At 54.5% G+C, this 131,992-nt stretch overlaps 1 protein-coding gene across 4 annotated transcripts; it reads right to left on the bottom strand.

The window, feature by feature from the left end:
• Positions 1–33,098: 33,098 nt before the first annotated feature.
• Positions 33,099–131,367, bottom strand: DNMT3A (DNA methyltransferase 3 alpha). Of its 4 annotated transcripts, none has more exons than XM_059132469.1 (23): positions 131,234–131,367; positions 104,674–104,900; positions 92,221–92,325; positions 77,168–77,438; positions 71,074–71,117; positions 70,471–70,617; positions 47,002–47,217; positions 46,580–46,738; positions 46,024–46,131; positions 45,623–45,779; positions 45,140–45,289; positions 44,989–45,033; positions 44,183–44,262; positions 43,530–43,642; positions 43,243–43,426; positions 42,926–43,010; positions 40,774–40,919; positions 39,983–40,073; positions 39,645–39,793; positions 38,481–38,566; positions 36,521–36,590; positions 35,600–35,718; positions 33,099–34,589 (listed from the first exon to the last, which is right to left on the bottom strand). In XM_059132469.1, the coding sequence occupies exons 2-23, from the start codon at positions 104,734–104,736 to the stop codon at positions 34,448–34,450; spliced, it is 2,730 nt and encodes a 909-aa protein (XP_058988452.1). In that variant the 5' UTR covers positions 104,737–104,900; positions 131,234–131,367; the 3' UTR covers positions 33,099–34,447. The 4 variants fall into 4 exon arrangements, with proteins under 4 accessions (XP_058988452.1, XP_058988450.1, XP_058988451.1 ...); XM_059132467.1 differs by lacking the exon at positions 131,234–131,367 and adding an exon at positions 130,634–130,753; XM_059132468.1 differs by lacking the exon at positions 131,234–131,367 and adding an exon at positions 105,046–105,293.
• Between the last annotated feature and the right edge of the window lie 625 nt (positions 131,368–131,992).

The following is a 131,992-nucleotide window of genomic DNA, read 5'->3' as shown; positions in this document are numbered from 1 at the left end:
ATCTCCTCCATATTAATAATTTGGTACAATTTGTATACAATGGTGTTTATCTCTTCCCTAAATGTTTGGGATGATTTATCAGTGATAGCATGTTTGTTTGTTTGTTGATTGGCTTTGAATTACAGATTCAATCTCTTGACTAGCACAATTCTAATAATCTATTTCTTCTTGTGTCAGTTTTAGTCAGATGCCTATTTCTAACAATATATCCATTTCATCTAAATTTTTTAATTTATTGGCTTAAAATTATTTATTACATCTTCTTATAATCTTCTTAGCATCTATGGAATCTGTAATTATGGTCCCCTTTCATGTCTAATGTTGATATGTCATCTCTCTTTTCCTCTTGATTCTTTTCTTACGAATTCATCGATTTTTTTAGTGTTTTTAAAGAATCAATTTTGGTTTCATTGATTTCTCTATTGCATGTACACTTTTATGTAATATAGAAACTTATTTCTAGACATAAAAAACGGCCACTATGTGTTAAGGGGAAGAGGTATAAGATGGAGATATATGTAGAGATAGAGATAGGAACTGAGATAAAGCTTAAAAGACACTGAAGTGCCTGTAGTGGTTGTTCTGGTTCTCTAATTTATACTACAAACCATTCCCAAAACTTAGTGGTTTAAAATGATACTTATGTTGCTCACAGATCTGCAGAATGATGGGGTTGGGTCAGGCCAGCACGTCCATGCCCCACTTGGCATTGGCTGGGGCGGCTTAAAGCTTGGCATCTGTAATTATCAAAACCTCTCATTCACAAGACTGGTTCCTGGGCTGGAAAGATCTCAGACAGCTGGGGGCAAGAGGAGTTGGGGCTCCTCTGATGTCCCTTTCTGTCTCTCTCTAGCTTTGCCACATGATCTCTTGCATGTGGCAGCTTTAGGGGAGCTGGACTTTCTAGAAGTCTCAGGCCTTGAAAGCATGCATCTGGGGGCAGTTTGCTCTGCCAAGTAGAGGCCGTGGGTGGTCAGTAAGGGCTTCCCAGAGAAGCAAATGCTGAGTTGGGCTGAGTCTTGATGTAATAGGCCACCAGGATGGAGAAAGGAAAGGCCATCCAGGCAGAGGGAACAGCATATGCAAAGAGCTCAGGGCAAGAGAAAGCCGATTATGTTTTCTGGAAGGCTGGGTGCATGTGTTGGAAGGAGAGAAGAATACTAGAGGGGAGGAAGTAGAGAACCATTTAGGGATTGAGTCAGAGAGCAATAGAACCAGATTTCTGTAGCAGTGAGGGGTGGGTGATCAGAGGGCAAGGAGTCTGGAAATGACAAGTGTTGATCAGATAGTTAAGGGCACAGCTCTGAAGCCAGACTCCCTGGTCTGAGCTCCACTCAGCTACTGCTGAGCTGTCTGACTCTGAGCAAATTCCCAGCTTCTCTGTATTTGGTTGTCACATCCGCGAAATGAGGGAAATGGTTGCACCAACCCATGTTGCTGTCATGTGTCATGTGGATGAAAGAAGATAATACCCGTAAAGATCTTAGAGCAGAGCCTGCACACGGCTAGCCATTACCCTTATTATTCTAGAAGCGCTGGCCCAGGAGAGCCCAGCCTGGAGTGGAAGAAAGAGTGGGAGGGAGGTAGGGAAAAAAGCAAGAAGGAAGGAGCAGACCCAGGGTCTTTGGACAGGGAAGGGAAGGTTCCTTTAGAGACTCTGAGTGTGAGGTCCCTGGGGGCGAGATGAGGCACCCCCACGGGGCTGGGCTACAGGCACAAGGCCAGGCTGCCTTCGTCATCCCAGCTTTTCACCTTCGATGGCTTAATTGGAAAAGCAATGTCACCAGGGTGTGAGTGCGTTACAAAGACAGGTGCAGAGGTGGCTTCCAGGGGAGAGGAAAGAGCAGGGAGGACAGTGATGAGGGTGGGTGACGGGGAGCCCAAGGTGGGAAAGACGCACAAGGACTCCAGGCACTGGGGCTGGGCCAGGGGGACTTTTCTCTGGGAGAAGAGACCAAGGAGCAGGACACTGCTGGACCCCGGACAGACCCAGCCCTGTGCTGCAGAGAGGAGCAGAAAGGAGGCTCCTTGAGAAGGACACAGCAGGGTGGATGGGGTGATGGGGGCTTTGGACACAGGGCGTGGAGGAGGGAAGGGAGGGCAAGGTAGGGAGAGAGGAGGGGGAAGGGTCATTAAAGGGCCAGGTTCAGGCCCTAGGCTTTGCCTGGATGCAAGGTTTGTGGGGAGAGAATTTGGGCAGGATTTAGTGGGGTCTGGGGGAGCAGACTGGGAGAACAAGAAAGGGAGGGGGTTGGGGGTGGGGAAGAGCTGAGTTATGCTGACTCTGAAGCAGCTACTGTCCAATCTGCTCTCTACCCCAAACCAGGCACCCAGTGGGTGCTCATGTGGTGCAGAGTAGGCTGCCAGGTGTGATGGGGAAAGTGCTGGCTTGGAGGGCCCAGATTTGCTTCTACAACTCACGCACTCAACACACGGCTCTGGATCCGTACATGTGCCGGGACAGAGCCACCCCCGTGGGGAATTCAGCTCTAGGGAAATTGAAAATGAGCTAGTCAAGGTTAACCTTAGAAACAGAACACTGCCAGTGGTGTTGCCAGCAAAAGATGGGTTTATTCGGGAATAAAAAAAAGAACTGCAGTCCAGGACACAAAAGCTGCAGCAGAACCCAGGCAAGTCTGGGGAACGAAGGAGAGGTGCGCTTTTAAAGGAGAAAAGGGGTGAGTTGGGAAGGCTCTTAAGAACTGAAGGTACACTGAAGTCAGCTGGAAGTTTGAAATGTGCTGAATTTTCACTGGTGGAGCTTGGCCCTGGGCGGTGAGGAAAGCTTCTCTTCTTCCAGCTGAAGTAGTACAGGAGTGTCCATGTGCAAGGTCAAGTCTAGGTAACTTACCACAAGGGGCAGGGTGTGACAGCTTTCCCTGGCGACTCCATTTTGGTGAGGCATCCTGTTACTAATTTTCACATTAATAAAGAATTACAAACTGTGGTAAATACAATGAAGGAAACTGAGTGGGAGAGTGGAGGGGAAAACTTCTTAGCAGAGGCAACAGACAGTGCAAAGGTCCTGGGGTAGAGAAAATAAGAGAGTTCCAGGAGCTGCTGGAATGGGAGAAAGCGGAGGGGAGCAACCCTGGGAATGGAGGAGTGTGAGGGGATGGGTCTTGAGGGCTGTGACAGTCATCAGATGGTGACTCAGATTTTCCGCCAAAAACAGGGGGAAGCCAAGGCTGAGTTCTGAGTAAGGGAGTAATGGAATCCACTAGAATTCCTTTAAGAAATGGCTCTGGCTGTTGTCTGCAGAATCAATCTGAGGGCAAACAACCAACAGCTTCTTTTTAGAGTCAGAATCAATGGAACTTGGAGCAGATGTGGGAGTGAAGCAAAGGAAGGGTAGGTATATATGTATTTATTTATTAAAGGGAGGGCTTAAAGAAGGTTCCACATTCTGGTTTAAGCAGCTGAGCTGGATAGTTAGTCCATGGGACCATGTTCAGAGATGGGGGGGGGGGGTGCTGAAAGGCTCATACATTTGGAGGAGGAAACCAGGAGCTCTGCGACCTTGGGCGAGTTACTTCTCTGAGCTTCCCTGAGGGCATTTAAAGTCCCGTCTCACAGTGTGTAAGAGGATTCTTGCAAGACTCCTGAGCCAGTGTGAGAAACAGTAGAGAACCAGTAGATTCTTGCCAATGGGAACACTAATTAAGCATGCTTCCAAGGGGAGCTTGATGGGGCTTGGGGGTAGACGTAGAGCCAGCCTCCAAAAGGGACCCTGAAGCCTAGAGTAGAGTAAAGAAGAAGGTCCCCGGTGCCCTAATGGCCCAGGGAGAGGGGAAGGTCCCCTGGCCCCCTTACGCTCTGCCCCCACACACGCCCAGCCATAGCCCCTTGCAGCTGGCCCTCTTCCTCGGCCTTCAGTTTGACCCCAAGGGCAAAGAGGAATCAATTTGTGCAGAGAATTGGAATGAAAGCGATTTCAATTGACCCTTGAATGGGGTTTTAATTTGCTTTATTACAGCCGAAGGGGCCTCCTGAAGAGCCCCTTGAGACTGCTTTTATCCTCTAATGCGTGCATTAGTACAGCAGCCTGGGCCTCCGTCTGGATGGGGGTTGGGGGGAGGGAGGAGGTGGGGCAGAGTGGGGAATGGCCAGCGGGGGCCCAGGAGCCGGAATCCATCCAGCCCCTTCCCAGGAATCAGTTTGCAGCCACCTCAGGGTCCAAAGGCAGAGTCAAGAGTGGAGGAAGAAGCTGGGGCAGGGTTCTGGCCCAGCTGTGCTGCTGGAGGGTCTTGAAACCTGGGCCCGAATCACCGCTCAGGGTCTGTTTCCTCTGAACAGTGGCAAAACGGGCTTGTGGGGTAGAGGCAGGGAGGGCTTGTGGGGTAGATGGACCCTTCATCCCAACTAGCCTGAGGTTCTGTGGTTTTAAGCTCATATCTAACGTCAAACTTGGTGGTAAAAATAGCTTTTTTAAAAAAATATTTCATTTATTTATTTGACAGAGAGAGAGAGCAAGAGAGGGAACACAAGCAGGTGGAGAGGTAGAGGGAGAAGCAGGCTTCCTGCCGAGCAGGGAGCCTAATGGGGGACTCCATTCCAGGACCCTGGGACCATGACCTGAGCCACCCAGGTGCCCCCCAAATAGCTAGTTTTCTAGAATGGGGACAGCAGAGTCTGCTGGGCCAAGGAAAAAAGCTCTGTCCCTCCTCCTTATAGGCCTCTCTCCTGCTTTTCCTGTTTTTCTGGAAATTTCTGCTCCAGGCCCCTCCATGGACTAGTCAGATCTCTGTTTTCTCCCCAAATCCCAGAGGAAGCCAGGGGGTGGCTTGACGAATTTCCTTCTCTTCTACCTGGCAGAACCCTGCCGGCCACTGCCTGAGGAGTCCAGGGGTCCTCTAGGGGTCAGCCCCAAGTAAAGAGCCCCCCGTGTCTCTACACAGGGCCGATTTCCATGTGATGGGAAGTGGGGACACAGGCCTGTGAATTCATATTGACAGTCCCACATTAAAAATGTCACCCACTCTGGGGCACCTGGTCATTCAGTCGGTTAAGCATCAGACTCTTGATCTCAGCTCAGGTCTTGATCTCAGGGTCATGAAGTCAAGCTCCGTGTTGAGTTCAAGCTCCACCCAGTGAGGAAACTACTTTTAAAAAATAAATAAAATTAAGGGGTGCCTGGGTGGCTCAGGGGGTTAAGCCTCTGCCTTTGGCTCTGGTTATGATCTCAGGGTCCTGGAATCGAGTCCCACATCAGGCTCTTTGCTCAGCAGAGGGCCTGCTTCCCTCTCTCTCTCTGCCTGCCTCTCTGACTATTTGTGATCTCTCTTTGTCAAATAAATAAATAAACTCTTAAATAAATAAATAAATAAATAAATAAAATTAAATAAAGGTCACCCCCTCCGTACATAGGTATATGGACACATGTGTATGTTTTTTTCCTTCACTCCCTTGTCTTAATCCCTTTCTTCAAAGTGGGGGCTTGTTCCTGTGCAATCAGAGTGAACTTCCTGGAGGCAGGGGTCTTGTTGGAGATGCCACAGACATTAAGGACACACTAAGCTCTCCTACCTGATGTTCCTGCTGCCCGCAAGTTCCAGACAGAGCCCAGATGCCAGCAGCGGCCATTCTAATGCAGAGATGGTCATAATAGCCCTTTTGTGGGGAAAATGCTTTTGTGAGGCCTCAGGCAAGACAGATGCTTTTCCAAAAGAAAGCAGAGTTCTCTAGCCAGGAGTTGAAGTCAGGAGAGTGACTTGGTGGCCAGGAAGGACACGATAATGTACATCCATTAGTGCATCACAGGAGAGGCATTCAGAAGCTCTGGATTGTCCTTCCTCCAGATGCAACAGTGGCTGTTGTGGAGGGGGCCTGAAGTGGCCTTTTTACGGGCACTCAGCTCCGTCCCTATCTCGGAGCCCCACCCGATGGGGCTCATCTTGTATTTCATGCCCTGCTCAAAGGAATGGAGGCCCGGAGAGCCCACGCCATCCCCTCAAGTCCCGTTGCCCCTGGAGAGTGACGCCAGACTTGGGCAGAGCCGGTGCACCGTGACCTGATCCGCCAAGGCTCTGAGGCCCGGTTGGCCATGCACAGTGCGGGGGTGGCAGGGGTGGTGGTAATGAGAGTGGCGCAAGGATTTCTGGGAGTTTGATTTGGTTTTTGCCCGCTGGAAGTGATGACCTTCAGAGCATCCCCTGTGCAATTGTTCGAGAAGCCGACAGTGGGGCTCTTGGAGTGGAGCTCTTGGCAGAGCCCTCTGGGGGAGCTGCCTCCAGGGCCAGTTTCTTTCTTTCTTTTTTTAATATTTTATTTATGTATTTGACAGAGAGAGAGAGAGATCACAAGTAGGCAGAGAGGCGGGGGGCAGGGGCAGGGGGGAATGGGCAGGCTCCCGGCTGAGCAGGGAGCCCCATTCAGGGCTCGATCCCAGGTCCCCGGGATCATAACCTGAGCTGAAGGCAGGGCCTAACCCATTGAGCCACCCAGGCACCCAGGGCCAGTTTCTGAGTCACCCAAGAAGGCCCGTCTTCTGACTCCAAAGTCACATTTTTTAAAATGCATCCGTGGGGCGCCTGGGTGGCTCAGTCCTTTGAGCGTTTGCCTTCGGCTCAGGTCATGATCGCAGGGTCCTGGAATCCAGCCCTACGTGCGGCTCCTGGTTCAGTGGGGAGTCTCCCTCTCCCTCTTCCTCTCCCCCTGCTCGTGCTCTCTTTTCTCTCAAATAAATAAATAAATAAATAAAATCTTTGGAAAAAAGTAAAATAAAATAAATAAAACTGTGGTGATGGTGGCATAGTTCTGTGAAGATAATAAGAGCCATTTTACTGAGCACTTTAAATGAATGACTTGTATAGCATGTGAATTATATCTCGATAATACTTTAGTTAAAAGGGGGTAATTTTTTGAGAGACAGAGACATTGGGCACAGAGAAAGGCTGGTGCTGAATCTGTAGACATAAGAAAAGAGGAGGGGATCCTAGATTTATTATCAATTAATCAATTAATTATCGATTAATAACAGTTAATGTCAATTAATATTTAACCAAAGTGACATTCTCATGGAAAAATATGAGCCAAGGATCTAGTCCTTTTTTTTTTTTTTTTTTTAAGATTTTATTTATTTATTTGACAGAGAGAGACACAGTGAGAGCGCACAAGCAGGGGGAGTGAGAGAGGGAGAAACAGACTTCCCGCTGAGCAGGGAGCTCGATGCCGGCTCGATCCCAGGACCCTGGGACCATGACCCAAGCCGAAGGCAGACACCTAACAACTCAGCTACCCAGGTGCCGCTACCAAGGATCTAGTCTTGCCCTAAACTCTTCTTCAGGTGTAAAGACCCCAGATCATGAATGAAGAGCTGCAAGGATCCAACACGAGAGGGTTCTGAAGCTTCAGCACAAGTCGGGAAGGGTTAATATTAAATGTAAATGTAAATAACCCAAGCACAAAACCCAAAAGATTGGCAAAGGGAGGCAAAGTTTTAAGAACAGGTCCTATGTTGGGGCGACTGGGTGGCTCAGTGGGTTAAGCGGCTGCCTTTGGCTCAGGTCATGATCTCAGGGTCCTGGGATCGAGTCCCGCATTGTGCTCTCTGCTCAGCAGGGAACCTGCTTCCTCCTCTCTCTCTCTCTCTGCCTGCCTCTCTGCCTACTTGTGATCTCTCTCTGTCAAATAAATTTAAAAAACAAAATCTTTAAAAAAAAATAAAAAAAGAACAGGTCCTATGCTCTGACCACGTAGAAATAACTCAACAAACTCCAAATGGGAGATGCAGGAAGGCAAGAAACATAAAATAGAATAAGGTCTCAGACTGTTAGGTGCAAATAAAACAATATCTTGAAACTGAAAAATCAAGTAACAGCTGTTTATTTCCATTTACAGAGATAAAATCCCAGGCAGCAGACCAGTGGGCAAGAGAGGGAGAGAAGTAGTTCATGACTAACGTCAATACGGCTTCTACTGGGAAACCAAGACACAATATCTAAATCTCTAAGTCAGGAGATAACTAAAGGTTTTATGTAATAAACGTATTCATTAGTGGTCACCCCTGGAGCAGTATAATATACCTTCCAAACACCACAGAATGAGAAAGAAAACAGTCTTCCCGGGGGAAACCCCACTTGGTATGTGTAAGCTGTGGTGGGTACAGATGTGACATGTGGAGTATAACACAGGACGACAAGCCAGGACCCGAAAAACATATTCATACATGTACATGGATTTGCATCATCTATAAAGAAAAAATACGTTTAGATCGGTTCAGTGCTGTACAAATAACCTAGGTGGGGCCAACTGGGGGGCTCAGGGGGCTAAGCATGTGACTTGATCTCAGCTCAGGTCTTGATCTCAGGGTCATGAGTTCAAGCTCTGCATTGGGCTCCAAGCTGGGCGCAGAGCCTACTAAAAAAAGGAAGGAAGGGAGGGGGTGAGGGAGGAAGGAAGGAAGAAAAAAACACGAAACAAGAAAAAATGCAGAGGGGATGATTGTGGAGGAAAAAACTTATTAAAAATTGTGGTGTTTCCCTAGAGGGCATACTACTTGGAAAAGGAACAGACTACTGGTGCATACAACAACATAGATCAACAACAACATGTCATGCGGTGGAAGAATCCAGAAGGTTCTGTTTGTATCAAGTTTTCCAACAGGCAGAACTCTACCCCTGAGTGTGGCCCCTGGCGATGGCCAGGAGGGTCTGCTGGGAAGAGAGGGGAGGGAACTTTCTGGAGTCAGGAAAATATTCTATGTCCTGATGGGGTGTGCATCTGTCAGATGCCCACAAAAGGTGTACTTAGCACGTGGACCATTCACTGTAGGTAAATCACACCCCAACTTGTCAGAGAAGGGAAGGGCGGCCATGTGTGCCCTGGAAGGTCTCTGGATTCTGTAAGAGCCCCCACTGCGTAAGGCAGCTTCGCCCACACACCCGGCCCCCACCCCGAGCGGCGCAGACGGTCCACCCCCACCTCTGATCTGCGGTGACGTCCCCAGGGCTGCTGGTGGCCTGGCCTTGAGATCACAAGCCCCGAGACCGTCATTGACAGGAAACAAATGTTGTTAAGGGCCCCCACCCTTTCAGCCGAAGCCAGCGGGGAGAAAGATGGTCCGCCAGGCTCTGACTTTCCCTAACAAAGCCGTGACCTCCTCGTGGACACTCGCTGCCTCCCTTCCGTAGGCCCAAATGCAGGCGGGCAGGGGAGGGAGGCCGGAATAAAAGGGGGGAGTCACATCTCCGCCTCTTCCCTCCGCTTTTGAAAAGCCTGAGATGCTGGGAGGGGGGAGCGGTTGGCGGGCTACGGGGCTGAAGAGGCAGCCTTCCCAGACGGGGCTGCTGGGAGAGGACCGTGGGGAGGGCGGAGGCTTCCAGAACATCGGGCGGCCAGAGCGGGCAGGGGAGCCGTTGGCCTTTGTGCCCACGGCCTTCAGCCCGCAGCACTCAGGGCACTCACCGGTGAAGTGGCTGGAAGACAAAGGGCCCGGGACCCCATGACTCTGCTGGCATATGTTTTAGACGCTAATGATGACCAGCCCCTGCTGATGGCATGTGAAGGGCATGGGAGAATGGAGAAAGGGGGGAGGGAGGCGGCGGGGAGGGGGTGCCTCTCAGAGGCTCTCGGGGGGCCTGGGGTCTCTGCTCCACAACCAGCCTCCCCGCTGCCCACTCAGGGGCTTGCTTGGCCATCGGGAATGACAGACTCACACCCTAGGGCCCGGGATGTGGTGGTCAGCGTGTAGGACAGCAGAGGGACAAGGAGGCACACCGTCCAGTAATCCTGAGATGGGCCAGCCCATGGGGCCCAGAGGAGTCGGGGTTCTCTTCTCGACCAACCCCAGAGGCAAGCAGGGCTGCTGCCAACATGAGCTTCCAGAAGTCTCTCCCTCAGACTGATGGAATTACGCACCTCTCTGTTGCAGTAAAATGTGCGATGACGTGAGAAGATGGTCACGCTCTCATTACGTGACAAATAGCAGGTTGTAGGTCAATATCTACGTGTGATCCTATTTTTGCTCTCTTCAGAGAGTGTATATAAGAAATCATCAAACTCGGGAGGAAGTCTACCATATGGTAATGATGCTTATCTGGGGAATAGTGGGATGTTTTTTCTCCTTTTGCTGGTCTCTATTACTCAAACTTCCTAAAATAAATACATAGTCCTTTTGTAAGACAAAAGACAGACAGACATGGCCTCTGACTCTTGATCTCAGGGTCATGAGTTTGAGCCCCACGTTGGGTGTAGACATGACTTCTAAAAAACTTAGCAATTTAGGCGGCCTGTGTGGCTTAGTGGGTTAAACCTCTGTCTTCAAGCTCAGATCATGGTCCCAGGGTCCTGGGATCGAGCCCCGCATCAGGCTCTCTGCTCAGCAGGGAGCCTGCTTCCTCCTCTCTCTCTGCCTGCCTCTCTGCCTATTTGTGACTCTCTATCAAATAAATAAATAAAATCTTTAAAAAAGAATATTTAAAATATATATATATATAAATTAAAAAGTGTTTGATTAAAAAAATCGAACACTTTTTTATTTATATATATATATATATTTTTTTTTAAATATTCTTTACAATGACTGACAAATCAGTACAAGGCTCCCTCTCCCATATCCTGCTACCGTATGGAAAACCCCCGGATCTGAAACTAAGGAGGATGAGGCTTTGAAGGAGATGTGGGCACGCACCTGAGTGTCCCATGTCATTGTACTTTCAGACTTCGACATGTAGCTTCTCCACCAAAAGCCCCTCAATGAACATGTGTCACATGAGAGGGAAAGTCGTCACGAACGGGAGCCTGGCAAGATGGAAGCCTCGGTATCTCAGGGCTCTGTGCAACTGGTCTTTTGAAAGACATTCATACATGACCTTGAAGAGAAGATGCCAAATGATACCAAGGTTACAGGAGAGTGAAATGCTGAGCTGCTGGGGACAGTCGCAGAGCAGGGAGGGCGGAGGGGCGGAGGGAGAATCCGAAAGGTAAAGGGGGAGGTTTGTCAGGGGTCAGCTCTCTGTTGAGACCAGGAAAGGGTTTGGAAACAGAGTCTGTTCCCTGAAAGGCCAGGTGGCGGGTGTGCCCAGAGAGACTGAAGCGCTGGGGGGCACCCACGAGAGGGGTATCAGAAACGAAAACTGGCCCTTGCTCACGGCTCTGGGGATGAAAACTGAAACAACTTTGCCGGACAGCAGATCTGGATGTCTCCATCTTGTCAACTGTCCTTTACCGTGTCCGTCCTATTTCTAGGATTTTTATCCTGAGAAAGTGGAGGAAGAGATGCCCGAAGCTGTATTGGGAGGGGTGTTTGTATCTGTAAGAGGAGAAGAGGGAAACAGCGCGCGAATATCCATCAGCTGACGACTGGTTTCATACACCACGGTGCTTTCATATGCTCAAGTGACAGCCAGCCCCACGGGGACAGAGCGGTGTGTGCAACACCAAAGCCACATAAGACAGCATGTGGCGCACAGTATGTCTCCACTCAAGGAGGATGACACTGAGGAGCAAGCAGACAGAAACTATGTGATAAAACACTTCAAAGAGTGACGTTGAGGTCTGATACTGCCTTTATTAATTATAATTAATTAATTAATTAATTTTTAGAGTAGGCTCTATGCCCAGTGGGTCTTGAACTCATGACCCTGAGATCAGGGCTCTGAGATCTGGGCTCTGAGATCTGGACCCTGACATTTAACCAGCTGAGCGACCCCGGCACCCCTGAGGTCTGGTACTTCTGGCAGGGAGGGACAGCCACAGGGCGCTGTTAAGAGAACGTGGTCGTTGAGTTGTTGCAAGCCAGCAGCAGGGATTTGCGGTAAAGGCTGTTGAAGCTTGGAAGAATTTCCATGAAAACAAAAAGGCAAATAGCTTGGAAAGGACATGCTGGAGACGTTAAAAGTGCTTATTGCCAGATGAGTTAGATGATGGGGTTTATTTCTTCTTTTTTTATATTTTCTGACGTCATAACCATGTTTCAGTCTCATAGGAAAAAAACACAATGTTAAGTTGTTGTGGTTTTTTAACATTTATTTAAGTAATCTCTACACCCAACATGGGGCTCCTGGCCCAGATCAAGAGTCTCACGCTTTTCCAACGGAGCCAGCCAGGTGCCCCACAATGTTAAGCTGTAAAAACAGTAATGAGGAAGTGAGTTCCTGACCCACAGAGTCAGGGGCACCTGGCTGGCTCAGTCAGAAAAACATGCGACTCTGGATCTCAGGGTCATGAGTTCAAGCCCCCAGAGGGGTGTAGAGATTATTGAAAAAAATAAATGCACTTAAAAAAAAAAGAATCAAAACAATGATGATAAGGAAGAGTGTTCAGCCTCTCAAGCTTATTGTTTCTAAATGAACACTATTTCAGAACAGGGACAACTCCACAATTTGTCAAACCAACCAGCTACTAATGGCCACATTCGTGGACAGTTTCAACCATTCATTTAGTCACTAAAATGTATTGAGTATCTATTATGTGCCAGGAATGGAGTGAGATGCCACGTGTTGGGAATGCCCTGGTAGACAGAGAAGCTTCTAGAAGCTTATGCTCCAGTGACAGACATTTAAGAGAGAAGACATTCGAAGAGATGTATAATTGCAAATTGTGACACAGACCACAGAGGAAGAAAAAGTCCTAAGAATCTCTAATATGGTGCCACATGTGTGAATTATCAGGCTTGTGATAATTGCAATAAACATTGCAGGAAACAATACAACCCATGAGCACTAGGAGGAGCAAAAAACCAGGTAAGGAAGGAAATAGAGTGCAAATTTGTCTTTGCAGAGAACACTGTTTACGTAGTTCTGATGATTTAACACAATGTAGAATGTAAGCTTGGGGACGATGGAAAAGAGGTGGGGGCAGTGTCCAAGGAGGTCAAGAGATGGTTTCAGTGGGTAAATCAGAACCAGCAGCAGTGGCCCGTTAGGCAGAGAACCAGAGTGAGCAGCCAGAACAAAGAGCGAAAAGTGGTCACTTCTGAGGCAGAAGACTGGGGGTTGGGAAAGAGGCGAGTGGTGGGACGGGCTGTGCTTCATTCATTCCTTTACTCACTGAACACACACTTGCTGAGCTACTCTGGGGCAAGGCTCTGTTGTAGGCACAAGGGATACAGAAGTCAACAAAGCAGCCAAAAAATGTAGTTTATATTCCAGAAGGGGAGACAAGAAATACAATCTGTACTATGTTACAGAATGGTAAGGGCTATGGGGGGAAAAGCGAAGAGAAGGATGAGCTGGGGAGGAGTTACAACGTCAGATCGCTGGGCAAGAGACGGCGTCACTGAGTGATGTGTGAACGAGTGCAAAGGAGAGAGCCACATGGACATCTGGGAGAAGAGCGTACCAGCAGGGGCTAGAGCAAGGGCAAAGGCCCTGTGGTTGGAGTGGTCCTGGTGGGTTTTAGGAACAGTAAGGAAACCTGTGAGCCTAGATTGGAGTGAGCCAAGGCAGAAAGGTAGGAGATAAGGTCTGTGAGGTAACAGGCAGTCAGATCAGGGATGGCTTGTAGGCCATAGTCCCTTCTGGTTAATAGCTGATTTTTCTAGAAAAAAAAAAAATATATATATATATATACATATGTGTGTGTGTGTGTGTCTGTGTGTGTATAATTTTGATTTAATTTTTAAAATTCCTTTTAACTAACTCTGCTAGAGAGTAGATTGGTGGGAGCAAGCCTGGAGGTAGGGATCCCAACCGGAGACCACGGAGACCATTCAAGTGAGTGGATAGGATGTTGGCAGTGGAGATGGGCAGATGGAAAGCTTGGGGATCTATTTGGGGGGCAGCCCTGAGAAGACTTGTTGATGAGTTGATTGAAGAGGTTAAGAATGTAGCCAGTTTGAAGAGTGGTCCCCAAGTGGCTGGCTTGAACAGTCAGCTATGGGTCAGGGATCAAGACAAAGGAGAGAGGGTTCACATATGGACTCATTGCCTGTGGGAGCCCCATGAGGCCCCTCCAGGGGGAATCCGTAGAGGCCGGAGGCGGGAACGCCTACACCACTGGTGGGAATGCTGGTGAAGCCTCTTTGGGAAACAGTTTGGCAGTTCCTCCAAAAGTGAAACGTAATTTCCATTCCTGGGTGTACATCCAGGGGAACTGAACACATGTTCACATGAAAACTTGTACACAAATATCCATAGCAACCTGATTCATAATAGCCCCCAAATGGAAAGAACCCAAATGTCTGTCCACTGTCGAACGGATAAACATAATGTCGTGGCATAACATGACATTGTGCTGGGACACAGAAAGGAATGAAGTCCCGAGACAGGCGACAACATGCGTAAACCTCAGAAGCAGAGTGTTAAGTGAAAGAAGTCAGACACAGAAGGGTTTGTACTGTCTGATTCCGTTGACAGAATAGACAAACCCACAGAGACAGAAAGGAAACACGTGCTGCCTAGGGGTCGGGGAGATTTGGGAATGAGTGTGACTGGTTTCTTTTGGGGGTGATAAAAATGTTCTGGAATTGGGACACCAGGTTGGCTCAGTCAGTTAAGCACCTTCCTTTGGCTTAGGTCATGATCTCAGGGTCCTGGGATCAAGTCCTGCTTCAGGGGTGGGGGGTCCCTGTTCAGCAGGGTGTCTGCGTCTCCCTCTCCCGCTGCCCCTCCCCCTGCCTCGCTGCATGCTCGCAAATAAATACATGAATAAAAATCTTTAAAAAAAATGTTCCAGGGGCACCTGGGTGGCTCAGTGGGTTAAAGCCTCTGCCTTCAGCTCAGGTCATGAGCTCAAGATCCTGGGATGGAGCCCCCACATGGGGCTCTCTGCTCAGCAGGGAGCCTGCTTCCCCTCTCTCTCTGCCTACTTGTGATCTCTCTCTCTCTGTTAAAATATATCAACAAAATCTTTAAAAAAAAAAAACAAAAAAAACACTGAAACATGCACTTTAAAATGGTGAATTTTATGGTGTGTGAATTATATTTAAAAAACCAAACAAACAAACAAATGGCAGCTGGCTGAACGGGACTGGGGCAGTCAAGAGTTCAGGATTGAAGGAAGAAGGAAGACCTAACAGGGGGAGAGTCCGCATAGAGATGACACTGAAAACCAAAGGAACTGAGAGTCATACCAAAATAGCACGCAGAGCGGGGAAGTGGTGGGAGACTTGCCTGGAGAAAGAGTCCCATTTAGAGCTTGGGTAGCAGAAGAGGGGCCCACAGGAAAGACCCAGAAGGGGAGGCCAGAGCTGGGGCAGATCAGGAGAGCATGGAGTCACAGGCTGCATTTCGCACAAGGTGATTTCAGGATTCGGTATGCTGAACAGTGATCCCGAGATATGAGTCTCCAGCTGTTTCCCTGGAATACATCCTAAAGGCAGAACTTGCAGGTCAAAGACATGGGCACTTGTAATTCTGAGAGATGCTGCAAACTCCCCCTCTTCTCCACATTGCGTGAAAACGTCGGTAAAGGACAGAATCTGTTCCTGCTGTGGATGGGGAGTGAGAGAACCAGATTGCCTGCTAAGTGGCGAGAGGACCAGAGCCAGCTCGGGGTCCTGGGAGAAGGAGGCAAGGTTGGGCTTTTGGCCATGACCTGGCCGAGTGGCAAGCACCAGAGTCACTGGCTGGCAGACCTTAGGAACCTTGTGGGGGGGGGGCGGTGATTTGTGTCCTGGGAACAGAGACGGGCCCATCTGAGAGCCTGAGAAAAGGAACAAAGCAGAAAGAGAGACACCAAGACACTGTGTGACCATGGATCAGTCATGTCACCTGGAGCTTCAGAGAATTCCTCTGTCAAATTTGAGACGTGGCCAGGGATTTCTGACCAGGATCCTTTCCCCTTTAGAACTCCGAGGTTCCTGTTGGAGAACAGAAATAGATCTTCCTTTAACCCCAACCACCAAAACCACGGTAGTTTTTCCTTCGGAGGCTTTGTTCCTATGGTGATTTTTCTATTCTCTTTAGGGGATCAGGAAGTCACGATGTCAAGCCAGCTCCGTGGGGAACAGCTCAGCTCCATTCGGCAAGTATTTACTGAGTGGCCCAGGTGCAAAGCCACCACCATCGTTTCGCCTGGACGGCTGGTCTCCGTGCTGCCACCTTGTGCCTTGACAGACTATTTTCATCACAGCAACACAGCCGGAGCGAAAGGCAGAATCTATGAGCGCCCCCCGGATCTGTGGGACCTCACACGCCTCCCGGACCCGCAGCTCACACACACACTCCCAACTGAGCAAACACATTGCCACCTGAACACACTCCTGCCTCCGGGCCCTTGCTCTGCCTTCTCCCAGATGGCACTAGCCTAGTTCCCTCCTTTTATGAAGGTCTCTGCTCAAAATGAACCTCATCGGAGATTTCCCGGCTCCCCTAGCCTGTCGCTGTCAATCCCCTTATCTTGCTCGTTTTCCTTCCGAGCACTTTTCACCACCTTCACCTTGGGTACCACCCACCACCGAACTTGCAAGTCTCCTGAGCACAGGGTCTGCGGCTTCCCCTGTACCTGGAGCAGTCCCTGAGCAGAAGACACTGGGTGTGTGTGTGAATGGACACACACACAAATACACACACACACAAAATAACACAGGTTCTTAAAGTAAGGTCTTTTTTATTTTTTTAAGATTTTATTTATTTGACAGAAAGAGACACAGCAAGAGAGGGAACACAAGCAGGGGGAGGGCAGAGGGGGAACCAGGCTTCCCGCTGAGCAGAGAGCCCCATGGGCTCCATCCCAGCCCACTGGGATCATGACCTGAGCCGAAGGCAGAGGCTTAACAACTGAGCCACCCAGGCACCCCCTGAAGCAAGGTCTTGACTTTTTTTGCAAGGTTTAGAATCTCTCCAGCCCTGAGTTTTTCTGTGTGAATCTGAAGCCTGGGACAAGCTCCATGAAGGTAGGGACAAGTCCCATTCTCAGAAAAGACTCTCAGCTCTCAATCAATGGTCGGTTCAGAGATGGAGTGGGGGCCCCGGGGACAAGTTGTGCTCTTCACACAAGAAGGGGAAAAAAAGAAGACTTTTGTCTCCAATCTGGAGAGCTGAGATCTAGCTAAGGGGGACATGGGATTGATTTCGGTCACCAGGAAGGCCCCTAGGCCAGTAAATGAAACCTCCACATTCAAGTCTTTAGAAAAATCTCGGTGGGCAGGTTGCGGTCCCCAACAGTAGGGCAGCCCTGCCCTCTGGTGGCCACTGAGTGCAGTGCCATCGCGGAAAAGCTTTGACCACAATTTTAGGGAATTTTTTTTTTTCATCATACAAGTTGCCTGAGTCCATTGTAGACAACTGAGAAGACAGAAGGTAAGGGAATAAAAAGTAATCACATCACTTTGACACCCTTGATGCTACTGGAGCTTCCAACCGTGCCTGCTTTATACCCAATTCATTCATTCGACCAAGTATTTACAGAGCGTTTCCGTCCCGGCCGAAATCACTCCGTATGCTTTTATCCTGAGATCCTTGCCTCTGTCATCCCCTACAATGCCACGCCGCCTTCATACAGATCACTGCTGAGGGCTGGATGACAGCCCGTGGAGTGACAGTCCCCGGCCATTGTCTTCTACTTCAAAGCCATGGGAGGCAGATGAGAAGCTTACAGTGTCTTCCTTCTTGTGGGGGTCCTCAGTCCTGAATGTCCGGGTGCTCCAGACCTGAAGTGGGGGACACACAACTGCTGTCTAGATATGCGCCTTTACTCAACAGTTGGCGCCTGCCGGCACGATGCTAGGGCAGGGGAATCAGCAGCAGAAAAGGCAGGCAGGTGCCTGCCTCCCAGAGAAGAGTTTTCCTGATCCCACTGTCATACAGGAAAGCATAAAAGAGTGTCCCAGCTTAATCTGACTTCATCTGAGGGGTCCCCTTCCCCCTGAGGGGGTCTCCATTAAGCTCAGAACTCAAGGTTATTTGGGGAGGAGGTAATGGGGTAGGGACCAGGCAGAGGGAGGGCAGGTGCAGCAGCTGAACCCCAGAAAGCAAGAGAGAAGGAGGGGGATGGGGATGCCCCGCCAGACCCCCCCCCCAGGATTTTGTAAGCCAGGGAGCAAGTGTGGAGTCTATCCCGGGGCAACAGGAAGTCACCGAAGGGTTTTGAGCGAGACTGGCCTTTTAGAAAGATCCCCTGTAACTGACATGACCAGTTAGAAAGTACATTGGAAGGAAGGAACGCATTCATAAGAGTGACACAAAGACCAAACTACATAGAAGGTCATTTATCAAGAAATACATAATACGTATCCGAAGAAAAGCTGGGAACTTTCCTGAGAGATAGAAAAGAGACTCGAATGAATGGAAAAACACATTTTGTCTTGACTAAAAGACAGTATTGTGAGAAATGGGATGTGTCCTCAGATCTCTCTGCATACCTGCCACACGCATAGCATGTAACCTTCCAGATCCTCGGGGCCCTGTTTTAACACCTTCTCAGATTCCAGGACTTTCCCTCCATAACAGGGACGATGGTGCGATTATTTCTACTGCTTACCCACTACGTGGGTAAAAGAACACAAAAATCCATCTGGAAAATGCACAAGGGAAACATAGCCAGGACATTCCTTAAAAAATTATAATAATAATATCAGGTAATAGAAATATAAAACTGGAATAAATAAACCAATTTGGCACCATCCAAAAATAGGCAGAAGGATCAAAAAAACACAATAGAGAGACCAGAAAGAGACCCCAAGTCCACGTGGAAATTTAGAATGTGCTAGATGTGGTACTAGGTCAGCGGGGGAATGGATTATTCCATAAAGAGCCCGGGGGAGACAGCCGGCCATTTAGAAAACAATTACATGTGGGGGCGCCTGGGTGGCTCAGTGGGTTAAGCCTCTGTCTTTGGCTCAGGTCATGATCTCAGGGTCCTGGGATTAAACCCCACATCGGGCTCTCTGCTCAGCAGGGAGCCTGCTTCTCCTTCTTTCTCTGCCTGCCTCTCTGCCTACTTGTGATCTCTGTCAAATAAATAAATAAAATATTTTTTTAAAAAATAGAAAACAATCACATGAGGACCCATGCCTTCGTCCACATCCAAATGAACTTCAGGTAGATCAAAGTTTTAAATGTAAAAACCAAACCATGAAGGCACGAGAAGAAAGCACGAGTGTATTTCTATCGAACCCAGTAAAAGAACTAGCAAGACAAGTCAGAGCGGATCCAGAGAGTTGTGTGGATAACAGACATATTAGCAGCTCAGCCTGACTCATAATTTTAAAAATATAAATTAAAATCAATGACTATTTTTCACCTTATCAGGGTGTCAAAAAAAAAAAATGTTGGGAAGGGAGAGGAGAAACGTCAGACCGCTAGAAAGCAGCGGAAGGGTTTGAGCCCGTTGTGTCCACCCACCCCATGGACCCCCACCCCCCCCACACACACACACGCCTTCATGAGTACAGGAGGTGAGCCTGCTCTGGCCTACCCCGCCGCCCTTCCTGTTGGGCCTCCCCGCAGCACCTTCAGACCCCACATCCACTGAGCAGAGGGCCCCAGGTTTGTCCTAGAAGCACCGGGAGAGTTAGGGTGGCTTCTCAGAGGAGGCAACATCTGACTTGGGCCTTGTGGCATGAAGAGGGATGAGCTCCTGAGAGTTAAAGAGGAGAAAAAGGAGGTAGGTGTACAGAGGCCTGGGGAGCTGCTGCAGGGGGGCTGAGGGCTGGAGGGGGCTGCCAAAAGGGTTGCCAGATTTAAATAAAAATACAGGACAGACTACTTGAGACATATTTATACTAAATAGGATATACAGATGCTAAAAAATTATCTATTATTTATCTAAAATTTAAATTAAGCTGGGTTTTCTGGGTGCCACCCACCTGTGACTCCCCTGGCTCGTCCCATTGTGACTCCTGGGCAGCAATCACCCCTGAGAAATAGGCTCCTGTCCCCCAGGATCCTTCCCCACAGGCAGCTGAGGTCCCCAGACAACCTGCTGGATGGTGGAGGAACTCGGGCCAGCACAGGCCTTCCCCTGCCTATTAAATAAGCAAACAAATGTATATTATATTTTTGTATATTTTTTTCTTCTCTTTTTAAAGATTTTATTTATTTTTTTGAGAGAGAGAGAGCATGAAAGGAGAGAGGTCAGTGGGAGAAGCAGACTCCCCACCAAGCAGGGAGCCCGATGTGGGACTCCATCCTGGCGCTCCAGGATCATGACCTGAGCCGATGGCAGCAGCTTAACCCACTGAGCCACCCAGGCGCCCCTATTTTTTTTTTTTAACTCCACAGACAAGTGTGACTTGCATAATTGGAAAAACCTGGACCAAGGGGTGGGGCTCCCACATGCCTGACCTGGCATCTAGTGGAGGCTGGCCTCTGAGAGCAGCTTGACCAGGGATTTCAATGACTGTCACCTCATGTGGCTTCCCACAGTCACGCCCCGTTGACCTGGTGAAAGCAGAAATTTAGCGCATTTTGTAGGTGAATGGACTACAGCTTATGTCAAGCACCCTGCCCGGAAAGCAGTAAGAACCAAGACGAAGGAGTCTTGGACCCCGGGTCAGGTGCGTTTTCCATATGCCACAGTCAGCAGGTACCACAGCCCCAGGTGTGGAGAGCCTGACAAAAGACCTGCGGACACCCCACCCAAACTCCGAAGGCGTGAGCAACCAATCCCAGCGGGATCCGTTTCTTGCCCTTGTCCCCCGACTCCCCTCTGTGGCCAGCTAGGACAAGGAGAGCAGCACCCCTGATCCCACCCTTCTTCTCCACCTCCAAGAAGGACTCCCACCACCCCGGAGTCCTCTGGGGCTGCAAACCCAGATGTGCTCACGGCCCCTCCTCTGACTCTGTTCACCCAGAAGCCCAGATGGGGAGGACTAGGACGGAGAACAGTGCCCAGCGAACTGCGGGGCTTCCCAGCCTCAGTCCAGCAAGAGAGAAGGCTGCGGGCCAGGGTGACCCTGCAGACCTGTACACATCCCTAACCTATGCCCATTCCTGGACCTACCACACACACACACACACGCATACATGCGCACACATGCACACACACAGCAATTACTGTGCTTCCATCTAGGGCAGCCCAGCCCTTGGTGCTGACCATTTATATAACAGTATCACTGTAATTCCCATAATAAGCCCATTATTGTCTTCTTTTCCCTAAGCGAGGAAACTGAGGCTCAGAGCAGCAAAATAACCTTCTCATCCCCACCACTACACTCCTGCCACAGCCCACCCCCACACGTGGCCGCTGAGAACCGCATGGAGACACCCCCAGGGGGCCCCAGGTAAAGGTGAGCCCCTAACGCTCCTGTTCTTTCTCCGTCTGCTGTTCCACCTGCTAACAAATGGGGCGGGGGCTCAGGGACCCTCGCTGGCCACCGACAGGAGCCCACAGTCTGTCCAGGACCAGTTAACTGATATGGGTCCTGAGCCCTTCCCCCTGAAATTACATCTCAAACATTTATGCTAGAAAATGATCACATACGGACACCAGATTGAACAAGGACCCCACCAGACTGTGCTCCTTACAGGCATGGTGCATCTCGGTCACGGGGGCTTCAGGGTCATCATAGCAGATGATGGTGCCAGGTGCCTGTGCAGGGACCCCGCACATCCTCTGGAGGAAAAGCTGGAGCAAATAAATTATGGTACATCCATGAGACAGAATAACATGTGGCCATTGAAAATCATGATTTCATGGGGTGCTTGGGTGGCTCGGTGGGTTATGCCTCTGCCTTTAGATCAGGTCATGATCTCAGGGTCCTGGGATCAAACCCCGCATTGGGCTCTCTGCTCAGCAGGGAGCTTATTTCCCGCCCTCCTCTCTGCCTGCCTCTCTGCCTACTTGTGATTTCTCTCCGTGTCAAATAAATAAATAAAATCCTTAAAAAAAAAAAATATTTCAAACAAACAAGAAAAAAGAAAATGGTATTTTCAAAGAACAGTGATGTGGGAAAATGCTCATGGGAAAATGTTAACAGAAAAATAATATCTGGCACACCGAATTCTCCAAAAAAATGTTAGTAATTGGGACTCCTGGTGGTTCAGTGGGTTAAGCCACTGCCTTCGGCTCAGGTCATGATCCCAGAGTCCTGGGATCAAGTTGCACATCGGGCTCCTTGCTCAGCAGGGAGCCTGCTTCTGCCTCTGCCTGCCTCTCTGCCTGCTTGTGTGCTCTCTTTCTCTTTCTCTCTGATAAATAAAATCTTAAAAAAAAAAAAAAGTTAGTAATTATTATTTCAAAACAGGATATTGACAAAGAAATGTGGTCTGAAATTAGTAAAGTTGTAGATGTGTCTCACGCAAAAGGAAGAAACAGATTCCAATAGCAGTTATCTCTGGGAGGTGGGGTAATGAATGATTTTCACACCCCTTTTTCATTATTTTAAAGGTGTGATTCACATAATTTTAAGCTGGGGAGTCATACTGATTTCTTTAAAAACCCATGGTTCACTCTCTCTGATGTGGAGGCTGCCTGGAGAGCACAGACACCCCTTGCATTGGGCAGGAAACAGCCTCCTGGGCTGGGATGTCAGACACACCTCCATCCAGCTGCTACCTGGCAAGTTGTGTCCTCTTGATGAGCCTCAATTTTCCCACCTATAAAATTGGCACAATTACAAGGTCTTTGCACAGGAATTAAATGAGTGAATGCATGTAGAGAACTTGGCACATGTCTGGACCCATGCGAAGCTCAGTCACTGTCGGCTGCAGCGGTAGGGGCAGGATTCCTGTGTCTGGTGGTGACTCAGTAATGAACTTGGCTTCCCTTCTCCCGGCCCTTAGTGCACTGCGGGCATAACCAACATTCATGAAGCCAAGTTGAGGCCCAGACATTTTAAAAAACGCCTGAAACCCTGCTCAGCCCAGCAGGAGGCTTCTTGGGAGCCGAGGTCCTGGAGATCCCCACAGGTGTGGGGCTGGGTGTGGTTCCCCATTCATTCCACAAACACGTAATGTGCTTCTGGGGCTACAGTAAAGGACCAGACAGATTCCATTCCCGCTCTCCTGGATTCCCATTTTAGTGAGGGCGATACAATCAGTGAGTAAACAAAATGATTACTAATTACGGCAAGAACTGCAAAGGAAGTAAAAGGCTGAAACAGAAAATTAGGGGAGGGGAGATCGTACTCTGAGCCCAGGGAAAGTAGGGCCAGTAGAAATGTCTGTGCTCAGAAGAGCTATAAAATAAATCTACCGAGGCTCCCCTATGCCCCGGCTTCCAGCTCTCTGCACAGGCAGCCCACTGGGCCGGTGGTTGGAGAAGGAACCGAGACTAAGCAGGGAAGGGCAAGGGGCTGCACACCCGGACCCTTGAGAAGGGAGCAGGGAACTGCCACAGGGACTCTTGAGAAGGGAGCAGGGAACTGCCACAGGGACTCTGAGGGACCAGCCCAAGATGTGTGAGAGGTAGATAGAGTAGGGCCAGGACTCTGAGACCGTGGCTTGTGGAGAGGGTTTGAAATTTGGGCATTGCCTGGGACTGTGAGTGGAGTCTATACCCCATCTGTGAAATGGGAGGATAGCAGTTAGCACAGAGGGCTGGGAAGATTAAGTGATTAATAAAGAATGATTTCTGGCACGTACTGAGCACTCCACACACGTGAGTCAGAAGAGTGATCAAAACTGTTATGTACAGACCTGGTCCGGGCCCCGGGGAGTAGCACAGAAACCAAGAAAAGTCCCCGCTCCTGCCCAGATTTCATTTAAGTGAGGACAAGAGACAAGACACAGGTAAGCCACATCCTGAGCATGAAGTCCAGAGGATGAGAAAGGGGCGGGCACAGAAGCATGTGACAGGCAGTGGTCAGGCAGGAAGCTGAGACCTGAGGGAGGGCAAACAGGCTGAGGAGGGAGGCAAGCAAGATTTCCGTCCCGGTAGACGGTACAACACGTGCAAAGGCTCTGTGACAGGAAAGAGCTCAGCGCGTTCCAGGGAGGGGAGGCCGGTGGCTGGAGCGTCTGGGGAGGTGGGGTTTTGCACTCCAAGGCAAGAACCGTTTACCCTGGCTGGAGGTGGATGCAACTGATGGGTTTTGTTCTTTTTAAGACTTTATTTGACGGTGGGGGTTGGGGGAGAGAGAACAAGCAGCAGGAGCAGCAGGCCAAGGGAGAAGCAGGCTCCTCACTGAGCAGGGAGCCCCATGCGGAACTCGACCCCAGGACCCTGGGATCACGACCTGAGCGGAAGGCAGATGCTTACCCACCTGAGCCACCCAGGCCGATGGGTTTTTTAAGGGTTTCATTTTTAATGATTATTCTGTGTGTTGGATGGGCTGGAAGGGACAGAAACAGAGCCGAGAGATCTGCTGTGGTGTGATGGGGACAGACACCAGTCAGGGACAGATGATGAGGACTTGGGGATAAGCTGCAAAATTTAGTGGAAAATGGCCCCAATGAGGGTATTTTTAGAGAGGAGTGTGTCAGAGCAAGCTGGCAGGCGGCAAGCGGGAGGTGGCGGGAAGGGGACCCGAGGACAAGCCTCCGGGTGCTGACCCAACTAAGTGCCAGTTACCAAGATGGAGAAGTATGGGAACAAGCCAGGGAGAGACCAAGTGTTCTGATGCTTTTGGGGGGGGGGGGGGTTGGTTGGGTTTTGGAGAGGGAAAGAGAGAGAGCGCGTGCAGGGGAGGGACAGAGGGGGAGAGAATCTGAAGTAGGCTCCATGCCCAGCCCAGAGCCCGACACGGGGCTCAATCTCATGCCCCTCAGATGGGGACCTGAGCCAAAACCGAGAATCAGAGGCCTCCCCCAGGCACCCCAAGAGTTCTGTTTTTGACAGGTCATGTTCGAAGTGCCCGTTTCACACCCAAGTGGAAAGGCCAAGCAGGCAGCTGGACAGGAGAACCCGGGCCTCGGGGGACGCCAGCATGAAAACAGACATAGGAGCCCCAAGCCCTCCAACAGGTACAGAACAGGAAAAAGCCAAAGAAGCCAGGGGGGTTAGGAAGATACGGGGCACGAAGTCAGGAGCCATGGGAAGAAGACATTGCGGGGAGGAAGGTGCTCCCCCCACCTCGAGCCCCAGCTCCCGAGAGGTGACGTGGGGCAGACGGAGGAGAACAGGTGTACAAAAGCCAAGTCCTCAAATCCCAGGAGTGCTTTCAAGTTTGGCTGTAAAGTGGAACAGAGAAATAGGGCATCTGGAGGAAGGTCAGGGGACAGTGTGCCTGTGTGTTTAAGATCGATGGTGCCATTAAGGAAATGCTTAGGGACAAACAGAGAGATTAATGGTGCCAGACAGAGGAGAGCCATGGCCAAGCAGGAGGACAGAGCGGGATTTGGAGACAGACGAGGGCAGGCCTCGTGGAGGGAGATCCCCGAGCAGGCAGCGGGGACGGGTTGGGGCAAGGAACGACAGGGAGATCCCAGGAGTCCTTGCACTGGGCCGGGCAGAACCCGGGCGATCTACACCACTCATGGCACTGTTCCATGAGCCCAGTCAGGGCCAGGCAAGGGCTGGTCAAAGGCGGGGGCCTCCAGGTTTCCAGGCAGAAGTCTGAGCTCAAGACGTGTAGCTAACCCACCCAAGGTCACACAGGACTCAGATCCCAGCATCTAAATGCTGTTGTCTTTCCCTTCTGATACAGTTCAGGGCACCTGGGCCTTCACAACCCCCAAACCTCCAGGCCCTTTCATCCCAGCGCAGCTGCACTCCCCCAGGATTCCAGCAGAGAGAAACAGAATATGCCACCGAGGTTAACGGGCCTAGTTCTTTTAAAGTGAATTGGAACCAAAGAGAAAGGGAGCTTTGAGGGTGATGTCGGGAGCCCGTCGCAGGGGCCCAGTCCCCCTCGGATGTGACCTCCTTATGCCCCCATCTTCAAAATATACTCTCCTTCAGGGAAGCCCCCACCTGCCACCCACATCCCCCAGGAAGGACTCCCACTGCCCGTGCCTGCCACCTCTGGCCTCGCTCTATGCCTTTGCCTCCCCAACCAGCCAGCCCCCAGACAGCCTCTTGTCTCCCTCCCTCCTCTGTACACCCCACATTCGCCACGTCAGTTTTGCTGAGCCCAGGGAAGTTTCTCCTGAACCAGCAAGCCTGGGCCTGGCGGTGGGCGCTGTCTCCACCCCGCCCCGGGCAGACCCACCTGGGCAGACCCACTGGGCTAGGGGCCCTGTCACTTCACTCCTGCCCAGCTCTGCCCCTTCCCTCTCTCTCCCTACTCCTCCACCATCGTATGGTGCCTTGTTTACATGCAGGAACTTCACGAGATGGGTTTTACTGATGAAATGGCCCCACAGTGCCTGCCTGCCATCTCCAGCTCCGATGACTCTGGGGCACTCCATAGTGAAGACACCCCCCTTTTCTCCTCAGCCTTGGAACCAGAGTCTCCAAGATTCAGTGTGAATTCCATGCTCCACAGGCTTCCTGCAGGTGGGCACGCCTGATGAGCTCATTTTCAAAATTGAGTGGTCGATGATGTTTCCACCTCCCGCTTCTCGCTACAGATTTCTAGTTTCTGGGGGGTTGGGGGCGGGATGCTTTGAGCCTTCAATCCCCCACTGGGATTAACACTTTTCTGAGTTAGTCCAACTAAGGACCATGGTTTTTTGGTTTGTTTGTTTTTTTGTGTGTTTGTTTGTTTTTTCCTGAACTGAGAGCCTCAGAGCTAATCTGTTCTACAGGTCTGCTGCCCACTTGGAGGAAACCAGGCAACTGTGTCAGGAGCTAATCCAAACCTTCATCTCTTTGTCCCAGTACATCTCACTTCTGGGAATCTGGCTTAAGGAGAAGAAAATACAAAATATAAAGGAGGAAAAAACCCAACACATAAAGATATTTATTGCAGCTCTATTTATAGCTAAAATAAAATGCATATATATAGAAACAGATATCCAGTAAGAAAATACCATGCAGCCATTTGAGGAAAGAAAAAAAAAAAAAAGCATTCTACATCAACACTGAAAAACAGAGGAAAAAAGTAGGATAAAAGTTCAATGTACATTTACAATTTTGTGAAGAAAAGTGCCCATGAGAAAAGCTTATTCTTTTTCCTTTTTCCCAAATTTCCCCTTTAGAATTTCTTTCAAAGCAGCCAACAAAGTTGTGCAGTCCTAAAACTCTCCCACAGTCTAAGGTAGGAAAGAAACCTTGAACGAACCTCCCTTAAGACAAGGAGCCATCGGCCGGGACTGGCTTGGTACTTAAGAGATGGGAACGCTGGGGTATTAGAGCGGACACGTGGCAGGAAGACCCCATTCCAATGTGTGTTCAGATTCTGGTTTTAAGATGGTGAAGACTGGGAACTAGTGACTTTCAGACAGACAATCGTGAGGATGAAGGGCACATTGCGTACGAATGGGCTCTTCACGCCACAAGGCACCGTCCACTTGCAAGATAGTTGTGAGGAGGGGCTGGGCAGCGAGAGGAGCCCAGACTCGGGGTTTCAAGGAAGCCCAGGGGTAACCCCAAATGGCTGCCCAGTACCTCTTCACTGCCCCTCCCAGGAGCCCCGTGCACTGCTGGCCAGGGGCACAGAAGGATCTACCTTCAGCTGAGCTGAAATGGCCTGACTTCCTGCAGACTGGCTGCACTTCTGCCTGACTTACGGAACTACCCAGAACAATCTCAGCCCCTCGGCCTTGCCCTGTCAGTGTTTGCCAAACTCTCCTTTTTTTAGGCCAAATGCCTCCATCTGTTTTGGGGTCCCCTGCACCGTCCAGATTGTCTACCTCCAAGAAACCTCCTAGGGAGGAGAACGGTGCCCATGACCAAAACCCCTCCATCCGCCTGAGCCAGGCCCTGGCACGAGAGGCTCCCCCTTCTCACAGCTCCAGCCTGAAAACACCTACCCCTTAGCCCAGGACAGAACTTGCTTTTCCAGTGACCTCGTCTCACTACGTAACTTCCGTCTGAGCTTCGGGTTGACCAAACTGTCCTTTTCTTTTCACCCACGGTCTGCAGCCCCTATTTAGCGCTCACGCAGGTGACATTTTCAAGCGAGAAACTACACTGTCGGGCTCCAACGCCAGTTCCTCCCAGCTCGGGCACTTGACCCCTCCAGGAAGGCTGTGAACAGTCATGTCAGGGGGAAGGAGACGCAAGACAAAAGGACATTATGACGGTGCTTTTTCCGTTTTTCTTTTTGCACAAAAACAGTCCATTTATTCAAGTGTTCTCCAGCACAAGTACATTAGAAAGGAGCTTTATTATATTCTTCTGGGCACAAAAAAAAAATGTGATGAAGGCGGAACGGACAGACTTTCTACATCTGCTGTACGCATTGACCTCTTTAATTATTTCATAAACAGCTATGTCACGAGCATCACTTACACAGAGATACAACAGAACACCGGGGGACGGAGCTGGGGACCCACTGGGGGGGCCCCCTCTCCCACGCCCCTCCTTGGATGTCCCAGAACCAGACTGTGAAATGTACATTATTATTGTCAATAAATAGAGAAGCAACCCTAAAAAACAAAAACAAAAACAAAAACAAAATAAACATTACAGTGGTGAAAGAATGCTGGAACCAGGAAAACAAATAAATGGAAAAAAAAAAAAAAGAAAGAAAGAAAAAAAGAAAGAAACCCAAAGGGAATAAAAAAAAAAAAAAAGAGGAACTGAGGAGAAAGGCTGGGGTGGGGGAGGGGGACGGTGGGTGGGGAGGGGGTAAGTCCTGCATTTAGCTGCGTGGAATGTGGAGTAAAAGTGCTCTGCCGCGGGGGTCAAAGCGAAATCGTCTGTAACAGTAAAAGGTATTACCAAATCAGCTACAGAATTTATTCTTCAGTATGAATACATGATTTCCCACAAATAAGTAAGCACCCGCTACTTCAATGCCTCAGCTAAAACACATGAAATCGCTCATTTAGTTTTCAAGTACAAAGTTAAAATGCCTTTTTAATAATAATATATCAGAGTAAAATAATAGTCTCTTTTAAACTCCACTACAAGAAAACAAAACAAACAGTCATTGTCCAGACAGCAGACTTAATTTAACAATATATATTTTTAATAAAATGTTTTAGCACCTTGTTGAGTCATCTCCTCCCTCTGCGTATTCTAAGAAATTTCGGCATTTTGGTTGGTTGGTGAATTCTAGAGCTGTGCGACCGAATCAGTTCTGGGAAGTGAAATAGGACTGGGTGTGAGGCTTTAGATCCCTGCTCATCTCCTCAGGCACAGGAAGGGGCTGGAGGCAGCGGGGCTGGGGGCTGGGGTCAGAGAGGGGAGCCACCCGCCCTCCCTCGTCCCGGCCCTCGGCCCTCGGGTGGAGGAGCCGTCGGGGAGGTTTTCCAGTTACCAGAGTTCCAGGAGTCCGCGGGCCTCCGGGCAATTCAGCCAGTCACAACCAGCAAAGGGACCTCCGGTCCTTGTCTGCACTGCTTTAGACCTGCCTATTTCTCCTGCCCCAGAAGCTCCACTGCCCAGGGTCTGTGATGGGCGAGAGGTCACCAAGCAAAGGCTCATCTCAGCCAGGTCTCTGAGACACACACGGAGACAGGTGGGGCTGCCCTCGCTTCCCAAACATACCCAGGCTTTCCTTTACCAAAATGTAAAGATTCGAGAGCTTCTGCTAGAACCATGGAGTCTATCCTTGCCACTCATCACCCTCTCTTTCCTCCCAGATTTTGCAAACAGTTAGTCCCTGCCTCAGCACGGTCTGGCCAGGAGGCCATGCTAGCTCCGGGCCAGGCCTCCACAACGCGCCCCCAACCTGTGCTGGAGGAAAGCCTTCAACTCTCCGGCGGAGGACAACTCCGATGTCACCTCTGATCACAAGCACTGGGAGCAAACAACTAGACAATGCCCGAAGACAAATTCAGATCCCTCACCTCCCTGGATCAGAATGGGGCCCGGAGAGAAACTGTTCTCACCAGAATCTTGGGTCTGCTGTTCCCTCGACCAAAGGCAACAGCCAGCCCTCTCCAGATCACCGTGCCAGGGGAGGCCCCAAGGCCCAAATCCACAGCTTGAGGGGGCTCCTGCAAGTCTTCTAAAAATGACTGGTCCGAAAGCCACAGCAAGCCTCTGGCCAAGCAGAATGGCTACAGGAGTTCAAAACCTCCTCCAAGATCAACTTTATGTACACCTAGCTCATCAAACCCAGGAAGACTCTGGGTTGCGGTTTTCCTAGAGAACACGTTCCCCAGACGTGTTCCGAGATGCTCCTTCCCTCGCTCCTGCCACAGACCTTCCTGTGGGTATCCCCATCTGGGCTTTCCCAGAAGCACCAGCGAAAGCAGGAAGGATGGGGAGCTGACCCTCACGAGCCCAGTTCAAGGTCCAGCAGCCTTCCCTGCTGCCCGGTCTGCCGGGTCCAATCCACACCCTAGCGACTCACCAAGACTCCCATGGGCATCTCCACCAGCCAACCACTCCCAGGCCTGTCGCAAAAGCTAAGAGGTCCTGGATGCTCTTGGGGGAAGTTTGCTTTCTAGAAGAATGTTCAAAAGCGGGAAGGTTCTGGGGTCTAGAGAGAAAAACAGATAGTAATACACTCATGGCATCATCTGCCAACTCCAAGAACCCTCTCCCTGCGATGCCCCGAGCCTACTGTTCTCCGGCCAATCCCAAGGGGAAGGGGCTTAGCAGCAGGCGGCATGAGACCCAGACCACAGGGCTCAGCAGCCGCCTACAGGAGACACTTCCTCCTCAGGTGGGCGACCAACGGCTCTGGGACCCTGGCACAAGCCCCCGGCAACCCTCCCCACCCTCCTAGACAAAAACCACCGATCTCTTTGGCACCACCTTCTACTTGGCATTGGCAACAAACGGGGAGGCATCACCCTCGGTCCCTAGAAACCCTGGTTTCCAGGGGCAAATTTCATCAGAAAGAAAAATCCCACTGGGAATTTTCCCTGGGCCTTCTTGGTTTCTCCTGCTCCACGCCTCGACCATCAGCTTCACCCACAGCAAGTGCAACAATCCCCTCCTTAACGCCTCACACGACCCTGCCTCAGCCAAAGCACAGCTTTCCTTTAGGAGGCGACCAGATCCGCGTCCCCAGAAGCAACCCCGCCCAGGGCTGGCAGCGGACTGTTGCGAGCATCGGGCATGGCCAAGCTGGCACATTCTCAAGGTCCCCTGCACCCTCCCAAGTTCTACTGGGGGAACCAAGCCCATGGGGTGGGCTGGAAGAAAAGCTGGTGATTGTGAACTCTCATCTGGTCCATCCTGGGGCCTAGTCAGGTTGCTGCACCAGGAGAAACAAGTATTCTTTTAAGTATCAGCCACAACAACCAGGCCTCCCCCCAGCAAGCTGGGCAACCCTCAGGCCTGCCACCTCCACGGCCACCACACCAACCCCCTGGGTGAAACTTGGGGCCATCGGGAAAGGCAAACCCCTTCGCGTAAGCAGTGGACAGAAGGTCTAGGAGGGCCAGGAGAGCTGGAAAGTCTGTTCGCAGAGGCAGGCCTGTGAAGAGCTGTTCCTGACACTGGGGGCTGCAAAGACCATAGCGTTGGCCAGTGGGGGAGGGAGCACCTTGGACTGCCGGGGGCAGCCCCTCCTCCCCGCAGCCCTCCTGGAGTGGTGCTGGTGGACCCAGGCCGGGAGGATGGAGCCCGGCTGGAGAAGGAGGGGACAAGGGCAAGCACCACAGGTTAGGTACAGGGATTCCAATGAGGGAGAGGCAGAGGTGTCCCCCCCCCACCCTCAGCTGCTCCAGCCCCACGCCACCTGCCCCCACATCACAGAGTTGGCAGCAAGCAAACTGGGCATGATCTTAAAAAAAAAAAAAAAAGATCTGACCAGGAAACACGTAGCTTGAAGCCCAGAACCAGGCACCTCTAAGAGGCCCAGGAGACTGTGGCCACCAGCTGTGGGCTTCCTCCTGAGCAATGAGCAAGGGATTCAAAGCCTTGGTTTCGTTTGGTCACCAATTACTAATTTACTTTATTCAAAAGATGAGTTTCACTGTCCCTTTTTTTTTTTTTTTTCCCCCAATGGAAGCCCCCTGGCCGAGACAGACCTAGATGTGGATTTTATTTTGGTTGGGGGAGAATAGGTAGGGGGAGTTGAGGGCTGACTTGACTGGTGCCTAGAGTTGCAGGTCAGTATCACAGGTTGCTAACAGAAGAATCTGACATCACCAGGGGCAAAAGAGAGAGAACGCTACCTGCGAGAGGAGGGCACCTGCGGGAATGAAACCTCCTCCTTCTCCTGCCTTCAGCACCTAGCACCTTCTGGGACTGAGAGTCTACCTGCAATCAGGGCGACAGAGGTAAAGAGCTGCAGGGCCGGCGCCACCAAGTCCTGAATCCCGGGGAGGAGGGCGCTGGGAGCCCCCGGCGGTGTGCGTGTGTGATTGCGCCCAGTCCCCGCATCGGCGGAGATCGGTTGCCGTGTATGTGTGTGGGATTGATTGATTAGTGTGGGGCTTCCGTCTGCGGTGGGACCCGAGGCTCAGCACTGAGCCCCCTCGGCCCGCTCCCCACTACATAACATTTCTTATACGTGACCCTATCTATGTATTTATATAGCGCCTATCACAGTAGGCCCTATCTTTTCTAGGGATGCGAACTTGGGACCATGTGCTTGACAGCACACCTCCCAGCCCTGCCAGTCCCAGGAGGTGCTATCCCCCCTCCCATTATAAAATATATATCTCTATATGCCACATATCTACACCCCATCTATCCAGGCAAGCATCTGCCCCTTGGGCCCTCACCCTGGAGCCCCCAGTGCTGGCCCAGCCTACCGCCAACGCCGGGCAGCCTGCCGCGGCAGGACGTGGGACCAAGTGTCCGAGCACTGGGGAGCTCCAGGGGCTGCCGGCTCCGGGTAAGAGCACAGCGATCATCAGACCAAGTACTAGAAAAGAAATACACACCACTCCAATCATACACACGAGGAGAGAGACGGCCTGGTCCTCCCTCCAGCCCTGACACGCGTGACTCAGAGGGGAAGTAGAAGAGAAGAGGGTCGCGCCGGAGGGCTGGCCCTGGGGGACTCCCCTGGCCGCCCAGCTGTCGCTGCGCCCGGTGGCCCACCTGGCCCGAGGGGTGGGGAGCCAGGGCACCAGGGCCACCGCTAACCTAGAAGCACCCTGCTCCCCGCACCTTGGTTTGAAACCGCAAAGGAGGGGGTTGGGTTTTTGTTTTCTTAAAGAAAAATCTGGAAAAAACGAACATAATTATAACCAGAACCATAAGAAGAATTAGAACCAAAGGTGTCATCAGCCTCCCAGTAGAAAACTGCAGCCTTTGGAGATGACCAAAAACATCACATTCCAGGGGCCGGAGGCCGCCTTGTGCACAGAGGGTGGACGGTGAGGGCCTCATAAAAGAACACACAAAAGGCGACTTAGACAGGAAAGCACCAGTACGTTTTGTATGTTTTTTTATTTGCTCCAGGTGGGGTTTTAACGGTCGCTTGCCCACACTCTGGATTATTTCTGATCCCACCACAAGGAGCCCTCAAATCGGCTAATGTGAGAGATTGGGAATGAAGACCCCTTATCCTGCCATCTCACCGAGGGGGTCTCCTTTTTGAAAAAAACAAAAACAAAAAACAAAAAACAAAACCGTCTCAAGGTTATTGCATGAGCCTGGATGAATCCCACTGTCAGCTCTCCACGGGCCGAGCCGGCTCCTCTCGCCCCCACCGTGGGCAGGGAGGAGCGGGAGAACGCGGCCCCGGCTTCTCCCCCTCCGCCCTGCTCAGTACCGGGGGAAAGCCCACGGCGGCAACCGCTCACCTTCAAGCTGCCTCCCCTCTCCAGCCTCGGTTAAAACCCTTTGCGCATAAGGCAACGTGGAAGCTGATGTTTTTACTCGTCTCGCTGTTTTAAAGCACCATTATGAATTCGAGTTGCACAGTAGTTAACAGTACCTTTTATATATATATCTCCTATCTATCATATATATATAAACTGTAAACAAGAGGTAACAGCGGCTTCTAGAAACTGATTTTCTTCAAGGTTTCCTGTATGGTAGGCACCTGAAATACTGTGTAAAAGGGTCTTGTGTGTTCTGTCTCCCTGCTGCTAGTTGGGCTCTGTTCTGCAGGACCAGGAATGGTGCTGGCAAGACAGCTCAGTGGCTGGGAGGGAATTCTGCCGCTGAGTGTCACTGTTTTCTGTCCCCTGCTTGTGCTCCTATCTGATCAGGCTAGAGACAACAACGAAAAAAAAAAAAAGATATATAGTTTAAAAAAAAAAATCCAATATATAGATTTTTCTATAGAATTTCCTTTTTCCTTTTCTCCGATCCTTCCTCTCCCGGTATTGTTACTATTTCTTGTTACTGATTTTTTTTTTTTTTTTTTTTTTTTTTTTTTTTTTTGCTGCAAAACCCCTCTTGTTCCAGTCACAGCAAGAAACAAAAACCCAAACAAACAGAAAACCCCTCTGAAAAGAGTAGAAAACAAAAGGTTTGACCCAAAAAAAAGGGGTGGGGGCGGGAGGGAGGGAGCTTGGTTTTGTTTTTTTAAATAGGACTGAAGGTTAACATTGAAAAATTAGGAGATGATGTCCAACCCTTTGTGCAAGGCAAAGCCCTCCAGTACTTTCGCCTCTGTGGTTTTTGTTTTAAATTCCTTTTTCTCTTCTGGGTGCTGATACTCCTCTCGATCCTCATGTTGTTGGTGTTTTGTTGTGTTTTGTGGTTTTTTGTTTTGTTTTGTTTTGTTTGTTTAACTTTGTATCACTACCTCAGTTTGCCCTCATGTCCCTTACACACAAGCAAAATATTCCTTCAGCGGAGCGAAGAGGTGGCGAATGACCGGCACACTCCACGACCGGCCCAGCAGTCTCTGCCTCGCCAAGCGGCTCATGTTGGAGACGTCGGTATAGTGGACAGGGAAGCCAAACACCCTGGGGAGAGAAGGCAGAAAGGGCGGGGGTGAGCACGGGTGGGCGCCCTCCGGCTGTGTCTCCTGTCCTGGTCACCAGCCATGACTCGGGCACCCTGCCACGTGCCGTGGATCTGAAGGGAGAGAAGCCAACCGCTGCCCGGGAGTGGCCATGTGACAGAAACGAAGTCAGGGGGCGCCTGGGGGGGCTCAGTGGGTTAAGCCTCTGCCTTCGACTCAGGTCATGATCTCAGGGTCCTGGGATCGAGCCCTGCATTGGGCTCTCTGCTCAGCGGGGACCCTGCTTCACCCTCTCTCTCTCTCTATGCCTGCCTCTCTGCCGACTTGTGGTCTCTCTCTCAAATAAGTAAAATCTTAAAAAAAAAAAAAAAGATATTTAAAAATAAGAAGAAAAGAAACAACGTTGGCCTTGGTGAGAGATGCCTCCGGGATATGCCCTGCTGGAGAGGGGGTGCAGCAGGTCCCCGAAGTCTGTCCATAATAAACACGAATCCCTAGGACCTCTCCCATGGGAGCAAGAGCTCAACGAAGGAGCCAAACTCCTGTCTGACTAGAGGAGCTCCAGGCCTCTGGCGGCTCTGATCGCCTGTGTCAAGGGTCACTGTGGCTAACCTGCCGTTCCATGGGGCGACTGGCAGGCCAGGCCGTCTAGCCCGTGGGTCTGGTTTGCACCCAGTCAGGGCGTGAGGCTGTGCAGTCCCGGTTTGTGAAGTCCCCAAAATGGGCAGCACAAGTGGGGGAAGCTCCTGGAGCTGCACTGTTTCCTGGGAGCTTGGCGGGATCCCCCGGGGAGCCATGGCCCCCCAAATCCACTCCTAGACCCCTCTGACCCTGGGCCCGGCCTTACAATGCACAGGAACCTGCCGGGAAATGCTCGGGGAGACCCACTGCTCACGTGGTATCCGCGGAAGCTACGAGGCCGGATGGAAGGGGCAGCGAGCCCTCCCTCGGAGGCCGCAACCGCCATGCGCCACGCGCCCCAGGACGCCAGCACACAGCCTCGGGTACTACCTTTCCATTTCAGTGCACCATAAGATGTCTTCTTTCTCATTCATGAAGACGGGGAAATGCTGGTCTTTGCCCTGCTTTATGGAGTTCGACCTCGTAGTAATGGTCCTCACTTTGCTGAACTGGAAGACGAGCAGAGGAAAAGAGGAATAAGCCCCCACTTGCTGGCCACGCGTCCACCACATGCGCCAGGCACAAGCCGGGACCGGCGACTCAAACCCGGACCAGGCCTGGTCCACACAGGTGTCTAGGGTTCAGGGTCCGGCGTGAGCCTCTGCAGACCCCACTGCCCTGCTCTTCTTCCCACTCGGAGGTCACCCGGCCACCCTTAGTCCGGTCTCACAGGCCAAAGACTTGAGAAGAAGCAGCTCGAGCCGCTGAACTTCCTAAGTCTTCTAAGAACAGGTTCTCGCACATCGTGTAGCGACTTGCAGGCAAAAGGCTGCCGAATTACTGAGGGGCTCCCGACAGACCCCTTGGGGGCGCCTGCAGCCCCGGATCCCGACGCCTGGTACACACGCTCCGGGAGATTTCTCCGGAAAGAAATGTAGCTTCCACATCGCAGAATGCGCCGCCCCGAAGGTTGGTGCAAGAGGGCGTGGCCAAAACACTGACAAGGCCTAGCAGATCCAGGGACTTCGGCAAAGACTTCTTAAGCCTCTGCTCCTCATGGGACCAGCAGGAGAAGCTCAACCAGGACAGACTGAAGACCGGGAAGGATTTCTGATTTGGCTCTCCTTGCCCTCCAGGTTCTCCCCTGGGCCCTCCCCTCTGGCCCAGTGGGTGCACGACCCCGGGGCCACCTCAACTGTGTTCTCCGCACCCGCTGCGGACACAGGCCTGGAGAGTGCTTGGGCTCGGCCTGCCCTCTCGGGCCTTCTCCCTACCCCCCAGCCGAGAGAGGGCTCTGGCGCCGGGGCTGACCTTGGCTATTCTGCCGTGCTCCAGACACTCCTGCAGCTCCAGCTTATCGTTCACAGTGGATGCCAATGGCCTAGGAGGCAGAAAGAGAAGGTGACGACAGAGATCGGGGGCGGGGGGGGGGGGGGGGGCTGTGGCCGGCAGTGTGGGCCCGGCCGGCAGGACTCACACGGAGAGGTAAGGGAGTACCGCTGTCAGCCGCACCCATCATAACCCCCTTCAAACTCCCCAGAACACACACGCACACACACTGCAGCCCTCCACAGACCGTCCAAGCGTTAGCCCCGAAACGTCAATTCCACGGCGTCTCAATCTACAAATAAGCAGGTAACACCAGCCCAGAAGAAGGAAAACCCAACGACTTCTCGCCGGTCATAAAATATACTGAGTTCTAGAAGTATCTGTCCCAGAGGCGCCTGGGTGGCTCAGCTGGTTAAGGGCTGACGGTGGCTAGGGTGACGATCTCAGGGTCCTGGGATGGAGGCCCACTTTGGGAGTCGGCACTGAGTGGGGCGTGTGCTAGTCCCTCTCTCTCTGCCTTCCCCGGACCCATGTGCTAACAAACAAAATCTTTAAAAAAAAAAGTATCCGGGCGCCTGGGTGGCTCAGTGGGTTAAGCCGCTGCCTTCGGCTTGGGTCATGATCTCAGGGTCCTGGGATCGAGTCCCGCATTGGGCTCTCTGCTCAGCAGGGAGCCTGCTTCCCTCTCTCTCTCTCTGCCTGCCTCTCCATCTACTTGTGATTTCTCTGTCAAATAAATAAATAAAATCTTTAAAAAAAAAAAGTATCCGTCACAAAGCAAGCTTTGGGGGTGACCAACTGCTCTGTATCTTGACCACAGTGATGGCTGCATGGGTGTGTACACGGTGAAACTCATCAAAGCAAGCACCTTAACTGTACGGTTTACAAGGCTTTAACCTCTGCACAGTCCCCAGAAGACTACAATTGTGTGACACTGAAGGTGTCACTTCTCAGAGGGTGAAGCAGATCATGGAATGTCATCTTTGGCGCTGACCTTTTCTGACACTTCACACAGCAGTCTACCATCTCAACGTGGCGACCCACAGGGACCCGTGGCCAAAATGCACGCCCCCAGCCTCCGCCCTGTTCATGCGCACACACAATGGTCTGCAGGTCAGCCATCCCGCGGACAGGCCTCCTTCCCATCAATAAGCCTTCACAACAGACGGCAGCTTTGTAAAGCAGGTATGAGACTCAAGATGTTCCTACAATTTTATGCTAATGGCCCAGAGAGAGCGAAGACTGAAGCCAGAGTACATGAGGGGAAGAATTTACAGGTACAAGGTTGATAATCCCCTCTTAGAACCTTCTGGAAAACATTTCCCTGCATAACAGATATCCAGACTGGGCAGCTCTCACTCGGCTCCTGAACTGCTGTCTCAACCACTATTCCTTTCTCCTCATAGACCTTTTTATAATCCAAATACTACACTGAAGAAATGAAGTTATCCTCCTTCCTGGACATTAATATCTCTACCCACGGAACCTAAATGAAGACCATCCTCCGAACAAAGGACCTGAAGCCACAAAGTACGTGGCTACTAAGCAGAGCAGAACTGTCGAAGCTGCACAGAGCAGGTGTGGCCCAGCCGTGGGCACCACTCTTCTCCATCCCGACTCCACCCTCCAGAGTTTCACCTCTGGAGGCTAAGGACAAGACGACTCTAGATCAGTCACCAGTGGCACAAGAACCGGCGATGTGACTCAACAATGTGGGGAGTCTCCTAGTTCAACTGCTAGCCATTGGTTTCTCAGGCAAATATTTTCTATACCCCGACTCCCCTTCTCCCGCAAAGGGAAGGAAACAGAACATGGTAGAGCAGCAAGCCGGCGAGCAGGGGAGAGGGCCCCCGAGGCCCACTCAGTGACCTCCTCCCCCTTGGGCTGTGCGGCCCGTAGATGCCAACCCGCTGCCACCCCAGGCCCGGGCACGCTCACCAACCTGTTCATACCAGGAAGGTTCCCCCAGAAGTAGCGGGCCCTGTGTGCAGCGGACACTTCTTTGGCATCAATCATCACAGGGTTGGACTACGGAACAGGAGAAAGATGAGAGATGAGCGAGAGAGGAAGGGCAGACGGTGCTAGGACATCTTGCTTGTTCAGAGCCTTACAGCCTCAAAAGCGCTTGCTTCCTTTCTCAGGAAGCCTCGCAGTAGGACAGCCTGAAGCCTCCAGGAAAAGCCAGAATGGGACCCAGCCACATTACACATGCTCTCGTTAGAACATTCTAGACCACTGCAGCCTAACCGCACATTCTGGGGTGACAGACAGGTGTTCTGTCTGCACTGCTCCATGGAGTAGATGCAGGGGGCTAATGAGTACTCGAAATGAGGCCTGGGAGACTGAGGAGTCTGAATGTTAATTTAAATACCGCATTTGGCTGAGGGCTACCCTAATCGGACAACGTAGCTCGAGCTCACCCAGAGGCTCTGATCCAGAAAGTTCCAGTGCATGTGGATGTGTTCACTGTATGTCCAGATTATGAGCCAAACAGACGCTTGCTCGCACTTAGAACACCAGCTCGAGGTGTTACTGACCCCCAAGACCCTGGAGAATGGGCTCGAGCTCCCAGCCCACCCACCCCGAGAACGCCTGACCACGAGACTCTCTCTCTGTGCTCCGACCCAGCTCCGCACGGACACAGGACCCACATTATGGGGGAATAAAAACAGGTAAGCCATGTTTTTTACTTTCCAGGTGCCACACAGCATCTGTCACAGTGTCAGGGAGCAAAGAATAAGCCATTCTGGTTGGGGAAAACTGATGTGGCTATCTCAAAGCTTCCCCCAGGGGAACACGACTCAGAACCCTAAACTCTAGTAGGAGACTGGCACCCCACCCTATTGGGAACAGTCGAGTCCTTGAAGACCTGAGGCCTGCACCCACACACTACCTCTTAAGAGTCAGACCACAGGCTCTTTCCAGAGGCAGCCTCTACCAGTGTTTCCTCCCTGTCTAACGGAGAGGCCCGCGGGCTTCCCGAACAGGCCCCTGGCAAAGCAGAAGTCACGTCCCCAGCTCCACAATGCAGATGAGACAGGGATAAAGCAGCAGTCCAAGGCAGAAGCCATTAGTGAGCTGGTCAAACCAAGGTTGCTGGCTATACCTCGAGAAATCGCGAGATGTCCCTCTTGTCACTAACGCCCATGGCCACCACATTCTCAAAGAGCCAGAAGAAGGGGCGGTCATCTCCCTCCTTGGGCCGCGCATCATGCAGGAGGCGGTAGAACTCAAAGAAGAGCCGGCCAGTGCCCTCTGAGAGGTCGGAAGAGAAAGCCGTCAGCGGGGGCTGTCTGCACGGGGCAGTGGTGTGGCTCGGGCACGGGGAGGGCGGGGGAGGGCAGGGCCGTCGGGAGTAGCTGTCCCAGGGCAGAAGTGTCCAAGGAGGAAACCTACGTGCGGAAGCACCAGCTCAGAGGGCGGAGGGGTGAGCGCAGCACCTACCGTAGAGTCCTTTCCGGGCAGGGTTGACGATGGAGAGGTCATTGCAAGGGCTGCCCCCAATCACCAGATCGAACGGGCCCCACTCCTGGATCTGGGAGGATAAAGGCAAGGGGATGGCCTGATGTCCGGGGGACGGAGGCAGAAAGGAAGAAGGAAATCATCTGTGGACTTGGCAAAAAAAGGACTTTGGCACCAGAGAGAGACGACCCAGTGGCTTGGTATGTTCACTGTATCCATTCATAGGTACATAACACACACACACACAGCACCAGGTCAAATCACAGAGCCGTTCTGAGCTCAGTTTCTTAAACAAAGTGAAAGGATCCAATTGGATCATCTCTGAAGCCAGCAGGGAAACCATGTTCCCCCTACAGGAAAGGCAGCCACTTAAAGGGAAGACGGTCCTGGCCGGGCAGCTGGCTGGGAAGGCGCTCTGCTCCGTGCACTCTGGCCAGGCCATCTGGGCCATCTGAACGCCCTCCAAATGCCCCTGGAGGCTGGTAAACTTGTTGCCAAATGGATCAGAAAAATGGGAACCAAAGGGCTCTGCTACAAAGGCCCTGAAGATAGCCAGGGGGCAGCTGGAGCCTCCAGAGGCCAGCTCCCAGTTCCTCTCGGAATCTGCCCCCTTTCCTCTCCACACGAGGAGGAATATGGCAGATGAGGAGAGACTGGGGAAAAGGACAAAGGTAGAGAGTCAACAAGCAAAAGGCAAGGGGGCTGTGGCTGCGCCCAGGAGCAAGTGCGAGGGACACAGAGAGGGTGGGATGGGCCCCACGACACGGACATACATGCTTCTGTGTGACGCTGCGGACGTCCCCGACGTACATGATCTTCCCCTGGTGGCGCACCATGCCCACTGTGATGGAGTCCTCGCACACCTCGGAGGCGATGTAGCGGTCCACCTGAATTCCCAAGTCCTTCAGCACCAGAAGCCCTGCGCCAGCCAGCGAAAGGCATGGTCACAGGGGCTCCTTCCCAGCACCCTGGTCTGGCTGGGGGACGGGGAGGGGGCTCTCTGGCCAGGGGGACACGTGGGTCAGCAACAGGCCTGAGCCCGACCTTGCCCAGTGAGCTGCAGGATCCTTCGGGAGCCTATTGGATGCCTACTTTGATCTTCTTAGAAGGCCATCAAGACCAGACAGTAGGTGGTTTCCAGAACCAGAGAGAACAGCAGGTGACTTTTGGGGTGGCCTTTTCTTTGCTGCTCCTACATCCTGCATAGACCACTCCTTCCTCACCCCACCCCCGCCCATGGCCTCCAGCTGCAATTCCCCCCATTCTCCAAGACTCAACATATATGCCACCACCGGCTCCATAAAGATTTCCCCAACAGCACCCCCCACTGCCCCCTGCAGCCCCCTGCAAGCAACCCCTCTCCTCTGTAAGGCCCCAGCACTTTGCATTTCTCTTCCACTCCTCAGAACACTGTACGCTAATTTGGCCCTTGTCTTAGGTTGCAAATGCTCTTCAGAACAGAAAAGCTCATCCGTTTCCTCCTGAGCAAACTACACTCACTTCCTTACCACGACCCTCTCAAATGTTTGCTGGATTGCGGGCAAGGAAATGAGAACCCTGAGAGCCTCTGGAGAAACCGGGCTCAGGGGCGCCTGGGTGGCTCAGTGGGTTAAAGCCTCTGCCTTCGGCTCAGGTCATGATCCCAAGGTCCTGGGATCGAGTCCCGCATCTGGCTCTCTGCTTGGCAGGGAGCCTTCCCCCCATCCCCGCCTGCTTCTCTGCCTACTTGTGATCTCTGTCAAATAAATAAACAAAATCTTAAAAAAAAAAACAAAAAAGAAACCAGGCTCAGCACCACCACTTCCACTCCTCCCACCAACCTCCCCACTGAGGAGTTTTTATAGCCTCTCAGGGTGTGGCGTGGTTTAAGAGGGCCTCGAGGTTCTGGCCTGGGAAACCAAGGCTGTAAATTCACTTCCCTGGGTTTATAGAATATCAACACTGAGCTGAGCACAGAACATAAACAACTGGCCTGGGGTGCCACCCCGCCCGGGCCCCCTGACAGCCTGTCCCCCTCTGGTCCTGTGAAGACACCCTGTCCGAGGAAGGTTATTCCCCTCCGAGGAGCCATCGGCCTGGGCACATGGCAGGAGGCTGGGTCTGAGTCAGGAGCGCTCTCCGGGAGGGCTCTCGGGCAAGGTCAAGAACCACGTGAAACCACCTTCCTACCCAGTGCCCCAGCTCTCCCTACAAGAGAACAGTTTACGTGTATAATGACGTGTGTCTGAGGATGCTTGTCACAGCGCTGATCGTAACAGAGAAAACAGTCAACAACCCGACAGAGGGTTAGTTACGTAAATCATGGCACCTTCCACTCAGCGGAACCCTATGCGACATTTACAAATAAAGGACACCGTTCCGCGTCAACATGAAAGTCACGACAGCAAATGAAAAAGCGAGTTACCACACACTGAGTTTTACTATCCTCTCGTTTTATTTTTCTATCTATGTAGGATTCTAGAAACACACATACATAGATGCATGCAAAAAAACAGAAAAGGATACACACCAAAACGCTCATGATAGGATTATGGGCGATTTAACTATTCTTCAGACTCTCACTGATCGTTTTTTGGTTTTATTTTGTTTTCCTACCATGACTTACAGTCACTGTAGCCTATGTTTTCGTTCTGGTTGCCGAGTCTGTCCTTTGAGGCTTTGTCAAAGTCTTCAGTAATCTCTAACGATCACCCTGTCCTACACGGGACGGCCCTCCCCCGCCACCCACAAAGACACGTGCCCCCCCGCCAGACACGGTGGCTGACCATGGATTTTACTTCTCACTCAACACGAAAGTTTCCTCGGCGGAGTACTATTTCAACGGCTGTCCCGTTAACTATCATTTAGTTTGGCCAGCGTGAAACACACGCGGAGCTCCCCCACCCGGGACGGGGACGGCAGCATCTCCTGGGGCCTCGTGCTCACCTGTAGCAATTCCGTCAAATAGAGACAGCACCCGGATGGGCTTCCTCTTCTCGGCTGGGACAGGTGGGTACACCTTCGGAGGGTCCTAGGTGGCGAGCACAACAGGCCAGGTGAGCGCCTGCGGCTGGCCCTCCCAGCCCACCAGGACGGCTCCGGCTTCAGACCCTCCTGCTCCGAGAACCCGCACCCCCCCACCCCCCCGCAGGCAGCTCAGGCCCCTCCCCCCAGCCGGCCCCCATGCCCTCCTGGTGGCTGCGCCTACCCTCGGGCTCCGACAGGTACGGGGCAAGAAGAGGCAGCCCGGGCCCAGCACTCACGAATTCCTGGTCGTGGTTGTTGGCAAAGAACATCTGGAGCCGCGAGGGCCAGTCGTCCCGCCGCCGCAGCAGCCCGTAGGTGCCCTTGTGCCCGCACATGTAGCAGTTCCAGGGGTCCTCCTTGATGGCGGCCTGTGCGGCGCCCGGCCCCACCAGGAGGTCCACACATTCCACGCAGAAGCACCTGGAAGAAAGCCCAGTGTAGCAGTGGGGAAGGGGCCCCTCTCGGACCCTGAGGGACCCAGGGCTCAGGAGAGGAGGGGCTTCGGGGAGTCGGGGGGCCTCACCTGCAGCAGTTGTTGTTCCCACACATAAGCACCTCACGTCCCCCGCAGCAGATGGTGCAGTAGGACTGGTAGCCATCGTCGTCGTACTGGTACGCGCACTCCAGGAAGCAGTTCTGGGGGGCGGGGCGGGGGGGGTCAGAGACCACCAGGCAGCAGATGGCCGGGCCAGCCCCAAGGAGGCAGGGCCCTCGCCTAGGAACCACAGCCGGCCTCGCACAAGGGAGGCTGCAGCCTACTGCACCGCATGGGTGGGGCGGGGCCGACAGGTGTCCTGACCCAGAGCGTGCGCGGAATCGGGAAGCCCCCAAACGAGGTCAGGGAGGCAGCTGCACCCCCCTTGTCCCTCGCTGCAGCCCCGGGCTTTCCTCTTGGGACCCCAAGGATGCGGCAGCCCATTCCCCCGTCCGTCAGTCCGTCCTCCCCCCACCCCCGCCCCACATGAGGGACTGGGACACTGTGACAGAATGGGCTTTCGAGGGGGACAGAATCTTTCTGGGAAGGACAAATAAGAGCAAGTCAAACACTTCAATGCCCAAGGGCCCATTTTATCAGGACTCTGCGTCCAGAGAGGACCGCAGGGTCATCACAGCAGCTACTCTAGGCGACAGTGAGCCCCTCAAAGGGGGCGAAGGCACAGACTGCCGGGGGCCTACCTTACAGTTTTGGCACATTCCTCCGACAAAGAGAGGGTGTTCCAGGGTGACGTTGAGGCTCCCACAAGAGATGCAAATGTCTGGAAAGCCAAGGGGAGGAGAGAAAACAGGGTGACTGTCTTCAAAGGGCCCCTTCCCACCTTGGGGCCCAAGCTCCGCTCCAAAAAGGCTGCAAGAAAAGGACGTGCTGAAGCAGCAGCCCAAGGAGCCAGCCAGGCGTCTAGGAGGGTGTCCCATGATACAGGGGGACCATCGTGGCCCCAACCGCGATGCCCACCCAGCTCTCAGAGCAGCAATGCCGCCCACCCGGGAAATGCATAATCGAGAACAGGAACCTGCCTATGAGAAGAAAGCTCGGACCCTGGCTGCCTCTGCAGACAGTCCCTGGGCAGTCCTTCAGTCTTACACTCCTGCCCCCATCTCTGCCAGCCCTCAGATGCGCTAAGGACCACTGGGTAAGAGCAGGTGAGGAAGACTAAAAGGCCAAAGGTCACAAGCTCAAACAAATCCAAGAGAGGCCACCCTTCTCTGACCCACCGGAGTTCTCAAACCCTGATGACCAGCACGTGTCATTGAAAGGAAAGTAAGACGGTAGCACCAGGAAGACAGCCGTGTGGGTGAAGCATGATGGGGGTGGTGGGACAGGCCGGACAGAGGCCTTCACTGGGTACAGATGTCCCATGATGCTTGAACTTTCCTAAGTGCCTAGGCTACTCTGCACCAGGCCCCGCGCTAGGAGCCTCCTGCCTGTCCTGGGGGCAACAGACCACGGACCTCCCAGGGAGTCAGTGGCCATCGGGACTCACCCTCGATGTTCCGGCACTTCTGCCGCACCTCGTACACCAGCCGCTCTGCGGAGGGGAGGAGAGCCCAGCATCAGAGGGGGCCGGGAGGGCCACACCCGCGCCTCTGAACGCCAGCCTCGCCAGCCACGCTCTGCAAGGCCAGGCCAACTACCTCTTGTGCGTTCGTCAATTATCTCCTTGACCTTCGGCTTCTCCGTTGTGCTCTTTCGGGGCTTTTTGGCGGGTGGGGGTGGGGCATAGGCAGCTGCCTCGGGTTCGACCCACATGTCTGTGTAAACTTCTTTGTAGGGGTTCTTCTCTTCTGGATGGGGAGAGCAGGTGACGAGATCACGGTTACTGGCTCCCTCCCCTCCTGTATTCTGCCGACAGAGGGGTGCAGCCTGGCCCCCAACTTGTTTTAACTCCCAGCTCTCCAGTGCCAGCCAGCCAAGGGGAGGAGCTTATCCTGAGTCCCAGGGCAGCCCCGCTCCTATCCTGACCCCTGACCCCACGGAAAGGGAGACCCGTAGCCACTCCCCTCAGCCTCTCAACCACAGAGCTGGCAGCGCTCTCCAAGCAGGGCCTTCCCAGCCCTGGCATGGAGCTGCCTGGCTGGCAGGGGTCCCAGAAGGCTGGCCCGGGCACCTGTATTTACCTTCGGGTGGCTCCAGGCCCTTGGGGCCAGAGGGCTGGAAGCCTCCGAGAGCCCATTCGATCATCTGTTTGTTCTGCACCTCAACAGCCTTGGCAGTGTCGCTCTCGTCGCTGTCGTGGCAGGCCGGGAACAGCTTCCCTGCACGGCTGCTGGCCACCTGGAGGCAACACGCAGCAGGGAGGCTGTGAGGACAGGCTAGGGGGCAGCAAGGGCCGCCTGAGGCAAGAGCTGGGAGAAGGGGCGTGCAGAAAGGGGTGAGCCATGGGTGGGGGGGATATGGGGGACAAAGGGAGTCCTGGGGCCTGGTGGGTGGACCCTCTGCCTAACAGCTACACTCCACCTTCCAAGACCAGCTAGGAGTCCCTGCTGCCCAAGCCCCCTCCACCCAGAGGGGCGCTCACCTGTAGGACTTCGTAGATGGCTTTGCGGTACATGGGCTGCTTGTTGTAGGTGGCCTGGTGGAAAGCACTGCAGAAGGAGCTTAGCGGCATCAGCTTCTCGACACACACCTGGAGGAACCACCAATGCCCTCGCTTTCTCCTCCTGCCACACCTGTCAAGCCCCCACCATGTGCCTGGCAATGGGCAGGGACTGGGGCATCGAGACAGCCTCTGCCCTCAAGGACCAGATGGATTGATACAGAATTCCATGATGCTCAAAGGAGTCTGACCCAAACGTGGGAGAGGACCAGAACGCAAGCAGGAAAGGAGTTTTGGAGAAAGCGTCCTGGAATGCAATAGCTTGGCAGGCACCCCAGCTCTCTGAACCCCCCTGGGTGGCCCACTTCTCTCTAGGGTTTCTTCTGATCCCACGTGGAGACTGGCGGGGGGCGGGGGGTGGTGAGCAGAGCCCAGTCCTTCCACCCCAGTTCCAGACCAGGTCCCCCAACCCCAAACCACAGGCCCTGGGACCCAGACCCGTCCCTCCCCGAGGCTACCACCAAACCCCACGACTTACCACTGAGAACTTGCCGTCTCCAAACCACATGACCCAGCGCGTGCCTTCAGCTGCTCGGCTCCGGCCCGTCATCCACCAAGACACAATGCGGCCTGGCCACCAGGAGAAGCCCCGAAGTTTCCCCCACACCAGCTCCCCAATGCCAAAGCCCCGGCCGTCCTGGAGCCCCAAGGAGCAGAAGTCATTACGTGGCGGTCACGAGGCCCTGCCACCCTGATCCCCCCGTGGCAACCCCAGCCCTGGGCATCTGAGGGTCGGGACAGCCAGGAGGGAGCTCCATCGGAACCGACTGAGACAGAGCGAGACTGGGGAGCCGAAGAGGCTGGGGTCAGGTGGAGAGAGGACAGCAGGACGGGCAGAGCTGGCAGTGGAAGGACCCAGGAAAGAGCTGGACGAGGCGGACGAAGCAGTGAGCCGCTCACCTCGTACTCCGGCTCATCATCCGCGGCTTTGGTGGCGTTCTTGTCCCCCGCATCTGCCCCCACGGGCTCAGGTGTGGTGGCCACTGTGGGGGAGGCGGGGTCGGTGGGCTGCTGCACGGCAGGAGGGCTGGCCTCCTCGACCTTCTGAGACTCGCCCGAGCCCTGGTTTTCTTCCACAGCATTCATTACTGCGATCACCTTGGCTTTCTTCTCAGCCTGGAGATATAAGGAACAAAAGTTACCTTGACCTCTCCAGGTCACTTGACCCTGGGGCAGCAGCATGGCGGGGGGGAGACTCTCCTCCATCTCTCTGTGGTCTGGAGACAATGACAGGAGGTGAGTTCTTTGCTCATCAACTGGCTTGCCACGGAAAATGGGAAAATCTGAAGTTGGTCGGTGAACTCCAATCATTTGGCTGGTTTCCAACCTTCTCTTGAGCCGCTCAACGAACGAACGCTTCCTCCTTAGGGCAGCTTCTGTCAGCTGCCCACCCTCTGACACGGCAAGACTGAGTCTATCCAAATAGTACTCGTGAGGCTTAGCTTGGCCACAGATCTTGGCTCCGTCCTCTGCTACCTTACTTCCCAATCACGAACTGGATCCTCTCGTCCTTTTTACAATTTTCCTGGGCAATCAACCCCTTCTATTCCTGATCTTGGCTTCCAGTCCACACATCCAGTCTGGTCGTGATGTCTACATGATGAAATCACTGCTCTGGGTCCCCCTCTGCTCAAGCCCTGTCAGAGCCTGCCTGCTCCCACACCATTCTAAAATCTTAAGATTATATCAAATGTATGTTATTAGATTCGCTCATTCTTTCTACACACGCCTTTCTGATCCATCAATACATTTTTTCTTTCAACAACGGTTTGCTGAGAACACACTATGGGCCACATGTCCTCCCTGCCACCCTACTGATAAATTAACAACCCAAACCCAATCATGCTCGCCTTTGGACAGCCTCCATTCATTCACTGTCTCATGCTCTTCCTTCCCAAAACCTGCTCCAGGATTCCCATCACCCTACAGAAGAGAATGAAATCCTTGACCCTTAGCTCTGAGAACCATTCAACCTAACTTCACCCCAGTGACTGAATCTGAGGGACCTGGGAACTCAAACTTTAAGGCTCTCCACCTGTTCCCACCACATTTAGTGAAAAACTTTCCATCTCCAACATGCCTTTCAACAAGAAGCTTCCCCAGAGAGTTTAGAGCTGGGAATACAAGCCCACCCTCAAGACTGAACAAGAACATCAGAAAATAAGTCGGAGTGTAAGAACTCTGAGCTAGAAACGGAAGCATGTGCGTTCCTGTCTTTGCTTGGCAACTCACGGAACAGCACATTCTAGAGCAATCCTCGCTCTTCCAAGGTGCTTCGACCTAAAAAAGCATTTCATCTGAAGGATTTCCACTCAACTTTTCTGACTGGTTTAAGAATCTGATATATGTTAAGTATCAAAAACGCCAAGGGGTCTCCAAAGTCGCCCACAGACTCCCAGATCCGAGGGCGCCAGGTCAAGAACCTTTGTGTTAAAGCTCCAAGGTCTACTGTGTGGCAGATTCATTTTTGTTTCCATCTCAAGCCTCCAGGCCACCAACCAAACCTGCTTCTGGTGGAGCCCTTCAACACTGAGGATGGAAATCCTAGTTCTCTCCCTGACTCAACACATTCTAAGCTGGGATCATGAATCCTTTGCCCCCAGCCCACAAACAGCTGGGAAAAGGAGCCGGAAGCCAGCAGGGGTGGGGGTAGAGCGGGGGAGAATGCAGAGCAACTGTCTCCCCTCCCAAGCAAGCCCCCTCTCTCACCTGCTGGGACTTTGCCCTTCCCTCCCTACCATCATTCATCTACCACCCCCTCCCCCATAAGAAGATGCACCTAGGTGTGCACTCAAGCCCATCCTCTTCTAGAATCAGCTGTGGCAGCCCTACGGGAGCCCCCGGTCTGCTCACAGAGAAATACCACACCTCCTTGAAATTCAGGCATGGGTGACTGATCTAGACCAGGGTGCTGCAATGGGTGACCCCAAGACCTTCAGGGGTGATGAGGCCCGTGGGGCCAGAACAAGGTGCAGGTGGCAGAGGGCGGGAGGGGCCTTCCGAGGAAAGGTGAGGTCACCTGCACCGCAAGCAGCAGCGGGTGGGCGCCGGGCTCCCCGGGTCTAGAAGGGAGTCGTGCCTGATGCCACCCTCCTCACTCCCCCACAGCCTCTTTGTCTCTCTTTTCAACCCCTCCACAGCAAGTTCCTGAACATTATTCTTCCCCCTCAACTTCCCCCAGCTTGTCAGATGCTGCTGCTGACGGCTGTTCAGCGCCCCCAACCCACTGGGTGCAGGAGAACACGCACCCAGCAGGGTTTTGGCAGGCGGAGGAGGAGGAGGAAGGGGGCCTCCATCGGGACGAGGCCAGCAGGGGTGGGGGAAGGAGGAAGGGGGGGGTGGGTTAGCAGCAGGAGGCAGGAGGAAAGGGGAAGAAGTGGCAGAGACGGTGGCTGGGTGGGGGAGGGGCCTCATTAGAATAGTCTGCCGAGGGCAGTGTGGGAATGCCTTTTTTCCACGCTCACTCCAACCCTCCTCCCCAGGCAAACAATGGGAGAGAGAAGGGTTAACTCAGGGCTTTGGCATTTGGGCTAAAGGCTCCTACCCCCAGTTCCCAAGGTCCTACTCCAGAGCGGCCCAGAGGTGGGGCAGGACGAGGGAGACACCCTACCGCCCCCAACTACCGCGGCTCAAGGAAGCCACTTCGTCTGGAGTTTGTCCAGCCGGGAAAGCCAAGGGTAACCCCACACTAGCAGAGGCAAGGCCTCCCCGACCAGTCCTGTCTTCCTGGGCAGCTGTCCCGCCTCCACCTCCCTCTGCTTCCCGTTCCAAAGGTCAGAGGTCTGGGCGCCCATGCGGACTCCCCACTGGCGCAGGGGATCCCAGGCTGTCCGGGGCCACCGTCGGGCTGCCCCTCATGGTACCCGCTCATGGGCCCCGGCCCCTGTCAGGGTCCCACTGTTCCCTCCCAGCCAGCACCACTTCTCTCTGTAGGCCTGCCCGCTGGCTCCCAGGGACACCCACAGAAGAAATGGTCCCTCCCAAGAGACTGCAAGGTGGGCATGGCCCGAGGACTGCACTGGTGCCCCAGCCAGCAGCACAGGTCGGCAAGGAAATGCCAACAGCCCATCAGCCAGCCAGCTGGGGAGAGGCGCTGCCTGCAGCCCAACTCCTGGGCTCCCAACTCCGCGGGGCCAGAGCCTGCCCCTCAGCCTTCAATGACTACTGCCCCAGGCTCCCACGCTGGGGCTGCTGCTCTGGGCTCTGCACCGTCACGTCCCACCTGAGCGCTGGGAAGAGTGGGGTTTGGGGCTCCTGCGGAGGGAGTGGGTGGGACAGCACTAACTCAGCATCTCCAGAACTCAGGCCAGGCAGAGCAGCCAGCTCCTGCGGGCCAGGGAAGCATACTTTGACTCTTCTCAAATCCAGAGGGCTGCAGCGGCCCAGAGATCCTCCCACCGGCCCCTGCCGCCTCCCCGCCCCCAGTCTCCCCAGGGCTCCGTCCAGGAACCTACCCATAAGGCCAGGTGCAGCCCCTCTGTGGTCCGGCTCAGGTGTGAGCCCCGGCCCTGAAGCTCTGTAAGTAGCTGCCCGTCTGGGGGGAGGGGATGGGGGCGATGGGGCTGGGGGCGGAGGGGGCCAGAGAGAGGGGGAGGGGGGAGGTGGGGGGGAGGGCTTGAACATTTTCTTTGTCTAGAACTCCAGGTCACGTGGGCCCCGCTGGAGTGCCTGGTTGGCTGCAAGCGGGCCGGGGGAGGGGGCCGGCTCTCAGACGCTGGCAGTGGGCCAGCCCCTCTCCTCCCGTCCGAGGGGCGCGGGCCGCCGCTAGGGCCTGGGGGCGCGGCTGGGCCTCCGCCGGTTCCCAGGACCCCGCCCCGGCCGGGCTGGAGGCGGTGCCGCCCCCTCCTCCTCCTCCGGGCTGGCCCTCCCGCCCCCTCTTCCCCAACTCTGCGAGAGCTCGGAGGGGCGCCGTGGGGCGAGGCGGGGAGCCCGCAGAGGCAGGGAAGGGGACCGGGAGGGAAGGGGCTGCTCTGCGGCGGCGGAGGTAAGCCGGGAGCGCGGAGAGAGCCAGGAGCGCCGGCAAAAGAAGAGAGGAGGTTGCGGACGGCCTGGGAGAGCCAGGAGAAAGTTGTTAAAAGTCAGTCTCTCGGAAGCACAACCAAAAAAAAAAAAAAGGAAAAGAAAAGAAAACAAGAAAAAGCTTACAGATGAGCGTAGAGGCCCAGGAAGCTGGAGGGAAAACTCAAAGCACACAGAGGCGGACAGAAGGCGCCTGCAGAAATTGGGAGCGCTCCAGAACGAGAACTGCTGGGGAGAGGGCTGTCCTCTTCATACTACAGGTGGATAGAAAGGGGTCCCTTAAAAGCGTGGCTTGAGTTCAGGCTTTGAAAACCTCTTCCTGGCCAAACCCCTGGGTCCCCTAGGCGCTCAGCATCTGCGCTGAATGTCCCATGTTCCTGTGTGCAAGGTAATGGTGGGGAGGGCACACCCGAAAAGTTCGGCAATTTCCCATCCCTGAGCACAACCATCTGCGGCTCAAAGGAAAGACTTTCCTCTCCCGGAGCCTCCAGGTGCAGCCCCCAGGTGCAGCCTCAACCAATTCGAGTTCCCTCCTCCCGAGCAGAGGTCCCTCCCCCCCAGGGAGGCGCGCGCGCACGCACACACACACACACACACACACACACGGAGTCTCCACCCACACCCCACACAGAAGCAGACCGTCTTGGCCCCGCCTTCAAGGAGTTGACAGATTCAACTACATTTGGGGAGATAGGAAAAGGCCCCTGAAAAACATCTGTGAAGATAACTATACCACAAATACCAAGCCCCACCGACCTGGCTGGCTTGAAAGCCACCAGAAAAATGGCTAATAGGAATGAAAAATGAGGCTAAGGAAGGCAGTGCGCAGCAGAGATGAATCCGATTTGGAATGAGGTAAGAAAGGAAGGAAATAAAGAGATCTAAGGCTGGAATGGGAGTAAAATCTGCCCACCTCCACCTGCCACCTCCCAGTAGGACTCCGGCTAAAGGCTGCTGAGAAGGAGGCCAATGGATGCATCCTAGAGCAGCGAAGAAAAAGAGCAGACTTTCTGAGAAGACCAGATGAACGGGTATTTTGGAAAGATCAACCTGGTTTCAGTTTGCATGATGAATCAGAAGAGCAGAGGAACTGAACGTAATCGCTCTGGGCAGCAGAGGGCCTTTTAGCCAGCAGCACCTGTCGGAAGATCTGGACTTGGGTTCTGGTTCCACCACCATGACCTTGACAAGTCACTTAACCCCAAGAGGTCCGTTTTTCTCATTTGCAAAACAGAAGTGATAACATCTGCCCTCCCAGACCCTGGGATACCAGCATCTCTTAAAGAGATAATGCCCCAGGTGCCTGGCTTCCAGCCATAGTCAGCTGGGAACATACCAGCTGGAAGCCATGCCCACAGAATGAGGTCAAGAGATGTGCTGGGAAGGACAGCCCACCTTCCCTCCTGGGGCTCAGCATTCTTCCAAGGGCCATCAGAGCAAGCAAGCCCTGAAGAGGGAGGAGGGTGCCAAACCAGAGAGAGGGCTTTCTCCAAATAATACCCGGGAAGTTCAAACTTCCCTCTCCCAAGCTGGACGGAGGCCCAGCAACCATACAGCCAGGAGAAGGAGCCATTCCACAAAACACAGGCTCTTCTGCTCCAGCCCATCTTTCAACCCCATCAAGGTTTCTGGCACAATTTTTCAGGAGGGCCCCAAGCAGAGATGAGAAACCATGAATCTGTACCTCCTGCCTGCTCTCGTCCTTTAAGGAATGCAATAGGACTTGCTTTGCTGCTTCTCTCACTGATGTCTGCTCAGCATCCAGGGCCAGTAAACAAGGCCACTCCAACATCCCCCCCCCCACACACACACACACAGGCCTTCTCTCAAATGAAGTTTCTGATCTGGTTTGGCTGGCTCTTTTTAAACACGCTCTATCTCCTCTATGACACTTCCTTCTCCATTACCACGTGGCTATAATATCTTCGACTCTACAACTCTTTGGTATTGGGACTTCTTCAGATAGCAAGCAGCAATGTCTATGCACGCAGCCAGGACTCAAGGTGTCCGAATGGACCAGCGCCATCATTTTCACTTTCTCTTGGCCCGCTTATAAAGTAGCCTTTCCCTCCACCTGCCAAACTTCCTTACTCTTATCTTTTAAAATTAACTCAAATCTTATTCCTCCTACACAGCTCCCAGCTTAAGCAAAAGAAAGCCCAAACTCAAGGTTGCCCCCTCGCCAACCTCGGGTACCATCCCTCTCCTGTAGTCATGCAGAGAGGAAGGGTTTCCCCCTCTTCCATATGATGCTGAGTCACTCAGAGATTCGTGTCTTCTTCATGCTCAGTGGGCAGAGAAAGACCCTCAAACAGAAGAGACCTCAGAGTTAGAACAAGAGGGGACCTTAGCAAAAGGTCAGGGAAAAAACCAGGGCAGGCTTCAAGGATCCTCAGGTCACATATGTCTTCGGCCTTCCAAAGTAATCCTCTAGAGCTGGCTCCTGAGATAGATCTTTTTTCTAAGTTTGCTTATTTATTTAGGTAATCTCTACACCCAAAGTGGGGTTTGAACTCAACGACCCCGAGATCAATTCCAACCGGGCCAGCCAGGCGCCCTGAGACAGGTCTTTTGATTGTGATAAAGATGGTCAGCCAGAAGTAGAAGAGTCATGCAAAACAAGGCAAGGTCTTGGGAACGTGGTAAAAGTAGGCTGAAAAGGGGGAACTCCTCAATGAAAAGAAGATCTGGTGGATGTCAAGAGCCTAAAAGAAGTGTTGGAGAGGAAATATCCAGGACGCCCCGAAGAGAGGGTGACCTTAAAGAGAGGGCACCCTTCCTGCCTGACAGGGAGAGAGCAGGCCTGATGAATTACTTTATTTCAGGACACCTGACTCTTCACCCTGACCCTGGATTCATCAAGCAAACTTCTAATCTTAATAACGTTTTCCTGTGACTCTGATACCACTGAGTTGCCCGAAGGCCAAAGGACAAGCGGCAGGATCTGTGTGGCAAGGAGGACCCGTCCCGTTAGAAATCGGTAAATTTAACATTATGGTATCTGTCACATTCCTGTGTTTCTGAAGAATATGGTCACAGTGAGTGCGGTTAATCTGACTTTCCAGCTCACGGAACTGAGAGCCGACCACCCCCCCATCCCACCCCCACCCCCCCCCTCCAACCCCAGCAGGAGTTCCCACATGTCAAGGTGGGATTGCCATGTCAGCTGTGCTGGGTGTTCTGCTTTGACATGACATCCAGTGCTGGAAGGAGCGGGGAGGTGATGTGGCCTCTACGAAACAGGATATTTAACTGCCTGAGTCCCTCTACTCAAAACCAGAGAAGCCATGATCCCTATGAAGCCATCTGCAAAGCCACACATCGAGGATGCCCGGCATACTTTTTTGGCCACACGTGCATTCCCAGCCATCCCAAGGCCAGGGAGGCTATATCCAAGACAACAAGCCATGAGGTCAAAATGGATGTCTATTCTGATCTGATCTCCCACCTACAAGCCCAAAAGCCTCCCACGGGAGCAGGAGACACTGACTACCTGCTGATTACAGACAACACTCTACGCGGCATTCAAGGCTCCCACAATCTGTATAGCGCTTACATCACGCGGCCCACACTGGGCCCACCCACTTGCTATTCCCCAAATATGCCCTTCCCCAGCCTCTGTGCCTTTGCTCATGCTGTTCCTCACTCCTCCCCTTCAACTCCCACCAGCCCAAATCCCATCTAGCTTCCCCCACCCAGTTCACCAGTTACCTCCACCAGGAGTTTCTTTAGACCCAAACTGTCCAACGGGGTCACGACTCACTGCATGTGCTATTTCAATTAATTAAAATTAAATAAAACTAAAAGTTCAGTTGCACTGGCCCACCTTCCGGGTGTCCCAAGGGCCACATGTGGCTGGGGCGACTGTTCTGGACAGCACAGATTTTAAAACATTTTTATCGTTGCAGAAAGTTCTGCCGGTACAGTGCTGCTCTGGACCCTCCCCTTACCTCCCCCCTCCCCCCAATTACCCTGTCCCTCTTCCACCTTACTCCCAGAGCACCTCGTAAGCCTCTCTCAGCACCTGCCAATATTTGCCCACTAAGGCAATTGTGTACTCATCTTTCTCCTCCACAAGATTAAAACTCCTAGAGGGCAGGGCCTGGACCTCGCTCGGCTTCAGATGGAAGCAGTGAGGACTAGACCTCCTTGCACCTTGTAGGGGGATTTAAACAGTGTTTGCTGAACTGGATTCAACATTGTCTTGGGAGCCTCCTCCAGAATCCACTGCCCAAGTTCCCAGTTGGGGACAGATACTTTGCAGAGCAAAATTCTAAGAGGTACTAAGAGGTCCATGCCTAGGCCCCCCTCCAAAGAGCCCGGGGAATCTTTGTTTGCCTGTTCCCCTGCAATCCATATGGAGGTTGCAAGCAAATGACCAGGACTGGGCTGCTGGCAGTGAAGCTAAAAATAGCCACGGAGCCAACAACAAGGAGTTAGCAGGACTTGTTGCTAGGGAGACCAATCGCAGGGAGAGCAACTAAGCAGGAGAGTGTCAGACCTGCACCTGGAGAGCAGAGGCCATAGTTGGGGGGGTGGGGGCAGCTTCACGTTGACAGGGGTCCAAGGCTCCCACCTAGAGATGTTCTGCCTTCTGGCAGCTCCTCACTAATGCTCTAAGTGGGGCAAATGTTCCCCTTGTCCCTCAGTAACCCATCTCCATGGAAACCACCATTACTGGGGTGAAGTACCAGCCCCTGGAAGGGAGGCCTCCGCCTGGAGCTGGTTGTTATGGCAACATCCCCCCCCTTCCTGTCATTCTCTCTCTCCAGCCTTCTCCTGTGGGGGAAAGGTGGGGGCCTGGTCTTGGCTTAGCCAGCCTGACCAGGAAACACCCGCTTCCTGACGAGTAGCCTGCAAGGGGCTCTTCAGAAGCTCTGAGAACCCAGAAAGACTGGTCAGTCCTCAGCACAGGGCAGGGCTTCCTTTCCTTCCCGAAAGGGCCCCACAGATCATCTTGCCAGGAGAATCCCCAAGTCAGTTGGGTTTAACTGTATTAGGATCACCCAAGGAGGTTTTTTTAAAAAATACAGATTCTTGGGCCCTCCTGCGGAGATCAGCAGGCTTGGGGCACGGCCCAGGAATCCACTGAGAAACCTCCCTCGGTAATTCTGATTCTTGCCAGGTGTGGAAACCACTAAAGGCCCCGGCTGTCCTTGTTACAAACCAGGAAACCGAAGCCCTCAGGAACTGAGCCCACCCAGAGGGTCTGAGCCACTAACTGAGGAGGAAGCGGTCTGGAGAGAGGAAGGGCAGGTAGAAGTAGAGGCTGAGGTGAGCTCGCCCCGGGATCCAGGAGCACAGGGCCTGTCCCCACTGCTCCCCTTCAAGCCAGAACATGCCACCGGCTGATACTGGACTGTGATTTAGAACCGAGCCTCCCGACAAGTGGTTCCCTGTGGCACAAAGCAGAGGTAATGGGGCTGGGCAGTGTGGTTCCCAGAGTGCAGAGAATGGTGGCAGCCCAGGCGGATGAAGGATGAACGGGCTGAAAGAAACGATCGTCCTACGATCGTCCTTCGGAAGGAAACGAAAAGGGTCACCATGGCAACCCGCACTGTGCCGGCCTGTTGGGCTCTGTGCCATCCTCCCCAAACTTGGGCCCAGGAAAGGTGCAGCATTCAGGCAAACGCTGGGGGCCAGGGGCACCCCATCCCCCTCGCGAGTCGAAGAACCCACAGGAGGGGCCGTGCTGTACTCTGGAGCCGACATCTGAGCCCACCTGAACCCCAGCCCGACCCCGGGATCCAGGAGCACAGCTGTCCCGAGCACCCACCACCGCTGGGCCCAGGGAGGACACTGCGGAGGTGGGGGAGACGGGCCTCCACCCTTGTGTTACTCACAGCCCGACTGTGTGCCCGAGACCCACCGCGCATGGAACCACAGCCCTCCTCCAAGACAGCATGCAATTAGGTGGTAAATTATGTGGTGGGGAGGCGGTCTCCGTGTGCTGAAGGAAATCGGAGGAGACCCAGATCGGCGGGGGCGGGCACGGGAGTGCAGCGGGGTGGGGACCGAGGAGTGGGCACAGCCTCCTGGTTTCTCAGACAGGAGCAGCCAGATCTTCAGGGGTGTCTGCGGCCGCTTCGGCTCCCCAGCACAGGGAGGGCAGGGGTGCGAGGGAGGAGGCGCCCCGGGGCGCCCGCTGTACGATCCACACACTCAGTCCCCCTCGCACGCATTCCAGGGATCCAGAGAGCCACAGAAAGGGTCGGGAGGCCCTTCCTAGCTGACCCCTGGCCTCATCTCTCCTTGCCATCACCCTAGGCGGCCTTCACTCGTCCCAGCCCTGTCATTCTCTCCAGTCACTGCGGCACTTTCCCTGATGCCAGGGGCCTGGGAGCCCCAGCCGCCGAGGCTCCTGGAGCTGCAGCAGCGGCTACCTCGTCCCTCACTGACCCACCCGCCTTCTCCTTCCCGCCAGCTCCAGCGCCACTCAGTAAGGGGAAGGCTTCCCCGCAAAGCCAGCTCTCCCCTCCAGATCGCATTCAGCCCTCAGCCCAGAGTGGCAGGGTGTGCAGGGCTCCACCAGGGAGTGGGGGGCGGGGTCTGGGCAGGGAGCAGGGGTACAGGTGGCCATGTGGCTGGCCCGTACCTCACCGAGTCCCCACCAGGAGCCGGATGGGAGGGCTCAGACTGAGCAGGGGATCACAGTGGATGCCAGGAGCTTCGTTCAGCAAATGCCTACCTTCTCTGGATCCTGGTTTCCTAATCAGTCTGATGGGACCACGGATATCTGCTGAATGTTACAGGAAGGACAGAAGGAAGTTGGGGGGGCAGCATTTGACAGGTGGAAAGAACCCTATGTCAAGTTGGCTTAAGGACTTGTCGATGTGGTCACTTTGCTTTAGAAACCCGAGCCTTGCGAGAAACGTAGATTTCACACCTTGGGGTATGGGTCAAAAGGAACCTGGTAAACCCAAACTGCCTGGGCTGCTGTCCCCTTCCCTCCCCTCCCCCACCCCTGCTCTAGGCCTGGGGGTCAAAGGGAGGCGCCTCGGGGACCACCATTCAGATTCAGGCATGCAGACCCTCTCAAGTTTCAGAGTCCTAAGAGAAGCCCCAGGAGGAGCCCGCGGACGAGCCAAGCGGTAAACTGCTGAAAACAGCAGGAACGCCTACAATCTCCATCCCAAAGGGAAAATTTGAATTCCTGTACCAAGTCCTTTCCGGTCTTCTCTCCCCCACCCATGTTTGGAAACAGTTCCCTAGCGCTGCCCGCTTTAGACGCCGCACATCTTTCCCAGCTCAGGATTCCCGATCGGAGAGTCCCACCCTGGGCTGTACCTTAGAATCACCTGGAGAGCTTCAGAAACTCGGGGGGGGGGGGGGGGGGGCAGGGTCCATCACTAAATTCCAAATGTAAGGAACAAATCCAGAGGAGGGGCCCAGACCATGGTGGTTAAAGCAAAAACAAAAATCCCCGGTGACCCCAATGTGCACAGAGCACCCCCCCCCGCACCCCGCAATGTAGGTGATACAATAAAGACATCTTTTGGGAATCACTTGCGTCCCAAGTTTGGTTTCCTTGGAATCATCCAAAGCTTGGTGGTTCTCAAACTTCCGTAAGTCGGCTAGAAAATCAGCTTTCCCGGGAACCCCCCAAGAGGCTTCTGCCTCTAGGACGTTCCAAAAGAGGCCTGGGAATGGGCCTTTTGAATGCCCTGCCCAGGTGATTCTGATGCAGTGTTACTACACCAACACACCCTTCAAGATGCTGACTTCTGATCGCACTTTTGTTGTGTATAAAGCAAGTCCAACTCAATTTTTGGTATCTGTTTACCCCGCAAAGTTGCCCTTTAAACAGCATCTAGAAGCAAATACGCAGGAGACTGAGCTGTTTCATCCCTATTTTTGTTCAACCCATCTAGGTTGGGAATGGAAAATTAAAACATTTATACTGCCCACCATTTACTGACTAAAGAGGAATAGGGGAAGAGTCATAAGGCACTGCAAAGAGTTGTAATTAAAAAATGGCAAGTCCGAAAATGGAAAATTATACACACACACCCAAACACACATACACACACACACAAGACATGGTGGCCTTGGGAAAAGTATAAACTGAGCGGTGGAGGCCAGGATGACCAGACACTTCACGCAGATTAGAAAGGGCTCTGCAGATTAGCGACAAAGGGGTCTTGAATGGTCCTCTAATGGGTTTCAGAGCTCCTTCTGGGGAAGTCCTCAAAGTCCCGGCTGCCAGGGACTCCCAGGAGCTCTGCGTCCCTGCTCCGCACTATCCGGGTCAGTGCGGGCTGCTCTCCAAGCCTGCACTCCAGGCCTTTCCCTTCCCCCTGCAGCGTGCACTCACCTTCCACAACGGGGACCCTGATTCCGAACCCACCTTTTGAGCTGCCTGGTACACCTCTCCCCATTCACGGCCACCCTGCTGACTTCTCAAAAGCAGTTTGTCTAACAACGTCTAACTCAAAGGTCCAACCCCTCCTAGGAGAACCTTTTCCCAACCTTGGGGTAGGCAGAGAATTCTGAGCTACACACACTAAAAAAATGAAAGAAAAAAAAAATGGGATAAACTGGACCTTATTAAAATGAAGAACTCCTGCTGATCAAAATACATCCTTAAGGAAATGAAAAGCCCACACCACCGTCCGGTCCCAAAGCTGCTCTCCCTCTAGGATTCTCTAGCTCAGATGAGGACCACCACCCCCAGCCCCCAAACAAAGCAGGTTTCTCTCCACCCTCCAACTGCAGACAGTTCTATCCTGTCTGCCTCCTGTGACCTGGACCCTCGGTCAAAGCCATGGAATGTTGTCCTAAGTCCTCCTCCTTCTCAGCTTTTTGGCTCTGGACTCCCTTGCCATGCCGCCAGGGTCACCTTCCTAAAATCCACACTCGCTTCTCTCACACCCCTGCTCTCTCCTGCACAGTGAAGCCTCGGTCTCTCACTGTGACAGGAAGGCCTTTGCCGATCTGACCATCTTCCTCTGTCGTCTTATCTCTTCTTACACTTCCTGACTCTCACACACGACGTACCAGAGCCTCTTGCTGTTCCCTACCCAACCCAGAAGCTTCATGCCTCCTCTTTGCCCTCAGTGGTTCTTTCCCTGAAAGACCTTATGGATCCCTACTAGAATTCACAAAGGATGCCTGCACCAGGAAGCTTCCTGGGAAATCCCGCCCCCACCACCAACCCTCCCCCGCGCCCCCGCGGCCAAGAGCTCCTGCCTGACACTGAGGTTCATGGTGAAAAGTCCAGCCTCCTCCAGCAGCCCCATGCAGCTCTGGGATGGGCCAGGGAGCAAGTCCTCCAGCATCAGCTCAGCGCTGTTGTGTGTTCAGTAACAACTGAATTCAAGCCCATTAGCTCCTTCGTCTAACGTACTGGCTAGAGTCATATAGGCAGGCTGGCCTCCCCAGGCTTGAACGTCCCTGGGGGTCTCCTGGACATGCCTCTGCTCTTTAAAGCAAAGCAGAGAGAACATCGCCATTATATATTCCCCTTTGCCTCATAGAAAGTGCTAGATGGGCGCCTGGGGGCTCAGTGGGCTAAGCCTCTGCCTTCGACTCAGGTCATGATCCCAGGGTTCTGGGATCGAGCCCCGTATCGGGCTCCCTGCTCAGCGGGAAGCCTGCTTCTCCCTCTCTGTGTCTCTCTCTGTCAAATAAATACATAAAATCTTTAAAAAAAAAAAAAAAAAAAAAAAGTGCTACGAGAATGTTTCCCGAGGTTGAACTAATGATGCAAACCATCTTGAAGTGCTCTGGACTCCAAACTCCCAGAGGATTTCTCGGCACCTGCCGCAGGAGCCCACCCAATGCCGTGCTGCTACCATTCCTGCCAGGGAGACTCCCGGCTCCTGTGGAAGGCCTGCATGCTGTCTCCTCTCTTTGGCAAGCCTGCGCCAAGGTCCTCAGGCAGGGCTAGTCAGTCGCTCCCATGGCCCATATGGTCCTATTTCCAAAATGGCCCTACTGGGCTACAGGCAGACATTCCCATACCTGCCCACCCCTCTGGAGGGGAAAGGGGATCCCGGGGTGGGATTCTGGCTTTCCTCCACATTTGTTTCCTTAGTGTCTAGAAAATGTGGGAATGGGGTAGATACCCAAACACACGTGGTGTTATCTTAAAGCCTGAGCACACGGTACTTCCTCAGCTAAGTTTCAACAAGTCCTTGAAATAATGAATGAATATGTGCTCATGAAAAGGAAACCAATAATAAGGGGCAGATCTAAGCAGATGCCACCAAAGCCGGAAGCTGGAAGGTGAATTCCCGAGCTAAGGAAATGCCCCAGGAGGACAGGAGTGTGGTTGACACACTGGTGGGGGTGGGGATGGGGGGGTAGGTGGAGAGCACGCTTTGCAACATGGCCCTTTTCGGCCCCTCCCCAGCCCAGACCTGGTGTCTGAAGATAGTACCACAGTCAACCTTTCTGATCTGGGCATGTAACACCAGAGGAGGAAAGAGAGATAGCAGGGAAGCGGAAAAAAAAGCTAGACTATAGCGCCAAACACGTCCATGTCACAGAAGTCTTTATACAAATCCTTATCAGGATACTTTATGGGTGTGCTTCCTACAGAGGTACGTATGTAAGGTCTGAGAACGCACTCGAATACTTGATTTGGAATTCACGTACAGGGTAGTATAGGAGACAAAGGCACCACAGAGCAGGACTCCCGCCCTCCACCCCCAAATTACAAAATTTTAAAATCTTTGGGGTCAGCTACGTCTATTTCCGTCAGGTTACAAATACGGAAGCGGACGTGCAGACAGAGAGGAGAAAGACCTTCTCAAATCGATCAGGGGCCGAGGCTGAGTCCAGAAACCAGGCCTCCTGAATTGCATTCCAACATTGTTTTAATCCAATCGCACAATGTCAAACGGACAGCCGTGAGAAAACTGCAATTCAAGGGAAGGAAGGGCTCAGGACCAAAGTTGCAGAGCGGGGCGGACCAGTCCCAGGGACTGAAAAGGACCCAAACCTGGAAAGACAGTGGGTGGCCCAGGAGATGGGGAGTGGATGCAGCTGGGGGCTGCTGGGCCACCTAGCGCTGCCCCTCTTTTAACCCCATACTTTAGTTGGAAGAAAAGCTACGACTGCAAACCAGGAAGATTCTGTTCTAGGTGAGTCGTTTGGGTGCAAAACAGAGCAGCATGAGATCAGTCTTGCCCTGGGAATGCTCTACAAGCATATCCATGTGGTTCTTACCTCCTTATCTAGGGGAAATCTTGGTTTCCTATCAGTAAAACCGGGATAAAAATAGTTCTTATAGTAATTGCAGACAATGTATCTGTCCAATGACAAAAATAAAACAGTTTACTAATGAGTTTGATGTCCTTTACTCACGGGAAAACAGTCCACGGATCGGGGAGCACAGAACCCAAAACGTAACGGAGCACTCTCCCCGAGGGATTCTGGATGGGAGAGAGCTTGCTAGAATATTGGGAGAGGCAAGGCGGAAGCAGGGCTCGGTTGGCTAGGAAGTCAGGAGTTTCCTTATAAGGCTAGCAGGTCCTGCTTTTTTAGGCTCAGGTGAGCTGGCGCAAAAGCTGAGCCAGACGACTATGATTGGTGCCCGTGAGGTTTGCGGACAAGTGTTTCCCATAATCGCAAATGGACTGAGGTTTACATTTCCGCCCCGGCGGGGGGTACCCTGAAGCAGACTCTGTTTGGTGGGTCCCGATATACGAGTTCAGTTGATCACATCTTAGCTCTGGGGTGAAAGTGAACGCTCTTGGCACAGTGCCTGGCAAGAAATTGGAGCTCAGTCAAGTCCGACTCCTTTCGCTGGGTTCCAGGGTTGGTGCGGTCAGCTGCTAGACCCTGCCGCCCATGGCTACCACTTGCTTTCTCATCCCTAAGAAGTGGGGATTGTTCTAAGAGCTCTTCTCTGTACCCTCCAGATGAAGTGAACGCTCCAGGGTGCAAACGGCCCACCTACTTAGGAGACCATGGGAGCCTCTAGGATGACAATTTTCACAGCCCATCCTAAAGGCCAGCCCTGAAAATCATTCTGATTACAGGCTGTCACAGACATACCTTTAAAAACCTGTTCAGCCTTTTGGTAAAGTAGTCTTGTCATGCCTGCCCCAAATGGCCTCACTTCCTGGAAGGGAGATGTTATTTTTGAGGCCATCCTGTAAGAAAGTTCACGTTGTCATAAATTTACATACGGCGGATAAGTAAGGAATGCCTGCTGACCAGAACAACCTAAAACTACTTGCCGTATACTTTGCTCATAATCTGGTTTTAGTCCTTAATGGTTTACGTTGCTGGTGCCACCATTTCTCAAGTCTCCTGTACTAAAGCCCAGAGGATCACACCTAATTCATCTCCTTATTCCCAAAGCCCCCAGCACAATGGCCCCCTACGTGGTAGGTGCTTAGCGTTTGCTTATTAAATGGAATATAGCACAGCAGGAGACGAGCCTCTGGACATTCACAGGCTGTTCTCCCCAGGACGGACAGGAAGCACGGTGGGGTTATAAAGCAAGCAGAAGCAACATTTGCTGGGCTCCTAGTAGCAACAGCACAAATGGCCCGTAACCATATGAAAAGATGTCCAACCTCACTTACTATCTGGGAAACGCCAATTAAATCATAGCAAGACATCATTTTCTCCACCCCTTAGATTAGCCCAATAATGACGCTGGCAAAGGTGGAAGTCTTCTCATGCCCTGTTTATGGGAGCATAAATTGGTCCTTGCCCTTTCTGGAGGGCAATTTGGCAGACCTGACAAAATGGAAAGCACACAGTCCCTTCGACCTAGCATTTCTCTTTCTGGGTGTCTGTCTTAGAGAAACACAGATGCACAAAGAGGCAGGACCAGGGATGCTCACCACCGCAGGTGCTCACGCGATAAAACACTCAACCAACATGAACACCGCGCACAGCCCCCCACCCCACTTCAGAGAACAAGTAAGTAGAACCGTGGTAATCTGTACAGTGGGATAGAACCGTAATTACATGGCTAGATTGTTGGTGCTTATTGTAAGTGAAAAACCAAGCTGTAAAATGAAACTATGATGTGGTTCCATTTATGTAAAAAAGGAAAAGAAACAAAAACAACTGTGAAACAAAATTATATATTTATACACACAGAGATGGACAGAAAAAATCACGTCCTATCAACAAACTAACAACTACGTGCTTCTGCTGGGGGACTTAAACCCATGGGGGAGGGGTGAGTCTTTTTTTACAAGAAGAACGCATTTGTGTAATACGTGTGTCATTTAAAATCATTTCGAGAAAATAATAATAATTAATAAATAAATGAAATCATTTCAAAAATCATCAGGTTCCTGTTTTAGGCAAGCCCTGCTCTAGGAGCTTTGGATATTAAGAATTCCTTTATTAGCCCACATGATTCTGAGACTCGAATTATTGATTCATTCAGCACACTTTTACCCAGTCCCTCCGGAATGCCAGCCCTGGGGACAGCAGTGCGCAGAGGGCCTGCATCTACCAAGCTCGGGGTGGGGAGAGGCAGAAAGCAGGCACAGGCACAGGCACGGGCTGCTCACGTGGGCAGGAGCCACGCCCAGGACACACGCTGCAGAGCCAAGGCCAGCTACGGCCGAGGGACCTCAGCTCAGTGAGATTGCAAGAGACACTGAGGTCCCACCCTAGGTAAGTCACCAAGTGGTATTTGAACTTGCCTCCAAAGGCACCCTTCCCTTCAGGAAAGTGAAAGTTTTGCTGCCTGTAGGGCAACCTGGAGGCAGGGGATGGGGGCGCTGCCCGCTATAGGAGGGGCACGGAAGGGGACGAGAGACTAGAACCACAGATTATTTGCCATCATCGCTACCGAGTATGTACGAAGCATCCCGCAAGTGTAAAGAGGCATGAATCCCTCCTCCTTTGGGATGGGAGCCAGAAAAAGGACCAGGTCCTAGATCAGCAGGACACGGTACCCTTGCCCTGACAGAACTTTAAAATCGGGCTTGGGGGAAGACACTACTGACAGCCCTAGCATCCCCCAGCTTCACATGAGCCCTGAAGCCATAAGCAGTGGTACGAACTGGGGGTCCATGGCCCCTCTGGCTGGCTGATGTCCCAACTGCCTGACTAGCCCTCCTCACCCCTCCACCTCACCATGGTGAGAACCGATGAAGTAATACATAGGAGAAGCCCTTGCTAAGCCCAGAGTACTCCCCCTGGGTCCTTCTGTTCTGTTAATTATCAGAAAGAGGAGCCTAGGCCTTGACCTCCCCTGGGAGGAGGAATTACCTCACGCCCACCCTCCCCGCTACCAGGGCCTGGACCCTCTCTGCCTGTGGGGACCTGGGCCCAGTTCTCCCGGGCGGAGCACAGCAGAGGCCCAGCAGAAAGCACAGGAACACAGGGTGGACAAGAATCAGGGCATCCCCCCTCAGCCATGAGAACCTAATTGCACGGGTCCCCGGGCCCCAAGCTGTTCTCCAGGTACACCTGTCGGCGCCTCTGGGAAAACCCTATGGAAACCAAGGGCTTGGGGCCTCAAGGCAGAAATCGCAGGGCTGAGCTCTCTGAGGAGGTGTTCCACATTCACCAACCTGTCAACTGCATGGCCAAGCCACAGCCATTTGCTGAACCCATGTCCCCTGCCCGACATCAGACTGGGTGTGATGGGGGAACGACTCGACTAACAGGGAAGAAATAGTGAAAAACACCCTATGAAATTTCCCAGAGTGCTACAGCCAAAAATACTAACAGCAAGGGCTATGGGGTGCAGAGAAGGGGGTCAGGATGAGCCGGAGAGCCTTGCGGACTCCTGAAGAACAGATAAAGGAAACCCCAGGGGGAGCAGAGGCAGGGAGGAAAGAAGAGGCCAATATACAGGGGGGACTGGTCCCTCTCAGAGGACCTTTCTCATGAAGAATGGTAGTGAGGTGCGGTGGGGGGAAGTCACAGGAGCACCGATGCCTGGAAAAACGGCCTGAGGATTCCTGACACCATGAGGGAGACAGTGGGGAGCTACTGTAGGTTGTCAAGCAACTGTAGGTTGTCGAGCAAGGCCTCGTCATGATTCAAGCACAGCTTAGTCCTTAAAAGGCTTAGGAAGGCTTTTTACGAAGATGGCGCCGAAAGCTAAGAAGGAAGCCCCTGCCCCTCCCGAAGCCGAAGCCAAAGCAAAGGCTTTGAAAGCCAAGAAAGCGGTGCTGAAAGGCGTCCACAGTCACAAAAAAAAAAGAGATCCGCACATCACCTACGTTCCGACGACCCAAGACTCTGTGTCTCCGAAGGCAACCCAAATACCCTCGAAAGAGCGCCCCCAGGAGAAACAAGTTTGACCACTATGCCATCATCAAGTTCCCCCTGACTACTGAGTAGGCCATGAAGAAAACAGAAGACAACAACACACTTGTATTCATTGTGGATGTCAAGGCCGACAAGCACCAGATCAAACAGGCTGTGAAGAAGCTCGATGACATGGATGTGGCCAAGGTCAACACCTTAATCAGACCTGATGGAGAGAAGAAGGCGTACGTTCGGCTGGCCCCTGACTATGATGCTTTGGATGTTGCCAACAAAATTGGGATCATCTAAACTGAGTCCAGCTGGCTAAATCTAAATACAGTTTTTTCATGATTAAAAAAAAAAAAAAAGGCTTAGGAAGGAAGTGAAGGGAATCCATGAAGTCACAGACGGAAGACAAGAGCTTCCCCCCTCCAGCCAGAATTCCCACCTCGGTCCCGGGGAAGGAGCAAACGTCTCCTTTTCCTCACCCAGTTACTTTACATTTCATTCCTTTCGTGATATTCTAAGCCGCCTTAAACATTTTTTTTCTGGGGGAGGAAAGCCTGGGGAGGTAGGTAATCTCAGATGGAAAAGTCAAAAGTGAACCTCACTTAGTAACTGGATTGACAAGGGTGTCATGGCAAAAGGGAATGCAGCTGGTGGAATATTTTCAGGGAAGCAGGCCCCCCAGGTGGGGCATGTGCACCAAGGAAGGGGCAGGTGTAGACTGGGGTCTGGTGGAAACCCCAAGACGGGACAACACAGTCCTCAGGCCCCACATTCTGTGCCCCACCACGAACTTCCCTTCCTGATCCTGAAAAGGCCATGCTGCCTTGTGCCCCAGACCCTTTGCACAGGTCATACACCTCCCTCCGCAATGCCCTTCTTCTCTCTTTCCTAAATTCCAGTTCACCCCTTAAAAGCCAGAAGCCACCTCTTGCTGATGCACGGATGATCCACGGGTGATGCCCTTTCCGAGGTACCCTGAACCCTCATCCTATCTTGGGGTGACTAGGCATGCTCTAGGCTTCCAGTACCCCCAGTATCTTACACAGTGCACAGACACAGAGGGTTCTGGCTGCCCAATAACGGGGCCCTGCAGGAAGTTTTAAAGAGCAGGTGTTGCATTCTGAGGTTAGGAAGGGCTGGCTGGCCCTTCAAGTGACACTGCCTAGGAAACATCTGGAACCATGCTTTGGGGAGGGGACGTGTCTTTTTGGGAGGAAGGCAGGCAGATGGTAGGATCTATGAGAGCCCTTAAGTGGTTAAGGAGGGGGATCAAGAGCAGCGGGGGGCAGAGGGGCAGGCAGAGATCTGGGGATGCCATCGCCACGGGACAGAGGAGGAGGCTGAGCAGATGCAGTTGGAGGAAATGGGGAAGAACTTCAGGGCCAAGGTCAGGAAGGCCAAGGGAGGCAGTATCAGAAGAAAGGGTCGAATGCCAGGGAATGAGGTGAGGTGGCCAGGGGTGGAAGGGTTTCTTTACCTCTGGTAGGCCACTCTGTGGGGACAGTTACTACTCTTCAGTCTGAAGGGAACGTGGCAGTCTTGAAGCTAGCTGTGTTTCCCCAGCATTCGTGTTACCTGCAACTAGCTGTCCGCTAGATGCCAGGCACAGCCCAAGGCGGGCGGGTATGGTACTGGGGCCAGGCCTCAGCAGGCAGCAGGAAGCCTGAAGGGGGCCCGAGCCCCTGGCCAGCACCTAAGTGCAGCCCCTGCCCCCTACTCTGAGATTGAGGTGACCAGCAGCTCTGACTCCTGTGCTGACAGTCACAAATCCTCGATGGACTCTTTAGTCACAGAATATAAATAAGGAAGGAAAAGATTGGCAAAAAGTATATATATATATATTTTTTTAAGTAAGCTCTACACCCAACGTGGGGCTTGAACTCAAGACCCAGAGATCGAGAATCTTGTGCTCAACAGACTGAACCAGCCAGGTGCCCCAGAAAATATATTTTGGGGGCAGGGGAAGACCTCTACATCTCAAGTCACATATACCTAAAACATTTGCAGTTGAATCAACTTTCCAAGTTTTTCTGTTAATGCTCATCAATGACCTTTCTTGGCTGGGGGTGGGGAAGTGGATGGCAAACATTGAGAGTTTACTAGAAAAGCTTTTGATGATTGTTGAAGCTGCGTGATAGGTACGTGGGGGTTTCCTCAGCCCACCACTCTCTCTGCTTCTGCGTATGCTACAAGAGGCCCATGATCAAGTCTTTTTAAATTCTAGTGGAAATGATAAAATCGAGAAAATGCCCCGACTATCCTAATTTTTCCTGTGAATTGAGAGAAGATCCCCTTTTCTCTGGTGGCTGAGGGCAGGCTTCCATACTGCTTCTTCAGGGAAGCCTAGTCTGAGAACCACAGAATGCATGAGTGTTCCAGGTCTAAACGTCATTAGGCATAGCCTTCTGGCCCCAGGACTCTGGGAGAGCAGGAAAACGCATCCCTCCGCCCTGCCCCCACTGGCTGCCAGGGGGCTAGTTAGTAGGCAACCCACCAGATGGCAAGAACAGCCCCAGTTCCTGAATTTCATCCTAAAGACCACACTTTGAGCTCAGGGTCAAGTGCCTCTCTTCTCAGGGAAACTTGACAGGCGGTCCCTTCTCCAGGCGCTTCCAGGAGGGAAATTTTCTGCCTTCCTGGAGCCCGAAGGAACTGGAGACCATCACACAGACCAACCCCTACCTCGTTCTGAACTTGTTCTAGAGCGAGTGCTCACACAGTATAAATCGGCCAATGCCTTCCTTTGAAGGCCTGGGGCGAACGCCCCAGATGGTGGCAACTCACGCCACTTCTGCTGCCTTCCTGCTGCCAGAGGTCCATCTGCGGATCAGACAGGAGAGCGGCCCCGCACATCAGGCTTGATAGGCTGCTGGCTCCTTTCAGTGTCCACGGCCTCACCTCCTGTCCCTGCTGCGGTCTGCCATGGGCTGGCTTCCACCCCCACGGAAGCTTCTCTTAGAAAAGTCACCAGCTACCTCCGGGTTGTCAGAGGCAATGGACGTGCCTCTCAGCCCTGTCGTCCTCTCTACGCAGCCCATAAATGGTGCGGTTTCCAGGGAGGAAACTTGGGATTTGGGCTCTTCTCTCTCCCTATCGCCAGGTGAGCTCATCCGTTTCTCTGGACTTGAACAGCAGCTTCTGCTCTTGACATCCTCCAGTCTTTGCACCTGAAGTGCGGACTTGCCTACCCCGCCGGTTACAGGCACCTCGGCCTCTCAGGCTGAACTGCCAGTTCCCAGCAGTCCCAAACCCGCTCCTCCAGCTGCCTGCCCCATCTGAGGACACGGCACAACCATCCCTAGGTATTCAGGTGAGACCTGCCGTTTCTTCCCCTCTTTCGCCCCTCCCACCCATCAGCAAGCCTTACTGACTTACTGATTCTATCTCCTTGCATGTACTCAGAATTATACCAGCTTCTGGCCAAGACCTGCAGAGCCCCACATGGCTGGACCCCATGTCTGACCCCACTTTCTCCCTCGCTCGTTTCACATGGGGCATACTGGTCTCTTGTTTTGCCAAACAAGTCAGGGTCTTGCTTGTGGTGTTTCCTCTGCCTAGAACATTCTACCCCCACCCCCACTCCTCACCAGATACCCTCCATGGGGGTCGCGGGCAGCGGGGGTTCAGGGTCGAGGGTGGGGGGTGGTAGAAGCTAGCCAGTAGAGGGATTTAGCAGCAAGAGGCATGGAGGTAGTGCAGACTGAAGGGCCAAGGAGCAACCAGATCAGAGCCAGCTCTCCTGCTCCTTTAGGTCTTAACTTAAAAAGGCCACCTCCTCCAAGAAGCCTCCCCTGACCACCCCCACCTAAAGCAGGCTTCTGCTATCCTCTATTTCAGCCCCTCCTTTACTTTTCTGTCTTTACTTGTTCTGTCTCCTCCATCAGAACATCCACTCCATGAGGCCAGGAATTGTATACGCACAGAGCTTAGTACACTACCTGAGACATGGGAAGTGATCAATAAACATTTGTTGAACAAAAAAAGAAACCAGTCACTGCCTAGGAGTTAAGCGGTTTCCTGTAAGTGCAAGAGGTTAACCCGAAGGGGAAACTGAGGCTTGGCTGGGGCCTGACAACAGCTCCAGAGGGCAGCTGAAGCTAACTTCTGGTTTTCCAATTCTGTGGGGCAGGCTGGGGCCCAGGCCAGAAGGCACCTCACCTCCCTTTTCCAGCGTGCCAGCCACTCGTCCCGCTTGCGCTTGCTGATGTAGTAGGGGTCCCCCGCCTGGAAGGTGAGCCGCGGCATGGGCCGCTGGCGGAGGCTGGACTCCCAGCCCAAGCCACCCCGCAGCCGGCCCCGGGAGCCCTAGGACAGAGAGACGACAGAGAGACAGACTGGCATTAAGATGGGCACTGACAGTCCCACTGCAAGGTTCGCTCCTCCTGAGGGGAAACTGAGGAGGCACTCACCTCAAACAGAACACAGGAGCTTTGACTCCTGGCCAGAGATGTCAACCCTGAGAGTGCTGGGCAAGGCCCTGTTTGGGCTGGAGAAGTGAGCCACGGGCTGGGGGGTGGGGGGGCACATGGACATGAACCATGTGGGGAGGCGTCTGGTCTCAGAGGGGACCAGCTGGCTGCCTTGTTGGGGGGCTTCTAGCCTCCACACCCATCTCCTTTCCTCCTTACACGGGGACATGTAAAGAAGGGGACAGACCACCTCAGGATCCCCTCACACACATTCGCCACGGTTGGTCAGGGAGGTGGCTTTCTTCTAGAATCAGGATCCACAGAGCCCCTGGGGGTTGAGGAAAACACTTGCCTCCATTTTCATGGATTCGATGTTGGTCTCCTTCTGTTCTTTGCCTGTGGAGAGGGAAGAACAAAGGGACTGTCGGCAGAGTTACAGGAGTGGCTCAGAGGCCCCACCTTGTGCCTGGGGTCCCTGCCACGGGGACAAGGGTCCTTTAACCATTCAACTGTTCATGTGTCCAACCTGATGGCCCACTGCGTGCTAGGCACCATGTTGGCCCCAAGGACTCAGAGCACGGCCTAGAGCAGAGAAGGGACTGGGGCAGCTCTGGAGGCCCAAATCCGAAGGAATAATAGAAAAGCCAGGGCCACGGCTTCTGGCCCATTGACTCTGTCTCAGGCACACAGATGGGGCTGTCTAGGAACAGCTCCCTTCCCAGAGGAGGGGCCAGATGCCACAGTCTCCCCCTGCCCTGGAAGGGAGCTGTATGCTTCTAGGGAGTGAAGCAAAGATGTCCTCGGAGGCAGCGGGGTACAGGGCCACTGGAGCAAGACTCTGGTGAAGCAACTTTGTTTCTGAGGCTGTTTCCTTATCTGGAAGATAATGAGGCTGGAGATGATCTATCTCTAGGGTCCTTCTGCAGGTCTCAACACTGTGGTTCTGTTATCTGTACCTGCCTCTGCACCCCCACTCCCCATCCCTAACCTTTCATCTAAAAGACTTGAATTCCAGGTGTTTCTGTGTGACCTCTGTAACCTCTTCCATTCAGCCTGTTTTCTCACTGAATCAAGAGAGCCGACTGTTTAAAATCATAGGTTACTGGGAACCTTGAGTGCCTGGAACAGGACGCAGCATGTAGTAGGTGCTCGATAAACATCAGTTTGGATCCCTTTCCCTAAGGCACTTCCCTCCGTCTCTTCCCTGCAGCTCTCCGGCTAGGCCCGGATTCCAGTTCCTAGAAGGAAAGGCTCCCCAGGAGGGCAGAAGCCCCAGAAGTTCTGTCTATAGGAGAGTCCCATCCTCTCGCCGTCCCTGTCCGGACCCCACTCGGGAGGGCAGCCACACTCCTCCAGAATATCCCTGTACCCCCCCGGATGCCCTTCCCAGGCCCAGCACACACCTTGCAGTCTAGCCACCCCTGGCTGTGGGACTGGGGTGATTATGCCTTCCAGAGCTTCCTGGGGTGGGGGTGGGGGGACAGTGAGCCCTCCTCCCACCTGGGCCCCTGAACTGCTATCTCTGAAGCCAAGAATACTGAGCTTGGGCTCAAAGCAGGAAGGTCAATGAGGCTGGCTCATGGTAGTTGGGGTGGGGGAGCCCAAAACGGAAAAAACAGCCCCTACTTCATCTCCTGGCTCTGAAGCGGAAACCAGACACAGCATTGAAGGCCTCCTCCGGCCCCGGAGAGGAAGTTTCTTTCCCTCTCTCTCACTAGAGAAGCCCTGGGGTTCTGAGTGTGTGCCCCCGGGGGAGGGGCAGCCCAGGGGTTACAGCGCCCCCGGAGCCCAGGGGAGGGGAGGCAGGGGTCCAAGCAGCCAGCGCGGGCACACACGTGGACCACACAACAGGGACAGGGACGGTGCCCAGCCGGCTGCCCGAGGGGGGTGGGGGGCAAAGCGCCAGCGTCTGTCATGGGCGCACGCCAGGAACAGGGGTGCTCGCTAACACTTTACACGACAGGCCTTTGAAGGTACGTCTCACCCGGTCTTGCTGTCTCTTCCTCCGTGCTTCTGCTCAGCACAGCCAGCTCCCCCGATATTTTTGAGCGCTCCGTAGCCCCCCCCCCCCCACTTTTCTCTCACACCTGGACGTTCTCCCAACGAGGCTTTGGGCTGCCAGGAGGGGGCGCCCGCCCTCAGGCCTGGCGGCAGCGGGGTCCCTCTGACCTCTCAAACATTTCCCTCCATGGCATCTCATTATGGGGAATCATCTATTCATTCGGATGAAAGAAAATCAGGGTTGAAGGGAGCTATAGAGATGATGGGAGCACCTGCCCAGCCCCTAGATTTTGCCAGTGGGGAAACTGAGGCTGGGCGGGGCCGGCGGGGGGGGGGGTGTTGTGGAGTGACTGACAAAGCAGAAATCAGATCTCAGGGCTCCTAAATGCCCAGCCCGTTCACTTTATCCTCCACCACCTTCGTGTTCTCCCCTTCCCTATTCCCTGGCCCCCATGTTCCCCCAAACAGAAGTACTTTTCCTTGTGCAGTTTCCAACTGGCTTCTTTCCGGAATTTTCTCCCGGACAGATTCTGCACATGCCCACTGAGAGATATCACACACACACACACACACACACACACACACACACACTTTCCAGCCTGGCTCAGCAAAACAACAAACGGGCCTGCCTCAGAATGCAGCACTTGTCCTGAGTCAAGGAGGGTCAGCTGCTCTCTCAACACTCCCTCTGCAGTCCATCTGCTCCTGGCCCAGACCCAGGGTCACAGGCGGGCCAGGTGGCTGTGTGCCTCCCAGGGTGGCCCTGGAGCCTCAGACATGACCCTCGAGTATCTCAGGTCCAGGGGGCAGGAGAGCCCAGGGTGCCTCCAACACTACCACACTTACCTATCAGTCTAAGCCTATACTCGGCTGGGACCACCCCAAATTTCCTTTAAAAGGAACCCAAATCTCCATGACAAGGCTAAGGCCAGGCTTGGCTCAGGGGGCAGTCACTAGCCCAATCTGAGCAGAAAAGGGCTTTGTGCTGACCCTAATCCGATCCTTCACTAGCTATATTATCTTGGGTAAGTACCTTAACCTTTCTGAACACTCAGTTTCCCCATCTGAAAAATGGGGACAATAAGAGTTTTCCTCATATGATCACAAAAATTAAGCAAAAGAATGGCTAACTAAAGAGCAGGGCTTCTTAAAGTTCACTATCCATCAAAATCATGAGACTCTCTTTCAAATGTAGCTTTGGACGCCACAGGTCTAGGGTAGGGCCTGAGATTCTGCATTTCTAAATTGAAGGTGATACCAGGTAACACAGTTGGTCCCCGGGCCACTTTGAGTAGCTGGGATATAGGACACTCAACACATAGTCAATATCCAGTCAAAGGAAGCCATATGACCATCGTTTCTATTACAATCATGGCGGCATTAATGCTAGGAGTGCAGGAGCAGTCCCAAGGCCACCACCTGCCTATCCAGGTGGCTCTTGTCCTGATTTCTCGTCATCTCCCCTGTTCCTCCTTCTTTCTCCTGGCTGTACTATCAGGATCTGGGGCACCTGTGTGCCCAGGAAGGCTGCCTTAAAGTCCTCCGGTTTTCCTGTATAGAAACTAATGGGAGGGGTTTAGGGGAGAGGGATGGGGTCTCCTGAGAGGAGACCTGGAATGAGGGGAACAGAAGGGAGACCATGGCCAAATCGCTACCTCCCGAGGCCCTTAGTCTCCTCCCTCCTTGGAACTAAGCAGCTGTGTACGCGTTCTGCGGGGCTGGCTGTGGGCTGGGCCGCCGAGCCTCCAGCAGACCACTGCCATGTCCCGGGGCAGCACCTCACCAGTCTCAGCATGCAGCCCATGCACAGTGGCCTTCAGGGGTCCCCCCAGCTCTGAGGCCCACAAGCACACAACACAGGATGCTCCGAGGCTACTGGGAGGTCAGGGAGGCTTGGAGCATTCTGAGGAAGGTCCCCCTTAATGTACGAAAATCCCAAACCCAGGAGTTCACCTCAACACCACCTCTCCCCCTTTCCCCTTGGGTTCCTGGTGCTTGCCCTCTTCTCTCCACCTCTGCTGCCACCTCATTACAGCCGCCCTCCTCCCCTCCACACCTGCAGCAGCCCCCTGACCCCCTTCCCAGCCTCTTTGTTTCACTCTGGGAACCAGGGTGCAAAGTGATTTTTTTTTTTCAAAACATAAAGCAGATCATGTTGCGTGCGCACACACACACACACACACACACACACGTGTGTGTGCACGCACACACCCCACCATGCCCCAGGAGCCTCTGTACCTGTTTTCACTCCCTCCTACACCACCCCTCACCTGGTGAACCCCCAGTCATCCTTCCGCTTCCGTGGAACAGGTTGGGCTGGCTGGGGTTTCCCTGGTCACAGTTCCTCATAGAACTGTGTTTATTTTCTCTTAGAGAACCTATCTCCCTGTAGAATCACATGCCTCTCAGCGCGAATTTCTCATTAACGTCTGTCTCTCTAGCGGACTGTGAGGTCCTTGAAGGCAAGAACCAGGTTTTTGTTCCTGATGGTTTCCCCAGCTCCTGGCCCAGATTCTGACACACACACCAATTGGAGGTTTCACAAACACCTATTGACTGACTAAAGAAGGAACTCTGGAGAACAAACAGAACCGAAGACAGAAAGACCCCAAAGTGAAAGCAAACACTCAAGGGTTAAGAGTGGCCTGAGGGGGCGCCTGGGTGGCTCAGTGGGTTAAGCCGCTGCCTTCGGCTCAGGTCATGATCTCAGGGTCCTGGGATCGAGTCCTGCATTGGGCTCTCTGCTCAGCAGGGAGCCTGCTTCCTCCTCTCTCTCTCTGCCTGCCTCTCTGCCTACTTGTAATCTCTCTCTGTCAAAAAAAAAAAAGAGTGGCCTGAGAACTCTAGCTCCATCCCACCAGGCCAGAAGGCCTGCAGCTTACCCCAGCCAGTCGTGGTGGGGTCCCAGGAATCAGCACACTGTGTGTTGGAGGGGGGTGCGGGGGGCTGGGTTTACTGATGGGCTCCCAGTTTCCACACTGGAATACCTGGTATTCTTAGCGGGAGGAAGAGGGTCTCTTTTCCCTTTTCTCCTGGGTTTCCCTCCACTCCAGCCCCTTGAACACTCTCACCCAGTGTCAGGACCCACACCCACAAGGCACTCAGGTGAGGCCAGGAGCGCTGGGCAGTTACCAGCCAGCCAGCCCTGAGCCCCCCTGCAGGATAAAAGGGGACAGCAGAAGAGCACACCACCTTCAGAGCCAAGACCGAATGCATCCTGGATCTACCACTTACAGGCTCCAGGGGTTGCCCTGAGCGAGTCACTTCATCTGCTAAGTGGCAGGTTTTTTTCTGCCTTAAAATGGGAATAATAATACCTCTTGAAGAAGATTGTTTGGAGGACCAAAAGAACGAATACAGAGTACCTCAGGAAGTGCTTTGCATATAACAAGAACATCATTAAATATTAGTTGAATAATAAATGAATGAAATATAGGTATATATATATATATATTTTTTTTTAATTTGGAAATCTCTTTTCTGGAAATGCTTTCAATCCTGCATGAATATTGGGTTTGGATCCATGCAAAGTAAGTTATGCCAATTAATCGATTTACTCATTCCATCAACTGCACTTGGAAGGAAGACTTTTTGAATTAAAATGCACATATGCAAAACAACCTGGCAGGGCCCCGGGAGGATCAAATGTGGTAATATATGAGGAAACACTCTGTAAACTGTGAAGCCCGGTACAAATGCTAGTTGTCCTCATTACTAACATGTTTACAGCTCGGTTGGCCCTGAAATCACTGGCTTAACCTGAAAGAGAAAAGCAGGCAATTTTCCAGGACTCCAGGGCAAGGCCAAAAAGTCTGGGGAGGAAGGGGCCTGGCGCACCGGTCGCCCCCCTCTGCGCTGCCCCCATCCCACTCAGTCACAACCACACTTAAGCTGAGTCAGCTGAACTGTGGCAGGTTCGAGACCTCTGTGCTGGGGCAGGCTAAGTGGGCTCTTCCTGGCAGAGGGCATCCACTGCCTGGAGCACCCAGGCCAGGGGCTTGGCACGTAGTCCCCGAGAGCTGCAGGTCTTGTAGAAGAAGCAGCAGGCCAGGTAAGGGCTGAGGGAAACTGAGGCTCACAACCAGCCTACGAAGGGGTGTAGGGGACAGCCATCACCCCAGTCCTGCAACTGTTGGCATTCTACAAACCCACTGTTGCCAGATCTAGCTTTTTTTTTTTTCCATGAGAAGCCAAAACTCCAGATTTTTATGTGAAATTTTTTGATTTTTAAATACTGGCAACTAATTTTTGAAAATGTTTAAAACACTACATGGGCCAAATAAAACATGTGTGCAGGCTGCATCCAGCCAGCAGCCCCCGGGGTACAGCCTTGGCAAGTAGACCTCCAGCTCCCAGGCCTGCTGGGGCCTACTGGCCCCAGTCTCTAACCCTTGGGGGAATCCTGGGGATCCCAGAAGAGGTGGCCCCTTGTCCCCAGGACTCACTCTCTTCTGCGGGGGCTCCTCGGCCATCCTTGGGGGTGCAGCAGCCATTCTCCACGGCTCTGGAGGCTTCAGGCGGGGTCTCAGCCGCACCCTCTCCTTCTGCTGGGGCCCCGCCCTTCTGCCCTCCAGCAGGGCTCCCCTCCTCTGGCTGGGGCTCACTCCGCTTCTCCAAGTCCCCGTTGGGTAACAGCTCTGAGGGGCCTGAGTCCTGGGCCATGGACGGGGACTTGGAGGTCACTGCGGGGTCCTTTGGTGTGTCACTGCTTTCCACCTGGAAAGATGAAGAAACAGGAGGGGAAGATTAGATCACTGGTCTTCCTCTTTTGGATCACTAGCCCCCCTGAAATTCTGGTGAAGGTTATGCCACCCATTGTCCAGAAAACCTTGTCCACATAAGCATCCACACAAGCAAATACACACACAATTCTGCTCTCAGTTTCAAGGGATCCCTGGGCCCGACTCGCTGAGGTCAATGGATTTGTGGACTCGAGCAGAAGAAGCAGAAGAAGAACGCAGGCAGGTTCGCCAGCCTGGTTTCACTGCCCACACTGTGACCCACACCACCGCCCCCCCCCCCCACTCCCTGAGGTGACAGAGGGCCTCCAAGCCAACTCTGAGGCCCCTATTAAAAACAAACGTCCCTCTATACATAAGTGAAAAAAAAATACATCTATGTGTAAGTGAAAATAAACATTCTGGAGTGCCTGCCTGGCTCAGTGGGTAGAGCATGCAACTCTTGATCTTGGGGTTAGGAGTTCAAGCCTCACAAAAAATAAATCAATCAAGGATTTTTTTTTTTTTTTTAAAAACAAACATTCCTCACACTCTCCCTACTTCCAATCACGACCCCTCTTCAGAAGAGTCTAGTGCCACCAATCAATTCTGGTCACCTTGGGCTGATCTGACTTTTGCCAGATTCCCCCCAGCTTTCCTTTTGGCCTGTCAAGGCCCAGACCCAAACAGGGACTAGCTGCATCTTGGAGCAGAAGGGTCAAAGGAGGCCTCCCAAACAAGCATTCTGTTGGGCCCCAAAGCCCAGCACAGTTCTTCCCTTCAGCTCTGGACCCCATGTGCTCTCTGGCACCCCGAACCCTGGAGAGCCTACAGCCTCCACAAGCAGTTTGCAGCGTCCACAGTAAGCCCCCCACCCCGGCATGTGTCTCATGCTCCCCTTCTAATAGGAAATGTATCCTTTCATCCCCAAGAGTCTAAGAATGGAAACTGCTACAGTTCCAGGTAATAAGAATCACATCAAGAGTAATCATCTAACTGTCCTTTGTAAATGCCCCTGCGTGGTGGGCAAGGCTCCTTCTCACCATGACCCTTTTTGAGCCACTCAACCTTCCTTAGGAGGCTCTCGGAGAATTCCGTGACTTGCTCAAGGTCACACACTTTGTAAGGATGGCCTGGGGAGCAGGAGAGGCTGGTGGGCACTCTGTCCTTGGGGGAAGTAGGCGAGGGCATCTCAGAAGGAATGGAAGTGCCCTCATGGTGTGAAAGAGGCAAGTGTCCCCTGAGCTCTCGTCCATAGGTACAGGCCAGCCCTGAGCAACCTCGTCTGGCTCCATTCACGAACACCTATGGGAAGGGCAAATACGAGCCTAGCCTACCACCTCACCAGGGCGCTACCCAGGAGGGCCCCTTGGCTGCCCCACCTATAAGGGGAGATGCCTAGGCTCGACCCCTGAGGTTTTTTCCATCAAAGTCTTTTTTTCTTTCCTTGTTTATAAAAGATATATATGAAAACTCAAATGATACAAAAATGAGTCGTGGTGAAAGGTTAAAGCTCCTTTTTCAATCCCCCACCTCCAAAACCACAGGTAAACCCTTGTTAACAGTTTGGTGAGGATCCTTTGCAGACTTTGTTTCTACGTGTCTACAATCATTTGTGAGTTACATGTTTACACACATGGATTCACACGCACAGCCAGATCCAGGATTTTTTTTTCCTAATAGGGTGTCTTACTACTCCGTGTTCTATAACTTGCTTTTCCACTTAACAAGCACAGTGGGCATCTCTCCATACTCGTGCATATGGATCTGTCTCTCCTACTTCACAGCTGCTCCACATTCTAGTGAATGGATGCCCCAGAATTTATGCAGACGGTTCCCTAATAGTGGGCCTCTGGGCCATTTGCTTTTCACAGCAATGAGCCCCGTGCACTTACAGTTCCGTGCGCCTGCGTATGTCAATAGATTGGGGTCCCAGAGGTGGGTTAGCTGCTGGAGGGCCTGTCAAATTCCCTCCAAAGAGCTGTACCCCTCAAAGCGCACCCTGACAGCCTGAGAGAGCACTGGGCTCCCTCCCCTCGCGGCCGTCAATCTCGAAGGCTACGTCTGCTCTAAGGTCTGTATCTTCAACTCTGAGCCCTGCTGAGGTGCCCCTGAGCTGCCCATTGAGGAACCCCCAGTGTGGCCAATAGGGACAAGGGCCTTGGGGACAAAATAAATTAATAAAAACCCGAGTCCTCCCTGGACAAGGCTCCAGGCACACAGAGCAGCCTGTGGGCGAGCAGAGGGACCAGCCAAGCTGTTTTCCTGGCTAGGTGGGGTAGCTTAGAGCAGGCCTGCTTCTCCCAGGGGAAGCTCCCAGGGAAATCTGCAAAGGTATGCAGTCCTCAGCCAGAAGTCCTCTGCCAGCCTAGCCTTGGGCACAGAGGGCTGAAGCCAGCAGAGCCAGAAGGTCAGAAGCAGGAATGCAAGGGAGCAGTAGGCCCTGTCTTTCTCCTTAGCTTCCATCCCTGAGTGGACACACTCTGTCCAGGACTGAGAGGGCCTTTCCCACCTCCCAGCTCAAACCAACAGCGTTCCCTGACCTAGAAAAACCCTCCCTGGTAGAAATCCTCTCACCCTGAGACAGCTCAAGCAGTGTGGGGGATGCCCAGGTCCCCACAGCCCCCCTCCCACCCCCGCAGTGTCCAGCCGTGCTGGGTGCTGGGCACCACAGAGTTCTGAACATGCCTCTACCAGGGACGTGGGCTGGGGGTCTGCTGGGCCAATGTGGGCTGGGCAATTCAGGTCAGAGTCAAGCTCTTACCATGGCTGTGTCCTTTTTCCTTCTGGCCACTTGCTGCCCCACAGACACCTCCAACGGGGGCAGGCTCCCAGCCCCACCAAGCTGCTTGAGACAACTCTGCTGTCACTAACTTCCTGCCTGGGGACCACATGGCCTCTTCTCACCCTGGGACTCACTTCCTGTTGATTGCCAGCTCCATAGCAGAGAGAGCCAGGAGGGCCTGCTCTGCCCTTCACCTGCTCTGATCAAGCATCCCTCCCAGGCCCGCCCTGTAGGACCCCGATCTGCAGTAGCCCGAGCCCACTCCCCCTTCCAGAGGGACAAGGGAAGCGCTCTGCACAGCTCCTGCATAGCGCTCTGCACAGCTCCTGCCCCCTCCCCTCCTGCCCACCCTTCCTTTCCTCCCAACTGAGCAGATGACCTTGTGTTAGCCAAAGTTCTGGGATTGGGGAAGCTGCTGAGTCCCGCCCAGGCCAGCCCTTGATCCAACTTATCCCTCAAGAACCTTCCCACCCTGGGGTGGCTGGCTGGCTCGTCGGTGGAACATGTGACTCTTGATCTCTGGGTTGTAAGTTTGAGCCCCACAGTGGGTATAGAGACTACTTACAAATGAAATCTTTTTTTTTTTTTTTTAAAGGTTTTATTTATTTATTTGACAGAGATCACAAGTAGGCAGAGAGGCAGGCAGAGAGTGAGAGAGAGGGAAGCAGGCTCACCGCTGAGCAGAGAGCCTGATGCGGGACTCGATCCCAGCACCCTGAGATCATGACCTGAGCCGAAGGCAGCGGTTTAACCTACTGAGCCACCCAGGTGCCCCCTTACAAATGAAATCTTAAAAAAAAAAAAAAAAAAAAGGAAGGAAAGAAGAAAAGAAGACACACACACCCCGTCCACCCTGCCGCAGCCAGGCCCGGACTCTCCCTGGTTCCCTCTCTGGGGCCCAGGCAACTGAGCAGGTTGAATCTACCTATAAGAAAACCATCGAGATGAAGGAAGGAGGTCCACAGGCAAACGGACTGAAGCGACTGTCCACATCTCTCAGGGGGGTCTGGGTGCACCCTGAAAGGGGCATCCTTGATGAGAACAGCCTAATCCATGCAAGGAAGCCACAAGGAGAGCTGGTCTGCACCCGTCTGCCCCTACCTCCACGCCTTCCTCCCAGCCCCCTCCTGGCCCCGGTCATCCTTGGCCTGGAAGAGGGTGCCCGGGAGGCACCCAGCATCCACTGCTGAGTCCTGAGTGCCAAGCCTCGCTTAAGACCTGCAACACCTTGCTCATGGACGCAGAGGGAGCTTTAACTTAGTTGTATGTCAGAAGCAACTGTTTTTGTTAGCTTTTATTTCTCAGTTGCCTTGAAAGGAGACGGAGCATACCCTGAAATATTCATTTTCCCCCCATGGGAGTAGGGAAAGCCGCAGAAGTCCCTGGTCCTTCTAGAAGCCACCAGCAGCAGCTGAAGGTGACAGTTTCAACCTTCTCTGCTTCTCACCTGTGAGGCTGGAGGTGGCCGAACAGGAATGGCGGCCGTGAGCGCTCCTCTCTCCCCTGGGAGTGGAGCTGGAGGGGAGCAACAGATTTGGGTAAAGCCTGATCCTATTGCCCTCTGTGCGCCTACCCATGGCTGGTTTGCCCCATTCTGGATCTTCAGACCCTGCCCACCACCTCCTGGGTCCCTCAGGATTCGCTGGCCTTTACCTTCTGTCCAGACAAGACCCCTCCATCCTGGGAGGACCACCTCTTGCTTCTCTGTTGCCTGCCACCCCCCACCTTGGCTCCTGAGTGAGTGGCTCCTTCCAAGCTGGTGAAGGCAGCAGTCATCCCCTGGGGGGTGGGGACACTGCTGGCTTCCAGGGGACAGGGCTCGGGGCTGCCGAACTCCGCCCTAGAACAGGGCTGTGACCACAACCGAGAATGATTCAGCCCAAGATGTCAATTGTGCTGTTATGGAAAAACCTGGGGCTGAAGGTCGGCGCACTGACCAGAGGCTGCCTTTCTCTAAGAACCTTTTTTTTTTTTTAAGATTTTATTTATTGGGCGCCTGGGTGGCTCAGTGGGTTAAGCCGCTGCATTCGGCTCAGGTCATGATCTCAGGGTCCTGGGATCGAGTCCCGCATCGGGCTCTCTGCTCAGCGGAGAGCCTGCTTCCTCCTCTCTCTCTGCCTGCCTCTCTGCCTACTTGTGTTCTCTCTCTGTCAAATAAATAAATAAAATCTTAAAAAAAAAAAAAAGATTTTATTTATTTATCTATTTGACAGAGAGAGATCACAAGTAGGCAGAGAGGCAGGCAGAGAGAGAGAGGAGGAAGCAGGCTCTCCGCTGAGCAGAGAGCCCGATGCGGGGCTCGATCCCAGGACCTTGGGATCACGACCTGAGCCGAAGGCAGAGGCTTTAACCCACTGAGCCACCCAGGCGCCCCTCTAAGAACCTTTAAAAAAAAAAAAAAAAAACTTAAAAAGAAATATTGCAGTAAAATATACATGTTATTTGCCATTTTAATCATTTCCAAGTGTACAATTGAGTGGCATTAAGTATCCCTATCATACAACTGTCCCCACCATCCACCTTCAGAACTTTCTTGTCACGTCAGACTGAAACTCTGTCCCCTCTTCATATTAACTCCCCATTCCTCTGGCCCCCAGCCCCCGGTCACCACCCTTCTGCTTTCTGTCTTCTCAGGATGTCTGAAAGTCTGCCTGTCTCCACACACGTGCGTGCTCGCTCTCGCGCTCGCGCTCTCTCTCTCTCTCTCTCACACACACACACACACACACACACAGGCTCACACCCCTGGGGAGGGAGGCATTTGTGCTAGGCCCCGCCCCCAGTCTGGCACAGAAGAATTGGGGGTAAAGTCCACTCCAGTGGTCACGAAACCCCCAACCCCCAGCCCACTGCGGGTGACGTGACGTTTGCTTACAGAGCTGTTCACACCCTGTCTCACTACAGCGCTCCTCCACTGAGCCCCCTTACTCCCCGCCGGTCTCCCTCCTGGACTTGCGAGCTTTGCCTGACTTGGGTTTCTGTTTGTCTCCCTTCCAACCACTCCACCCCCAGCACAGCACCCACATAAATTTGCGTATACATTAATCAGTGTAATTATCACAACTGTCCGGATTCGTAGTGTTACCCGCACTTTTCAGAGGGAAAAGGCTCCAAGGCTTGCCTCAAGTGCCATGCCCTCTAAGTGGTAAAGCTTCCAGAATGACCCAGGTACAAGAGAGGCATTTGAAAGCTGGCTCCTCCTTTGGGTTGAGTCTCTGGAAAAACCCAACCTCAAATCCCAAGGGTTCCAAGGAGGAACACGAGGCTTTGATGTGCCTGAGCAGGGCCAGGGAAAGGCCGCCGGCTGCTTCCCTGACAGCAGCCATTGCAGGGACAAGCCGGAGGCAAAGCGAGAAGCAATTCTCGGGGCTGAACCTGTCCAGACCCCAGCCCCTACCCTCCTCGCCCTTTGCTGGAAATCAGGCTCAGACCCCAGAACTCCCACCGCTCCCTCTCCAGGTGAGGCCTGGGCTCCCCAAGTGGGGCAGAGTGCGAAGCTCCAAATAAGGAAGTGATTTCTCAGAGGCCCTTTATTATAATAATAATATTTACACATAAAAAATTAAAACCTGGCAAATAAGAGATGAGGAAAATAATACAAAGGAGACAAGGCCCAGACATCTGTGGTGAAAGGAGCCCATATGCTGGTGGCAGCCCGGGCACAGGGACCAGCTGTGTGCAGGCACACCTGGGCCCAGGTGTGGAGGGGGCAGGCCCAGGACCCGGCCTCTCCTACTAGAAGCCCCTGGAGGTCTGAGCCAGGGCCCCGGGCTGGCTTGGGCACCTGCCTCGCTCTCCCCCCGCGGTGTGGGAGGCCAGGGGCTGTGGCTGGAAGGGGCCTTTTCCGCCGCATTGCAGCTCAGTGCTGGGGAGGGAGGCCCAGAGGCCGGCAGATGTGGGGCAGCCCCTCCCACCCCATGTTACCGCCATTGTGCCTTTAAGGCCCTTGGCAGCACTAGCTCCGTGCCAGCCGGGAACCCTGGCATCCGGCCAGCCTTGGCCTCTTGGTTAAAGACACACAGTCACACACACAGACACACAGGGGTGCGCCACCTCCCGGAGACACAGCCCAGCAGATGTGCAGGGATGTGGCAGAGACGTGCCCGCCAAAACACACTGACGGCCCCCCTTTCCTCACAACTGCAGGCCCACCAGCCCCCGTCCAAGCAATGGGTTTTCCCAGGTTGACTCTAGCTTCAGGAAACAGCAGGGCAGCCTGTCCCACAGGCGCTGGTGCCAGGCCCACGCTCCCCCCCTCCCCTCTGCTCCAGGCCTTCCTGCAGCCCCTTCTGCCGGCAGCCCGGCATCTGATTGGCCGGAAGTGGCCTTGAGGCAGACAGAACTGGAGAGGGCCACCCTGTGCCAGCTCCCAAGAGAGGTCCTCAAAGCGTTGCTGCTCAGCCTGCCCGGGGTGAATGGAGTCAGGCTCCCAGACTTTGGAACTAGGACCTCCGATTTCCTTTTCCCTGGTGGAGCAGCTAAAAGGGCCACCAGGGGGATGAAGGGACAGCAGAAGCTGTCCAAGCAGAAGCCAACGAGGGCCAACTTTGGAGAGCTTGGGCCTGCCCTAGGGCTCTCACCATTTTCCTTGCCACCAGGGCGGGGAGCTCTCTTCCCTCCCTCCTCCTAGAGATCTCTCTACCATGTAAGCATGTGCCAGAGACAGACAGACAGACACTGATTCCAGGAGAGAACTTCGGGGCCCAGGAGAGCCTCAGAGGTCAGGCAGTCCATGCCCCTGCTGGCCATGGCAGGTGGACACAAGAACCAACATGCCTGCTGGTGGCCGAGCCACTCCGGGTTCCGCCTCCAGCTGAGACACCTGTCCACCTGGAAGAGGGCCTGGCTGTGCTCTTTGAAGTCAGCCTCAAAGGCTTTCAGGAGGAGCTGGAGGCTCTCTCTGAAAAGCCATTCTGTATAGGAGATGCATACATTTAAGTAAATCCCTTTTGAAATGATTCCTATTTTCAACCTCTACCATCCATGCTTGGGGTTTGGTAAGAAGGAAACCCACCATGGGAAATAGGGCTTTCTTTTCTATGCTTCACGTACCTCTCTGAAGCTTCAAATGGGTATCTCCCCACCCTGCAGCACCCCACTGGGGCACACTCCCTCTGCCCCACCCCACAATGTGATTTCAGAGCTTTAATCCTATCCCCTCCAGCCTCCGTCTCTCCGGACCAGAGAGCCATAATCTCTTTCGTCTGTCCTCACTTGGCAGCACCACCTTCCCCTTGATCAAGCTAGCTGCTGGGCTCTGGAGCTTTTCCAGTTCGATTATATCTTTCTCAAGGTGGCAGGACCGAAAGGCACCCAATTCTCCAGGCGAGGATGATGAAAGAAAAGCAGCGTCAACAGCTCTGTCCAGATGCACCTGCCGGCGAGTCCCCGCCGCATGGGAATGGTGCAGGTGCGGCTCAGGCTCTAGAGAAGGCCACGGGCAACTAGGAAGCCCAGGGAGGCCAGACCCGGGGAAGTGCGTGACTTTCCCTGGAGGTGGCCCTATAATATGACTCCAAGGAAGGGGCCAGGGAGGGATGAAAAGCAACAGGGTTTCTGGAAAAACAAAATGGAGATGCTGGGAGCTGCTCCCCTACTAAGACCAGCTAGAGGGGCCTCCCAAAAGGGCTGCTGCCAAATCTGCTCTCTTCCAGAAGTCTCTGTCTCTGACAGTAACACTGACGCCATCCCTGGGGCCTGAAACATCTCCTTCCTCCCCTTGCTCTCCCCACTCTATGGCCGCCAGCAGCCCGGGCCCTGCCAATTCTGTCCCCCACCACCTCCCCCCCAGCAGGCTCTGGGGGTGATTTCTGGCACCATTCCACTCTCCTATCTCCCTGCATCCTCTCGTGCTCGACCCACCGCACTCACAGATGCCAGGCCCAGCTTCCCTAAACATGACTCCCTTCACTTCATGCTCCCACCCCCTCAGAAACCTTCCAGATAAACACATTTCAGAGACGATAAAGTGTAAACCGCTCAGGCCGCCCGCCGAGACCTCTCCATCCAAGGTCTAATGTGTTCATACGTGAAACCCTCAGGCGCTCAGCCACACCTGTCAGCACGCAGTCCCCCCCCACCCCCCGTGCACATCTGTCCCTCCACACCTTCGTTCAGGAAGGTCCCAGGTGGGAAAGTCTCCCACTTTGCCCTGGACTTCGAAACATGACCCCCTCACCCCACACCCCGCAACATGTCTTTGGCACTTGAAGACCAGCCCAGCGGCCAGCCTCTCAGTACTGGATGCCATGGGTGAGTGCTGCTTTGACCGATCAGGTGCAGGAATGGGCAGATCAGTCTGCAGGGCTCAGTTACAAGAGAGGTCGGGAACCTCATAAGACAAGTGACAGACCTGCTTTCCTCACACCTTCGAACACATGAGCGGAGGGGCGCCAGCAGTGTCCACACAGGCTCACAGGTGAGGGGGGCCCTCGGAGGGGCTGGCGGCTAGGGTTGGGAGATAACTCTTTCTGGAAATTTTGTGCTTAAAAACCGGGGAGCACCAAGTCCATGAATTGAGGTTCCAGGGATTGTTGAAGGAATCATTCTGACCTGGACACGGAGATGGGATCTGGGCTCTGTCTTAACTTGGGAGACAAACTGAAAGTTCCTATTAGGCTGGCCAATGAACCCATAGAGTCAACTCCCCACAGCTGAGTTAAACTGTCCCCAGCTGGCTTAAGCTGCAGCTGAATGGCTCCCTAACTTCCCGGTTTATACCCCAAGTCTTCTGCTCCGAAGAGGGGCAGCTTTGCCCTCTTGAACTCATTTGGGCATTGTGACAGAGACTTAGCCTCCAACGTGGAGTGAGTAATGCTGGCTTTGGGCTGGCCTGTCTGAGCTCAGCCCCTGCTCCCAGCACCCCCCTCCGCCTCCCCCTCCCCCTACGGGTTATTCTTAGCAAGAGGTGACCTCAGAATGCTCCCACTGAGCAAAAATAACCCTGGAGGAAGTTGGTGAGTATAAATCTTCAATGAATAAATACATATAGCTAGCAAACAGGGTACAGCACCCCAAAGGGCTGGTCACCCCGCCAGGGTCTGGTGGCCAAGGGCAGAGACTGTCCCTCCTGACGCCCCCGTTGGAACCAGCATGAAAGACAAAGGTGGTGGCAGGGCTGCCTGGGCTTGTGACCAGGCAGGACCCAGCTTCCGCCGCCCTCACTTGTTACGTCCTCGGGAGCTGGTGAACAGGAAGATGCCTCTTCCTCTCACCCTGAGGCTCACACCCACACACAGGCTCACACTCTCCGGCCATCAGAAACCAGCCGAGCACACTGCTGTCCCATCTCCCCATCAAGGGCACCGGCCAGCCCACAGGCCCTGAGCCCAGGTGCCGGCTCCCTTCCTAAGCCCCGCCCAGCCCTGCACCGGCTTCCTGTTTCCTGTCGCTGGCTCCGCTCAAGCATCCTGGCTCGGAGGCCACCGCCGGGGACTGCTGCCGCTGCCTGCTTTGAACGGGCCCAACTCTCACTCCTCAGCCCACCTCAGCCTTCCCCGCTGGCCCATAGGCTCCCTGGTACTTAGGTCAATCACCTATAATCCTATTATATATAGGAGTTCTGTTTCCCCTGTATGCTCTTTGGACTGGGTCTACACTTCTTTCCAACAGCCCTGCATTCGCATGATAACTTAAAGGGGATTCTGGACACTCAGGCTTCCAGAGCACGTGACTGGAGTGGTGAGGAGGAAAGAGCCCTGCGGGCTCTGCAGGGTGGAACGCGTGGAGTCCAAAACCCAGTTGGCCTCTCTGAACCTCTGTCTCATCTGAATGTGGGCGTGGTGATGAGAGGCCCCGCCTACTTCCCCACAGGGAGGTTATTCTTGCTGAAAGCCGGCTCTGTAGGCCATAAAGTGCTACCAGATTCTGAGGCTTTATTTGTGGTCTCTGGCCTCAGTGAGTGGGCCGACAGTGCAGGGTGGGGTGGCAGTCAGCCTCAAATCTAGTGGAAGGGACAAGCTCTCTCCGTGTGCTTCCTAACTATCTGGTGTGAAAGGCCAGGTTTCAGCTGTAGTTTTCTTAGTTCTCACTCCCTCAAGAAAGGATCCTTTGGTAAAATACAAAATCACGCACATGGATGTGGTGACAGTATCAAACTGATGTAAAAGTTTCAAATGACTTATTCTCCCATTGTATCAAGACCTCTAGCAGGTCAAAGACCAGAGCTGTCCAAGCACATGATCAGTGGGCTTAGTATCTCCTCTTTTATTCCTTAGTGTTCGTTTTGATTAATTTTATAAGCAGCTCAGGAGAGAGGGTCCCAGTGGCTGAGGTGGGCTTGCGAGACGGGATCGGATGGTCTGGGACGGTGGGGCAGGGAGAGAGAAGGGCAGGCTGGACCAGTACGCGAGGTAGCGGAAGAAACGTGCCTGGTGTGTTCCGGGGGCAGCGAGAAATGAGGGTTTCTATGATAAAAGCTGTGGATACTGAGACCCGGAGCAGGGGCAGGAGAGATCATGTGGGAAGGGGTCATTTGGAATATTCCAGACCTTGTCTCATAAGAAATGGGGTCCCTGGAGGCACCTGGGTGGCTTGGTCAGTTAGGCATCTGCCTTCAGCTCAGGTCATGATCTCGGGGTCCTGGGACTGAGCCCCCATGTCGGGCTCCCTGCTTGGCAGGGACTCTACTTCTCCTTCTCCCTCTACCTCTCCCTCTCCCCGCTCATGCTCTCTCTCAAATAAATAAGTAAAATCTTTTTTTTTTTTTAAGATTATATTTATTTATTTGAGAGAGAGAATGAGAGAGAGTACAAGAAAGTGGGGAGAGTCAGAGGAAGAAGGAGACTCCCTGCTGAGCTGGGAGCCCGATGCGGGACTCAGTCCTGGGACTCCAGGATCATGACCTGAGCCGAAGGCAGTCCCTTAACCAACTGAGGCACCCAGGTGCCCCAATAAGTAAAATCTTTAAAAAAAAAAAGAAAAGAAAAAGAAAAGAAAGAAAGAAATGGGGTCCCTCCCTAGGGATTCTTGAACAGAAATGTACCGTGAGCACTATTTAGCGTAAGTGAACGTGACCCTCTTCTCTCTAGCACACCAGGGTGAAAAGTCAGTCTTATTTATCATTGTGGCCTTCTCAGCCTGGTGGGTGCTCACTTGGTGTCATGTGCCTGGCACTGAGAGGTTATAAAGTGGAGTTGGGGGGCAGCGGGGGTCTGGTCCGGGCGGGGGTGCAGCCAGGAGGCTGAGGCCAGAGCAGGAATGAGTGGGACATACCCAGGGGCAGACGGCCCCTGGGGACAAAACAAGGAGAGGGGCAATGCTTCCTTAGCCTGGGGGCCAGGGGATGGTGAGGACACCAGTGGCTGTGCCTCCTTCCTCCCTGCCCAGCACAGAACACGCACAGACCACGACCCCAGCCCGCAGCCAGCTCTCAGCCGGCTTCCCAGCATTTCCCTCTCCGTGCCACCTGCCGGGATCTGCGCCAGGCTTAGCTGGATGACACACACTCAGCTGCTTTAAAGCTCCCTGGTCAATCTGTTCCCAGGGCCACAGCTGCACCAGGTCCCCAAGAAGCCCTCCGGCTCTGCTCCTCTGCTGGGGAGGGGAGGAGGCCAGGACGAGCACCTGCTCCACAAGCAAGCCAGACGGCCTAGAAGCCAGGGGACCAGGAGCCAAGCTGCAGCAGCAGCACCAACGTTGGGGACCTGGGGGTGTGCTGCCTGGGAAGGCCTGCAAACTCTTTTCTCTGGGGTCAGTCTTTGTCTGTTCCCCCAGGGTACAAGGGGTCCCTTTCACAACAGCTGCCTTCCCCATGCTCTCTCTCCCATCCGGGGGCCTCTCTTGAGAGTCCAGGAGGCAGCAGGGGCATGGGCCGGACCGCACCCAGTCTCTAACCCAAACAAGATATACAGTGCCTCCCACCAGGGCTGCTGCCAGGCTCAGGCTGGGCTCCCACCTGAAAAGTCTGATAGACCCTGGCCCCCTGCAGGCCCCTAGGCCCCCCTGCAGGGGAACAGGTTTATTACACTGTCTGCTCTACACAGTTGGACCTACTTGGCTGTTTGCAAAGCACGCCTGCAGGTGGACAGGACGGGTATTACTGGTAGCCGAATTTTCCCAGTGAAGAAGCCAAAGTTCAGAGAAGCTCAGTAACTTGCTCAGGGCCACACAGTTGGGAAGCGGTAAATCCTGTGCTGTGTCTTCTATCAGACTGAGGTTGCTGCGGCCTCCTAGAGAGGAAAGGTTTCGCCGGGCAAGGGCAGGACCGGCCTTTGCTAAGCACTGGCTTTCTCTGGGGCTTGCACACAGTTAATTCCCCCAGGCATCTAGGAGGAATGCGTCCTTATCATCTCTGTTTTTCAGGGGGGGCGGGGAGAGCCAAGGTTCAGACAGTGACTTCTTCAAGATCACAAGCTGGGGAGTGGTGGAGCTAAGATTTAAACATAGGTCTGTTAAGTCTTGAAGACAGTGCTTTTCCTTCTACACTAAGCCCCTGTCCAGGGGCCAGGGGTGGGGAGGGCATAGGCCCCACTGACCTTTGCCCCCACTCTGCCCTGCCTCTCCTCCCTCTCACTGGTCCCTCTCCAGACATTTCCACACACCTGCCCCGGGACTTCTTCGCACTTTCTGTCCCCAGGGGCTCACTCCACCTCCCACTGATGGGTCCTCCCGCTGGTCCTAGGGACTCAGGGATGAGCCAAAAGGTTTCCAGGTCTTTATCTGCTACAGGTGGTGACTCTTGTCCCCAGTGCACCTGGAGGAGGGCCAGGGAGGGGCGGGGGGGGGGGTGGAGCTCTCTCCCGGAGATCATGGTCACACAGGCAGATGGGGAATTACCAGTGGGCTCTGACTCAGCCTGGCTCCCCCTCCCACTCCAGCCCACACTGGGGTCCTCCACCTTCTCCCACAAGAAGGAGAGGAGAGGGGCACCCTGGGAATCGGGGAGTACAGCCTGGAGTCTGCTGCAAGCTGGAAATTCCTTTGAAGTCCCCCGTTTTATCTTTCAACTTCATGTGAATTTTTCATTACAGGCCATAAAATATCCATGTTTGCTTTAATATTAAAATGCTTAAAATTACTTACCAATTAAATGACTTAACTTCTGCCCCCCCTCCCCCGCCCCTCCCAGTCCTCAAGCAGAATCAGCAGCGGTGCACTTTGGTAAGTGCAGGTGCCTGACCTCTGGCTCCGGGGGCCTCTCACCTCCAGGGGCTGCAGCCCTCCCTCCCTCTGCTGTCCCTTTCGCTAAGGCCACTGTGCACCCTGACTCTCCACCCCAAAGGAGAACATTTCCTTGACGGGCTGAATTACAAATCTGAGCTCCCAGCTCCCCCTCGCCTACTTGCTCAACTTTCCCATTCTCAGCTGGAAGGGGCTGACAGAAAGGAACCAGCTGTCTTCTGCGCTGGCCAGAGACTCCGGCTCTGCCTCTGAGGCTGAGGCATCGGCAGGCAGGCACCTAGAGCCCACGGGCCATACCCCCCCCCCCCCCCCGGAGCACTGTTCCTCTTGGACAACCGTGGGGCTCCCACCAGACTCCAAGGTTCTGGCCCCCAGAAGCCTGGGCTTGGAGCTGGCCCCAAAGCCCACACTTGAACAGTGTCTGGTTCTCCTGCTTTATTCTGAAGGGACCCATCAGCCTGCATCTCTCCTCACTTTGATCAGACTCCCAGGCCTTCTCAGGTGGGACTGAGGCCCAGGATGGATGTGTGGATGGGGAGAAAGGGGCCTGAGCAGGCTGGCCTGGGCTCACAGGCAGGCTCTCTTACTGCCCATTCCAGAAGGAAGTCCCAGCTCTGCCACAACTCACAGCGCAAGTTCTCTGCTCTCTAGAGGCTTCGGGTTCAAGGCAGAGAGCAGGAAAGTTGTGAGGGTGGTGATAGAGGTCCAAGGACAGGGAAGGTCAGTGAGCTGGGCAGCTGGAGGACTGCACCCCATGGCCCAGCCCCAATGGTCCCAGGTGCCCGCAGGACACACCTGCCTGCTGTTTAGAGCATGCGTGCCTTTGCACGTGTGCGTGTGTGTGTGTGTGCCTGGGGGATGCCGTGACACTCACCGGGGGGTGCTTGCGCTTCCGCCCAGGCCGCCCCACCTTCCGTGCGGTCGTGCTGGGCTCCTGCCGCTCCTCCTTGCCACGAGCCTCCTCCTGCTCCTCTCCCTCCTGTGGGTACAGACACAGCCTGTGAAGCCGGGGCTGGACCCAAGAGACCCCCTCCCCTGTCCCTCGACCCCCACAATGGCCACACTTCCAGGGCCACTCCAGGCTGTTCCCCCTGGCAGGGCTGGCCTTCATCCGTCTCTGGCCTGGCAACGCCGGAGCCAACCCTTCGGGTCCCACGGAAATAAAACCTCAGGGGACTTCGGGGTTGAAGCCGCTGCCCCGGCGCTCTGCCGCTCTCCCTCCAGGTGGAGATGTTTTCTTAACCACAGAATCACAACACGTGCTCTGACAAAAAAGTGTGTTTCTGGATAGGAGTTTATTTCCGTGACACACATTTTACATGGGTACAAAAATTAAATGAGTCATATATTTAATTGATTGCCTTTCTCGAAAATAAGATCCCCTCAAAAGAAATATTAAATATAGCAATTGGAAATAGGAGTAACACTTGGAATGAGGACCATGGCCAGCGATAGAGAACTTTCGAGGCCCCTGTGAATACACCTGCTCAAAAGTGCTTGCCTGGGGCGCCTGGGTGGCTCCGTGGGTTAAGCCGCTGCCTTCGGCTCAGGTCATGATCTCAGGGTCCTGGGATCAAGTCCCGCATCAGGCTCTCTGCTCAGCAGGGAGCCTGCTTCCTCCTCTCTCTCTCTGCCTGCCTCTCTGCCTACTTGTGATCTCTCTGTGTCAAATAAATAAATAAAATCTTTAAAAAAAAAAAGTGCTTGCCCGTATGCCTGTCACCCCACAGGAGCATCTCGGGGACAGCATCTTGGTTTGTCTGAACGCCCTCCCTGTGTTCATGGAGTTCTAGACCCCAAGTCTGGTTTGGGGACCCATCTCACGCAGCACCTGGCAGGGCCGGGCCCTGCTGCGTTGTCTCTTGGAGCACAGAGGCATAAACCTAGAAAGTCCTCCTGCCTCACCGCTCCACCGGCCCGGCCACAAACCACCCACGGGTCGCTTCTGACTCAGCCGGCTCCAGCATGACTAATCACAAACAGAAACAATGCGGGGGAAGGAGAAAGGGACCCTGACCCAGCGGAGGGACCATGGGCTGCTCTTCAAGCCCCTGTAGGACGTCAGGAGCCAAAGATGGCTTCAGAGTCCTCCCTGGGAAGGGTGCCTCCCCGGAGCAGCACCGGTGCCACGGGAGAAAAAGGCAGGGTGCCCAAGTTCCCAGTGGATTTAATCAAGATGTCCCTCACCATCCTACTTAACTTTCATTTTCTGTGATTTCAAAATAGCTTGTGGTTTGCCTGTCTGTGGGCGGGAGGGGAGGGTCCAGGGTGGAGAGAGAGTCCGCACCAGGACCAGAGACCCCTGACAGGCTCTTTTCAGGAAAACATGGCAGAGAAGATGTGAGAGCAGGAAGGCCACAGTGGGGACAAACTGCCTGTGGAGGGGCAGGGCACGTACCCCACGGTAGGCCAGACCTCTGGTTCTGGGCCGTCCATGAGATCCCCGCAGTCACCCCTGCAGAAGAGGTGATCATCTGGATCGCAGAGAGAAGGCACCCTAATCCTGGTGATAGTTTCCAGCTGGATCTACACACCATGATGGTGAATTTCAGGCCGAGATGGTGCTTTTGGTCTGACTCCACCGCAGCTAAGTGGGCACTGTCTCGATCATTCTGACTAGCTCACTCAGCATTTACAAAACGGAGTCGATGTCAGGTCATGTGAGGTCACGCAATGGCCCAGGACTTAGAGAAGACCAACAAGGGTTGGGGGGGCCCGGCTTGTCCATCAGCTAGTTAATCTATCCCCTTCTCTGGGCCTCACTCTCCTCATCCATAAAAGGGGAGCATGAAGGTGCCCATTCTGCCGGCTTCTCAAGTTTTTAGTAGGAATGAACAAACGTTCTGCCCCCCCTGTATGTTTTGTGCACTGCGAGTTCCCAGAGCCCAGCGCCCGGCCCTGCACGTAGTGAGTAATCCACATGCCCCCCACATGACCCCCCATATACTCCGGGGTGGCAGGAGGCCCACTCAGCCCCTGTGTTTGCCTGGAAAGCACAAGGCCAGACCTTGCCAAGCCACTGGCCACTCTTCAGGGTGGAGCCCCTCAAACTGCAATGCACAAGGCAACAGGCAAGAGGGGGGCACCAATGTGGATCAGGGTCAGTCTGGGTGGCCACAGGATATGGAAAGACTCCTACTGCCCAGAAATTCTGGGCTATGAACTATTTCTTTAAAGGACTGCATTTCTGACAGAAGGATTCATTTGAGTTTGATTCCCAACGGACCAGAGATGCAAAGGCCATTCGGAGCCCCTGCTCAGCACAAAGGAACCTCGGTTACCCCACTGCAACGACCTAATAAAGACACTGGACATTGTGGGACCCCCCGAGCCCTGGCTTCCATCAGTACGGGGAGAAGGAGGGCCCCCGGGGGTACTGGCAGGGGGCTCCTGCGCCACCTCGAGACAGCGGGGAGTCTGCGCGGGCTATGCACATGCACAGGAGGTGCTCGCCACTCAACACACCCCAGGAGGAAGGAATGCTCCGATGCCGGATGCCGTGCATGCTGTGCCCCCGAACCAGGCCCTGACGTGTTGCGAGTGTGGACATCACCAGGGCAGGCCGCCGCGTGTTGAGCCCAGGGCAAGGTGCGCTATGCCCCATCCGGCATTCAGGCCTCAGGCTCCCCTGGTTTGTGCCCAGAGAAACGAAATCTCCCCCCAGAGCCTGCGTGGGGGCTCGAACCTAGGTCTGTGCAACTCCTGGCCCATGTCCCTTCCATCAGGCCCTAAAGTACGGCTCTGTGAAAAACATGTTATTTGGGGCCAACAGACACTCTTTCTCGAGGTATTGATGTCGTGAGAGCACAGAGAAGGGCGGTGGGGCCTCCTGCTCCGGGCCTGCCCAAGTTCACAAAGTTGGGGAGACAACACAGAGGGGGGTGAGCAGATGGCTCAGGGCCATGGCCCTCAAGGAGGCCTATCAAGTGGTCCATTCTCACATCTATCATGGGGCCGGGCTCACTCAATATCTTTGCTGATGGGCTGAGCAAAGGAATGTGAAATATGCTTATCAAATCTGCAAGCAGCACTGAACTCAGCGGCGGCGTCACTAATACCCTGAAAGGGAACAATCCGATCCACAGTGACCTGGAGCAGCTGGAAAACAGTAACAAATTGAGCGGAACAGACATGAGCCCGGGTTGGTTTCCTCATCTGTCCACTAAGGGGACTGAATTAGACAATCCCTATGGTGGCAGGTGGTAGGAGAGGGGCAGAGATCTCTGGTCGGGTGGGATTTGGAGAGGGCGGGGTGGGGGGGAGGTGAGGGGACATTCTGCCCTGCTCTTGACTCACTAGTAGCTTCAGGCTCTTCACCCCGAGCCTTGCTTTCCTCACCTACAAAGCAGGGATGGTAACGTCTTGATAGCAAGGCTGTGACAATTCAGTGAGGGAGTCATATATCCAAGGCTGACCCATGATACAGTCCGTCAAGAACTACTAACTTCTGCGCCACACGTCCTGACCAGCACTGCTCCCAGAACTGCATCGCTCCCTCTTCCCCCTGCCCGCCCTCCCCATCCCCATGCATATCCCAGGGCCCCGCATTTGCAGCCATCACTCACTGTTACAGACAAACCCTAGCATCTGGCTGGTCAACTGCAGTGAGATACTCAGGAACACGGGCTCTCTGATCTTTCCAAAATGCAAAGCTGATTATGTCACTCTGCAGAGCTTAAGCCCTTGCCGAGGGGGCTTCCAGGGGCCTCCAGGATCAAGCCAAGCTCCTTAGCCCGTGTGAAGGAAGGCCCCCAGGATCTGGCGGGTGGCCTCAGTCTCCTCTCCCCCTGCCTTCCTCCCACCCATCGCCAACAGACTGCACCAGGGGGAAGAGCAGGCTGCTTCCCTCCCCGGCACCTTGGCATAGACCATTTCTTCTGCCCCAGCTACCTCCCCCTCAGGTTGACCAGCAAACCCTTAGTCTTCCAACCTCATTTCCCAGATTTCCTTCCCCCAGGCTCCCTCCTCTGATCCTCTGACTGAGGCCACAGACCCTCTCTCCCCCACAGCACCCACTCCCCAGCACTGTAACTGCCAGCCAGCATCCTAGACAGGCCATGAGTCCCTTGCGGGGAGGGACCGTGTGTGTCTTAACCTCAGCATCCCCAGTGCCTAGACCAAGGCACCTAGTGTGAGGTAGGCACTCAAAATCCCTTCATGAGTGAATGTCACATAGTAGGTACTCAATAAGGGAGTCCACACACACACACAGAGGTACACATGCAAATCCACAGAGCAGCACAAATATAACTGTGCCTGAGGTTTCAGGGTTGCTCTGATCTTTATGATTTCAAATCAGGAAACAGGATGACTAAAATGTACTTTCTAGGCTTAAACACAATCATGTCGCTTTACATTTATGTAACTCTTTGCAGCTTTCAAAGCACCTTCACATTTGGTGGCCTGTCAGATTAGGTAGTTACCATCAGCCTCTCTAAACTTCTGAGGCTATGATTTGACCTAGATTTTAACACCGCTCACTGGATGGATTATTTTAAGCCACATACAACTTCTCATTCTGATGAGCTGGGCTGGGACGATAATAATCTCTCGCAGTTGTACAGTACATGGTAATTAACAAAGCATTTTCACATACATTGTTTCATTTTATTCTTCTGCTTTACAGCAAGCGGAGCACGTATTATTTTCTTCCATCACACCGGCGGGAACTCTGAAGCTCAGAGGGGTTGTCTAACTTGCAGAGATCAGAGAGCCAGGAGAAAAGGCTTTAGAACCAACATTTAAATCTTTGATTCCCAGCTCGAGGGTCTTTCTGCTGTAACACACCACTCTAGCCTACTACCCTCTGTGCTCCCAACGTGTGTCACTGTGTGCGTCACTGGGAAGCCACGAGCACACAGGCAATCCAAGGCAGAGGCACACACTGGCATCTGCATCCTGTCTCCGAGGCTCCGGCCCGGACACAGGACCCCTCCCCTGAAGAGATCTATGTCCCACCCGGAGCCAGCCCGCCAGATGTACGTGCTCCCTTCAGAACACACACCGGATGCTACCGACCCAGCATCCGCTGAGCAGATGTCTCAAGTTGGTGTTTGAGTGGAGGGGATGAACTCGCCGGATCTAGCCAGCCACTTGCCCAGACCCTTTGGGACAAGAAGCACGTACAGCCTTGGCCAGCTGGCTGGCTGGCCTCCAGGGGTCCGTCTGTGATCGCGGAATTCAGTGAAACCAATTGGCCTCTCCGCCAGGCCTGGTCCCAGTCTGGGCTGCCTGAGGCCCAGGTCTGCAGAGTGACGGCCGCAGGACACCACACACCACACTGCACACACGCATGCACACACACGCGCACACACACACACACACGCTCATGAGTGCCGCGTGCCAGGGCTGGCGGGGTGGGGGGATGGGGCTGCGGTGAGAGTGACCACACGGTGGCCCCCGGGATGGCTGCACACCCTCATACTTCCACATACCCTCCAAAGCCCCCTGTGTTAACGATCTCAGTCACCTCCCAAAGCTATCAGCCCTCTGTTTCAATTATTCAACAATATTCAACACATATTCATCGACCGCTTAGTCGGCTTCACACTGTATATCTGGATGAAAGCCTCCATCCCTCCCAAAAGGCCATGCTCCTGGAGGGCCCGGCCATGTCCTGTTTGGCTCTCCACGCCCCCACAGCTCCCGGGTACCTGCACACAGCATGTGCTCCACGTGTGCCGAATGGCTGAAAACGGTGGTGCTTGTGGGATTTCCCAGGTACCCGCGCCAGGGCTACAGGCCTCTCCCACAACCTGCGTGCCATGCTGGGGCTTCACGGCCTTCCAGAATGGAGACTCCATGAGCCACAGGCCCGAGGCACAGGAGCCCAGCCCAGCCACATCAACCTCTGTGGCCAGACCAATGAGCATGCTCAGAAACATTTATCCAGCACCTACTGTGTACTGGATACAAAGATAAGCAAATAGAACACTCAGTTGAGAGAGAGAGAGAGAACACATAAAGAAGTACTTGAGTAGAGTGTCCCCCTCCTTGGACCTGAGCCTACCCCAGCCCTCTGCAGCCCACCCATCCCACCAGGGACTCCCTTTCTGGAAGCACTACAACACTACATAGGGCATGATTTTTCTCTTGGTTTACAGAGGGAAGGAATCCAGACAAAACCGTTCATAGCCACGTGACCTTTGCGAACTTTCTTAACCTCCCTGTGCCTCAATTCCTCACCTCTGAAATGGGGATAATGAGAGAAGATGCCTCCAGGGCAGCCGTGAGGATTAAGTGAGTTAATTGCCAAGCCAAGCAAACTCCTTTCTATGACCTTCCATACTGTGCAAACATTGCGTGGGACGATTATAAGTAATATCCCTAATTGCCCTGTGGCTCTCCGCAGCAGGGCAGGGCCAGGCCGAGGTGCCAGAGAGGAAGGGCATCACCTCCACTTCCCCCTCATCTGGGATACCCACGGCAACCTGCTCTTTCCTGCTCTGTAGAGCTGAGAGCGGCTATTCCCGCCCAGGCCCTGGGGGACACGCTTCTTGGCAGGGAGGGGCTCCATCCCCAGCCTGACCCCTGAAGGCCTGAGGGACCCACACCAGAGCCTCTGAAGGCAGCCACAGCCTCTCCCAACAAGAGTTAGGGCTCCCTGTCTCTGGCTTCAGTGTTGCATCTATTCAATGTGTGAAGGGAAGAGGGGTCCCCAGGCCTGCCTGTTCTCAGGGACCCAGAAATAACCTTCCTTCCACACGCCAGGTTCTCCGTGGACCTTCAGGCCACACCTTTCACACCCTACCTGTATTTTCCACACTCTCGCCCCGTGGATCTACAGCACGAATGTGCAGGCAGGTGGTAGATAAAGAGATTGCTAGGTAGGTAGTAGCAAGCTAGCTAGTTACCCAAAGTGAGTCCCAAGACGAACAGAATACATGCCAGGCCCCTGTGTTAAACACACACCATGTCAAACTCTCATTTCCCTGCTCAGAGGCCACATGAGCGAGTCACACAGCAGAGTCCAGATTCAAACACAGGCCTGTCTCCAGAGTCCCAGTGATGCCGCTCACGACTGTATCAACAGCGGGTTACCTGAGCCGGACACGCACAGGCTACCTCCTTTCCCCGCACCGCACGGAGCGCACACGTTTGATGAACTGAAGGTCTCCGGCAACCCCGTGTCCAGCAGGTCTATCGGTGCCATTTTTCCAACAGCCCTTTGCTCACGTCATAGTCTCTGTGTCACATTCTGGTAATTCTTGCAATATTCCAAATTTTTCCTCATTATTATTATTATATTTGTCGCGATGACTAGCGATTACAACTTGCTGGAAGCTCAGAGGGTTGGCATGTTTTAGCGCTACTTTTAAATGAAGGTGTGTAAATTTGTTTAGACGTGTCATTGCACACCTGATAGACTCCAGAAGAGTACCAGCGTTGGGACGTCGAAAAAAAATTCATCTGACTGGCTTCATTGGGATCCTCGCCTTAGAGTGGTGATCTGAGCCAAGCCGGCAATCTCCCTGAGGTACGCCTGTCCTGTCTAACTCAGAGAACCCCAGCACGAACACACAGGTCCCTGTCAGTGCAGGGGCGGGCCCCGTGTGCTTCATACACCTGCTGCACGTGCCCAAGCATCTTATCAACTCCACTGAGCTACAAATGGATGCGCCCTTCTTCCTAGCTGGGCTCCTGAACAGGGAAGGGGAACGCGGCCTCTTCTGTAACTGCTTGAATGTACTAAGAGGGCTGCTATTTCAACAACCCCTACAGTGACTATTACAAAGCAAAGAGCCGGCCCTCAGCGACGGTGTGTGGGCATCTGAGTGTAATGAAGGCAGAGCGTGCCCGAGCAGGCAACAGACCTATGGACCAGCAAGAACAACGGAGAGCGGAGCTGGGAGAAGCCCACCCAGGGTGCCCCCAAGCCTGTGTACTGCCCGCAGGAAGTGGTGCGTGCCCAAGGGAAGTCGGCACCTGCTAGGCCTCTGGGGTGGCCTTGGGTGAGGAGGGAGAAGCCCGGCCACGGCACTGGCCACACACACATTCACACTCGGGCATGCACACAGCACACTGGCTGTGCTCCCCCAGCATCAATCCACACCCCTCCTGTCGCTTCTACTCCCCAGCTATCCAGGAGAGGCCTCCCTGCTCCAAATGATAGGCATGACCTATAGCTTCCTACCCCCTCTCCTTTACTAGACCCTCTAGGAATGTTTATTCGGTTCATGCAACAGACCTGCGGAGCCCTACTCTGTGTTGGTACTGGGGAAGGTACTTGGAAGGAAAGAGAGGAAGAGGAGAAAAGAGAAACAATGCAGGAGGGAGGGAGGCACGCAGGCGGGGAGGGAAGAAGGGCAAGCAGCTGTGTGGCCACGGCACTGTCTTCACGGAAGAGTGTGTGTCCGCTGTGTGTGTTGTGTGTGTGCGCGCACGTGCTGGCCTTGTATGTGAATTCTTACTGGAGATGAAGTGCCCCCAAACCTCAACCCCAGGACAAGAGCATGGCCACACTGAGTAAAGCATTCTCTGACCATCCCTACTTCCAGTCTGGACCAACGCCCTTGAACCTGCAGCAGAAGCACCGTGGGCAGGGCTGTGGGCATCAGGGCTTTATGCGGGCGGGAAGGCTGGGGGGAGCCTGCCTGAGTGCCACGGCCCCGGAAGAGCATTCACTGGCTATATGACCTTAGTGAAGTGACCCCACGTGTCTAGGCATCCATGTAGTCATTCAGAAGATAGAGTGCTGAAAAATACAGCCTACCTTATGGAGCAACCCTACGAGCGAAATAAGAGCGAACTAAGATCACGCGAGCGCAGAGCTTAAAGTAGCAGCTGGCAGGGAGTCAGCACTCGGCGCATCTTGGCTGTTGTGTTTCTGAGGCCGGAGGAAAGAAAGCGGGGAGCCGCACGATCGGGGGCCCAGCCTGGGGCTTGGACTCTTGGCTAGGCGCTAATTCACATGTGGGGATCTGAGGAGGCCCTTCTAGCCCCAAGGTGGGAATGCTCTCGGTCTCCTTTCCTGCTCCCTGTTCCCCCTCCCCCCTGTGCAGGACCCGATACTCCACCCAGGCTCCTGGCCTCCCTGCTGTCACCTCCCACCCATCTCCCCTAAGGCCACCTCCCCCTCCCTCCACTGTGGCCACATTTCCCCAGATGACCCAGCCTGGTGAGAACCCCAGCGCTCAGCCCCCCCAAAACCTGCATTGTCCCAGCATTCCCCACTCGCTCCCTCCCCACCCAACATATGGACAGCAGGGTAGGGGAGGCTGCCGGACGAATGGATGCTGGGCAGACGTCTCTGTGCACTCCCAGCCATAAGCGAGCTCCTTGGCTCTCACCGCTGGCTCTTGCCGCTGGCACTGCACCCAGCCTGCCTGATCGAGGCCCCGGGCTGTTCCCCTGTGGAGGGTCTTACCGCTCTCATTTTCTTCCAACCCTAGCCACAAGGGACTTCCTGAGCACCAGCTCCAGGCTAGTCAGGCCCCGCCCTCGGGGGGCAGCAGTGGGGCTGGGTGTTGTCCACACCGGTACTTCTCAGATGCCCTAGAGAGAGGCCTGGCTAAAACAAGGACTGCTGGGCTCCAGCCCCACAAGCTCTGATTGGCATGTCTTAACCTTTCCAGGTGCCACCAGTGTTCTCAAAAGAACCACGGGTCCCGTCCAAACCGTAATTCAAGGCAGACTGAAGCAGCAAGGGCTTTGACCAGAGAGGAGCGGTGAGAATCAGGGAGAAGGCCCACCAGGCAGAGGAAGAAGCATAAACAAAGGGCTGGCGGTTCCAGGAAGTACCACAGTGGAAGGTGCGTGAAGGCGTGGCCGGGAAGGAGGCTGGAAGGGCACGTGGGGCCCAGGGCCAGCGGGTGGCCACACCCCTTCCCTCTGGCTCACCAAACAGTTCCTTAGTGCCAGGTGCTCCGGGAGACTCGGCCAGGCTCCTTGGGCGGTAGCCCAAGACCATCTTCCCCCTCCGTGGTGACATGGCACCGCAGCCCCAGGCCTGGCTTTCTCCGGCTGCCGTGGGAGACTGGCAATGTCTCTACCCGCCCTCTGCCGAGGCTCCCAGGGCGGCTCCCAGGGCAGCTCCCCCGAGCTGCGGAAGCCAGCCCAGAGGGGCTGGGGGGGTGGGCCAGGTGAGCCAGTGTGCGCCCGGTGGGCGTGGGCAGCTGGAGAGGGGCCCTGCTCTATCAGCACCAGGATCTGGGGCCGGGTATGTGTTTATTGCCGCATGAGCCAGAACAGTTACTATGGGTAGATAATAATAGCAATCGTAATCCCTCATAATTGGACCAGACTTTGCTGTTTGCAGGGCATTTCCATGCCCATGACCTCATCTGACTTCCCCAACCACCCTGTAAAACAGGCACAGCTAGAGTTACTATCCCCACTTTACAGCTGAGCATACGCGAGCCCAGATGGCCTGAAGTCACATCTCCAGGAAGTGGTAGACTCAGGCCTGGGACCTGGGGCTTCTGACTCTGTCCAGGGCTCTTTCTCGATCTTGAACTGTCAGAACAGAGAGCCTGCTCTGCCGCTCTCCATGCGAGGGAGCCAGGGGCTCTGGTATCTAGGGCAGCACTGGTAATGAGAGAAGCTTGGCCTGACTGTCCCCACCTTGCCCACCTGCAGGGGGCGGGGCAGCTGATCACCAACTGCAAGTGTACGGACACAGAGCTCTGTCAGCACTGAGTCCAGGCATCAAACCGGGTAGGGAGCTCAGGGTCACCTAATCCAACAGAGGAGCAAAACAGACCTGACCAGGGGTAGGGAATTATGCAGAGCCACAGGTGGCTGGCCGCAGGTGGCCCCGACTCTCTGTGGGTCGACTGCTGCCTGAGACAGGAGTAGCTCGAAAGGCCCAGAGGATAAACTGGACTGCCTGTTCTTTTTCTGTGGGTTCAGAAAGAAGGGGACCCACAGCCCCTAGGAGCCTGGCTCAGTGGACCACGGCAAGCACTTTCTCCCCGACCTGCTGGGTATACACCCCCAACTAGGGCATCCCGCATGACTCCAGGCTGTGAAGGCAGGTGCCAGGACTTCATGCGCACACCTGCATGTCTCCACACAAGGACTGATCCAGTGGGAAAGGTTCTGATCCAGCAGGCTCTCATCTGGACCCACCACTGGGTAGCTGGGCTCAGCTTCCTCATCTGTAAACGAGGGCCATCTGTCCTTGCCTCACTTATTTCAAGGGTTGTTCCTGAGAGACAACTGGCTGGAAACCATTCAGAAAACAGAAACAAGCTGTAAGGCTGAGGGAGCCCAGGAAGGAGCTGAGCACGCGTGGGGGCGCATCAGGGAGCATAAGCAGGGGGCGGGTCTCAGAGCTGTCCCCTATGGTGGGCAAGCAGATGCGATGCTCCTTGCAGTGTCCAGGGGGCCCATATCTGGTGCCAGGTGTCCACTCTGGTTCCAGAAGAACAAACTATACCCCCCACCTAGCATTCACCCTCCCTCCTGCTCAGGAAAAGGGGAACAGGCAGAGGAAACTGTGGGGACCAGGGCACAGCAGACAGGACACCCCAGGAAGGCCTATGGCTGGCACAGCTTCCCCAGAAAGGTGGTGGGGTTTACCATCTCACTGACAGAGAGTGAAAACAGAGTCTAACTGTTGGGGTTCAGGGCAGCTTTGCCTATAGATGGACGCAGCTTGGTGAGGTCCCAGGCAGCCTGTCGCGGCCAAGCAGGGATCCCTACGGGGCTGCTGGGATCTCCTTTGATTCAGGCCTGTCCTGGAGTTCAACAGAAGGTGATAAGCTCACCCCGCAGGGGGCTTGGAGAACAAGGACGTCATTGGCTCCATGGTCAGAAGTGACACTCAGAGCCCAGGGTGGGGGTGAGGGGCAGGAAATCACCATCTCCAGGATGACTGGTGTCACCGTGTGCTTGGCGCTCTGAGAGGGGGAGCCCTCACGTGGCCTCCTAGCTACGGAGCCTCCCCAAACTTGCCTTTGGCCTCGCAGAAGCAGAGGCAGCTAAGACAGGTCAAGGACCCCCTGAGGATACAGAGCTGGTAGATGCGAATCCAGAAAGGAAGCTGGGTTTGGGGACACTTTGCCAGGCTGTCCCCCCACACTGCATACAGACCCGGGGCTTGAACCTCTGCTCAGACACCAGAGGAGTTAGAAAGCCTGGATCCCATAGCGACTGCTTCAAATTCCCGATGTATCCCCAGGACCGAACGTCTACAACCCATGGCCCAAACGGGGACACAGCCCTCCCCATGGCCCAGTGCGGAGACTGAGCTGCACGGTCCAGCGCTCAGCACGCCAGGGCTGTCGCCAGGGCTGTCATCAGGGCTGTCATTACCTGAGGAGGGCCCCTCCCTCCTGCACCCTCTCCCCTCCCCTCCCACGGCTGTGGCCAGAGGGTCCCTCACCTTGCGGTCCTCCTCCCGCTCCAGAGCGGAGCTGCTGGTGTCCCCAGGGCCGCTGGAGGGCATGGCGGGCAGCTGGGCGGTGGGAGGCAGGCTGGGGCTGCGCGGGGCTGGGGGGCTGCTGGGCTTTGGGGAAGGAATTATCGTGGTCTTTGTCAGCAAGAGTTAGATCATAGATCCCGGTGAAACTCTGCCTCCGGCTGTGGGGTGTGGGCTTCCAGTAGCTCCACCTGTGGGGGAGACAAGAGGGGTTAGCACGGCAGGGCACCCCCAACCCCAACCCCGGGCCCCACCTGACACCCACCCACCCCCAGTCAGCCCCATGCGACCCCATGAGGCCTGTTCCTCCGAACTCACTCCTCTTCCCAAGCTCACCGGCAGCTCGGGCCAGCCTAGCCCGCCAGAGAGCGGGGGAAACTGAGGCCGACTCAGCTGGCAGGGTCCTGCCTGGCTTCCCTCAGGGCCTCCTCCTGCCTCCAAGGCACCAGCAGTCTCCCTGGGCCTCCGCGTTGCTGTGGTACAGTGGGCGCCACTTCTGGGCCTTCCAGCGGCCTCCTGCCTCCTCCCTTCTCTTCATTCACGTCTGTTTTCTCCTTTGAAAGCTTCCCGCACCCTCCCTCCCACCCAGCCACCCCCCGGGAAATCCCAGAGGTCCCCAGCCCTGCTACATTTTCCTTCTAATCTGTCCTCCCCTCACGCCCCCACCCCCACACGGCTCCCACCACGTGGAGGAAGTGAGCAGCAGTCACAGGATGTAGTGAAATGAATGTCACCCCACTTCAGGACCAGCGTCTGGGCCCAGAGAAAGCTGAGGTTGAACTCGGGCTGCGGCCAGGCTGAAGGCCCAGGTCTGCAGTGCTGCTGAGAGGCCACAGCCCAGGCCACGCTACTCTCCTCCGCACCCCACGAATCGGCCCCATTTGCCTCGGGAAACTGGGGGGCTCGAGGGGGCCCTCCACACCCACACAGCTTAATTTTAGGGGCTTTTCATCTTCCCGGCTTCAGGTGTGGGCCTCAAGCCAGTAAAATAACAAAGCCCCTGCCGCAGGCCTCAGCTAGGGGTGGGGGTGTTGCGGATTCAACGCCCCCCCCACCCCTGCCCTGCTCACAGACACTGAGTTCTCCGGCTCCCCACCCCCCAGGAGGAAACTCGGGCCAAGCCCCTGCCTCCAGTGCACCCGCCTGCAGGGAGGGGATTGGCAGGAGAAGGAAAGTGGGAGGCAGCTGGATCTGGGCCCACCCACACCCTTCCCCTTCCAGTTCCCGTTCTGCTTCCCCGGCTTCCCCTCCCTCTTGGGCTTCTTCTCCCATCCCCCTCCAACCAAGGCTCCCTGGAAAACCAGGCACTGGAGAAAGCACAGGCTTGGGTCTCCCAGGGGTGCAGCCCCTTCCCCAGGGAGGCACTTCCCTGGGAGGTGGGCTCTGCCTCCTGTGTGGAGGGGGAGGCTGGAGCTGGGACGAGCCTCCTTAGGGCCTGGACAGGAGGAGCTTTAAGTTAAAACCTCACCCCAAGCCCCAAGCCCCAGGCCCCACAGGTGAGCCCTAAGGAAGCTCCAGGTGCAAGGTGTGCTTCTCAGCCCAGCACGGCACTGGGTTCCATGCACGCCCGCTGCCCGGATACACGGATACACGCATGCATGTCTCTCCAAAGAGAGTGTTGCTTTCTGCATCAGAGGCGGTGCTAAACCCGCCTGCCCTCCTTTGGGCAGCTGCTAGTACTCTTACTCTCCCTTTTACAGTTTACAGTTTACAGTGGAACCTCAGGCTCAAAAAGATGAGGATCCATCTCTACTCCAGAGGTCAAGCACAGGCTTGAATCCAGATCTCTCTCGCTAAAGCTCTGAGGCCGATCTCTGGGAAGCTTCATCCCCCAACTTACACCAGCACCCAGAAACAGCTCTCAACAGTCCAAGGGAGAACTGGTACAACCCAGAACTCCATGAGGCTTCCCTCCATTATGGGCTGGCGACTCCCCTTCAAACCCACACACCGTTTGTTAGCACAAACAAGTCCAATGACCCCCTCAGCCCCCACACCAAAACCTTCAAAAGGATGTGGAAGCTAAGAGAGGCAGAGTCTGGTTGGAGAGAATATTGAACCTGGCGTCAGCAGATGTGGGTTCTAGTCCTGCCTCAGGCTTCTGGCCCTCAGCTTCCTCATCCATGAAATGGGCAAGTTGGATGACATAATCTACAAGGCGTCCTCTAGCCCTGCCCTGCCAAGCTGATGGAGGTGCGGAGGGCAAAGAGGAGAAGCAGACAAGGCTGGGACACCCTCAGGAGTCCCAGGGCCCCAACATGGGGTCCATGAAGACCAAGAAGGCACAAAGTAGAGGCAGATAACCTTCTGCCAGATGTTTGTCTCAGCACTGCCCTGTGGCCTAGAAATATCCAGGGAGCTTCTGTGAGGGGAAGAAAAAAGAAACTTTCAGAGAACCTCTGATTGCCAATGAGAAGAGGGAGGAAGTAGGAGGGAAAAGCAGAACATCACAAGGCATTGACCCTGAGGGCAGACACCCCGGAAATGCTCTTTCCCTCTCCCCTCCCTCCACATATCCCCCTGATAGTTGAGTGGTGTGTGCTCACCTCAAAGCAAACTCAGCTGACCCGGGTCAGTCTGTAGGTTCCTCAGAAAGTGTTTCTCACAGTCACCCCGCATCACTGAAAACCATCCAGCATATGGCCAGGCGGGCCATGCGCTGCACAATGCCAGGGGGCCCACCGTGGTGGCCATGATCCAGGACTTGACACAGCGCTTCCCAACTGGCCTCAGAAGCTTCCTTCTCTCAAGCAGCCCTACTGCTAGGAGAGACCTGCCTCGAAGCCCATGGTCCCAGCACAGCAGCCTGCGTCCACCGTGATGGTCCTTTGCCAAGCATGGCTCTGCTGTTCCTGGCACTGAGGCACCCTTCTCACCCACACCAAGGGCTGTACCACAAGAACCACCACCAAAGAAAAACCCATGCCAAGAACCCTACCACCATGACAGGTAGCTTTTATTTCCTCCTTTATACTTCTAATGGCCACGGGGGCCATAAATAATGTTTGGGACAATAACTTTCACCAACGTTTAAGGAATCCCATCATAAAAAAGTCTTGGGATCACACCTGACACTGTCACCATTATTACTACTCCAATTGCAAAACTGTAGTGGAAAAAGGACTGGGATTTTGTTTTTTTTTTTTTTTTTTAAAGATTTTATTTATTTATTTGACAGAGAGAAATCACAAGTAGTCGGAGAGGCAGGCAGAGAGAGAGGGGGAAGCAGGCTCCCCGCCGAGCAGAAAGCCCGATGCGGGACTCGATCCCAGGACCCTGAGATCATGACCTGAGCCGAAGGCAGCGGCCCAACCCACTGAGCCACCCAGGCGCCCCATGGGATTTTGAATATGCACACCCAGCTTCACTACCTTCTAAATCCAACTTGGTAGAAAGCTTTTTAAGAGATGTACAGTCACATGAGTGGGCTAAACAAAGAGGAGACACCACCAACGAAATTCTGGGGTCTGGAAAGCAGACTTGTGATGGCCAGATTTCAGACAGAACTGCTTTCAGATTAAAATCAAATCAAAACAAACCTTATTTGTAACAAGAATCCTTAAAAGATGGAGGCAACAGCACCGGGCTATCTCCCAGGCCAGGGGTGGAGAGGACCCATGTGTGAAAATAAAGCAGACGGAATGAAAGAAGGAAAAGCCCTAGACCCCCCGCTCCCAGAAGTCTGACGGTTGACCCTCCAGGGAGCACAGAACCCAGGGTCTTTGCACAGAGCTGACGGGAGCAGTGGAGAGCCACAGAGTAATATATCAAAATCAAGGAGATGAAGGTTATTTTAAATACTGGTGTTGAGTGCCCCAAAGCTCTTCCCCCACTGGGCCCCTCGAACCCTGGTAGCCAGACCCTCATCTTCTTCCCCTCTGGAGAATCTTGCCAGTCCGAGAGGAAAAGCCTACAGATACAGGTGCTGCACCCAGAGCCCAAATGGTGTCCAAATGGCTTGTGTGGGCCAACCACTGTGGTCTGCCAGGAAACAAGCCCACCATCATGCACCAGAGCTCCCGGTCCCCTCTTCTTAATCCTGTACAGAACAACCAGGGACCAGCAGACTTCTGAGGGAGGCCTCTGACTTGGAAAATAGAGACAAGAACAAATAAATCAAACCAGAACAAAACTTGGGAAAGACACGCTTCGTGCACAGAGAAGATACTACATGCACAAAGCAAGGACCGGGTACTGTTTAAAACAACAAAAAAGAGCTTAGAAATACCAACCATGCTAGTAAAGAAGCAAAACTCAACACAAAGGGCACCAGAAAAAGAATGAAAATTGGAGAGAATGGAAAAGAGAGAGAACTGGTCCAGAAGTTTCCATATGTAAAAAGCAGGAGTCGCATAAACAACAACAACAAACAAAACAGGAGAACGTTACTGATGAAAGAGTGCAAGAGAATTTTCCAGAAGTGAAAGACACAAGTGGCCCAGTTGAGAAGGCCCACTGCATGTCCGCACAAGGGAGGAAAGCAGACCCACAACAAGGCACACCACTGTGAAATTTCAGAACACTGGTGCAAAGAGCAGATCCAACGGACCTGCACAGAGGGAGGAAAGGGTGACATACTGAGGTTCAGGAATCAGAATGGCTTCAGACTGCTCAATGTTAATGTGGAAAGCAAGAAGACAAAGGACCCGGTTGCCTGGGTGGCTCAGTGGGCTAAAGCCTCTGCCTTTGGCTCAGGTCATGATATCGGGGTCCTGGAATTGAGCCCCACATTAGGCTCCCTGCTGAGCAGGGAGCCTGCTTCCTCCTCTCTCTCTCTGCCTGCCTCTCTGCCTACCTGTGATCTCTGTCAAATAAATAAATAAAAATCTTTAACAAAAAAGAAGAAGAAGAAGAAGAAGACAAAGGACCAATACCTTCAGAATTCTTAAAATAATTCTCCCATTAGAATTCTTTACGCAGCCTAATCATTTAGGTGCAATAGTAGCATGAAGTTATTTTCAGATACTCCTTTCTCTGGAACTGCGAGCAGATGTCCTCTAAGACACCCGAGACAAAGGAAGGGATTCTCCAGGATTAAGGTGAAAAGAGGTCAGATGAAGCCATCGAGAGCCACTGTTCAGATCTAAGCACTGCGACTTAAGAAGTACTGTGGCCGCCATGCCCGAGACCACCAAAGGGTCTTTTTAATCCGACAAAACCACAGGTGCTCCTCACTGTTCGCAGTCTGCCATCCAAACTCGGGAACGGAACGGATTCGGATACTGACAGGTACCTGTCCTGGACCATGTGCTCCAGGAGGGGGAGTAAACCAAACGAGAGGAAGACACGAGATCCAGAAAACAGGAACTCCAACCAGAAAGAAGGCAAAGGGAATGACAAGGAGGACCGCAAAAGGAAGTCCCAGAATGGCCGCTAGGACATGTCGCTGCCCAGACAGCGGACACTGGAGAACTAGAGCCAAAACATGTCCTACGGACGTGACTGCCCTTGCGGAGAGCCCGCCGACAGCGCTGAGAAGGTGAGGCAGCAATCGGCAGAAGGTGCAGAGAAAATAAGGCAGATGGAGAAACAAGGTCGTTATTAACTTCCGGGGAAAAAAAAGAAAGGAAACTCTTGCAGGATCCTCTAAGGCCTGGCTGGGAACACAGCTGCATTCGTTGATTTAACAAATACGTGTGTATCCATAGACATACATATGTAATGTGTGTGGGTCTGTATGTGTATGTATACATATATACACATGGAAACTTCCTGCCGCTGCTATGACAAATTACCACAAAATTAAGGGCTTAAAACAATATAAATTTGCTCTGTCACAGGTCTGGGAGTCAGAAGGTCAAAATGGTTCATGTCACCGGGCTACACATCAAGGTGCTGGTAGGGCTGCATTCTTCCTGGAGGCTCTAGGGCGAATCCACTCCCTTGACTCTTACAGCTCTTAAAGGCTGCTCACATGCCGGGGCTCCTGGTCCCTTCCATCCTCGGAGCCAGCGACGGCCAGGCCTTCCCTCACCGCCTGACTCTGTCTCTGCTCCCGTTACCTCCTGGGCCTCTCCTGCGTCTATCGTTCATTTCTAAGGCCCCTCCTGATGACACCAGGCCCACCCAGAGAATGCAGGATGATCTCCCCACCTCAAGATCTTTAACTGCAAAGTCCCTCTAGCCACATAAGGGTAACATATTTACAGGTTCAGGGGACGAGGATGTGACAGTCTTGGAGGGGGCGGGGCACTATACGACCCCCAACACACGTATACACGCGTAAAACCAGTGTTTTGAAAAAACACTGTTACGTACCGTTAAGAGTGGGCCCGCCACAAGAACGATTTGGGAGTGGAAAGGGCGGCTAGGTAGGAGAGCTAGGATCTTATTTGCTAAATAAGAAATCAATGGGAAATCTCTAAAATGGAAGGGTCAAAAATAGGCACATTCCTCAGAAACCTGAGCTGTAAAGTTGCTAGAAGAAACAGCTCAAAGCGGTGGCGTCTGAGAAGAAGAAGAGGATGGGAGCCTCTCTCTGGTGAAGAGACACTGGGACCGCCTTCTTCAATGATATGCGTGTACTACTGTGAGGAAATAGAAGAGAAAGTTTAGGAAGACAGAAGGGGGGATGGGAAGGCGGTCTTACCCCTCCCCCACTGCAACCTTCTGTTGGGTTCGGCTTCCATCCTCCTCTCTGAGCGCAGCTCAGCCCTTCCACCTCTGTCGCTCTATGAAACCATCACATCCCACAGCATAACCATGACCAGAGAACTCCTCACACCCACACAGAGTTCCATCACTGGCTACAGAAGTGGTACCTCCCCCCCTGCCCTGCCACCCCCCCTCCCCTCACCAAACGTTGACTATCTTCCAGTAACATCACTTCCAGCAGGCGCAGCCCAGGCACGGGGTGCTGCCTCCCAAAAGGCATCTGTGCCTGTCACGGCTGCCTACGTTCCTAACCACGACGCTGGCTCACTCAACAGCCCACCTCAGCCAGAGACCCACCGTTCAGCCATGGCGGCCACGTCACCTGCCACGTCACCGCCCGCCCCCACCCCCGCCCCCACCACATTGTCCCCTACCCCCACCCACCCCCCACCATTCCCGCCTCCCCTCTCCAGGCGCAGATCATTCCAAATCTCCCCTCCAAGCATGCCCCAACCAGCCCTGACACTGTCACCCCACTGTGTCACCTCAACTAGGGCCTGCACAGAAGCAGTCTCTTCCAGAAGCAAAGCCAGCATTGCCCCAAGCCTAAATCCTTGCTCCATCAGGAACATTCCTAACGTCCTCTCCCTAAGAGCCCCTTCGACGCCAGGGCAAGCCCTCCATCTGCCCTGCTGAGAACCAACCACATCACCATCTCTGTAGCGGACCCCCCTTCCCTCCCCGCATCTGAAGTCTGCTTTCCCCCTCGTGGACTTTGCTTGTTTCCAGCTGTCTGGGGGCCTTTCCCCTCCCCACCGGCCACAGTGGGGTGTCTTTGCTCTCACTCCACACCTCATCCCCTCACCCCACCCCACCCCACCCCACCCCCTCCCTCAGAGCGTGAGCACGTGACCGGGCAGGGCCAATCAGTCGCCTCCCGGGACCGGGTGGTGCAATGGAAAGGCTCAGGGGTAGGATGTGAGTCAGGAGCTGCTGCCCACAGGGGAGGGCTTGCCCGAGAACAAAAGGCTGAAGACAGAGGGATGGCAAACTGTGGTCACTGCCTGGGTCCCCGCAGCATCTCGCTGTACCCGAAGGCAGGGCATCTCTGAACCTCCAGGTCGTGGGAGCCTTTCCGTCCCTGGGGTGTGAGTGAGTCTGCGCCCCGCGGGTGACAGTCCTGACTCATATGCCAATGTCAGCCTCCCGAAGGGCTTCTACCTGCGTGGGTTCAAATCCTGACCTGTTTCCTCCATCAGCTGTGTGGCCTGGGGCAAGGCGGTGGCCCACAGCCTCAGTTTACTCAGCTGTAAAAGGGGGGGAGTGACAGGAGCCACTTCCCGGAGCTGTTGTGAGAATCTAAATGAAATGCATCGCACGTGCTTATAAGAGTGCCTGGCACGAAGAAAATACGCAATACATTCGAACAACTGTTAGTTCCTGACTAATCCAGCCCACAGTTTTCTCTCCTTTCTTGAAATCCCCCAAGTGCCTGTGAGTCTGCATCGCCCAAACAGGAGCTTGTACTTAGGAAGCTCCCACGACGTGCCAACTCCGGAGAACAGAGCTTTACGATGTCAACATCTCGTTGATCCTTACGCCTCACTCCGACCTTTTGAAGCGGGGACTACTTTTCCCGGGTTTCCCAGATGAGAAAAGGGAAGTATAGAGAGGTTAACAAAGCTGCCCAAGGTCAGGATTAAAGGGAACCAAATTCAAATCCAGGTCTGTTCTACCCTGAAGTCCAGAGTGTTCCATTCCATCATGTCCTCTTACAATTAACCTGTGACTGTTGCTTTGGGCATAGACTGGTCGGAAAGCAAAGTTTCTGGTTAGCCTCCCTTTCCTGCCTGTGTGCAGTGGGGACAGGGGTAGGGGTGGCAGTAAGCAGTGCAATCTTCTAATCATAGTATCTGGTGCCCTGCCCAACGAGTCCGTCATTCATTCAACTATTTGCTGAGTACCAGCCACGTGCCAGGCCCTTGCTTAGAGACATGCCCTGTCCCATTTCAGCCTCACAACAATCCTATGAAGTTTATAAAGCAGGTTCCCTTGGTAGTCCCACTTTTAATAGGAGAACCTGAAGCTGAGAGAGGTTTCTTGCCTCTCCGAGGCAGCACAGGGAGAAAGTTCCAGAGTAGGGCTATGAAACCAGGTCCATGGAACTCCAGAGGCCTCACAAATATGGCAGCACTCAGTCATGGATGAGCGCTAAGCATACACCCCAGATCCACCATTTATGCCCCTGCAGGGACACCAGCCCACAGATGACAGCGTCATAGCTGAATTTCCCACTTGAGCTTGGGAGGAGGAGCAAATGACTCCTATAGATGACAGAAGGCAGGAGAGTAATCTTGTGCCCCATACCATCCAGGGTGGTGATAAGCTCTGGGGCTGGTGAGCTGAGGGCCAGTAGAAGGCTCAGGGGAGGGATCAGGGCTTCCTAGACAGAGATGTCTATCTGCCAAGTCTGTTCCCCACTATGACAGCCTCTCTTGGTCACAAGACTGGGCTGGATGTGGGGGGGGGGGCTGGAGGGGGGGGATAAGTATCTCTCCTTTGGACTGCTCATTCTCTCTCAACACGAGTGAGATGCACATCATCATACCATTACTCTGTCTTCCAGAAACATCTCTCCCGTCCAAACCACCAGCTGCAAATAGAATACCAAAAGCCATTGGCAACAGGCCAACAGTCCTGCCATCCTGTTGCCACTTCAAAGCCCATCTGTCTGGCTCTGGAGTCACAACACAATGACTTGTGGTTGTCACACCATCCTCGAGGCCAGGGTACCCCCAGCGTGAGCTCTCATGATCACCCCAAGCTGCTGCCACTGTAGTGGCCACACGAGCAGAGAGGAGTTGAATCGGACTCTTCTGCTCATCTAATGGTTACCATGACACAGCCCCAAAAGCAAGTAGGAAAAAAAAAAAAAAAAAAGATTTATACCCAAAATAGATGCTGGTAAGGATCTGAAGTTGTCCTTGGGCATTAAAAAGAGCCAGTACAGACTTCTAGAAAGGAGCATACAGTTCTGAGCATGGCAAGTCAAGAGAGGCCCTGTCGGGAGCCACACATGCTGGGACAGCCAGAGGGGTGTCCCGTGCCCCTGGAGCCGGGGACCCCAGGGGCCCAGGCTGAGAGTCCGTGTGAGAATCAGCCACGTGAACCCTGGCAGGGCTGCTCTTTGGGGCAGCCGTGAGAGTGGCTCAGATTCTGTCCCCCCCTCCCCAGGAGGTGGCCCATGGTCCACACCGGGCAGCTCCCAAGACTTTTCACTTACTTCCCCGATGACCCCCACATGTAGCCCTCCCACCCCATGTCTCTGAAACCCTCTAGGAATGCTGACCATCATGACCCCCACCACCATGGCTCCACTGGATGCTAAGTCAACAGCCTGGCTTTTTTGGATCCCTATTCCACTGAACCAACAGACAGGAAAAAAAAAAAAAAAAAAAAAAAAAGGAGTTACCCCACTGGTTTGGGTGATTGATCCTGGTTACCAAAGAGAAAGTGGGTTGCTGGTTCACAACAGAGGCAAGGAAGACCAAGTCTGAAATCCAGAGGATTCTCTCAATTATCTCTTAGAACTTCCATGCCCCAAAGTTAAGGTTAAGGGAAAACTTCAGGAACAGTGACAACAACAAAGACGACAGGCCAACCGGGGATTCAGATCCTCCGAGCATCTAAGTTTAGGTCACTCCACCAGGTCAGAGAAGCCTGGCCTGCTGAGGAGAGGAAATGTAGGGTGGACAGTAGGAGAAAGGAGCCGGACCACAGATGTGGCCTTGCGAACAAATACAGAAAGGAGAACTGTAGTCGCTCTGACTATTTTCTACTTATTTGATACATACACATGTTTATTTGCACATGGTAACTGTTTTCTTGTTTTTCCTCCTTCTTCCCATTATTTCATACACCAGTTGTTGGAAATTAACTTTATAATTTAGTCTTTTTTTTTTTTAAGGGCTCAAACTCACAACCCTGAGATCAAGAGTCGCATGTGCAGAGGAGCCTCGGTTGTACACGCGGTTAAGTGTCCCACTCTTGGTTTGGGATCAGGTTGTGATCTCAGGGTTAGGGGTCAGGCCCCGCATTGGGATCTGTGCTCTGGGCTCTGTGGGATTTTCTCTCTTTCTCCCTCTCCTTCTGCCCCTCCTGCCCGTGCTCATTCTCTCTCTCTTTCAAATAAATAAATAAATCTTAAAAAAAAAAAAAAAAAAAAAAAGTTGCACGCTCCACCGACTGAGCCAACCAGGCGCCCCTATAATTTAGTCCTTAGGTAAGAGGAGAATAGTCAGTGGGACTGTGATTGAATTCGAGAAGTTATTCATGTAGACAGCCGTTGATACAATGATTGCTAGGACTCTTCATCTGGGAAAAAGGGTGAGAACCTCAGTGAGAAAAACGGCTGCGTCTTGCTAGGTAGAAATACAGCTTATTTGGTAGTTGCAAGGGGGCCCAAATGTGCGTGAAAGGTGCAAATGGAACTGTACAGCCCAAGGAGTAGACGGTGCCCCTAATCGATTTATTCATCCTTCATTTCCTGCTCAGTGAAAATGGAGCTAGGCCCTTGAAAGATTTCTCCTGGGCCAGCAGGTCTGGCGTTGCGCTCTGCCAGCAGAGGGGGATGGAGGGACACTGAAGAAAAGGGAGTCTCCTTTCCTAGACCCAGTGGGCTCTCCCGGAGGGCTCCAGCACCACACACAACTCCTCCAGCAGCCAGATCCTGCTGTCCCTGTGGCTCCCCTACGTCCCCCCCATGCCCAGTCCTGCCCCATCCAGCACCAGGCTCCTGTGGGGAGGGGCTCCTGCGGGGCCTGGCTTCTGCCGTGTGGGACCGCCAGCAGCATCACCCAACAATCCCCTTGAAGGGGGGTTTAGTGGCGACTGTGCCTCCAGCAAGATATTTCCTCATACACAGCCTTCCTTGGGACGCAAAGGATGGGCTTCCAGTGAGTTCTAGGGGCCAGGTTTCCAGCAAGGGTCTCAGCCCTGGGGGGGCCTCTTCCCTTTAGGGGTTGGTCTCAAAGTGCTGCTTCTAGATTCTCTGCTATTTGTGTTACTGCTTACTAGCCCGATCTCTCATTACTCTCATCCCCTGTTGTAGTTAATAAGTCTTGATAGTGAACTTTTCCTGTTCAAATCACTATGTGGTTTCTGTCTTCTGAATGGGCCCGGACTGATACGGTCACCCACAGCCTCAAGGGGCCAATTTTCCATCCTCCCAGTCCTGGAGTTCAATTCCGCCTCCGTGCCAGCCAACCACTGCCCTGCTTCCAGTACGTCCATCATCTCTCGAGTGCTACTGCTGAGCCCCGAGACACCCCTGCTTCTGGAGGTTCACAGAGCGGGGGATTCTCTGGCTCTCTCTCCCACCCACGCCTCCCCCTGGCTCCGTGCCCTTGACTCTCCCACCCCCGGCCCCCTCTGCTCTGTCTCGGCAAGTGCGCAGTGGACACCCTCAGGGGTCCCGCTGGACCTTCCGCTGCCCTCTAACTTCCCCTCTGCTGAGAAACTCAGGCTTCCAAGTCTACTTCGTGAACCTCTCCACCTGGCTGACCCGCAGTCACCTGAAATCCAACTCTGCGAGAACCAGATGCCTCCTGTCTCCTCTGGCTTCTCTCCCGCTGTGGAAGTGCCACCACCGTCCCCTCCGCTGCCGAGCCCCCACCACCGAAGAGAACTGAGATTCCCCGTCCCCCGCCGCCGCCCCCACACTCCACGCAGCACCTGGTCCTCAGGCCTCCATCCACCGTCTCCCCCCGGGGGAGGGACATGGGGCCTCTGCACCATGGGCCTTGCCCTTGGTGGTTATTCTACAACAAGGCTCCCAGCCTCTCGTACCTCTACCTCCCACCCCAGCCACTCAGTAGATTCTCCACACATGGCTTTCTCAGTCAAAGCCTAGGATACCCGATGAAAATGTTCTAGAATTGATTGTGGGGACGATAGCACAACTGCGTGCAGGTACTGAAAAACATCAGATTGTACCTTTTAAATGGGTGAATTGTATGGTATATGAATTATAGCTCGATGAATTATAGCTCAATAAAGCTCAATAAAGCTCAATAAAACTGGGTGGCTCAGTTGGTTAAGCACTTGCCTTGGGCTCAGGTCATGCTCCCAGGGTTCTGGGATCGAGTCCCGTATATGGCTCCCTTCTCAGCAGGGAGCCTGCTTCTCCCTCTGCCTGCTGCTCCCCCTGCTTGTGCTCTCTATCTCTCTGACAGATAAATAAATAAAATCCTAAAAAAGAAATTTTTTTTTAAAAAACCACGATGCCAGGGATTTTCACGCACAGTAAAATCTAAACTCTGGCCCAGTCCTACAACAATCTCACTGCAGCATGAACCCCCCTTCCTAGCTGACCCCCTCGTTCCAGGACCGGTCACTGTCCCTCCCCCAGCTTCTATCTTCCGCCCCCACACTTGTGACTACACTCACACCATTCTCTCTTCTGACGGGGCCCCTTCTCCCCACATCCCTCAGCACCCCCACTCCCATTACTTCTCCTCGACCACCCATCCAGGGGTCTTGAATCAGTTTCTGTTTGTGGTCATTTTGCTTCCCGTGTGTATATGCATGTGTCCGCTTTCCCAAACAGATGGGGTCAGAGTTCACATCTTGCACCTTGCAGGCCCCCCAAACGGCCAGCAGCTGTCTCCCGCTCCGGGTGCCCCTTGAGGCAGAGAGGACTGTGTGAGGTCACTCCCAGTGCTGCATGCCGAGAGTGACCCCCCACAAGCCCTATTCTAGGGTTGCTTAGCAGAGTCCCCCGAGGCACTGTGCCAATGGAAAGGCCTTCTTCGGGGGCTCTGGGCTCCTGCACCACCTTTCCCAAGCCAGGACAGCTCTCTCTCCCCACCTATGCTCATGCTTCTTCCACTCCTCCCAGATCAAGTGACACCAAGTGATCAGCCACCTGACCCCCTCCCAGGCCAAAACTAAGATGTCCCCCCAAAGGGTCCTCAGGTCCTGTTGGAGCACAGTCCCTCTCCACCCACCGCCACATGGACCACCCACTGGTCACTGATCTGCTTTCTCCTCCCTCCTGCTCCACCTGAAACCAAACCTCTTGTGGAGGGGGTCGAGAGGATGAAGAAGAGCCCCAGATTCTGGGCAACACCTCTCAGAATCACTAGCCGCTGGCCCAGCAGCCCCGGTGCCATTCGTTCCCCCACTCTGGCCCTAGACTCAGCCAGACTCCACCTTGAACCCCAAGCTCTGCCCCTCAGAGACGTGGGCTTTGGTTTCCCAATCTGCACAATGGAGTAACTAGGAGCCCCTACTTTATTAACCCATTTTAAGGTAGGAGAGAATCCGAGTGAGCCATTGAGCACAGTGCCTGGCACACAGTGGGCACTAAAGAAATGTTAAGTCTTTAAAAAAAGTATTATATGATTAATCAGGGCAAAAGGCCAGTGACGTGTCCTTAGGAAACCTAGACTCTGGCTTAAGACCACACCCACGAGTGGCTCTTGCTCACTGTGGCCTGACCTGGAGTCCCCTCTCGGGGCTCGAGCCCGAGTCTGCCACTAGTTCCCCAATCCGAGGTACCCAGCCACAAGAACGGGTTACCTCTTCACCAGAGCCCGGAATCTGTCACAGTGGCCACACACACGTACACACAGATACACACAGACAGAGGCACATGCACATACAGATACACATGCGTGCATACACACAGCCAGATACAGACACACACAGACATGTGGAGACACACATGTAGACAGACATGTAGGCGTGCGCGCACACACACGCACACACTCTCCCACTCCAGGCACCCCCTGCCCACGTGTCATCCACTTCACCTACGCTCTGGGCCAAAGAGGCATTTGGAAACCAGCTTGGGAACCTCATAACCATTCATAACATTGTTCCGAGAGAAAACACAAAACATTGCCTGATAAACAAACATTTGCAATAGAATTCCTCCAAGAGCGAGGAATTGCCTGTGCTAGAAAACTAACAGAGCAAGAAGAGGAAAAAACCGCATAAACTTAGTTTGCCTCTGCAAAATTAATACCAATTACAAAAACATTTATGTGAACTGCTTACCATTTACACCTAATTACCATGCAGCACAATTATGCATACCGTTAAGGGCATGCCAGATTAATTATGCTGTACGTTTCATTTGATTACACCACCACACCCTCAGTCCATATAGGCCCAGCTTCCAGAGGGCTGCCCTTCCGACGGGAGAGACACGCAGGTCTGTACAAGAAGCACCGGGTTCCACCCTCAGGTGACAGCGGTCCCCACCCCAGCCCCTTACCCAGCGAGAGACAGCCTGACTCTGGCCCAGGCCTTCCTGCCGATATCACAGCCCCCCGGAGCCTGGGCCAGGAAGCCATCTTCCCAGCAGAGCCTCTTCCAGAAGGCAGCGATGCTCCAAAGGTCTCCCCCTGGGCAGGGCTGCATGTCGGCGGGGGTGGGGGCAGGGGCAGGAGATAGCCAATGGTCACCATGTATGCCCGCTAACGAGGAAGCTGGCCTCACTGTCCAGACAGGGTCACCCCAAGCTCATCTCCCAGACCCCACCAGAGCTCAGGCCCCCTCTCCCTGGCACTCCCAGGCAGCTCCTGGGCTAGGTCCCAGTCCTGCTCCTCCCGGGCCCGGCACAGTGTGGAGCCTCTCCCTCCCTCACCCTCTGCTCTCCACAGAGCTGTGGACAGTTCTGTCCCCTCTTTATCACAGAGAAAAGGAACCGACTCCCCTGATTTCCATGTCGCCCACTAGATGCTTCTCAAATACCCCGGGCGGACCCAGGCTTGAGAGTCCATGGAGCGTGTCCCCCAGGACAGGGAAGTCCTCCCAACTGACTGAGGAGACAGGTGGGACAGTCCTCCCAGAGGCAAAGACCAAGAAGCAGCTCAAAAGACGAGACAGAGAAAGAAGGGGCACGCACGTGTGTGCCTCCTCAGCACCAGAAGGGACCGTGCGCCTCTGTTAATTCCCAAACACCTGTGAGGTCCACCGCATAAGGATTCTTCTAAAAGATGGGTGACATAGAAAGTGTGACGAGTGCCATCAAATACCCAGGTTTAGTGCAAGAAGCAGTGTTTCAAACAAGCAAACCCAAGCCTGCTAGGTTGCCTCCACTTTGCAGATGGTAAAACCGAGGCCAAGGAGGGAGGTGTGCGTGATCCACCCAAGGGTGCGGCCAGGAGGTGGCAGGGCCAAGGTGAGACCCCTGTCTGTCCAGGACTGGGCCTGGTGGCTCTGGCACGCTGCCACACTCGGCCTCTTCCTTCAGTGGTGCTAACCCAGCTCGAATCACTTTTCTAGAAGTTCTTCGGAAATGGCCCTTCCTGTGACATACAGAAGGCTCACCTCTATTTTAGAGAAAGTTTTTGTTTGTTTCTTTTATTTGCTTCCCAAAACTGCTGTCCCCAGCCTATCCCCAAGTATCCCGGCAGGCCTACCTCTGAAGGGAGGGTGGACGCCAGCTTTGCAATTGACATACTGTTTTCAGGGCGACAGGGCTCACCCCGGGTCCTGCAGCCAGGGAGCCCAGCGACAGAGACTAGACCTTGAGGCTCATCTTACTTTTTTTTTTTTTTTTTTTAAGATTTTATTTATTTATTTGCTTGAGAGACCAAGAGCAGGGGGAGGGAAAGAGGCCGAAGCAGACTCCCCGCTGAGCAGGGAGCCCGAGGCCAGCTGGGGCTGAATCCCAAGACCCTGGGACCAGGACCTAAGCCTCAGGCAGGCAGACACTTAACCTTAACCGCAGAGCTACCCAGGCGCCCCGAGGCTCATCTTCTGAGGGGCTCCTGAGAAGTGCGAGGCCCCGTTCGGAGCCCCAAACATCAGGAATTTCTCCACCCATCCCGCTACTTCCCTCCTCAAAAGTCTGCAGGGGTGGCTACATTTACGGAAGAAAATGTGCCGGCCCTTTTAATCCGTCATGCTGCACTGGGGCTCACACTGGGCCCCCCAACTGCAGTCCCTTCCCCCACGTGAAGCACCCCCAGGGCCCTCCCAGACTACCCCCACCTGTGCCTCTCAGTGGCTGCCACCTCCACCCGCACAGCTGGCCAGGGGACATCGCCCAGCCGCTCCTGCCAGCTCTGCTCCCGAAATGCCTCACGATGGACCCCGCCTCCACGGCTCCCTCCCCCCATCCTTTTGTCCAGTCTCTGCCCAGAGGCCCCTAGGTGCTCTCTCAGATGGAAATACGGCCGGCCACGGGCTGGTTACTCCAACCCCAACATCTCCATAGGCTACATCCCCTACATCCCATCCTTCCAGGGTCCAGCTCCAGCCCCGACATCCCATCAGGTCAGAAAATACCCTTGACACCCCCCCCCCCCCCCCGGCTTACTGCTCCCTGCCCTTTGACACCCTGCTCTAGCACGGCCTCTGTCATTAGGTCACTGTCGAATCACTGTGTTGTACACCTGAAGCTCATTTCATAGAATAGGCCAACTAAATTTCAATTTAAAAAAAAAGTTCTTCCTGATTTTCTTTCTTCTCTGAATGTGACTTCCCTTCTCTGAGCGCCCGCGGTGCCCCGAGCTCTCTCCAGCAGCCTGTATTCTAGTACTCGCCCTGGTCAGCTGCATCGCACTGTGGGCCTGGAGACTGGCTCCGTCTCTTTTGTCTTTGTGGCCAGTGCCTGGCACACAGTAGGGCTGGGAGAAATGAACAGATGAACATTATTTGAGGCTTTGAAGCAGGGGACCTCTGAACAGAAACCCGAGAGATGCCAAGCCTGCCAAGGTGGGGCCCTGGCCGCTCGCTCCGCTGAACCCAGCTCTCCTGGAGTCTGGGCTGTGTTGAGGGTGTTGACAGGAAAAAAACCAAAGCAGCAACTGCCCGGCCCCACTGGGTTTCCCGGCTGAGTCTCTGGTACCAGGCGGGCCCTCAGGCCACCACCAGATGGGTGGGGAGCCAGGCTGAGAGACGATGGCAATAGGCACCACATTGTTGCTGGTCATAAAGCCATTAGGACCCATCGCTCTGTGCCAGCTGCTGGGTCCCTGTGGTCTAGACCCTCCCGGGCCTCCAGGCCAGGAGCAGAGCCGGCCCTGCCAGTAGGCCCAGACCCACCAGAGACGTCACCGTCTGCTCTGGGCCCAAAGAGACCAGAGGCCTACGAGAAAGAGGAGGCCTAGGACTTAGGGGACCAGCGCGGTCCCCAGTGGGCATGGACTCTAACAAGACTGAAGTCTGTGCACCCAGAGGAAAGGCCTGGCTATCAGGTGATCTGGGCCTGAGGGCTCACAGACCAACCATCTGAATCCTGACTTTCCCGAGGCCCTGAGGCCCCCACAGAGAGGATGACAGACAATATTTGTAGGGGCTGACGGAGCAACGGGGCCTTCGCGGGGGGTCGTCTTGCCCGGTCCCCACAGAAGCAAGCCCTTATGCAGCTCTCTGGTGACGCCACTTAAAGAAAAGGAACCCTTACCTCCTGGCCACCTACTGTGTGCTGGGGTCAGCAGCAGGTGCTTCAGACAGTGTTGCGGTTGAATCGGGCAACCCGGGGGAGAGGCTGAGGCCCTCCCTACACCCGGATGCTGGGCCTGCGGCATGAGGACACAGGGACACGTCGGGCCCACGCTAACTGTGGGCTAGGAGTGCTGAGAAGTGCATCAAGGTCTGCCAGCTGCCCTGCCTGCCAATCTCCTCTTGGCCCAGCACCTCTGTCCCCTGCTGGCTGGGGGCTATAGGGGCCCCGGGGGGGGGGGGCGGGGCGGGGGGGGGAGCTGCGGTGCAGAGGGACCTGCTCTGTGCTTGCTTGCACGGTACCATATTTATGCTCCTGCCTTAATCCAGGGTGGGGCAGAGACAGACAAGGACACATACTCTTTCTCGTGTCATGTTAAAGGGGCAGCCTCAGAGGGGAAAACAGACTCCAAGAGGGCACCCATGGGTGGGGGTTGGCGCTGGGGGAGGGGCTGTTCATGGGGAAGGTGGAGGCTGTTGCCAAGCAACAGGCAGAGGAATTTGTAGCTGCCTTTTCTCACCTCTCCACCCTGTCCCCTGGGTCACTGCCACCCACTCGTGGGCCTCCCGATCACAGAGCTGGGCGCAGCTTGAGCCCACATGCCAGAGGAGCTCCCCAGAACCCTTTCCATCCCTTCTGGGGGCCTCCTGAAGTCCCACTCTGTCCTCCCTGCGTGCGGCTCCCCACGCTGTTCCTTCTGTGCGGGGCTGGGTCGCCTGAGCTCCACCCTGGAACGCGGCCCTGGTTATACCTCCCAGGGAACCATTTGGACCACAAGAACAGGCAGATCGAAGCCTTCTGTGAAGACCCTCAATGATCTGTTTCCCATCCTGGGTGAACTGAGAGTTCAAGTTGCCTTCCGACAAAGCTAACTTGGCGTACTGGCTCTGGCACGGACGGGTACTCAGCCAGCTGCCTATTTTCCACTCGCCTCCTTAGCCCCAGCCTTTGCTCAGAGCATCCATACTATTCCTCCCCACAGGCCTCCCGGGAAGGACAGGGATCTAGTGGCCCTACCCTTTACTGTCAGTCTCCAAGCTCCTTTCTTATCCATTATAAAAAAGAGTCGAACTTCCAGTCCTAGCATGACTCAAATCTTTTTCCCATTCTTATCCAGAAGCTTTAAAAAGTGTGGTTTTATTTATTTTTGTTGTTGTCATTAAGAAAGGAACACATGTGCATTGACATTTTTTCAAAGATTACAAAAATGTATAAAGTATATCAAGTAAAAAGGCCAAGGCTTTCTTGACAGGTCGGCTGTGTATCCTCCCAGAGCGACTTTTTCTGTCCGTGTATATTTGTATTTATTTTAAAGGACTTTACAAAAACAAGATTATGCTCTGCACACTGCTTTTGTGGGCTACCCAACACCACACCATGGACATTTAACACATCAGAATAGACACGCTTACTACCACACTTCACAGGCTTGGGGAAATCTCAATAGATTTCCCTCTATCCACAAATGTATTTATCCTTTCAGAATCTCTAAAATTAATCACACAGGACCATTCCCTCAAGAAGCCCCTTCCCAACAGGTTCTGTTTGCTGGAGTGTTCGAGGATCCCACCTACCGGGCCGAGGCCCTCACCTGCCTCTCTCAGGGTCCTCTGGGGAACCTCTGGGGGCGGGGCGTGGGGCCACTTCCAGAGCACCAGCCTCCCAGCCTCGCAGTCCAAGCTTTCCCTGACATTCAGCATGACATGGCCCGGTCCAATCCAGGGCTCCGTAAACCACAGATCTGACCTCACCGTCCCGTAACGTCTCTTCTCCGCATCTTTTAACCTGTTCGAGTGAGGACCACTGGAACACAGGGATCTAGGTAATCTGTTCGGTCCAGAACATCCGCACCAACCCCCAGATCCATCTAATTAGAGCAGGAGTCAGAACACCCAAGTTCTGACCCTCCTCTTACCAGCTGGGAGAGATGGTCCTCTGTCCCCTCGGTGTACCCAGACAGGGCGGCTAACAACCGGCTCAGAATAAAAATGACCTTGACATTTGAAACAGAAACGGAGATCAATAGGGATGACAGTGAGCAGGGCCATGACCGCAGGAAAGAGAAAATAGGAACCTGGGTATAGAAGTAAATAAGGCTGGGAAGTCTTAGGGGTCAGAGGGAACCTCAGCAGGACAGGAGTGGACCACGCTGAGCTATGGCTAAAAAAAAAAAAAATTCCACTCCCTGCCGGGATTCAGTTAGGAAAGCCCCAGACGTCTGCACCTCCTCCCCCGCCGCTGTCCTCCAGACAGGCCAGGCCTGGATGTGATCAGCAAGGGAGATGTGGCCTGGAGGGCCCTGACTAGAGCTGTCCTTGCTGGGGGCTGCCAGGCACCTGCAGCTCCGCCTGGGGCACATCCTCTCCAAACCAGGGGCTCAGTTCAGCTGCGTGTGGCAGAGGGAGACCGGAGGGAAGGGCAGAGCCAGCTCCGGCAGCCTCCATTTCCCTCCTGCTCGCAGCCCCTTGGAAGAATGTTCTGGACGTCGGGGCACCTCAGCCTGGGTGAGGGGAAGCAATGGGAGGCCAAGCCCACGACCCTTTTCCTCCCCATTCGGCCACAGTTGCTGTCACTGGCTGGTATTTCCCTTAACGGCCACAGCCCCTGCCACAGCCCCCTCCACCCCACACACCCCCCCACCGCGCCCCAGGGTTGTGTGATTTAAATATGCTCTATTTCCCTCCACGCTGAGCTCTTAAGCACTGGAGAGTCTATAGAATATAAAGGGACCATGAAGCACCTACACCAGATGAGCTGGGGGGGGGGGGGTGGAGGGCGCCCTCCCCTGCCCTCACTTTCATCCCCCTGGCTTCTCTCCACCCCGAGAAGCCACTACAAGCAGGGTTCAATACGATTGTCCACAGGACAAGCAGGAGCTACGGAGCACAGGGACCAGTCTCCCCAAATCGATGTGGGACCTCAGCCTGGCCCCCAGCACCCCTAGGGCCCCCCTCAACCGCCTAGCATCTCCTCCACATTCCAGCCACCCCATCCCCCACAGCCTGGTCTCCTCCCCTCAGCCTGAAAGCCCTACTTCACTGCTTTAAGGCCCACCTTCGGTACCACCTCTTCCAAGAAGCCTTCCCTGATCCCCTCAGTTCCTTATGACCGTACTGTCCTTTGAGCACTTCATTTCTCCCTCTCCTGTGACTTCGGTCTATGGTCATTCATCAGCGGGGTTCATCCTAAACTCACTCCGTGTCCCCTCAAATCCCAGCACAGGGCCTTGCCCACAGGAAATGCTCGGAAAGCACACATGGGACCAAAGAAAGAGCTGGAACTGTGAAGTGAGGGATTTAAGGTGAGTACACAGACAACCTGTTCGCAGTGTCCCTGCAGGGCCACCCGTTACACTCCCAGAACCAACTGCCAGGTGGCACTGAGGAGCCCTCCCCCTCTGGAGCTCTGTCAGGCAGGATCAGCACTTTCCTCTGCTGTCCAAGATGGTGCAGAAGAGGCAGGAAGACGGACCAGACTTCTGAACGCACTTCCCGCAGCACCGGTCCACCCACGCTGCCCAGACACTGAGCACGGACACTCCGCTGTGGGACCAATGCACACTGTCCCCGCGAATCCTCACGACAACCTTAAGCACAGCGGCATCTTATTTCCACGGTACAGGTGAGGAAACTGAGGCACAGAGCAATGAAGTTAGCTGTCCCTGATCTCGCGGCAGGGAAGTGGCTGACTCCAGGGCCCTCACTTCGACTGCCTCAAAACGGGCTCATGTCTAAGCAAGTCACCTCTCTCCCCACGGCGCCGCACACCGTGTACAGAGAAGTCTCCACACACACACGTACACCACACCCTGTCTTGCCCACAACACTCAGCCAAGTGGAGGCAGCCTTGAACACACACACACACACACACATGCACGCACACACACACATTTCCAACACTTCATGGGTCTGAGACTCGGATTTGGTTTTGGGATTTTTGGTTTTTTTTTTTTAAGGGAAAAATAGTCAAAGAGAGACCTGACTGAAAACAAGCCCTCAAAATTTTGGGGGAAAGGAATCTGGCACCTTAATTTACCATGAAAGCCTTCAAAGGCAGGAAAACGCAGGCCCACGGAGATGCCCAGCCTCAAAGGGCGGGTGAGGGCTCCTGACTGCCTCTACCCCCTGTTATACATCGAGTGGAAGTGGAAACAATTCCCAAGGGCCACACCTCACACCCCGCACCCCACACGCAGTCAGGGACTCCAGGTCCGCACAAGCAGCAGGAAGGACTGGGGAAAGGCAGGATGGGCTCTTCTGGCCTCAGGGTCTGGATAGTACTCCCAACCCCCGCCTGGCCCCACACCCAAATAGCCCCCAACTCAGCTCCACGTGTCCTCAGCGCTCACAGTTCTCTTTTAAGCCTAAATTCTAAGGCTCCGATACTAATGGTAACATTTCAGGCCCAGAGATGGTCTATTCTTAACGTACCCATTAGGGAGCAGCTAAGACTCCTCTGAGTTCCCTATATGCTTCCCAACAAAAGGAGCCTTGCCTGGCCACCGCCAGGGAGAGGGCAGGGACCAAAACCACAGAAGCGTAGCAAGCTGCCCCGCCGTTCGGCATTCAAGGAGGTCCCACTAAATGTCGGATGGGTGACCCAGAGGCAGCCAAGTCCTTGTCCTGTGGAGACCACAGGCTTATGGGAGAGAGCAGGAGCAGGGCACAGTTAAGTTCCCCAGGGGCCAAGTCACCCTGGACAAGTATTTTTTAGTTTGTCCTGCATTTCTTGAAGCCATTTCCAGAGGACCATTGGCAGTGATTTGTGACTGTGATAGGAAAATAGCCACAAGGGACTCGAGAGCATATTGTGAATTGGACTCGGGGGGAAAAAAAAAACCTCAGAAATTATGGACACACATGGATTTTCATGGAAGCCTACAGAAGGACACAAAGCCTATGAAGGTTTACCGGGGAAGCTGAATTTTTACTCTCTGTGCGGTCACCTGTGACAAACCTCGTCCCTGCAGTGTCCCCACCCCTCATGCCACCTTTTCCTTTCCAAGGCCCATCCCCCAGGAGGCCTTGCACTCTCAGACCTCCTCTCCTTGGAAGCCTTTCCGGATTACGGCTGTGTGGTGAAAACAGACCACCCCGCCCCCATTCCTGGGTCTGAAATTCCACCACTAGAATCAGAGCCATAGAATTTCAAAGTTGGAATGGACCTCCAAGCTCCAGTCCAACCCCCACCCCACAGAGGAATCCTGTCCGCAGACACCCTGACAGATGACAGTCCGGGTCGTCCTCTCCAGGGCTCGGGGGCAGCCCTTGCACGATGCACAGGCAGTCCTCAATTCAACAAGAAATTCACCTTTCTAAGGACAACCTCCCATGGCAGCCTCCCCCCTGCAACAGGGGGTGGAGTGTGGGGGAAGGGGACAAGGAGAGCCGGGTCAGCCTGGGCCTGGGGTTATGCATTTGAGGAGTAGCTATAGACAAGTTCCAAGCAGCTGGAGGGCAGAGAGGGAGCCAGGGCCCAAAGAAGTGGGGCCGGGAAGGGTGGCGGGCAGGTAGATGCCAGCCCCGAAGCCCGAGTTGGTGCAGCACAGGTACGTACACAGGTGCAGACTCACTCTTCCGCGGAGTTGCCTGTCAAACAGCCCAACCAGGCTCTCCTCTGTGGGACCTGGAGGCAGAGGGGGGCCACCTTGCCCCAGAAACCCAGCAGGAACTCCTGACAACCCCAGCCTCCCAAAGCCAGGCAGCTCAGGAATCCACCAGAAGATGATAGCCCCTGCCAGCACGGAGGACAGCCTGAAGAGGGTCCCTCCGCCTAACAGCTGGGCTCCCCAGATCCCACAGGCCAGTCCTAACACTCCAGCAACGCCTAAGGAGAAAAGCTTCCCTGGCTGCAGCTGTCACATCTGCCTGGAAGGGAGGAGGCACAGCAGAGCAGCACCTGATCCCAGGATCCCCTCGCAGCCGGCCGGCCCAGGAGGCTGGAGGCCGGTTCAGCCGCTGGCAGCGCAGGGTGAAACATGAAGACCGAACCGTCCCCCAGGGATGCTGATGGCAGTCTCTGGGCATGGCAGCGAGGGGCAAGCTGGGTCACAGGGCAGAGGGCGCGTCTTGCCCAGGCTCCTGTCCCTGCTGGTTTGAGAGGGGGCGCGTGGAGTGGTTCTGGGAGCGCCCCCACTACCTCCCCGCCGCCCTGCCTCCCCCGCCCTGAGGTCGGAGCTGCCCAGCTGGGTGCTGGACGCCATCTTGGGTCAAGGTGCAGCCACGGGGGTGCTCCCCTCAGGAGCAGGGGAAGAAAGCCCCCCGAGAGTCGGCTAGCCCCCACTCCCCAACCAGGGCAAGACCTACTCAACTGGCTTTGAGGTAGAGAGAGGTGGAAGGACGTTGGGGATGGAGAGAAAAGTGGGAAATAACAGAGTGGGGTGGAAGGGGAGTGGGTGCCCCCAAGAAGGGAGGTTCCAGGAAAGCGAAATGCAGTTTGGCAGCCGGAGGGCCGCGGGCCCCAGCGATGGGGGGCTGGGGGAGGCCGGGGGCGGGCCCTGGACCCACGCCAGCTCGGTCCGCGCCGAGGGGGAGGGAGGGCAGGGCGGCCTGGGGGAGGGGAGCTGGGGTGAGGGCGGGACACGGACCGCGGCCGCCTGCGGCTCCGAAGCTCGGGGTCTCCTGGGGCGCGGGGCCGCGGGGCCGAAGACCCCGATCTGCAGCCTCTGCGAGGCCTCGTCCTTCACTCTGCAGATGCGAAGCTTTCAAGGACACGTCTGCACCGGCCCAGCGGGGGTGCGTGTGCGTGAGTGTGTCCGCGTGCGTGTGAGTGTGTACGACTGGGGGTGCTGCTGCAGGGGGCGACCCCAGGTGCTCCCACCCGCGCCGCTCCCGGCCCTGGCCCTGGCCCGCAGCTCCCATCCCCGCGTTTTCCGGCCCCCGCGGCCCCGGCCCGGGATCTTCACCCGCCCCCGCCCCGCCCCCACACTGCGGCGCCACCACCACCGCCACCGCCGCCGCCGCCGCCGCCGCCCCGGCTCCCACGGCCCGCGGCGGGGGCAGGGAGGAGCCAGGCACGACGTCTCCCCCCTCGCGCCGCCCGGCCCTCCGCGGGGAGGTGTGCCCCCCAAGTGGCACTCTCCCCACCCCCGCCGCCCCTCCCAGATCCGCTGGCACCCCGCACCCCCAGCCACAGGTGGCCGGAGGAGGATCGCTGCGCAGCGCTCCCCGGCCCGGCCCCCGGATCACCCCTCGGCCCGCCCCCGGGGGCCTCCCGGGTCCCCCGCCCCGCCGGGCCGAAGAGGGCCGGGAGCCGGGGGGAGGGGCGGGGGGCCGGGTCGTGCCAGGCTGCCATTTTCTGCCGCCGCCGCGGAGCCTGCGCGGGGCCCGGCCCCCGCCCCCTCCCCCGCTCCCTGCGGGCCGCGGCGGGAGCCGATCATTCCGGGTCGGGGTCCGCGCCCTCCAGCGCCCCGGCCGCAGGCCCCAGGCGGGGCCCCGGGGCGGGGGCAGGGCCCGGAAGGCGGGGGCGGCCAGGCCGGGGCCCCTGCGGCAGCGCCGAGCCGGGCACCGCGACCGAGGCCGGCGGTGGAGGGGGCCCCCCGCGGCATTGTATAGACTTGAACTTGAGCCCGGAGCCGGGCGGGGGCGGGGAGGGGGCTCCGCGCCGGGAGCGGGCGGGACGGGAGGGGGCGCCTGCCGAGCCCGCGGGGACATAAACAAACCCTCAAATCCCCCGCGCCGCCCTGGCCAGCCCGGCCCGCCGTCCCCGCCCGCAGCCCTGGCCCCGCGAGCGCCCGGCGCCGAGTTGCAGGGGTCCAGGAGCGTGCCCCGAGCTGGGCACTGCCCGCCGCCGTGCCCCCCGCCCGGCCTCCCCTCCTCCCTGCCCGCCTCCGGGCCGGCCTCCCGGGCCGCCAGCAGCGGCGCTCATTACCGTGTGGCCGGTGGGGTCGGGCCGGCCCGGCTGCGCGCCCTGGTGCCGCGGCGCCGCGTCCCGGCTCGTCCTCTGCTCTCGCCGCCGCCGCCGCCGCCCGCGCGCCCTCCCTCCCTCCCGGCCCGCCTGCCTGCCTCGCTCGCTCCCTCCCTCCGCTCGCTGTCGCGCTCCCTCTCTCCGCCTCCTCTGCCGGGTCCCCCCCTCCCACCCCTTCTCTCCGCCTTCCTCCTTCCCTCCCTCCGGCCGCCCGCGGGCCCAGGCCTCCGCCCGCTGCTCGCCCCCCGCGGCCGCGCTGGCCCCGGCCCCGGCGCTGCGGAGCCGGCCCGGGAGGCAGCGCCGACTGGGGGGCCCCGGGGCGCCGCGGCGGTAGCGGCCTGGGCGCGCGGCCGGTCCTAGCGCCCTCGGCCCGACTTCCCGGCCCCTACGGCCCCGCCGGGGGGTCTCCGCACGCTGCGAGACGGAGGGCCGGACTCCGCATGGCCACGACCCTGCGCGGGGCCTGGGCACCCCGCCGCGGTCGCGTTCCGGACCACTCCGCCGGGGGCCTTGCTGCAGCCCTCCCACCCCCCAGCCCCACGCCCCCGCGGGGCGCCCCGCTACCTGGCGCTGCCTCTTCTCTGGGTCCCCGCATCCAGCACTGGCCGTAGGGACAGCGGCCCCTCCTCTCCCCCGGCCGGTGTCAAGTGCCTCCCCCCCAGCAGCCCGCGGAGCCCCCGGCGGCCTTCACCCTGCAGTTCTCCCGACCTCCACCAGAGCCCACTGCACTCTGCCTACCTCAGCACTGGGGCTGGGGACAGCAGCGCCGGCCCATCCGCACCGCAATCCCCACCCGACCGGCCACCACCGCCAGGTGCGGCCGAGCGGAGGCCAGCCCACTCAACAGGGCCAAGGTCGAGGCGCCAGGTCCGCCCGGGCGGTCCTGGAGGCTCGGGCACCTCTACAGGATGAATCCCCTCAGAGGGGGTGAGCTCCCCGTACCTTGAAGTGTCCAAGTAGAGTTGAGTGCCCTCAATTGGACAGTGGAAGACTGAAAGACTTCATGGGGTGGGAGGTTGAACTAAATGACATTGAAGATCCCTTCCAGCTCGGAGATCCTGTGCACACCTACACTCCACCCTCGCGCTTACTCACCCCTCTCCCGCGGGGGTTGTTCTCATTTCCCAGAGAGTTCTCCGGGCTCCAGGTTTCTGACTTGGAGGCATCTTTGTCTACTCCTGTCAGCACAGCCACCCTCTGCTCATCACTTTCCTGACTGCTACCTCTAGGGCTTAGTACTGGACCCCCTGACCCCCCCCCCCCCAGCCCAGCTCTCCACTTCTGCCTGTGCCTCCACCAGCCTCTCCTACTGTAAACCCCCAA

Source organism: Mustela lutreola, chromosome 9 (genome assembly GCF_030435805.1).
Source record: "Mustela lutreola isolate mMusLut2 chromosome 9, mMusLut2.pri, whole genome shotgun sequence".
Taxonomy (NCBI): Eukaryota; Metazoa; Chordata; class Mammalia; order Carnivora; family Mustelidae; genus Mustela; species Mustela lutreola.
Note: the sequence above shows the minus strand (reverse complement) of the source record. Positions and strands in the feature narration are given on the sequence as shown.

Coding starts and splice junctions, on each gene's coding strand:
- DNMT3A (XM_059132469.1), bottom strand. CDS start 104,736: ATGCCCTCCAGCGGCCCTGGGGACACCAGCAGCTCCGCTCTGGAGCGG. Junction 46,739..47,001: donor ATGATGAGCCGGAGTACGAG/GTGAGCGGCTCA, acceptor TTGGGGCTCCAG/GACGGCCGGGGCTTTGGCAT. Junction 35,719..36,520: donor AGCACGGCAGAATAGCCAAG/GTCAGCCCCGGC, acceptor CTCGTCTTCCAG/TTCAGCAAAGTGAGGACCAT.